Source organism: Carassius gibelio, chromosome B1 (assembly GCF_023724105.1).
Source record: "Carassius gibelio isolate Cgi1373 ecotype wild population from Czech Republic chromosome B1, carGib1.2-hapl.c, whole genome shotgun sequence".
Classification (NCBI taxonomy): Eukaryota; Metazoa; Chordata; class Actinopteri; order Cypriniformes; family Cyprinidae; genus Carassius; species Carassius gibelio.
The window spans coordinates 13894348-14015378 of record NC_068396.1 but is presented as its reverse complement, the minus strand read 5'-3'; the positions used below and the strand labels follow the sequence as shown (position 1 = coordinate 14015378).

General features: G+C 36.2%; 7 protein-coding genes across 21 annotated transcripts; 6 read left to right on the top strand and 1 right to left on the bottom strand.

Annotated features, from left to right (window-relative positions):
• The first annotated feature begins 365 nt into the window (after positions 1 to 365).
• On the top strand, positions 366 to 16688 carry LOC127948568 (LIM domain-binding protein 2-like). Of its 3 annotated transcripts, none has more exons than XM_052545065.1 (10): positions 366 to 631; positions 2364 to 2466; positions 3261 to 3433; positions 4405 to 4527; positions 10819 to 10902; positions 11022 to 11145; positions 12227 to 12280; positions 13081 to 13205; positions 14282 to 14337; positions 15990 to 16688. In XM_052545065.1, exons 1-10 carry the CDS (start codon positions 500 to 502, stop codon positions 15994 to 15996), a joined length of 981 nt encoding a protein of 326 aa, XP_052401025.1. In that variant the 5' UTR covers positions 366 to 499; the 3' UTR covers positions 15997 to 16688. The 3 variants fall into 3 exon arrangements, with proteins under 3 accessions (XP_052401025.1, XP_052401026.1, XP_052401024.1); XM_052545066.1 differs by having other exon boundaries at positions 14282 to 14341; positions 15990 to 16138; XM_052545064.1 differs by lacking the exon at positions 14282 to 14337.
• Positions 16689 to 17419: 731 nt separating this feature from the next.
• On the top strand, positions 17420 to 33004 carry LOC127949261 (transmembrane anterior posterior transformation protein 1 homolog). Its single transcript, XM_052546314.1, has 14 exons — positions 17420 to 17626; positions 20106 to 20236; positions 20701 to 20819; positions 22761 to 22923; positions 23001 to 23136; positions 23455 to 23552; positions 23732 to 23801; positions 23973 to 24053; positions 24140 to 24249; positions 28365 to 28424; positions 28656 to 28724; positions 29006 to 29082; positions 30218 to 30384; positions 30506 to 33004. Exons 1-14 carry the CDS (start codon positions 17437 to 17439, stop codon positions 30736 to 30738), a joined length of 1704 nt encoding a protein of 567 aa, XP_052402274.1. The 5' UTR covers positions 17420 to 17436; the 3' UTR covers positions 30739 to 33004.
• Positions 33005 to 37121: 4117 nt separating this feature from the next.
• Positions 37122 to 65812, top strand: LOC127948386 (prominin-1-A-like). Of its 9 annotated transcripts, XM_052544815.1 has the most exons (29): positions 37122 to 37665; positions 45413 to 45474; positions 45658 to 45684; positions 46019 to 46224; positions 51908 to 52028; positions 52244 to 52307; positions 52887 to 52976; positions 53723 to 53746; positions 54022 to 54239; positions 54838 to 54912; positions 55011 to 55074; positions 55486 to 55645; positions 56693 to 56845; positions 56986 to 57109; positions 57916 to 58019; positions 58394 to 58478; positions 58590 to 58736; positions 58814 to 58885; positions 59703 to 59795; positions 60271 to 60288; positions 60640 to 60693; positions 60874 to 60954; positions 61096 to 61164; positions 61265 to 61354; positions 61686 to 61801; positions 63153 to 63224; positions 63844 to 63976; positions 64474 to 64507; positions 64622 to 65812. In XM_052544815.1, exons 1-27 carry the CDS (start codon positions 37410 to 37412, stop codon positions 63911 to 63913), a joined length of 2715 nt encoding a protein of 904 aa, XP_052400775.1. In that variant the 5' UTR covers positions 37122 to 37409; the 3' UTR covers positions 63914 to 63976; positions 64474 to 64507; positions 64622 to 65812. The 9 variants fall into 9 exon arrangements, with proteins under 9 accessions (XP_052400775.1, XP_052400777.1, XP_052400776.1 ...); XM_052544817.1 differs by lacking the exon at positions 53723 to 53746 and having other exon boundaries at positions 37123 to 37665; XM_052544816.1 differs by lacking the exon at positions 60271 to 60288 and having other exon boundaries at positions 37123 to 37665.
• Positions 65813 to 70974: 5162 nt separating this feature from the next.
• Positions 70975 to 73269, top strand: LOC127948986 (fibroblast growth factor-binding protein 2-like). Its single transcript, XM_052545880.1, is given in 4 exon segments — positions 70975 to 70986; positions 71783 to 71881; positions 71883 to 72696; positions 73151 to 73269. Coding segments are annotated over 3 exon segments (909 nt in total). The 3' UTR covers positions 72681 to 72696; positions 73151 to 73269.
• Positions 73270 to 76830: 3561 nt separating this feature from the next.
• On the top strand, positions 76831 to 77638 carry LOC127948462 (fibroblast growth factor-binding protein 1-like). The gene has a single exon (XM_052544899.1). It carries the CDS (start codon positions 76847 to 76849, stop codon positions 77423 to 77425), a length of 579 nt encoding a protein of 192 aa, XP_052400859.1. The 5' UTR covers positions 76831 to 76846; the 3' UTR covers positions 77426 to 77638.
• Positions 77639 to 82976: 5338 nt separating this feature from the next.
• On the bottom strand, positions 82977 to 92264 carry LOC127949305 (annexin A5). 3 transcript variants are annotated; one of them, XM_052546399.1, is made up of 13 exons: positions 92127 to 92264; positions 91850 to 91876; positions 89794 to 89878; positions 88388 to 88482; positions 88165 to 88278; positions 87909 to 87999; positions 87732 to 87811; positions 87168 to 87218; positions 86826 to 86919; positions 86644 to 86739; positions 86308 to 86366; positions 84330 to 84452; positions 82977 to 84205 (listed from the first exon to the last, which is right to left on the bottom strand). In XM_052546399.1, the coding sequence occupies exons 2-13, from the start codon at positions 91850 to 91852 to the stop codon at positions 84143 to 84145; spliced, it is 954 nt and encodes a 317-aa protein (XP_052402359.1). In that variant the 5' UTR covers positions 91853 to 91876; positions 92127 to 92264; the 3' UTR covers positions 82977 to 84142. The 3 variants fall into 3 exon arrangements, with proteins under 3 accessions (XP_052402359.1, XP_052402361.1, XP_052402360.1); XM_052546401.1 differs by having other exon boundaries at positions 91850 to 91873; positions 92127 to 92255; XM_052546400.1 differs by having other exon boundaries at positions 91850 to 91883; positions 92127 to 92253.
• Positions 92265 to 95755: 3491 nt separating this feature from the next.
• uchl1 (ubiquitin carboxyl-terminal esterase L1 (ubiquitin thiolesterase)) lies at positions 95756 to 98817 on the top strand. 3 transcript variants are annotated; one of them, XM_052544878.1, is made up of 9 exons: positions 95756 to 95904; positions 96026 to 96037; positions 96370 to 96498; positions 96711 to 96846; positions 97445 to 97530; positions 97781 to 97828; positions 97915 to 97984; positions 98093 to 98151; positions 98383 to 98817. In XM_052544878.1, the coding sequence occupies exons 1-9, from the start codon at positions 95872 to 95874 to the stop codon at positions 98464 to 98466; spliced, it is 657 nt and encodes a 218-aa protein (XP_052400838.1). In that variant the 5' UTR covers positions 95756 to 95871; the 3' UTR covers positions 98467 to 98817. The 3 variants fall into 3 exon arrangements, with proteins under 3 accessions (XP_052400838.1, XP_052400837.1, XP_052400839.1); XM_052544877.1 differs by having other exon boundaries at positions 95793 to 96037; XM_052544879.1 differs by lacking the exons at positions 95756 to 95904; positions 96026 to 96037 and adding an exon at positions 96052 to 96090.
• The last annotated feature ends 22214 nt before the right edge of the window (positions 98818 to 121031 follow it).

The window sequence follows — 121031 nt, the reverse complement described above, 5'->3', positions numbered from 1 at the left end:
ACACACACACACACACACACTGTAGTTGCAGCTCTGCATTGAATACGTGCAATGCTGTATGCAGTTCATTTGCACATTAGCTAACTATATTATGCCACAGTAGGCTACCACACACTGCAGTAGTTATTACTGCATTATAAAACATGTATTGGGGATTTTATCCGAAATATAAAAAAGCAAACAGTGATTACGTTCCAGTGAATTTGCTCTAATTGGACAACTTGTCAGATTGTACTGTAAGGAAAGACCCACCAATTTACAGGAGCCTCTCTCCTGTCCTCCACCCCCTCCTCGTCCCTCCCCCTTCCCCTCATGAAGTCCTTCCTCCCCCTCTCCTCTCCTTTCCTCTCCTCTCCTCTCACAGCAGAGCGCGCGTGTGATTTGACAGTCGCATCTCTCCTTGTGTCCGGGAGCGCGCGCGTGTGTGTATGTTTACGATCGTCGTGCTCCACGTGCTTCATGTGGATGCGCTCCTCGCGCGCTGTCGGTAACAGAAACCATGACCGGCGCGCCGCGCGACCCTTTCTACTCCTCTCCGTTCGGTCCTTTTTACCGGAGACACGCGCCCTACCCGGTGCAGCCGGAGTACCGGATGCACGAGCTCAACAAACGGCTCCAGTCCCGGCCTGAGGTGAGTGATTACCAAAAATCAGGACTTTGCATTAAATATTTTATGTACGTTCTTAAATATATGAAGCAAACATACATGTTAGATAAGAGATCAATAGTCATCATGTAATCTATAAGGATAACTTTTCTGTCAATTAAGATGATTTTAAAGAATCGAGATCTTTCAATAATTACCCTACTTTATGATAAAAGTGTTAAAAATGTAAGTTAGCTATTATTTGCACTTTTCCAAAAAATAAAAAAATAAAAAAAAAATCGTATTTTTATTTAATTTTAGGCCATGTATTTATGTGTATAATATCTCAACATTCTTTTCCAAATGGTGCTGACATTTCCATATTGCGTTTTAGAGAACAATAAACAAAATTTACTAAATATACTTCTTATACAAAATATATATTGCTTGTTATGGTGGAAATATGAAGTGAACAGCAATGCACATCTATACCAGAATAGCAGTTTGAAGATCCGAATTTTAATCAGTTTTCATATTTTTTTATACATCAAAAGTTGACAGCTTATAAATGACATTATTATTAAACCAGTCAAACATTATTTTTGTTGCACACAAAATGAAAATCCAAATCATCACATAGGCTACCAAAGCACTTGAAGGTTGCCAAAGCCATGATCATATATTTACCAGACATTTTACACGTTTTAACATAGATGAAACATAATTTGATTATTTTTTTTTTTTAAGGAGCCAAAAGTCCCCATGGACAAATTACTTTAACGTATTTATTTATTCTTCTCGCATCACCACAGTGTGACCCCAATGTTCTCTTACAAACTGAACTTATTCAAGGACTTTCACTAAATAGGATTTGACAGAGCACACAACATATTAGTCCTTGGTTTGGTACAATACCAAATACACTATTGATCTATTGATTATGTGGTGGTTTTTAGGAACACAAACAGCAAGGTGATGTTCCAAAATGTTTATTTGGTAGCATTGAATTACTGTGGTACCCTCCATAAGACAGGAACAGGACAAACAATATGCTATGTGACTAGTATATATATATATATATATATATGTGTGTGTGTGTGTGTGTGTGTGTGTGTATATATATATATATATGTATATATATATATGTATTTCTTCTCCCTCAATAGGTCCAGATTTAAAATGCAGCGCAAGGTGTGTTAATATTTGCTTTTCCTGATGCTGTCAGTGTGTGTACAAAAATAATACACAACAAAAAATTGTACTTTTAATATATTGCTTACACTCAGAAAAAGCAATGTGAATAATTGTAGGAAAATAAAATGTATCAGCGGAGGTATGAAATGCTGTTCAGCACACCTGGAGTCATAATAATTTGACAGATAACGCTAAGAGAGCCTGACCTATTGGAATGATGTCCTCTATAGAAACACCCCTTTCTCACAATCTAATAACTCTCTAACATGTTTACTACACACAAAGACTGAAGTGCAAGAGCTGTGAAAAAAAAAACAGTGTTTTGTGGCGTATGAACTGTCCAGTACAATCAAGTAAATCTCAATAGCAGGCCAGTTGTTGGCTGGATTTGTGGTGTAAATTGCTGCCCTTAATGGGGAGAATCAACATGGGTGTGTGTTTATAATAAACAGAAAGCTTTGAAATGATAATCACTATGCCAGTCCTAATTATGGTCATTTTAGGTCATTCAGAGGCCAAGTACTTCTGTCCCTCTCCTCTGTCTCACTCAGTGTTAAATGCATGTTAATATGTGATCCCACAGGACTGTGATATTCTGTGGTGGGATGCATTCTGCACTGAGTTCTTTGAAGAAGATGCCACACTGACTCTCTCATTCTGCCTGGAGGAGGGACCAAAGACATACAGTAAGTGTGTGCAGAGCCATAGTCACCATGTATCCACTGATGTTCGAAAGGTCGGGGTGTAATGGTTTTGATTCTTCAACTTTTTCTGTTGCTCTTTACCTTAAAGCTGTTTTGAAAATAATAAATCAGATGTATAAATCCACATTCAGTGTGTAAAGAAAATATATATATAGTTTTACACAAAAAATGTGTAAAATATCACAAATCACAAAATCACAAATAAAATCATAATAAAATGTGCACACTTTGTCTCGTTTTCCCTTTCTAAGGCAGAGTTTGAATTTGGATTCATTTCAGTTTGTTCAGAGTTAGACAGGTACACAGTTGTGCTGGATTTCACTCAGTCTCATTCATTCCTTATTCACTGTGTATGTGGTGAGATTTGATTGACAGGTCTGGGGTGTTCAAATAAATATGGGCCTGCAGACTTCACACACCTCTACTGCAGTGATTGACAACTCCAGAGCACTAACTGTTCTGTGCGCGCGCACAGCCTGCTGGACTTAATGCCTGCGGCATTCAGTAGCCTGTTTGTTTCCTACTCTTAGGGGACCACACACAGAGACACACACACTTACACACAATTTTACGGTTGCCAGTTAAGGTGTTCGGCCAGTGTGTCACCCAACTTTGAGTCTCTTTCATCATATGGCCATTAATAAATAAACACCTCTGCATTGAGTCTACACTAATCTTTTCCTTGTGTTTGTTAATCAGTGACCACTATTGATGTCCTCAAAATGAAATTTCCCTCTCCACGTATGTTTCTCTTACTATTCTTCCTTCTTCCCCAGCCATCGGGCGCACCCTGATCCCTCGTTACTTCAGTTCTCTGTTCGAAGGAGGAGTCTATGAGTTGTTTTTTGAGCTGAAACAAACAAAGGAGTCGTTCAACAACTCAACTATTACTGTCGACTCACATAACTGTACTATGACAACACAACACGGCAAACCTACGTTCACTAAGGTACTGCACACATACACAAGTCTGGCTTAGTAAGTCTTTGCTTCCTCATTTTGTGCACTAATGTATTCCTCATTGTGAATTCTGGGCTGGAACTGCACAAAACAAAAAAGGAAAATATAACCCCCACTCTCTCCCTCTCCCTCCTGCTCTTTCTCGGCTTCTTCCTCACTCTCTCTCTCTCTCACCCTCCCTCTCTCCCTCGCTCATCCACAAAAAATGCTTCTCTTTATTCTATCCTATAGCTTTATGCACTAAAACTATAGGATGATCTTGATGAAAAGTCTGCAAATATGGTCTTTGAGCAAGTATATTACAATTCTATTCAGATAATGCCTTTGCTTATTTCATTTATATCATATGACAAGAATTCTTTGATCCCAAACGACCAACATAACATGATTTTCTGAATGTCCTATGCAATATTCATACGGTATGCCATTACGATGTAGAATCATTCAGTTGTCAATTAGAGAGAGAGAGTTTTGTCCAACTATGCTTCTTAGTAAATGCACATTTGTGAATTAAATATTGATTCAGAAGACTGTATGTTGTAGCTAAGTTATACAGACACAGTTCCCAAGTGGGTGTGTGTGTGTGTGTGTACTGGAGGCATTGATCAGAGCGTGTCTGCTGGGATTACATCCCTCCCGTTGCTATGCCAACCTTGCAGCTACCCTCCGTTCCCCCGGCAACAGAATGTTGGGGTTCAGAGTTCCACACAAAATCCTGCTTGTGCTGAAAATACTGCTTTAATGAGAGAACCGTATAATTTCATTTGTTTTAAATGAATGAAAAAAAAATATCTAGATGTAATTCTCTTACAAGCTTTTTAATGGTCAAATCTGTGTTATGATTTCTGAAGATACAAGATTAATTGTCTTTGTATGATGTCTGTCTTATTTTATTCTGAAAGTTTAGAAAAACTGAATGACAAACAAACCGAAGAACAGATTCTCTTCTTTTTTTTACAGGTGTGTACAGAAGGTCGTCTAATTCTTGTGTTCACCTTTGATGACCTCATGAGAATCAAAACATGGCACTTCACTATCACACACTACAGTGAACTCATTCCTCGCAGCGTGTTGGCTGTAAATGTAAGTTATTTTTCATGTGAATCAAAAGGTCCTCCTTAATATTTCTCACACAAAATGATATGCAACCTGAACAACCTTCTACATTGACCAGAATTTGCAGCATACACAGAACACACTTTGAATACTGTATCCCAAAATGCAATGTGCTAGATTTGACCATTTATTTCCATTGCAGTAAATACACCAGAAGTAATATCAGCAACAGTTTTAAAAGCTCTACCTTCATAATATATTAAAAAAACATTTAAATGTAAAATTAAAAAAAAAAGAATTTTTTTTTTTTACAATTTTGAGATGATAAACTGGATACCACTCTGTATCTTACTCTGAATTCTTCTATAAAAATTAAACTTTCATTAAAGTTGAAGCGTTCTATTGTTTAAGACATATATATTTGCAGAGTCCATGCTGTCACATATATTACCATTCACAGGTTTGGGGTTGGTAAGATTTTTTCTTATGCTCAGCAAGGCTATATTTATTTGATCAAAAACACATTTATATTCTGAAATATTATGACAATTTAAAATACTTATTTTCTTTTTTAATATATTTTAAATATAATTTATTCTTATGATGGCAAAACAGAATTTTCTTTAGCAGTCACTACTATTTTAGTGTCACATTATTCTTCAGAAATCATTCTGATACATGGATTTTGTGCTCAAACATTATCATCAATTTCGAAAAACTATTGTGCTTTATTAACATTTTTGTGGAAACTCCCAACAATTCCCCTGAGAAGGGAAATGAGACACTCTGTCCTCTAGAGTTCGCTTTGGAAAATGCCTTCAGGATGACCGGTGTCTGAAGCATCTAAACATGACAGTAACATTTGCTGGCGTGACCACAGTATAAAAGGCCGGGAGAACACATTATCCGCATCTTCGATTGAAGCTTACATCCAAAGCATGGCAAGAGAACTAAAGGACACATTGTCTCATTCTTGATTGTGGTTCTGAATAAACCTGCTCAAAGAACTGACTCAACAGATCTTTGATAGCAACACCCTGCACAGAAATGTATTAACAGAGATACATAAGTTGAGTGGATCCCAAGGTGAGAACCAACTCAGATACAAGGAACAACGGCGTGTAACCCTTACCATACAGGATTTTAGAAAGTGTGCAGAAAGCTTAGCGTGCACACTTACCACAATGTGGATTTTAGAAAGTGCACAGAGGCTCAGCTCATGCACTTACTATAACATAGATTTAGAAAAAACGTTGCTTAAGCCCCATGTGACTGAGGTACGCATATAAAACAGGATCAGAAGCATCTGCTCACAGATGCCCAGATAGGGGCGGCACACTTGCAAGAGGCCCTACAGTGTGAGGGGAGCACAGCTAGCTCACTTAATAAGAAACTCGTCAGGGAGGCAGGAGATAGTCCAGCCGCCTAGCATGTTAGCTATCTGTAGCACAAAAGAGCACAGGCTCAACTTCAAAAATAGACTCAGATGCTCAGACTGAAAGAGGCATGCTCATGAAACCCCCAAGGGCTCTGCTAAGCTTGACCAACAAGAAGAGCGACCCAACCTGAGGCCCCTACTCAATGAAGGTCAAACGAGCAGAGGACTCTATGAGAGAGGTCCACAACTGCTCAGTCAGGAGCAGCATACTCAAAGGCAACCGTCTGAGGTTAGCAATGCCTAGCTTGATCCAAAGCTTATCAAGGATTCAGCAAGCGGCCCAACTGCCTGATGTCACTGACAGAGACCTCAAGAGTGGAGGGTTCAACCCCTATCGAGGAGAGAGAGGAACTCAGCTTGATCAAAGTGACCAATAGCCCAGGGTAGAGGACCTAACTCTTGAGTAGAGAGGACTCACCCAGTCTGCCCAGGACTAGCAACTCAAAGGGACCCTCCCACAGTGAGGGGAGCACAGCCATGTCCAGGAAGCAGATAGATAGCAAGTGGGACATCAGAAATGGGAGTCTACTAGAAAGGGCTCACACATTTCTAATGGAACAAAAGGGTCCCAACATAAAGGCAACTGACCAAGGAGGTGACAGAGATGGACCTAACACTTCGTTGTTTGTTGCAAATGGGGTTCTTCAGGAGCAGCAATCTCAGCTCTCAATCTGAGGCAGGCCCTACAGCACATTCTGGCAGCAACTCATAGCTAACCCTCACAGTGAGGTGAGCACGTCTCAGCTAGATTAGAAGAGGTAACCCAGCAGGGCCCAATAAGAGATAGTCCACTGGTGCAGCTAGACATGGTTTCCTGCCCGATAGAGATCTCGATAGAAAGCATGGGTCCTGTATACATAGACCTCAATAGAATCTGAAGAAATATTGGGACCCAATAACTATTAATGCGTATAGAGCTTACTGCTCCTCAGAGCATAAGCATACAAAGAGGGGTTTTCGCAGACACAAATCCCTCTTTCTCAGGGAATGCAGTGTACTCAACCTAAGGATCATGGATATAGGCTGGAGGCAAGGTCCAAAGAGCACTGGTGTCCAAACAATCATTAGGTAGTTCTTTGAGACATAGAAACTAGCCAAAACATCATAGGCCCAGCATAAGAGACTTCAATGCAAGCGCAGGAGGCTCCTACCTAACCTCAGTCAGGAGGAAAGCTTTTTAGGAAAATGAAAGGGAAGGAAGATGAGAGCAGATATAATACTCGCAGAGAGAGGTGAGTAGATGGCTTAGGTTTTACTCTGGTCCAGACGAGAGTGTTAAGAATGTCTAGTCTGGATCAGCTACCTCAAATCTTTCCTGACACCCTTAGACGTATGCCCCTTTGATGTTCTGGCTCATACCTGGACATTCTTGGAATTAAGGATTTAAAGGCAGCTGAGCGAGTCTTAGCCTCCTTAAACTTCTCGATCACCATCTTGACGGAAGGACTAAAAATCTCAGAAGGGGAAACTGGTGCATCAAGAAGAAAGCCCTTTTCTTTCAACCCGATATCCACCAGACCACCATGGCCATCGTGGATCGGCGGCCTGCTTAGTGGCATGGAAAGCAAGGTCTGTGGTGTGATACAACTCAGCCACCTCATCAGGGGATAAAACCTGTCCTTTATCCAGGTCTTTTAGCATATCAGCCTGATAAGCCTGAAGCACCACCATGGTGTGCAACAAGGCTGCAGCCTGACCAGCTGCCGCGTATGCCTTTCCATTCAAATGAGGTGTATCCTGAAGAGGTTTGGATGGCAGAGAGGGAGCCTTAAGAGAAGATGTCTCCCCTATAAAGCAGGCCAACATTTCTTCAACAGGGGGCATCCTTTCATAACCATTCTCAAGCATCCCCTCGATGTTGGCATAACTAGTATGCTGGAATTTGTGGATGTGGAATGAGAATGGATTTTTCCAAGTCTCTTCTCAACTTCTTTGTTCTCATCTGAAATCTCCTGCTCGCCCTGGCCTTGAGCCAGCAGAGCATTAGCTGCTGGATCAGAAGATGTAAGAGAAATAGCATCGTCATCCAGCTGCTCACTCTCGTCCATGACTGACGAGCGTAAAAAGGGCAAGACCCTTTTTTAACTCATCAGCCAGTTCCATCTGCGATCTCCACAAACTAATTTTCCTCTGTGCCTCAGCAGCAGAAGGCCCTGAACCATTGTCCTTTCCTCGAAAAGAGAGACAAATGAGAGCATAGCTTTTTCATAGAAAAAAAGCTCACAGTGCACGCAAGTTGCATGTGCTCTTTGCCCAAACAAATGACTCAAAGATTGTGCGTGTCATCAGGTGTCAAATAACGAGGACACAGATCTACACACTTAAATGCCTTTCTAGTGCTCGCAATGGTAAAGAAGAATATCGTTCAGTGCTTCAAACAAAACAGTTCGTGAAAACAAAGAAGAGGATGTTGTGTTCTCGCAGCACCCTTTTATATTGTGGTCGCGACGGTTTATGACGTCACAGGCGGTTGCCGGCCAATGTTATTGTTGTATTTAGATGTATGCTTCAGACACCAGTCATGCTGAAGGCGTTCCCCAAAGCGACCTCTAGAGAATGCAGTTCGAAATTCCATCAGAAAGGAATTCAAGAATTTTTTTTTTTTTTACAAACAATATAAACATTATAAAGGTTTTTACTGTTACTTTTGGACAATTTCATGTTTCTTTGCTTAAATATATATTTTTTTCTTTCAAAGTAAAGAAAGTCAATCTCCCTGACCCCAAACTTTTGATGGGAACTGCTTTTAAAAAATCTTTCATATAAAGTTTTGAATGTATATTATAATACAGTAAATCAGTGGTTCCCAACCTTTTTCAACTCGCGGCCCACACAACCAAACACATATGTTTGCGCAGCCCACTACAAAAAAATTTACTGACCCTGCTATTGTTGGGTTAATAACTTAGTACTCAGAAACTAGATTGTTAACTGTATTTATTGAATGAACTAGGGTTGTGCGATATGGACAAAAAAAAAAAAAAACTATCGCGATCTCTTTGATAAATTTTGTGATTTCGATTTTAATCACAATTTTGACACACACAGATATGATTTACAGTCATAAATGCTTTCAGGATGAATTTGAAACATATTTCCAAAAGAAAACCAATTAGAGCTTTATCAAAAAGTTGTAACATCTCTACACCAGACATAAGTCAAAATAATCACTATAGTAAAGGTGTAACAAACTTTATAGACTTATGGCAAAATAAATAAATAAATCCCGTGTCCAGGGACTTTTTTTTCTTTTTTTGCCATGCATTGTTCATAGAGCTCATTAATTGTAGCGGTGCCTCAGGTGTTGAAATAGATTTGTTATACATTATACAGGTTCACACTTATACTCCGTCTGCAGTGTATACAGTATGTGTGAGTGGTTCAGAAGCAGCAGCGAGAACGCATTAATGTAACGCGGAAAAGTAGATTAACATAATGCGCGAGCGCGAATCTCTCAGCTCACACGCAGATTTCCTTTGCTTTGTTACAAAACCAGATGCGCATGTTCAGATACACGCTGCTCTCACACGGAAAGAGTGCAAGCACTTAAAACGTGTCTCCTCTCAATTAAACTGCCTTTCACCGCGTGCAGTGTGAACCCTCTGATCCGTTAACATGGGCTCTGAAAAAAGGCGCATCACAGACGGTGTGTGAATCTGGAGTTAGGCATATGCCCAGTCTGTTCTGTTCTTGCTCTAGGAGTGCTGAATTCTGATTGGATCAGATAGCATACTGCGGGAGGTCAGGTCCACAGAAAATCGTGCTATAAAGCGATTTAGAAAGCGTGCGCGCTCAAATCGTGATTTTATGACGATTTCGATTAATCACACAGCCCTAGAATGAACTGGAAATGAACAGAAAATAACTCGGGCTGGCACCGCTCTGCAATGCGGGTAAAACAGATCCAGCTCGGCAGCGGGTAGACAGTCAGCGGAGCAAGCAGTCAGGAGGAAACATGTTGACAGCCGTTTATGCATGTTTGCATTTGTTGTTCTGTAGCATATGCAGCAAAAATATCTAAGATAAATTGGTGGTTTATTCTTAAACCAATCAGCGAGCTAGAATAGTAGAAGCATAGTATCAGTTTAATATTTATTTTTTGTTATTTAATTATATATATGAAATTGTGTTATTATGTTATGACTTAGACATTTTTACATATATGAACAATATTATTGTTTCTTTTAATAGTAATTGGCGGCCCACCTGCAATACCACCGCGACCCACTATACTTTGTATGTAAATTAGGTTCCCTTTCCTTAGCGTTGGTAAATTTCCATGTGACCCATACTCGCAGTAATTGTTAACATAAGTAAAACACTGTCCTTTCTTTTTCTGACACTGTGTGTGTGGAATATTATTCTTACATGAGCCATGCACTGCTTGTATGAGTGCAGTACTGCTGAATCGGAGTGAAGTTTATTATTTATTTATATATTTTAGCTTTTTTAACCTACTATATGGATTCAAATTTTACATACGTATGTCACATTTACAACACTATTTTAAGCTTTACACGATTTAAATAATAATAAAAAAAATCGAATCTAACTAATCTAACTAATTTGCTGTTTTCTAAATAATACAGTTTCCCCAGATATGTGGGTTATGTCTACCATGGATTTGTTTGGCACATTGGCCAACTCAGGTATTTTCAGATGCATTCACAGGTAGTTGGTTATGGTACAACAAAATGCATTTCAGCTCTTTCTTATCAATCAAGGTGAAAGCATCCAAACCTTTTAGCAAATCTGTCAGGATGTTGCTATGGAAACATATCCTGTAATGAGTTAGAGCTCTATCTGGATGGGGCACAAAATAAGAGAGTGAATAAATGGACTTGTGTGTCCATGTGTGTGTGTGTGTGTGTCTTTGTCAGGCACAAGACCCTGGAGCTCTAGAACAACTGTCCAAAAACATCAGTCGAGTGGGACTTACCAACCTCACACTGAACTACCTCAGAGTATGTTACAATCACGCATACTGTACACACACATACTGTACAAAAACAACCACTCTCATACGGATGGTATTGATTTTTAATGTGTTAAACAACTGAGTGATTATTTTATTTGTGGGCAGTTGTGTGTGATTTTAGAGCCGATGCAGGAGCTCATGTCTAGGCATAAGACATATGGACTGAGTCCAAGAGACTGCCTGAAGACCTGCCTCTTTCACCAGTGGCAGAGGATGACAACACCACCAGGTCTCTCTCTCTCTCTCTCTCTCTCTCACTCTCACAGACACACACACACACACACACACACACATGCATGCTGGGTTTTCATGTTTTATGGGGACTTCTAATAGGCATAATGGTTTTTATGTACAGACTGTATACACTATCCCCTTACCGTAAATCTACCTCTCACAGAAATCTTCCTGCACTTTTAGATTTTTTAAAATGTTAATTCTGTATAATTTATAAGCTGTTTTTCTCATGGGGACCAAAAATGTCCTTGTGAATATATTTGGCCCCCATAATGTAGGAAATACCTGGTCCACACACACACAAGCCTCATGCAAGTTATTTTAGTATTACAGAGACAGTTTTTTTAATTAATATTTTGATTTCATATTCATATTTTGACATTTTTCATGTTTCCCATTTTCATTGTAATTTTAGCTCAAGATTTTGTAATTTTGTTGTGTTTTTAAAAAAATCATTTTAATTGTTTTTATTATTATTATGTTCCGAAAACAGTTGTTTATGGTTTTAGTTAATTATAACTCTAGCTTCTACATTCTTCATTAGATCTCGTTTCATCTCTCCTCTTAGCTTTCTCTCCTAAATACAATCTGTTGTGAAAGATTAATATAGAAACACCAGCATTGTTTAGCTACTCTTTCCCCCCAGCATTTAATTTCTTTCTGTTGTTCTCCTCTTAAGAGCTACACAATGTCATTAAATTTACAGTAGTTTGTACGTTGTAAACATATTTCATATTCCCCATTAACATTTCAAAGTAATAAGCACAGGCTGTTAAGGGTTTTGTGATCTGCAGTAATTAATGGAGGCTTTGACCTTGTGTTGTTATTTATGTGCTATTTTACTGCTCTTTTAAAAAAATAACTACCTCCTGCTGTTCTGTGACAATAATTCTTGTTTTGACTCAACAGTAATCTTATTGTTCTTCTCAGACAACTCTCTTTCATTGTTCCTCTCTTTTTCTCATTCTCCTTACTGTTTTGCACCCTCATTATTATTTACTGAAATGTTCTTAATGTTGTTTCTGAAAGACGGTACAGTGGTGTCTTTTGACTGTTATTAATTCCTTTCATTTCAGTTGGACCCTCGCCCAGCTTCAAGACAGAAATATTTCCCTCTAATTCCAAAAAATGTATGTATGCTCTTCTATGCGCGTTAATTTTTTACAATTCCTCAAACATTCTAGTTAGGGTTTCTTCTACACTCATAACTCTAAATATTTAATAATAATAATAATAATTCACATTTCACTTCATCATAACATCATAACATCATAACATTCACTTCAACCTGAACTGGATCAATCAAATAAAAACTTCATATTGATGCTTCCAGAAGGTTCTGCATTCAAAATTTAACCAACTGCAATGGTGTAGTATTTGCATGTTGCATTGTGATTTGTCTTCTTTTTTGCATGTCTTTGGATACTTAATTGTGACAGATCTTGCAGTTCCTGCATATATTTAACCTTAAAGCTATGTGCAAAACACTGCACTATGGCTGAATTCAAAATAGCATGCTGAGTACTATGCTAGCCTAGTATGATATTCCTAATTTAGCCAATGTGAAAACTCCTTGTGTGCAGCTGGCAAAAAAAAAAAGAAAAAAAAAAAAAGACATACTCAGTGTCATGACAAGGGCAAAGCCATTTCATTTTCTCAAAACTGTAGCCTTATATATGAGAAAAAACACTATTCTTTTGTTGCTGTGCAAGCAGTGGCATTTCCCTTAGGAAATGCAAATCAAATAGGTTCTGTTCTTCTCTATACATGCTAAAAAATGTCATCAGAATACAGTTATTTAGACCTCTACCACTCTTTTGTTGGTTTCATTTGCAGCATTGATATGTGTTTTTTAAAAGATACAGTTTGCTGTGTGTTTGCACTCATCTATTCAGTTTGCATTATGCCGCTTTTATGTTTTGATTGACAGCAGAACCAGCCAAACCAGCAACAAAGAGACGGAGGAGGAGGAACTCAGCTGGTAGCGCGTCCAATGCCAGCACAGGAAACAGCAAGAAGCGCAACCCAGCCAATAACTTCAGCCTACCATCACAGGTACATCACATCAACATACCCTAAAGCTATGTTCGGAATGGAGATATACCATAGTACCGTACTACTCTTAGTATTGCTGAAGCATATAATTAGTATGTATGCTAATTCTGTGTGCACAAATTAACATGTGCAACAGTGCTTGCTGTTGTTGAATACTATATCCCACAATGCAGTGTGTTCGAATCCCAGGGAACACGTTAGGAAAAAATTGTTAGCTTGAATGCAATGTAAGTCGCTTTGGATAAAAGCGTCTGATAAATGCATACATTTTAAACACACCTCCAATAAATTAAAGCAGCATACAATGAAAAAGATAAATAGAAATAAATCACAGACAAACACATAGAACAACAAAATAATTATTTACAAAAAGGTAACCGTGACTTTTTTTTAATCAGAATTCCAATCATTTTTAAATGCCACAAAAATTGGACAAACCTCCATTTCCAGTGTTATGTATAAAGTAATATTAGTTGCAATCTTGAACCCTTTTGACATATTTAATTGGAGTTGATAACTGGACAGCATTCACTAAATAAAATATAAAGAAATCGCATACAGTTGTAGACTGTAAAAAAATGCAAACTGTAAAATTAAATACATACCGCACAGTATTCAGGTCATAGTATTCCATTCCGGACATACTGTAAATGCAGTCACTTACACACTTGCAGGGAAGCAGTGGTCCACACTGAAAAAATCATATAGGAGAGATATACTAAAACTGATATATGGAGAATGTCTGGATGTCTGTACGTATATGTGCATGTGTGTGTGGGTGTGTAAAGAAATAACCAAACAGTATAGAGAGGGAAGCTTACTACATTACCCATCTTATTTTTTTCATATTGTAATATTTCTATGCAATGTATTATAAAATCAATACCTGAATTACATTGTTTTATTGTTTATAGTAAGTAACAATCCGTTTCCAGTCTGATTGTAATTTGTAATGCTGGAGTAATTCTTTTTTAGTATGTAGTCATTTGTCTACTCTGATTAATTTGTTTGTAATTGAGACTAATTAGCTGTAACTGATTTGATGATAATTAGTATTGTCCGTCTCTGGTCCCCAGCCTAAACGTGTCGCCGGGGAAACGAGGGGTGGCGGGTGGCTGGAGGCGGAGCTTAGGTAGGTGAGTGACACATGCAGACAGTAATCACGCAGCATGTGCTGTCTTAACGAGCTACTTAGCAATGCAAATTTGCTTAATTAGCACATATGTTGTTATTTAGGTGTTCTTTATCGTGTTCTTTATCTAAAAAAAAATCTAATTAAAGTCTAAAGAGCTAGTGTCTGGAGAAGATTTTGTGTGCATGTGTGTGTATGACTGCGTATATAACAGAGTTAGTGAGTACGCCACAGTAAACTTGTGTGAAAATATTACTTATTATCAGAGCTGGGTAGATTATTTACAAATTGTAATCCGTAACTGATTCCAGATTATTTGACAAAAAATTTAGTTAGTAACATAATCCATTACACATTTTAGGTGATATAATTCTAATATGTTTTGATTACTTTTAGATTACTTTTGATGTAACTTGTTTTTCACATATTGACATAAAAAAGTGTGCATATATATATATATTCCATTTGTGTCAGTTAACAACATAAAGTGCGTTAAACATTACATTACATATGGTCTCCCAAACTGGGGTTCATAAAGGTACTGCAGGTTTGTGAGTCTAATGAAAAATTAATCATTAATTAAATAATAAAAATTTAGAATTAAAATAAATAAATTTATAATAACAGAAAAAAAAACACTTCCAAAAAAGTTAATTATTTTATTTGTTTACCTGTGAAATGTGAGCTTTGACCAATGTCAGAGAACGTTGAACATGAAAATGTGATGCTTCATTACTGAATATGCTGAATGGGGTACTTCAATTAAATACATTAGGTTAAAGAAGTTCAGATGACAGAAAAAATAAAATTTTATATATATATTGGGGAATGCCTGCATTACATGTAAATTATAACGCCTGTGAATTTGTGCATTTTAATGTGTCTTAATGTGAGCCTTCCAAATAAGAAGCAATACATTATTAGATAACCCTCTGAGTAATAATGCAAATAAAAACATGTTAAATATTCATTAGTAGTCGATTTAAGGTTGAAACACCTGAAATTATTTTTGTAAATCCATTGGTCAGATGCTGTGTAGCCACCCAACTAACGAGTAGTCTTTGTGTGTATGTCCACAAAACTGGAAGACTGTGTGTGTGTGTGTGTCTATATATATATATATATATATATATATATATATATATATATATATATATATATATATATATATAAAGATGTAATATGCTACTTTAAAAATGAACATTTAAAAGGTGAAAAAGAGGAATTAGGGAGAATCAACAAATTATGAATAATGTGTGAATAATCATGGAATCAACAAAGAAGTAACTGTAGTCTGATTACAAGTATTTTAAAATGTCATTTAATTTATTTACAAGTATACTTTTTTGTAATCTGATTGTCACTACCCAGCTCTGCTTATTTATATTCAATTTTGCACACTCTCTAATGTACGCTTGCATTAACTATATTACAAGTTCAGGTTTTGGAAAATAACAGCCATAAATTATTCTGCTTCTGTCGTTCTTCTCTCTCTTTCTACTCTGCGGCTATTCTCTCTCTTACTCGACCCCCGCATCTCTGTTTACGTCAACTCTCTCTCTCTCTCTGTCGCTCTCTCTCCCTGTCTCTCTCTCTCTCTCTCTCACTCCCTGTCTCTCTCTCTCTGTCTCTCTCTCTCTCTCTGGCTGTAGGATGTGATGGTGGTAGGGGAGCCCTCTCTAATGGGAGGGGAGTTGGGTGACGTGGACGAGCGTTTGATCACACGTCTCGAGAACGAACAGTACGACCCTGTCAACGGTCTCCATGACTACACCAACTCACCGACACTTGGAAACGGCAGCTCCTGGAATGACCAGCACCCTAGCAACCAAGACAGTAAGCCTGATACCATGGCAGCGCAGCAGTTGGAGTAATTTGATCTGACATTGGGTAGCTATGGCAACGGTGCTGTCAAGGGATGGGGGTATTTTCAACTGTAGGGGAGAAGGTGTGTGTGTGTGTGTGTGTGTGCATGCTAGCGTTTATGTTGGTGTGACACGGTTTTCCATACTTGAGACATACAGCTTCAATCATTTAGTTTAAGTATTTTGAAGAAAAAAAAAGATACTGCAAGTCTTGTAAATATACAGATCTAACAATTCATTTCATATCAGAATTTTCAGCCCTTTTTTAAAACTCAGTGGATGTCCCGGCTTCCTTATATACCGTACTGTTTGGTTTTGCTACAACAACCGGATGAAAAAAAGTCCCATTTGTGAACGCTATAGCGTTTTGAGCATAAATACAATTTAATGCATATTGTAAAACACATGCAGATTTGTGCTGTTAGTTGTGTGTATTTTATGTATGGTTTTCATTAATTTGCATTAATAAAATGTGTTTGGTTATGATACCAGATTCTGTGTGTTTGGTTATTGATATCAATGTAATAAAAAAGCCTACTCGAGAACACAAAGTGATTTTCATTGTTATAATCTAAATAAATTAATTGCGACGCTATAGGCTTATGTTACGTTTAACGCCATGATGTTAATGCGAAAATAATCTCTCAATCTTTTCCCCCCTCTAGTGGTCAGAGCAACGCGGTACAAATTCACTGGATGATAGTTCTGAAAATTCTGTCATTTACTCGTCCTTATGTTGTTCCAAACGTATGACTTTCTTCTTTAACATAAACATATATTTTGAGAAATGAAACCAAACTGTATTGGTGACCACTGACTACAAAAAAAGCAAACAAACAAAAATACTGCGACATTTCTTGGTGAGGGTGAATAAATAATGACAGAATTTTCGTTTTTGGGTGAACTTCCCTTTTAACATTTGTGAATTTATTTTATATTATGTAATCTTATTTTGACAATGAGAAGTTGCTTTTCCGTTCTGGCTGTTTCGAGCAGCTGTGCATTGCATCTTTTTTTATGTTTGAGAATATCCATATTTTAATGTTTCTATATTTCTTAATGTTCCTATAACTTAAGAACTGTCAAAACAGATATAAGAAGAATAAAATCATTAAAACATATTTTAGAGGGGTTTGCTTTGCATGTGTGGACTATTTACCTGCTGCATTGTGGGAATTGTAGTCATGTTTAGTGACGTATGCCGTGACGCCTGAATGTTGTGTCTGCGAGGAAGATGGCGGACTCAGTAGCGGCTGGTCTCGCGGATGAAAACGATACTGAAAATGAGGATAAGGAGAGGGAGAAACGACTCTTCAGCAGCTTCAAAAAGACGGAGAAACAAGCCGCTGCGTCAGACCTTACAGAAACTCTGGGATTTTACGAGAGGAAGGCGAAATGCAAAGAGAGAAAGAGCAATGTGTCCGGTAAGAGTCACAGACAGCGGCTCTGTGCGCTGCAAACACTGTTTTAAACCTAGTGAGCTGACTAGACAGCACGTATGGGCATCATAACACACACGTTATGATAGTCTTGGAAAGCAGTGTTTGATATAAATGTTAGAACGCGTCAAAATACAGTCTAGTTAGGTGGGCAGCTCACTGCCATGCTCTTTTAAATACAGACACAGAGCTCAATGCATCAGTACTGTCTGAAGCATCATCAGTCACTAGAGCTTATTCATCTTCAACGAGATCATAAATACCAGTGTGGCCAACTTGTTTCCTGAAGTCATCACCATCATTATGACTTTGGGTGGCGTTTATTCAACAAATTAAGTAATATTGTATATTATATAAATTTTATAAAATTGCTAGTATTAAAAGTGAAAATAAAGCTGGTGTGTCATAGATCTGTTTAACATGCATATTTAGAGATATCATATTCATATATGAATGTGCATAAATCACTGGTATGTTAGTGGGTTATTAATGCAATTAAGTATAAAGCAAGGTACCGTACATGCAGGAAAACAAAAAAAGTGGGTTACACTTCACATTAGGTGTCTTTTACTGCTATATTCTTATGTCATACAAATAAATAAGATAAAATATATTCAGTACAGTGTACATATTGTGTTCATGTTGTATTACAGAACACTTTTGCTGCTGTTGAGGTAGCAAGCAATAAAGGTTAGGGACAGGTTTTATGGTATAGTTAAGGTAGGAGTTGGGTCAACAGCGTAATTATAGATTATAATTAAACTGGGGTTTGCAAACCACTGGGATTCAGGAGGGAACTGCAGGCTAGGGTGTTGTAAATAAATAAAAAGCTAATAATTTTATTATGTGAATGTAAAGAAAAAAAGAAAGGAAAAGTTATTTTTAATAGAAAAAAATATATACATCAAAACATTTTAGTTGTTTACCTGCATGTCATGTGACCATAAACCAACATCCAAGAATCATAAACATGCAAATATGTTGTTAAATATTAACTTAAAATCTCAAGGGATACTTCAAGTAAATATATGTTATGTTTTTGTAAAATTATTAAGATATTAAGTCATGTTCCATTAAGATATTTTGTAAATTTCCTATCGTAACACTATAAAAATTTAATTTTGGATAAGTAATATGCGTTGCTAAGAATTCATGTAGACAACTTCAAAGGCAATTTTCTCAGTATTTAGATTTTTTTTTTTGCATCCTCAGATTCCAGATTTTCAAATAGTTGTATCTCGACCAAATATTGTCTGACCCTAACAAATGGAAATCAATGCAAAGTTTATTCATTCACATTTCAGATGATGTATAAGTCTCAATTTCGAAAAATTGACACTTAAGACTGGTTTTGTGGTCCAGGGTCATATATATATATATATATATATATATATATATATATATAATATTTTTTTTTTCTATTTCTGTTCTTTTACTTTTGCTAAGGTCTTCTATCTTTTAGAGGTTGTCATGAAGACATGTTCATTGAATAATACATCATGTGTTCCCATTTAATGTGTTCATCCTCAAGTTTATCCTTCTCTATTACTGTTAAAAATAGAAAGTAATGTGTGTGTTGGCCACAGAACTAATTCATGATGTGTGCTGTGTATCTATCTGTCTTGGTCTTATCAACACATTTGGCCTTAGGTCAACATAAACATGCCCTAAACACAGTCCAGTACTTTCTGTTCTGCTTAAATAGAACATTCACTGCTCTCTGCTCTGCTCTGCTGTAAATCAAGTGTGTACGATCACATAACAGCTGTGTCAACTGTGTTCCTAGTCAAGCTTTTACTGCTTTAATATTATAAACATAATGCACAGAATGTGCTTATTGGGCCTTTGTGAGAAGATTGCTTAAATTAGTTCTTAGGTTTGTACAGTGATCTAGAAAATCTGGCATTTAAAAGTTTTCTTTAAACAAAGTTTTTACAAATGTAAAATAAAGAATGGATTATTTAAATGAACACCCATTTTATTTTTTGTTTTGACCTTTCTACATTATTACGATTGTAAAAGAAAAGTTTAATTTGAAACAATAAAAACAATATGAGTACTAAATAAATGTTCAAATTAAAACAGAAGTTTAAAAATAGAGCACAGTTCAAAGTATTTTGTTAATTTGCTTGTTTTAATAGTATCTTATATTGCAAAACTAAATTCTAAAATCCTTAATAAGTTGAATTTTCACAAGAGGAGACTTCTGAAAGCCACTTTAGGTTACCATTCTAACTCTCTGTATTTTATAATGGTACATGTTTTTTTGCTGTATGCATATGAAAGCAATGAACAGCAGTTAATGCTGGTACACTCGTCGTTTATTCAACCTCTTTTATTTTACCCACCGGTTTTGAGCTTTCATCCTTTACATGTCTGTGTTTACAGGATAGTGCTAAATAATGAGTAAAATGGTTTCATTGTATTGGACTGCACATTCATGTGTGTGTTTATTTGTGTGCAGATCTCTCTCTTGTAAGGTTTATCAGTGCTGAGTTGACTAGAGGATATTTTCTGGAACACAATGAGGCCAAATACACCGAGCGGAGAGAGAGGGTCTATACCTGCCTGCGTATTCCCAAAGAACTGGAGAAGGTACCAAACGCAAACGCATAGTCCATAATACACACTTACATGCCCTCATCTCTTCTGTACAGTATCCTTTATTACTCTGCGCATTAAACCTGATGTTTGATTTATGTGCCACCAAACCAATGATACACGTATGTATGTGTATATGTGGAGTGTGTCAGGGTTCTTAAAAGAATAGTTCATCCGATAATAATACCCAATTTTCCCAAACTTATCAATTTCTTTCTGTTAAACACAAAATAAGACATTTTGAAGGATGTTAGTAACCATTCACTTATATAATATGGAATAAAAAAAAAAAAGTTATAGAAGTTAATGACTACCAGAAACTGTTAAATTACCAAGAGTTTTATCTACTACTTTTATTAAACTTACTGGTGCTTTTTTAGTAATTTTTTAGCTTTTGAAGTAACATATACCACATACCACATCCAGGACATCACTGATCTCTCTCTTTCTCTCTGTAGCTGATGATGTTTGGGTTTTTCCTGTGTCTGGATGTGTTTCTGTACGTGTTCACTCTGCTGCCCCTCAGAGTGCTGCTGGCCCTGATCAGACTGCTGACACTGCCCTGCTGCGGCCTCAGGTAATACACACCCTGCTCTCACCATATGTGTGGAGGAATATTCCCTAAAGTAGTACTTTCATAATATTCTGATAATCTAACAGGTTGAAACATCTGAGCTGTCCAACTTTTTCTTTCAGTGTTTATTGCATACAAACACCCACGCACCCTTAAGACCCAAAATGATTGTGCATGTAGGTGTAGCTGCTGTTCACTGTATATTCTTCTGCCTGCAGGGCTAGTATATGCCCCTACTGCAATAAGAGCAGGTATGCAGAAAATAAATGACTGCAGCTGCTTTAAGCACACACACCCATGCGGGTATGATTGCAGCGGCTGTGTTCAAACACACATTCATACACACACACACTAGGCTTCAGTTGCCATAGCTGTCTAATTATGCACTGTTGTGCTTTGATTTCTCCCTAGACTACTAAAATCATCTGAGATCATTCATTCCCAGAGTTCTCCTGTTCTTCTTTCAGTGTTCAGGGTGTACTTGCATGATCGGTCACAAGATGGCACTATGGTCATGTTCAACCAGCGAAAGCTGTGATAGAAGGAGAAACAATACTTTAATAATATTATAATAATAATGCAGTGTGTCCTAAATAGCATCTGATAATGCAACTTCAGTAAATTGCTTTCACTGCATGCATTACAATGCCTAATGAATTATACATAATTTCTTGTAAAAAATATAATTAGCAAAAGAGTAAATAGTTGTACATACTGTTAGCACCCCAGTGTAAATACTAACAATGAGTGTGTTTTGTTTAGTAACAAGGATTTAGTAGTATATTAAAATACAATGTCATGCAAAAGTTTGGTCACTAAGGCTGCATTTATTAAAAACAAAAAAACAAAACAAAAAAAAAAACAGTAATATATATATATATATATATATATATATATATATATATATATATATATATATATATATATATATTATTATTTTTTATATATATATATATATATATATATATATATATATATATATATATATATATATATATATAAAGCCATTCTAATGCTCTAAACATTTGGTGCTAAAGAAACATTTTTTATTATCAATAGTTCTTGCAATTTATTTTTGTGGAAACCATGCCAATAGAGCAAAAATACCAGTGCACATGCTCTGTCTGCAAAGGCACTTTGACATAATTAAATTAGCTTTTTTTTGACAGCTGTCTCTGTGTAAATAACTCTTGAGCCTGTGAATGTAAAGTTTGTTATTTTGTTCTTGTCAGTAATCCAAAACAACGGATTGCTGCTCTTGGACTTTCTTGGTTGTGTTGTGAGCATTTTCAGTGCACGTGTTGTCAAATTGATAAAGTTGTTTAATTAATTTGCCAGTGCTTTATTTATTTGCTTTGCATTTAATTTTTTGGTTGTGTTGTGTGCATTTGAAGCGTGTGTTGTCAAATTGATGAAGTTGTTTTCTTAATTTGCAGGTGTTTTTTCTATTTGAGCTCTTTCGGGCACCGAGATTTCAGCATATTTATGTAAATAATTATGTGTCATACTGAAACACTCAATTATGATTGTTTTCATATTTATTACTTTATCTTTTAGTAAAGCTTGTAAAGGTATAGTTGTTAGAGAAAATAATTCCACTTGGTAAAAAATTTAATTATATTTAAATTACTTTCATTAAATGAATATATCATTTACAATAAATTAACTGTTTCGTTTAAAATATACAAAATATTTCATTGCTGTGTATGTGTTTGGGTGCATTTACACCTAGCACAAGTCATGTGTTTAGCTTGATGCATGTTCCACTGAGTGTGTGACGCAAGATCGCTAACCCAGTGGCTGTGTGTGGTAGAAGATCTAACAAATAGAAAACTGCTTTGTGATTATAATCAGTTACTATTCCATTGTGTAATATCTGTGGAGCCAATTTAACCTGAAGATGTTTGTTCTTGTTTATGTGTGTGTGTGTGTGTGTGCACGCAGTGGATCTCGTATCTTGCAGCCTGCTCAGGTGTGTGATGTTCTGAAGGGTTTCATCATGGTTTTGTGTTATTTCATGATGCATTATGTGGATTACTCCATGATGTACCACCTGATCCGGGGTCAGTCTGTCATAAAACTCTACATCATCTACAACATGCTGGAGGTACAGTATCACAACACTCACATCTGCTGCTTTTATATCAGCAGTAGTTGAATGAACGCTCTCTGTTTCTCCTCTAGGTGGCAGATCGCTTGTTTTCATCGTTCGGTCAGGATATTCTGGATGCTTTGTACTGGACTGCCACTGAACCTAAAGAGAAAAAAAGAGCTCATATAGGAGTCATTCCACATTTCTTCATGGCTGTTCTCTACGTCTGTATCCTTCACACTTGCTTTGTTTCAAATACCAAATAGTCATATGTAGATGTAAATAAAATAGCATTTTATATTGATTTGAATAATTAAATATTCAAACTAAGAATTAAAAAAAAAAAAAATTATAATTAATTTATAATATTTTGCATATATTTAAAATAATGTATGTAAAATTAATACTAATAAATACAAAACTAAAGATTTTGTTACTTCAAGTTCTGCATGAAATCCATTTAACTACACTGAAACTGCTCAGTTTTTAATTATTTAATTTTAATGTATTTTTTGTCGTGGGATACAACCTTCCTTAATAATTCAGTTCTACATGCCATTCTGATTATGGTCCAGGCCACCACTCTGAACGTGGCTTTCAATTCACACAACAAGTCACTGCTCACCATTATGATGTCCAATAATGTGAGTAAGCAACTACCCTGAGAGTAACGTTGTTGATTTGGTTAAATTCAATTAGATACACTACAAATGACCTCTTAGTTGCTATATATTACCTTAAATGAACAAACACACACACATTCATGACTCCTTTTGTATGGTTTATATTGATATATGTGTGTTTTTTTTTTTTTTTTTTGTAGTTTGTTGAGATCAAAGGAAGTGTATTCAAGAAATTTGAGAAAAACAATCTCTTCCAAATGTCCAACAGTGGTAGGTCCATATATATGTATATGTATATATAGTGTGCTGTCAAATGATTAATCTAGATTAATCGCATCCAAAAGAAAAGTTTTTATTTATGTAATATATATGAAAACATGTCTATCTCAGATTGTCTCTGATGAGTTTTCTTACTGTTCCTTTCTGTCTTTCTCACTATAGACATTAAAGAAAGATTTACACACTACACACTCTTACTAATCGTCTGTCTTAGAAACATGGAGCAGTTCTCCTGGAATCCAGGTATCCAGTTAACAACTGACTAATTTCTGAGTTTGTCCATATACATGACATTGATGCATGTATTAATCATTGTTTATTGGTTATAGATCATCTATGGGTATTGTTTCCTGATGTTTGTATGGTGATCGCCTCAGAGATAGCAGTGGATGTTGTCAAACATGCCTTCATCACAAAGTTTAATGACATTACAGCAGATGTGAGTTCAAGTTATTGTTGTATTCTTCAAAAGGTAGTGTTGTAGCTACAATATTTGAGTAACTATCATATATATATATATATATATATATATATATATATATATATATAGTACCTGTATTATTAGCTGTATTAAAAAACAGTAAATAGCGTAATATTGTGACATATTATTACAGTTTAAAAGAACTGTTTTCTATTTCTATTATTATCTAGATTGTTTTGTGTAATATCAAACAAAATTAAATAACATAAATAATAATATTTAATGATATAAAATTAAATAACAAAACCTAAGAGTTAAAAAATACACACTACTTCCTGTCTGAGTTATACATTTTCTTTCAAGATATTGAGACAACATTAGGTAAAATATGAACTAAATATGAACAACATTGAATGAACTAAAAATGAAATCCTGTAACTTGAATACAGTAGTGATTGTGGGGTACAAGGATTTTCAAGCTATACCTGATGCTATTGAAATGACAAGGCACTTATATATGTTTATCTAGAATAAACTAAAGAAAAACAGCTTGAGAACTATGACATGACCTATTTACTGTAAACCAAAGGGCTTCCCTATTCTGGAATGTTCTTTCTTTTCTTAAAACAGTCCTAGTCAAGAGGAAGTCTTTATAAAAGAGAGACAGGTTTCCTTTGGGAGTGTGTCTGAAAATCAGCACCGCTCTCAGTGTCTTGGATAACCCTGACAGATCCACTGACCCAAATCTATCAGCACACACAGGGCCAGCAGTGGAACTCTCTTTAGCAGTGGGGATGGTTTCACACTTTCTGTCCAGTGCAGGTCACCTCTGTTCACATACTCATAAGATGAAAGATAAGTGACACTTCAAACAAAAAGGTCCTTAAATATGGTCCTGATAAAACAATAGAGAGGTAAAAGATTAAATAAATAGTGGCAAAGCATGCAAAATACACTGAGGATGGGGGGTAGAGAGATATGTAATAACAGAAAGAGGAGTTACTGGCAGGGATTAAAGACAGATCTGCTTAGTTTAGGCAAGAAGATTAGTGTCACAGCATACACATGCACCCATTGCTCTCTCATATAGCATCTTTCCTAGAGGTGGACACGAGCAATTTGTATTTTCTTTATATATATATATATATATATATATATATATATATATATATATATATATATATATATATAATTTCTAGCAATTTTAACATATTCAATATGCATCTTAATGTTAATGAAATTTATTATTTATTTATTTTCATTCAGAACCAGAATTTCTACAAAAACTGTATTGTCATTAAGTACACCACTGTTCAAATGTTTGAGGTCAGTAAGATTTGTTATTTTTAAGGAAGTTTAGCAAGGGTGCATGAAATTGCTCAATAGTGACATTTGTAATGTAACAAAATAATTCTATTTGAAATAAACATTGTTGAGGAAGATGCTGTTTAGGAAGATGCAGCGTGACATTTTTGCTGGTGATGATGAGTTAAAAAGGTCTTTCATTTTAAGCTGCAGCCTCAACAGTATGTCAGCTTGGCCTGTTTCTTATGTGGCCACTGCAGCTCTGGCTAAAAACCTGTGTCACATTTCATGCTTGGTACACAGGTCTATTGTGCATCTTTGTGACACGTGAATGCCTGGATGTTATATCTCCCTGGAAAAGCACAGCTCTGTGTGAACTGGACGTGATAATGGAACTGAATTAAAATTAAATGTGGCTATTGCTACAAAAGCATCAAAATCCTGTAGTAAACTTTAAATTGCTCGGGATGAACCCGTAGCTCCTTCATGAAGTGGAATGCTCCTTTCTCTTTAAATAATCTCAACATCAGATGGACCCAATATGTCCTCTTTCCTTTTTCTCTTTATAAGAAGAGAGAGGACAAAAAATAATAATAATTCGCTCTGCTTGAAGGCTGCATTTTGTATTTGTTTGCAAAGATTTTTGTGACTGATTAATTAATATGCATGGGACTCTATGCGTGGGTTTCTATGCATGACAAATTTTTAGGATGAAAAATATGAAAAAACACATATGAAAATTTGGGACTATGTGCATAGAACTTAAGTATGCATTCCCACCATTGAAATTCTTACATTAAGTAGTGTGCAAGATCAGGGAGAAGAAGGAATCTATTCTGTTGTGGAGGGATGTAACGATTAACCGCGAGCCTGTTAAAAATCGATTCAAATATGTGACTATTCAAATCAGTTGAGATGCAAAACAAATCACGATTCAATTAGGGGTAGCAGTTCATATGAATGTATGTCTAAGGGGAACTCACTGTCTTTAGAAAAGTTTAGATGTTATTTTTTCTTTTCCTCTTAATTCCTCTATAATGCATATTAAAGTTCATAAGTGTAGCGCTGCTTTGTTTACAGCAGAAACCAAGAAATGCCTTCAGCAACACCTGCTGGCAGAGTGAATCTGTGTTTAGTTCAGCTCGTCTGCTGGAGTTTCATGCAGATATTTTTTATGTATAACTTCACAAAGCTGAAGTCAAATCATTCTGTTTTTAACTTAAAAAAGAGGACAATGGAAGCAATCAAAACCAATGAAAGAGCAATAAGCATTCAGTAGAGCACACTAGCATCAGATGCACTTCTGCAATGCAGTATAATAGAGTACTATTACTGAGGCAAGAGCCCCTTCTATGCCCATAAATGTAGAGTCTTCAAGAGCTTGTACGAAGCAGACCCTGTGAATGGTCCATTATCAGTTATTCTGTCTTTTCTACAAAAGCACTTAGATGGTGGCCATGCTTCTATGCTTAAAATGTGTGTAGCCACTATAACTATAACTTTTCATGGTGAAATTGATAATCATCTGGTAAGAATGTTTTGGTGATTAAATTCTTGAAAAGTGCAAGGAGCTGAATCCTGTCTACCCTTCCATGGTACCAACTTGGGATCTAGCTCTGGTCTTGAGAGATCTAACAGGCCTTCCATTCAAGCCACTCCAGTCAGCTACCTCAAACACACTCTCCCTTAAGACAGTACTCTTACTTACCCTCGCATCAGGTAAAAGTAAGTTGGGGACATGCACGATTTATCAGTTCATGAATCCTGCATGCAGTTTGTCCCAGGTGACTGCAGAGTTAAATAAAGGTGCTCTCAATCCTATTCAGAGCCCGGTTATAACTTTGTTTGTTCTCGCTCCAAAAGAGCCAGTCATACTATTTTTGCAGTTACTATGTTCTGTATGCATATTGCGTGTTTATTTTGAGCACTCTAGGCCCTTCAGAGCAGCTTTTTGTGTGCTTTGGCAGCCACACTAAAGGCCAGCCCGTTTTTAAGCTAAGACTGGATTGTTGATGTGATAGCTCCATCTTACAGATCTCAAAGCTCTAAATATCCTTTAGGGGTTTGAACCCACTCCACACAAGGTATGTCTCCCTCTTGGGCATGGGCAAGTGGACTGTCTGTGGAGGACATCTGCTTAGCAGCTGGATGGGTTTTGCTGAATATTTTTGCCAGATTTTACAATCTGGGTGTTTCTTTGCTATCATCTCGAGTGCAGTCAATATAGGAGAGCTAGCTTTTTATGGCAGAGGTTATCTCTAAAGCTGTTCTGTCACACATTTGATTTATTTTTTGAGCCTGTTTACATCTGGTCACTTTAGATAGCTATCCGATTGCGAAAAGACCAGGTGTAAATGCCTTCCGGTGTGAATGCATTTGGTTGTTAAAAATATTTTTGCTACCAAAGTTCAGACACTATTAAAAGTGATGTGACAGGGAAGTATTGAGAATCTATTTTTCCTACAACAGCCAATGGCCAATACAACAACATGGTTATGTAAAGCTGCTCGACCCCTCTGACATTAATTAACTTTGTCAGTCTGTCAGGTAGTCAGGTGTTAGTGAAGAAAATATTATTTATTATAAGATACTGTAAGTGTTTTCTGCTCCGCCACGTGAGTCTGAATTGAAAGTAATGAGCTAAAAGGGCCAGGACCACAAACACAGAGCGCAATCTGAGTGGTCCATTACATGAATAACTCTGATGAGTTTTTTGATGAAATCATTCTAATGAATCTTTCACTGAATTGTTAAATTTACAAATTTTATATTTGACTCTTTAATTACTGAGCCGCAAGTCATCATTACTTGTAACTGTGTGTGCACAGGTCTATAGTGAATACAGAGCGAGCTTGGCATTTGATCTGGTCAGCAGCAGACAGAAGAACGTAAGTGCATGTTCATTTATTAACATATCAGAAATCCTTTTGAAGCAAGAATCAATAATAAAGCAAGCAGTAATCGTCAGTATGTCAAATTATGTATCAAAATTATTTTAATTTCAACAAATGGTTTGTCTCTTGTTTATGGTGCTAATGACATTGACTCAGTTTGAAGAGCATTTGGTCCAGCTTGATGGATATTTATATAAGATGCTGATATTTGGGTGCGTTTTCCAGGCATACACAGACTACAGTGACAGTGTGTCTAGGCGGATGGGCTTCATTCCTCTTCCTCTTGCTCTACTGGTAACCTCCCTCCTTATTTCATAATAATCACAATACTAAATCTGTCATACAGAAAAAGGTTAAAGCAGAAACATAAATCTATTAGCAATTTGTAATTTTGCTCTTGTTAACATGCATTACTGTTCTGTTTAAAACTTAAAGTGACCGTGTTAGACTGAAAGCTGACATGTATTTACACTAGCTATATTTTTTCAAAACTTCTAAAGCCATTTACCATAAAGGAACGGTGATGTGTAGTAATGTGGTATTACAGTTATACTCATGTAGAATGTGATTGACAGTTGATCCGGGTGGTGACCAGCTCAGTGAAGATCCAGGGCTCTCTGTCCATTGTTTGTGTTGTGCTCTTCTACCTGGGGTATGAGTTCACATTTTTTTTTAATAAACTTTAGTATAGGGACCAGTTCTCACTAATAACCAGTTGCTTATTCGCATGCCTATTATTAACACATTGGCTGTTTACTAGTACTTATAAAGCACATATTCTGCATGACCATGGTCTACATCCCTAATTCTACCCAATACCTAACAACTACTTTACTAATTATTAAAAAGCAGTAAATTGAGGCAAAAGTTGTAGTTAATGGTTTGTTAGTGGTGAGAATTGGACCGTGAAATAAAGTATGACCAACTTTTTTTATTTTCAAATGTTTGGCATCGCTGTGATTTTTCTTTAAAGAAATGTATACTTTAAAATAATAAAAAATCACAGTAAAGACATTTATAATGTTGGGAATGATTTCTGTTTCAAATAAATAAAGTCCATCAAACTTTGTTCATCAAAAGAAACTGTATTTCCATGCTTCATTAAGCTGCACAACCATTTCCAACTGGGATATTAATACAAAATGTTTTTTTTTTGTGTGTTTTTTTAAGTACTAAAGTAATGGCTGCTGAAAATTCAGCCCACCGTGACAGGAATAAATTCCATAAAAAAAAAAAAAAAAAAACTGAAAACCATATTATTTTGCAATATAACTGATTTTATTCTTTTACTCTTGGCTTTGTTGAACATAAGAATCCTTTTTCAAAAAATGAACTAATCATAAAATGTGACCCTGGACCACAAAACAAAATTTTGAGATTTATACACCAATCCATTGATTGGTTTGTTAGGATTGGACAGTATTTGGTCGAGATACAACTATTTGAAAATCTGGAATCTGAGAGTGCAAAGAAAATCTAAATAGTGAGAAAGTTGCCTTTGAAGTTGTCCAAATGAATTCTTAGCAGTGCATATTACTAATCAAAAATGAAGTTTTGATATATTTACTGTAGGAAATGTACAAAATATCTTCATGGAACATGATCTTTACTCAATATTCTAATGATTCTTGCCATAAAAGAAAAATCGATAAGTTTGACCTAATTTGGCTATTGCTAAAAATATACTCCAGTGACTTGAGAATGGTTTTGTGGTCCAGGGTCACAAATTTGACCAGTGGTGTATATGATCTGAATCTGTTTGTGCGTGCTTGTGTGTGTTTATTCAGTATGATCACCCTGAAGGTGCTGAACAGTATTGTGTTGTTGGGGAAATCCTGTATGTATGTGAAAGAGGCTAATATGGAGGAGAAGCTGTTTCAAAATCCCCCCTCTGCAGCTCCCAGCAGAGTGTCCAGCAGAGCCCACCGTACCAAACACACACGCGAACCACCAGGTAACACACATGCACATCTTGTCACCCACATAATAAAGAGAAGCCTGGTAATAGACAGAAAATAGTTTGCAGAGTCAAGGTTTTGTTCTCACTAACCCATTGTGTCCGTACCCCTCTAAAGGTGAGCAAGCGGAGGAGGGCCTGTCTGCATCAGTCACCACTCAACCCACCCAAAGGGATGAATGCCCCGCCCCTCAGATCCCCACCAGCGAATCAGATCAGTTCCTCACTACACCAGATGAATCAGAAGAGAAAAGCCTTATTCAGGACGATACCGAACTTAAACACGGGGCGGCCAAAAAAGACTTGCTGGAGATTGACCGCTTTACTATCTGCGGTAACCGTATCGACTGACATTAACGCGCACCTTCAAGTTTAAGAGCGATGCCAGGTATGCACTGAAATGCCCGTCCTCTCTGCCAGCTTGATTTGTTTGACATTTGAACCTGAGCTCGTTGGAACGGGACAGCGAGAAACTGCAGGATATTTATTAATAAGCGACGCACCTAATTTATTTAAGACTTAAGCACACTTATACAACAGACAATCACACCAACACACCGTTTTAACCAATTGGATTCCACCCAGTGATGTTTCCACGCTTTCAAGAGGTTCGAGTCGAAGTCACCTTTGGATAGCAGGCAAGATCTTGGTTTGATGTCACTGTACTTACCTTTCAAAGGGGGCATCCAATTAAGAAAATGAGAGAAAGGGATGAATTGTTTTCCTAAAATACTTACTTGGAAGATTACTTGCTTTTATCCCTTCCCCTCAAAAGACTTTTAGTTTGAAATATTACCATGTTCATTGTCAGTCAATACTGAAATCTAATTACGATGTGTTCAGCAGATTTTGTTTTTGTATCTTTGAGTAAAAGCAAACAGCAGGCTAAAATACGTTTCACTATTTTATTTATTTTTAAGAGAGTTGCTTTTTCAGTTTAAATGCAGGGTTTCCATTGACGAAAAAGAATGTGTTTTGCATCGTTTGAGGTAATGACCTTTTAAAAGCCCATTGTGATACTGTGATGAAACGCATGCTTGTGATATGTCGGTTGATTGAAGTACTATATAAGTCACCATCTTAATGAAAGGATTATAGAGTTTTACAAGACAGTCGCATGGAATCAGAAAGCTGAAGTACACTTTCATAACGTGATTTGCCAGATTTTCCCTTTAAGGATGGAAAGTCTTTTTATTTTTCCCTCCTGCAAGCTCCTATTATGCATATGCCATTCCCCCTAGCATATCAGATGAACAATCGTACATTGGTGCTGATGTTGGGAGCAGATGAAAAATAGTCAATTACCAACATTCCAAAAGTCAGACTTTTGACCAAAGCAAAGTTGAATATACAACCTTTTGCTAATATCTTTATAGTGTATTTAAAAAGACCTGTTGGCCGATTTACAAGACGATAAGCATCAGAATCCATTAATGTAAGTTGATAACAATGAGCTTCATAATCAACTTAACATAAGATAACAGTGACTTTTTGTGAAAGCCCATGATTAGTAATAATGCATCATGTATAGTGCTTACAGAACTTATTGGAGTGCTTTTTCATCATAGACAATAATGTTTTATACATTTGCTTAACATGGACCACACTGTCTTAAAGGTTTGTTTTTTTGTTGTTGTTGCTGTTTTTTTTTTTGTGATCCACTAATGTTTCTTAGTAGTACATGAGGTTAGAATTTAAGTTTCTTTTTTCAGCAATGGCAACATGTATTGTTTTTATTTTCATTTTTGACTGATTTTGAATTTTGTATTTCTTGTATTAAGAATGTGTGGCTGAAATTGCTTTGCTTTGTAATATCATTAAGGTGGCATTCAATCTGACAATTTAAACTCAAGTCAGCATGTCGGCATTCGGCATAAAGGCCGTCATATTGTATAAGGTGCTCAGTTTTTAAAAAACAAAAGGTTGATTTAATTTATGGTTTAGAAATGTATTAAGAGAAAATATCGACTATGCCAAGGAAATGTTTACCCTCAGTTATCACACTAATGCAAACTCTGAATCACACTTTTCAGAACCTCTTCAGAAGCATTCACTGGACTTAAACTGGCAAAATTATATCATAGAGCATTTCTTATTGTTTTTGCATTTGAAACACTGATATTAGAAATACTTTTGCTTATTTTATAACGAAAGAGACCATTATAAGCAAATGTTTGGCTTTGTTGTGGTTTACAATATAACTGCCTGTGCATTCCCAGGTTCAGTCACCTTTGGACTCTTGAAATGAGGCTAAAGCTTGACTGCAATTGATATGGATCGGTACTCAACAGCATGATTTTGCTGGACAGAACCTTTCTAATTCATACTTAAATTAATTTGGAAAAAAGATCCAACCTCTCAAGTTCTTTCCATACTGCTGGAGTTCACTGCGGTGTTTTCTTTCTTCTTTTTTTTTTTCACTGGTCAATATCAGGTTTTTTTGTTTTTGATGTTTTTTTGTACCCAGATCGGCTTCAGCATCCAAGGTTCTAACAAACTTTTTTTTCCATGTTGAAACGGAAGAGGACCGATGGTCAAATCTCTTGTATGGGATGTTTCAGAGACAGAATTAGGGAGAGGATTCAGGGTGTTGTGTTAATTAAAGTTTTGTTTTGTACATTTGTTGTTGTTGTTGTTGTTTGTTTAAAGTGAATCCCCAATATACATTTTAATTTTATTGTTTCACAAGACACCAGATGTTAATTTATATAACGTTCCAGTGCTCACCCCACTAAAATGAAAACATGATTATTAACTACAATATTATATCATATAGTTTTACACTTTTGATTATATATATATATATATACACACACACACACACACACACACACATATATATATATATATATACAATAACATAAATATTAATATACAAATAAACTTGTAATCGGGTGCTGTAACCAGTTACAGGCATGCAAACTTTGGATTAAAACTTGTAAAGTGCTTCGTCCCATTTTTGAATGATCACCATTGGCACATAATGCCACTGTCACAACACATCATGCCACATCTAACGCAACAGAGTGATTTTTTTTTTCCTATGGCAGGACACCTCTAAACGTCACGTGCACAGGTGATGTCCTGAAAACATTGTTCAAACACTCTTACTTATAAAGGTACAGATTTTTTTTTGCACATTCAGACCAACTTTCTGAACGAAGCTTTATTGATTAAAATGGAAAAGAAACACTGGGAAACTAATATTTTCTGTTGAACTTTTCACTATGTCTTTTTATAGCTTTTCAATTCTATTGATTATTCTTTTAACTGTCCTCTAAAATGTAGGTTAAATTTGGGCAGATCCTAACAGTCACTAGAACTGTGTGGTTTGAGTGGTGGCGAATGCATGAGGTGATGGAGTTGTCTAGGACCAAATTAAATCAATCCTCTGTGACCCCAGTTCAAAAATAGTTTCCTAAAGATTATGTAACACTAAACTGATCTGTTCTAAAACTATAGAGATCTAAACACTAAACCGATTGAGATTATGACTTGGAATGTGATCACAGAATGAATGAATACCACTATGAGACAAGTCTATTTAAAGCTGGATTAGAAATCTCAAATACTTAGGCTAAACAAAATCTCTAGAAGGCTCTCTAATGCTGAGTTAGAGAAAAAAAAGTTTTTTTTTTCCTGTATTTACTATTTAGTTTATATTTACTATTTTTTTACTTTCATAACAGCATGCTTGAATGAACAAAGCATACTGTCAAAAACAGATAAAATAACTGTACAATGTTTGTTCAGGTATTTAAAAATTCTAAGAAATTTTAAGGTTTAAACTGTGTTTTGACTTTTAGACCCCACCACTTACATAAACTATGTAATTTTGAAGGTACAATATAACTACAAAAAATACAGGTGCATCTCAATAAATTAGAATGTCATGGAAAAGTTAATATACATATATATATATATATATATATATATATATATATATATATATATATATATATATATATGGTAGGGGTTCCTTTTGCTTTAATCACTGCCTCAATTCGGCGTGGCATGGAGGTGATCAGTTTGTGGCACTGCTGAGGTGGTATGGAAGCCCAGGTTTCTTTGACAGTGGCCTTCACCTCATCTGCATTTTTAGTTCTCTTGTTTCTCATTTTGCTCTTGACAATACCCCATAGATTATCTATGGGGTTCAGGTCTGGCCAGTCAACACACAAACAACATGGTCATTCAACCAACTTTTTGTGCTTTTGGCATGTGGACAGGTGCCAAATCCGCCTGGAAAATGAAATCAGCATCTTCAAAAAACTAGACAGCAGAAGGAAGAATGAAGTGCTCCAAAATCTATTGGTAAATGGGTGCAGTGACTTTGGTTTTCAAAAAATACAATGGACCATCACCAGCAGATGACATTGCACCCCAAATCATCACAGACTGTGGAAACTTTACACTGGACTTCAAGCAACTTGGGCTATGAGCTTCTCCACCCTTCCTCCAGACTCTAAGACCTTGGTTTCCAAATGAAATACAAAACTTGTTCTCATCTGAAAAGAGGGCTTTGGACCACTGGACAAGAGTCCAGTTCTTCTTCTCCTTAGCCCAGGTAAGATGCCTCTGACATTGTCTGTGGTTCAGCAAATTCCTCGACATTTCTGTGTGTGGTGGCTCTTGATGCCTTGACCCCAGTCTCTGTCCAATCCTTGTGAAGTTCAGTCAAATTTTTGAATCATTTTTGCTTGACAATCCTCATAAGGCTGCGGTTCTCTACGTTGGTTGTGCATCTTTTTCTTCCATACTTTTTCCATCCACTCAACTTTCTGTTAACATGCTTGGATACAGCACTCTGTGAACAGCCAGCTTCTTTGGCAATGAATGTTTGTGGCTTACCATCCTTGTGAAGGGTGTCAGTGATTGATTGATTAGCTGATTGGCATGTCCCCATATTCTAATTTGTTGAAATTTTTGTGAATTGGTGGGTTTTTGTTAAATGTGAGCCAAAAACATCACAGTTAAAAGAACCAAAGATTAAACTTTATATATATATAAATTACTCATGTAATTGTGAATTGTAATTATATATGCTTATAATTGTTCTGTTCTGTACCCCAGGGGGATTTGTCTTGCTGCTCTTCCCGCTCTGTCCAAGCATGGCTGCATGGACAGGCGTTTGGAGTGTTGCCCAGAACATAACCATACCGCCAACACTAACTGTATGCAATTATAATTGTCATAAATATACTTGACGGAAGTGGTCCTGATTGAAATATGTTTGTTCAGGTATTTAAAGATTCTAAGAAATTATATATATCTAGCTTTAAACTGTATTTTGACTTTTAGACCCCATAAACTATGTAATGTCAAAGGTATGTTATAACTACCAAAAATACATGTGACTGTATGGTTGAATTTTGAGACATTTTTATCATTTCAGGGTATGATAAATAATATATTTGTATTTTATATAATTATATATCAAAATAATCTCATTTTTAAATGTATTTTTTAGATACAAACCAGCTGTGTCTACGGATAAAGTAAAAAAATTGTATCATTATTTTTCCCAGTTTTACTGAACATTTAACTTCAAAGTGCTCTACTTTGAAAGCTCTTTTTTCTCTCTTTCTTTGTTTCTCTGAGATGTGCATGTCAATTTTGGTTGTGCAGACTGACATAATACAAACTGTGGCCTCTTTCTTTCTCTATCTGTCTTTCTCTCACTCTCTGTCTTTCTCTCACTCTCTGTCCCTGTTTGTTGGTATTCATGTCCATGCACACACAGCCGCACAGAGGCTTTTCAGCTGTTCCAAATGTAGCTGTGGGACATTTCAGTGAAGAAGACTATCAGCTAGTGTCTTGGCAGTCATGGCAGAGTCTGGAGTTGCTGCTTTTCTGCTCATCTGACTTTCTGACTGCATGAAAGAGAATATACTGTGTATTTTTGCAAACAACGACTGATAGTTCAACTTTCTTTAATTGCTCTAAAGTTGTGACCAGTTATCATAAGTTATAATCATTCTTTGTTGAGTATGATAACCACAGTAAGTCAAAGAATTTAAATTATTTTGTGAATTACAAATTAACAATGCCTTCATATCTGTGGAATTTCTGTATAGAGCGGAATAAAGAATAGAAAACAATTAGAAAGATAAAAAGGAAACAAAAACAAAAAGGTTTTGTCGGAGCTGATGGCCTCTTGGGCTGTTGCGCGTCAGGCGTCCCGAGTTCGAGTCCTGGCTCGTGGACCTTTCCTAATCCCACCCCCCTCTCTCTCACACACTTCGCCTGCTGTCCTATCTAAATAAAACGCCAAAAATAAATCTTTAATAAAAAAAATAAAGAGCAGTTATATACATGGGCTATGATGTTTAACATATAACTAATCTTATGAAATTATGATCAACCAATGTATTCATCATGTCAAGATTCTTTTTACAATTCATTTGAATTTGTTCCAAATAAACCAGAAAAAAATTGCATGATAAAACATGGAAAAATAGTTCTGTGACCATCAAAATAACGCAAGTTGCAATCTATTCATTTAAACTAAAATCTGAATGTTAATAAAAATCATACCCCCCAGAAGAAAACAGTCCAAAGTTAGAATCATATTTGCAGTTACTGACAGTATTGTAAGTTTGGAATTGTGTCTGTATTGTGTAAAATGCTGTATAGGCTTCTTTCACAGAGGAAAGGGGTGACATAAAGTACTTTGACTTGGCTTGACGTGATTTTCCTGTAAAGAGCTAGATTAGCAGTAAGAGCTGGAGCGCAGCGGGAGGCGCAGGTCAGACACACACTCAGCTCATCCTGAGCTCTCCACAACGGAGGGATGTTTACTAGAAGCCGTCAGAAGGAAACGGGGAATAAACCCATCACCTGGAATATATTTTTTCATTACTGATTTGTTTTCCTTTTATGTTTTTCAGTTTTTCTAATTTGTAGTTTTGATGTCGAGGACTAGAGAGCATTTCAGACAAACCTACTTTTACCTTACTTGATCTTTCCTCCACTTTTCGTTCCCTCCCGTTATATATCAAAAGCACCCCGTGTAAGGACTGATGGACATGTGGTGGAAAGTGGGGCTCGTGCTGGTGATGTGCTCGGGTCTCACGAGCAGCGAAGCCCGAGAGGAGCACCGGGATTCGTCTCCGCGCAGCATGATGCTCAGAGTGCCGGTCGAAACGTTGGACTTTGGCTTCGTGCCGTCTGTGGTGTACGAAACGCATGCATATTACGAACCGGGTCCCATCGGCGTTCTTTTCCACATGGTCCACGCGTTTCTGTACGTGGTTCAACCCAATCCTTTCCCGAAAGGTGAGATGCAGACTGGCTTTGAGAACGCGCAAAAGTTTTCCACATTCTTACCCGTGTGTTTGAGTGTCGTTTTCACATGGCAAACGTCCACATATTCTTACAGAAGTGTGATGTAGACTTTAGAGAGATGAATATCTTAGGTGCATGCTTTAGTATCAGATAAAGGACATATGGCACATTATGGCAAGCCGTTGTAACATTAATATTTCTTAAACCTACCTATCTTTGGTAAAACATTATTACACTTAATGGTATCATATGTTATTCTTTATTTTAAGGTGTTCTTGTTACAGTGAAATTATATTTTTAAGTACTGAGTAATATTTATTAACTACATGTACTTACATGGTTAGGATTGGGGTTAGAGTTTGGTTTAGGACTTAGCAGTGGTTCTCAATTACAGTCCTCGCACCCCACTGCTTTGCACATTTTGTACGTTTCTCTTATTGCTTCAGACGTTTGTTCTATTTGAACATAAGTGCCCTGTGAAGTGGACTTCATAGGATATTCCACAAACGTACATATGTTCCATTCAAAGTGCATTGAAGTGTGCGAGACGTGAATTTAAATTGTATTGATTTGCAGAGGTATATGATGTCACACTTGTGTAGACAGACGTTGTGCAACGCAAATCCGTGAATGAATGTTCTGAAGTGAAGTAAACTTCAACAGATTTCCCCTGCTTAGGGAGTAGGGAGCAGGAAACACTGTGAATCAGGTTTGTTAACAAAGAGAGACATACAATATGTACAGAGCAGTGGGGCACGAGGACTGGAATTGAGAACGACTGGCTTAGGCTTACTTGCATGTAATGATGTGTAATTAATTAGTAGTACATGTAACATGTGTAACAAGAGCACCTTAAAATAAATTGTTACTGTAACATTTTAAGGTGTCCCTGTTACAAAGGAAACACACAAGTAAGTATTGAGTAATATGTATAACAACATGTTTTACTATACACCAAAAATATCTGAAATAATCTTTGGTCAGAAATAGCTAGTAAATTTCACAATTATTTAAGAAGAAACACAAGTAGCACACTGGATTAAATGTTACATTTTGAAATAGAAAGTTTTTTTTTTTTTTTGTAAAACATACTCCAGTAATCTTTGTTTTTTTTTTGCAACTTTAATAAATTAGTAAATAAATGTGTTTGCTTGTAAATGTGCATATTTTACTGTTATTACAAAGACATTTAACACTTTAACAAGAACATTGTATATTGCCTCTGTAAACAGTGGCCAGTTTGATTAAATAACTAGCAATCTGAGTCGCTAAGCATGTTTAAATTTCACTTGTTATTCATTATATAGTAGACCCACTTATTGCAGAAGTGACTCAATATGTATTCAATTACCATGATAAAAATCAAGTTGTTCCTAATGTGATTTTTAATGGATATTAGTGAATTTGTAGATAAGTAGTTGATATGAGACACCAGTATACATCTCATTTGTTACCTTCAAGAAACTGTAAATGTGTAACTAATTGAACAGATGTTCGCTACTGGAATAAATAGTATCTATATAACACTCTAAATTGCTGGGTTAAAAAAGGACAAGCCTAGCTATTGGGTTGTTTTGACCCAGTGGCTGGGTTAAACATTTAACCCAAGTGCTGGGTCAAAACAACCCAATAGCTGGGTTTGTTCTTTATTAACCCATGGGTAATATTTATTAATTAAAATTAATTAATAATTTTTAGAGTGTAAATATAGAGATAGGCACTACTACTCAAGTATTTAGAAGTAACACCAATGATCATTGAAAATGATGATCATGCTTGACATTAATATTCAATTAAAAATTCACTATAAATTTTTCAGAAACATGTCAAAAATAGTTTTGTTTGTTTGTTTGTTTTTGTTTTATATAATTTTGTGATTTGGTTATACTGCACATCACACATACATAATGTCGCACTTTCTTCTTGAATCGACCAAAATGCAATGGTTAGAGGCAGAATAGTTCAAGCCAGTCAAAGTTAAGATAATTACAGTAATTTGCAGGAAGAGCAGAGAAGCGTGCAGTGCAGAGATGTATAGTAACGAAGTAGAACTACTTCGCTACTGTACTTAAGTACTAAAAGGCAGTATCTGTACTTTACTAGAGTATTATTTTTTTCTCCTACTTCCACTTTTACTTCGGTACATATTTTCGCTGAGTTTAATACTTTTACTCCGATATTTTTTTTATGTGTTGCATCGTTACTCGTTACAATTATAATAATGTTACGAATCATTCCATTACAAACCACTGCCAGAACTGTAGATGGCATGTTTGATGAAGCTGGCACATCATTGAGCGAATCAAGCGAGACTGCGCGTGCTGACTGAACTGCTGTGAAGAGAGAGATGAACACCGAGCCGAGCCAGATAATGACTCGTTCACGAGTCAAGAACCGGTTGCATCGGTTTTCGGATGACCAGTAACGTTAGTTCTTTCTGCAAGTTCGATTCAATAAACCAGTTGAAGAAAACAGTTCACCGATTCTTTTGCGCTCGATGCAATGGCGTCATTGGCGTTGACTGCACATGGGCTCAGAACATTAACACAGAATCAGTTCAGAATCAATCACCAAAAGAATCAGTTCGGTTCCAGACGCTCTGTGTGTCGGTTTGCTTCACGCTAAATCACACATGCGCAGTATCATCAGCTCCTCGGTTCACGAATCGGACAGAAACGGTTCTTGACTCGTGAACGAGTCATTATCTGGTTCGGCTCGGTGTTCATCTTCAGTTCTCTCTTCACATCAGTTCAGTCAGTGTACTGTTTGAGTCAATGAATTACTCCGGGATATTGGTTTGTTTTAACTCAGAGGGAGTGTCAGACACATTAAACAAGTTAACGTCTTAATTCATCTATGGATTAATGCGTATTGGAGACGCGAACTGTTTAAAACGATTCAGTTCGATTTGGTGGACTGTTTAAAAAAGATCCGGTTACATCGAATGATTCGTTCGCGAACCAGATATCACAAACTGCTTTGTTTAAAACTGTCTTACAACAGACACGGAAGAGAAGACAATGCTGAATAAAGTCTAGTTTTTGCTATTTTTGGACCAAAATGTATTTTCGATGCTTCAAAAAATTCTAAATGACCCTCTGATGTCTTACTGGTTTGAAACAACATGAGGGTAAGTTATTAATGACATCATTTTGCAAATTGGGCTAACTAACCCTAGTAACCGTTTTTTGTTTACAAGAAGTTACAGTCAAAGGAATTGTGATTGTCCTTTAGGTTAATCATTTGAAATAGTAAAAACAATATGTTCAAACTTTTGACTACTTTCTTTAATAACTACATAACACAATACTTCTACTTTTACTTTCAGTACTTGAGTAGTAAATTTTAAAATAGACTACTTGCAATACTTAAGTACAAAAAATTTTGAATACTTTAGTACTTCTACTTAAGTGTGGTGCTTAAAGAGCACTTCTACTTCTACTCAAGTCACTTTTTTGATAGAGCACTTGTACTTTTACTCAAGTATGGTTCTCTAGTACTTTATACATCTCTGGTGCAGTGAGAAAACATGATGCCATGATTTGTAATTTCTCCTCTAACATAAAAACTAATACTATTTAGAATTAAGGAATAAATATGAATATGGCTTGCCATAAATAAATGAATTGAAATGATGTGATATCTGGTAATATTATGCACTCAAAAATCCACTCATGATTCATTCATCATTTGCTTACTGAACCTGCAGAAAAGTATGAATATGTTGGAATCGAAATGAGTACTAAACACTGGATAAGAATGCACTGGTTTTGTTAAAGTACTGTTTGTACTGACAGTAAAGTTCATTAATGTACAGATTTCATGGTATAATTAAAATAATTCAAAAAGTGATGTTTGGTTTATTAAATAAGGTAATGAGGAGTGCGTAGAGACTGGAATTATGTGGCAAATACTGTTGTTATAACTGTTACATTACACAAAAAGGAAATTTCTAAAATAAACCTACCCTAAGAAACATTCACTGCAGACAAAAAAAATGTGACAACTAACCCTGGTCTATTTAAGGTCAGGTTGTTGGCAGGTGGATTTCTTTGTGAGGTCAGCATGTTGAGCATAGAGTTGGGCTTGTGTATGTCTGTGTGTGTGTGTTTTTAGAGTAGAATAGGATTGCATGGTTAAGTCCCTGCTGCCTAACCAATTAGCCGATCTGCTCTATGAGTCACCTGCCCAATCAGGTAAGCTGATAATCGGAGTGCCATATGCTCCAAAGGTGCATGCAATGTAATGCTCCTAACAAAACATTCGGCCAAAAAACAACAACAACAATTTTGCAATTTTTCTGACCTTAACCAAACAATTTTATTGAAAAGTATTGCAATATAAGATACGGGATACCATTTTTAATCTGTAAATATATGGGTGAGTATTTAGAGACAGACACACATCAAACACAAGCCACAAACAGATATTATTCCATCTGCAATCTCTTTAGTGACGCTAAATCATTCTTTGCAGATTTGTAACTCCTGATCTTATAGTAAGGTACTTCTGATGTGGAGATGAGGCTGGATTACTGGATTAAACAGCAATAACATACACATGGTTCAGGTGCTGTATTCCGTCTGTCTGCAACTCTTTTTCCAGATTAGTCACAGCTCACAGGTTTGAACACAGTTGGAGCGTGTTGTCTGTAAAGCAATAGATGGATTTATGCATGACAGACATAAAACAGCTTATTATCATGACATTTATTCTATCTAAGGTCTAGACTTTAATCCGGGGACTCCCTTCGTCTCAGCCCAGATAAAGATTAATATCACTGATCACTGGATTAAAAAAAGAAAACCTGCACTGTAATTGAAGGACAGGAAGATCAACACCCAGATATGACCCAGTTATGCTGGCACTGTCTGTGTGTGAAGTGCTGTTTCTTTTGTTTAGACAATGTTTCTTTATTCGTTAACATGTTATGTAATACTATACTGCTTTCGAAGACTTCATCTGTTCAGTGTGGCTTGTTGGTTCTGTGAGAAAGGAGGGAAGGAGGTGAGAGTGTGTGAATGGGGGCTAAGAGAGGAATGGGGTTTTGTAGAAGAAGGGAAAAAAAGGGGGAAAGAAAGCATTATCAGAGGGACCACTTAACAGCAAGACCAGTGTAAGAGGATTAACCATATGCCATTATAACCAGTGATACCCTTTCCTGTTCTTGTTCCCTCTCTCTTTCTCTTACACAAATGCAACGTTTGAGATAAAGAGTTGCCATATCTCACACACATATATTGCATTTAAATTCTTTAAAATAAAAATGGGTAATTTTCAGGGTAACACTGTGTATAGTATAATACTGTAACATCACATTTATTTTATTTTATTTTTGCTGCTCAGGAAACATTTCTTATTATTTTTAATGTTGAAAACAATTGCCTTGCTTAATGCTTTTGAGGAAACCATGAGACTGTTTAAAGATTTTTTTTAATAAACATAAAGTTCAACAGTATATATTTGAAATTGAACATTATGTAACATTTGTAACATTATAAATGTATTTACACTTCACCTTTGATTAATTTAATGCATCTTTGCTGAATAAAAGTATTAATTTAAATAGCACTGATTCTTGAGAAGTGGGACAAAACAGGGTGCAAAGTTAAATAAAAAAATCCTGGTACTCAGACAAAATAAACTATATAGTTGTATCTTACATGCAACCTCCCAACTTTTCTCGTTTTCATCAAAATGTGCTTTTTACCTTGCCATTACTTATTTTGAAATCAAGATGTTTTAAGATTTCAAAACACATTCTCGTGTTGGCAGACAGATTACGTTTTCAAATGTGACCAACAATCCCTCAACAATTATAAAATATCATAATCAAATATGATCAAAATATTCATCTGACGGAGCTGATAAGACCTGAAAAATCCGATGGTGGTGACGAAAACCTGAATTTGTTGTCATTTTAACAATCAAATACACTGATTCAATCAACTACTGTTTTAAAATAAATACAACCAACAGTGAGTATTTATTCAAGTACTTGGATTTTTTTTTGGAACACAAAATGATCTCTCATCTCAGAACAGTATGTCTGCTTGTGCATCTAACAAGGTAACTTAACAAATGGAACAATTAGTTGTTACCTCTATCCATTTACATTCACCGGGATCTAAATATTCTGATTTAAACATCATAACAAATGACCCAAAAAATGATCAGAACACATATGACCAAAATACAAACAAATGGTTTTATGTATGGACATGTTTCATCCAGTGTTTTGTGTTCCCTCAGCCTTGTGTTCTCTGAATTGTATGTTCCCTCAACCCCGAACTCTAAAAACTATCTATCCACAAAAGCAATATGCTGTATATTAAGTCATTACATACAAAATTCAAAAATATTTTATATTTAATGCAATTAAAAATGATTTGACAACCACAAAAATATGATGACTTCTCGTTGAATGGTAACTCTGTTTTTTGCCTGACAACAGCGTCAGACAGAAAATCTGATGGTATTGACAAATAAAGCATGTTTTGATAATGTTAATGAAAATATTATATAGTTTTGAATGGGTGGATCTGTGACCTGTAGTAAAGAAGTGCTGATATTGTTGGTGTTGTACAGTCTTGTAGACAGTCTTGGTCATAGTGTTATATTTTGGATCATGTTGTGTTGATCTCTTTGCAAGGAGGCATGGCAGAAAGAAAAAGCCCCTGCTAAGTTTAGTTCAACTGTAAAGAAGCTTATCCATTTATGTAAAGGTGTTTTAGGGTTAAGTGTTTGTTTATGTTCAGGTGTGAGCATTACAGTTCACAGTTCACTTCTGCAGTCCACATAATTGTCTCTAGGGGAGGAGACGTTTCATAGACGACACTGTCTGTAACAAACAATTGATATCGAATCATAATGTCACTACATACATGAACATACAAGAGTATGTTCCAAAAGAGTATTGGATGTCATGCCTGCTTAGTGGTACCAAAGTCATAATGTTTGCTGAACTCCCGAACCTCACTTTTCTTTTTTCTTTTTTGACAGAAAATGTTCTGCTTTTTTTTTTTTTTTTTTAATTAAGGATATTATTTAGCATCAAAACTTTTGATGGGGAAACAGGCTATTTAATTTAAATGGTTTGATAAAAAATACTCAAAATATCTTTAAAACATCAATATGCATTCTGGAAAGGTTTGTTTCAGAGAGTTCAATTTCATTTTGTGTGAGTTTTCCATATACTGCCATCATTAACACACTTAGAGGTGAGGCGTATAAGTGTATTAAGGCTATGTTTAGTTCAGACGAGGTAAAACGTGATGGGTGAGACTGTGCCATAGGGTATTAAGGTAAGTATCTTGTAGCCTTAAAAGTATCTTGCAGTTTACAGTTCAGCTGGAATATACATATACTGTGTGTGTGTGTGTGTGTGTGTGTAGACTAATATTATTAATTGTTTAACCTAAAACATGAGCATAAATATTACATAGAAATGAAGTCATTAGCACCATTAATATAGTGCTTAACAGACAGCTGCAGTGCTTTGTGCAGGTTTATGATTAACATGAATCTAATCTGTTGTTTAGCATAACGGTGCATTACACGCTATTGGTAACTGTTGTTTGAATCTAAGAGCATGCGTGAACTGTTTGCGTGAAGCGCCTTCATTCAATCAGTGATGGTCATCGTACAGCCTAAACTGATTTCGACAGATTATTTAAACAACAGAAAACATTTAGTTTTCTCGAACTTGTGAGCTAATCTGATGCATTTTCTGTTACAGATCTCATTGTTAAAATGGTCCAGCAGAACATGGGAGGAATCAAAGGGAATGATTACAAAAAGGTGTGTGTGTGTGTTTGGGTTTGCTAAGTATTTTTGTGCCACACTGTATATTATACACATATGTAAATATGTATGCATTTTATATAACAGTTTAAATAAAATCAAATGCTCATGTTTTTTTCTTCTTCTCTTTTTCTTCGGCATGCACACTAATGATGTCTCTTCAACCCTACGGCAATGCAGCCAGAGAATGTTGTATTATTACTACAGGTACTGTTAAATGGGTTTTATCTCACTTATTCCTTGAATTTATATCTCCCAATATTATAGAATAGGGAGATATAAATCCAGAAATACAAGAAAAAAGTGAATTGTGTAAGGTAATAAACTTACCTTTTGTATTTTTAATCTCCTATAGTTATTCTGACATTTATACACATCTATATATTTATAATGTGTAAGCTGTATCTGACACATATATAAATTCCACGCTAAAACATTTGGAGCTAATCAAGCTTTGCCATCTTCATTTGGGGGCTTGTCTCAGCAGATATCAGTATATACTGTTAGATTACTTGTGATTAACTGCTCTTCTCCTCTCCAGGCTATCTACTATGAGCTCGGCTTCATAGTCCTGGCAGTACTGGGGGTGATATTTGTGCTGTTCGTGCCGATAGTGGGCCTGTGTTTCTGTGTGTGCCGCTGCTGTGAGAACTGTGGGGGTGAGATGCATCAGAGACAGAAGAAGAACGGCGACTGCCTGCGAGGTTTCTACATGGCCACACTCATCACTACCTCTGTCTTCCTCGCGTGAGTCTTCCTCATCTACAAAGAGTGTTTGTGATCATTTATAACAGGTTTATACATTTCACATGCTTGTAAAAGTCTAATAATCTGTGCTAGTGTGTCAATTGGACAGTCTTGTTAGTGGTTATAAATATAGTAAAAAAAGTACTTGTTTAAATTCATCAATTTATCTGATATGCTATAAATAAATATTATGCATGATTGGTCATACATTTTAATAGTTTGCCATGACTTTTTGCATACTTTGTTGCAGAAAGGTACACATATCTCATGTGACATTTACAGCTCAGATGTTTGGTTCAAAGAAACGCTATCTGACAGCCTTCTCCAGTTATTATATGGAGACAGTAGTGCAAGATATTGTTAGATTATATCACTTAATATTATAACTTGCATAAATATATTAAATATTATATAATCTATGTATATCAATCATTTTAATACATTATTTATGAACTATTAATTTGCAAACCCGATTCCAAAAAAGTTGGGGCACTGTACAAATTGTGAATAAAAACAGGATACAATGATGTTTCAAAATGTCAATATTTTATGCATAATACAACATAGATGACATATCAAATGTTTAAATTGAGAAAATGTATCATTTTAAGGGAAAAATACGTTGATTTAAAATTTCATGCCATCAACACATTTAAAAAAAGTTGGGACAAGGCCATGTTTACCACTGTGTGGCATCCCCTCTTCTTTTTATAACAGTCTGCAAACGTCTGGGGACTGAGGAGACAAGTTGCTCAAATTTAGGAATAGGAATGTTGTCCCATTCTTGTCTAATACAGGCTTGTAGTTGCTCAACTGTCTTAGGTCTTCTTTGTCGCATCTTCCTCTTTATGATGCGCCAAATGTTTTCTATGGGTGAAAGATCTGGACTGCAGGCTGGCCATCTCAGTACCCGGATCCTTCTTCTACGCAGCCATGATGTTGTAATTGATGCAGAATGTGGTCTGGCATTGTCATGTTGCAAAATGCAAGGTCTTCCCTGAAAGAGACGACGTCTGGATGGGAGCATATGTTGTTCTAGAACTTGGATATACCTTTCAGCATTGATGGTGCCTTTCCAGCCCATGCCACACACACTCATGCAACCCCATACCATCAGAGATGCAGGCTTCTGAACTGAGTGCTGATAACAACTTGGGTTGTTCTTGTCCTCTTTAGTCCGGATGACATGGCGTCCCAGTTTTTCAAAAAGAACTTCAAATTTTAATTAGTCTGACCACAGAACAGTTTTCCACTTTGCCACATTCCATTTTAAAATAGCCTTGGCCCAGAGAAAATGCCTGCGCTTCTGGATCATGTTTAGATATGGCTTCTTTTTTGACCTATAGAGATTAAGCCGGCAACAGTATCATTACAGTATCATTCCTGTATGTGATGCAGTGCCGTCTAAGGGCCCAAAAATCACAGGCATTCATTTTCCGGCCTTGACCCTAACGCACAGAGATTCTCTGAATCTTTGGATGATATTATGCTCTGTAGATGACTATAACTTCAAACTTTTTGCCATTTTTCTCTGAGAAACACCTTTCTGATATTGCTCCACTATTTATAATACTCTTTTATACCCAATCATGTTGCCAGTTGACCTAATAAGTTGCAAATTTGTCCTCTAGCTGTTCCTTATATGTAGATTTAACTTTTCCGGCCTCTTATTGCTACCTGTCCAAACTTTTTGGGAATGTGTAGCTCTCATGAAATCCAAATGAGCCAATATTTGACATGATATATAAAAATGTATCACTTTCAACATTTTATATGTTATCTGTATTCTATTGTGAATAAAATATAAGTTTATGAGATTTGTAAATTATTCCATTCCTATTTTACTCACAATTTGTACAGTGTCCCAACTTTTTGGAATCGGGTTTGTAAATATTTATTAATAAAAAAGTAATAGTAATGAAATTACAATATACCTCTTAAAAGTTTGGAGTTTTTTTCCAGAGAAATTCATATTTTTATTCATATTGCATTAAATTAATCAAAACTGTTCCTATTATCTCTCTTATTCACTCAAACAAATAAAAGTGGAGTATCCAATATTATATAAAATTATTCATTTATTTATATATTTACATTACATTTATAATTACATTTAGTATCTTAGCAGATGCTTTTATCCAAAAGCCACTTACAGACGAGGACAATAGAATCAATCAGAACCAACAAAAGAGCAATGATATGTTAATACTGTGCAAGTCTCAGTTAGCCCAACACAGTACATGTAGCAAGGCTTTTTTCAAATAAAATAAGTAAAAAGAAGATAGAATAGAAAAATAATACAGAACGCTAGTGATAGAGGGCCATTTTTTATCAATAAAAATAAAAAAATTAAAAATAGATACAATGTAAATAAAATAGAGAGTGCTAGTGTTAAAGGGTCAAGCGAAGATAGAAGAGATGTGTTTTTAGCCTTTTCTTGAAGATTGCTAAGGATTCAGCTGCTCAAACTGCTGTAACTTATATAACATTATATTGTATATAACTAATAAAATATATTATATATATAATTGGTCAGACTGGAAATCCGCCATACAGCCAAACACTTGTTTGCTTACTCCAGAACATATTGTTTGCATTAGCTAAATCTGAAGGCACATTGATATAATTGCCGGCAGCCATATCACCCTGGAGCCCAAGACCGGTTTCCCACTGAAGCTAAGCAGGGCTGAGCCTGGTCAGTACCTGGATGGGAGACCTCCTGAGAAAGCTAGGTTGCTGCTGGAAGAGGTGCTAGTGAGGACCCTGTGGTCTGTGTGGGTCCTAGTGCCCCAGTGTAGTGATGGGGACGCTATACTGTCAACGAGCACCGTCCTTCGGATGAGACGTTAAACTGAGGTCCTGACTCTCTGTGGTCATTAAAAATCCCAGGATGTCTTTCGAAAAGAGTAGAGGTGTGACCTCGGCATCCTGGCCCAATTCGCCCATTGGCCTCTGACCATCATGGCCTCCTAACAATCCCCATATCTACTGATTGGCTTCATCATTCTGTCTCCTCTCCACCAGTAAGCTGGTGTGTGGTGGGCGTTCTGGCGCAATATGGCTGCCGTCGCATCATCCAGGTGGATGCTGCACACTGGTGATGAATGAGGAGATACACCCTGACTATGTAAAGCGCTTTGAGTGCCTAGAAAAGCACTATATAAATGTAAGGAATTATTATTATTATTATTATTATAAATTGTTGTCAGATATTATTCCTGATTTGAAATGTTTTTTATTTTTGTATTATTATTATTTATTTTAGATTTCTGAACAGGTATTATTGAAATACTTTTTGAAAGACACATACTATCTAAACATATAAGCATATATAATCAAAGCAATCAATGAAAAAATACGGTATATTATACATGGTAAAGAATACTTTAAATATTTCCGAAAATGTTCATATTTCCTAATAATTGTTGCTGTGTGTGGGCCAGTTTGTGTGCAAATGTGAACAGTGATTCTAGTTAAAGTACATTAAACTTATTTAGGTCTAGAAATATAATAGATGTCACAGGTACACTGAAACACCATCATCCTATCTCTGCCCTCTCTCTCTCTCTCTCTCTCTCTCTCTCTCCTTTATGTGATAAACACAGGCTGTGCTGCTCCACACTAACCGAACCTTGTCAAGGCTAGTTACTGGATTTGTGGTTGTGCAGGTGTGTTTTCTGTTTTCTGTCACATTTGAATAATTATTAATTGATAACTGATACTGAAATTTTAGGAGATAAGAGATAATGATTAGAATAAACAGGAGACATTTTGTGCACATAGTCAATTGGTTGTGTGCACCGTTGCTCGAGAGTGTAATGAACACACCTGCAGTGGTCTAGAATGACACACACACAGACACATTCACACATGTGACATTGATAGCCCTGAGTCTGTCCAGAGAGAAAGTCCCCTCTTTATTTTTGTACCCCATCCCCCTCTTTCTTTCTGCCTCTCTTTTTCTTTTCTGTTTTCTTTCTGTGACAGTGCTGACAGCAGTTGCTTGGGTTACAATGAGCATTTGTTAGGCATAGACTGTACTGTACTGTGTGTGTGTGTGTCTTGATGGACTTTCAATGACTTACTGAGAGGTTTGCAGTAATTGTGCAGGATGAGGCCTGGGAGCAGAGAACATGACTGTGCAAATCCCCTCTATTTCTTTCTTTACTTTTTTCTCCCTCTTTCTATGGCATCCTTTGTTGATTCACATTTCACCTTTATTAAATCTTGTTTTTTTTTTACTGAGAGAGAAAGAAGGAGTGATAGAGACAGTGAAAGAGGAAACGGGAGAGTGGGGGAACGGGGAAGGAGTTTGTCTGGCAATAATCTGTAATCAGATGCCACAATTTAATATGTATCTGCAGCACTCAGTTAGTGTTATCTATAGTTTGTGGCTATGTGAGCACCTGATTCAACTAGTTTTGAGTTTGTGACATTTTATGATGCATATTCATATTTTTGTATTATAGAATTTAATAAATTTTATCAATAAAAGGTTTAAGGTTGATAAATGGTTTAAATGTTTTTTGAAAGACAGAAAATTTTTCTGATGATTCTTTGAAGAATAGTTATAGTTATATAGATATACAGTATATATACATTACGTTACAATGTACATGTCTTTGTCATTTTTTTATCAATTTAATGCATCCTTGCTGGATAAAATAATTAATTTATTTAAAAAAAATAAAGGAAAAACTTTTTGACACTGAACTTTTCAGCAGTAGTAAATGTCAATATTTTATCATTACAAAAATACATTTAATATACTTGCAAATATTCAAATGATTTCAATTGTTGTATGTTGTAGATTCTTATATGACACTTAATGCATTTATTATATAATACTGATTAAGGAAATCTGCACAGTTCCTTCCTCTACTGCCTCTATTTGAAAAGGCTTTCAGTTAACATTTCCATTCATATCAATGCTGTTGTTTGGCTAATAGTGCAGAATATCTGAAATCGTATGTTTGAAATCTGCCATCTTGGTTCCAGGTTTTGTCGAACCAGTCACCTGATCTGTAAATGTCACAAGTCTAAAACTCCCTTCAAAGATGTGTACCTTTTAGGTACAATGTAAAATGTCAAATGCCAAGTTAATAGGATGTCCGATATCTCAGTATTCATGATTTAGTAGTCGAACAAATGCCCAACTTGGAATTGTACAATCAGTGGTTACTTTGCTTTGCATAAGAGTTGGAGGATCTGTTCTAACATAATGCTGATTGGAAAAAGCTCTGTCAAAAAAATGTATAAAAAATAATGATTGGTGAGAAAGATGCTATTTGTTTCCAGGTGGTGTAGTTTCTACCAGGGGCTAACAAGGAGCTAACTATACCCTGAACTTGACCCTTGAAACACTCAAACAGTCAGGCTGTTCTTAGCAGGAAAACAGTACCACACTGTGGCCGTCTGATACTACTGCATGTCACTGCCAGCAATATATAAAGAAGGCACATCTGAATTATGAATATAAGTTATACTGTAAATTGAAATCACGAACTCCTTCCCTGAGAGTGTGTAGTGTTCACATTCAATGTAATTGGTGCACTGGCTGTTTTAGATAAGATTGTCTAATTTACTGTTATTAATCTTATAAATCTTAACAGAATGTCATAACAATACTTGTAAGCACATTATTTTAAACAGTTTCTGTGTGTGTGTGTTGCTTTGCTTACAGAGTGGGAGTGACGGTCGCCTATGCAGCAAATCAGAACATCACAAATCAGATCAAGAGCACCAGGCGCTTCGTCAGCACCAACATTAGAGACCTGAAATCTTTTGCCAACTACACACCAGCGGTAAGACATAAACAGGTTCAGACGTAGAGTAAAAGTGGAAAAATGTGTAAACCAAGCTATTATGGTTAGCTGAAAAGCTAATCACATTAGCTATGATTTCAGATCTGCAGATTCTATGGGTTTAGATTTTGTGTGGGCCTGATCATAAGACACACATGAACATATTTTCACACACTAAAGCTAAAACTGTTTGTCTTTTTTCTTTTATTTGATAGCAAATAGACTACCTCTCTGCACAGTACACAACAGCCAAGAACAAAGTATTATCAGACTTAGACAGTAAGTATTCTGTCTTCCTTCCTTTGTTACAGAATGCATCACTGTGAACATTCACTAACATTCAAAAGTTTGGGGTCTGTAGGAGTTTTGAAAAGTTTTTGATATGCAGTGAAACCGTAATATTGTGACATTTGATCACACTTCAAATGAACTGTTTAAATATATTTTAAAATTAATTTTTTTGCATTGATTCCAAAGATTAATCTTCAGCAGCCATTATTCCAGTCATTTTAATATGTCGATTTGATGCTCATTGTTGAGAGTTGTGTATCATTATCAATGTTGCTGCCTAATATTTTTTATTTTTGTGGAAACTGTGGTACATTTTTTTCAGGATCCTTTGACTAGAAAGTTCAAAAGAACAGCTTTTATTTGAAATATAAGTCTTATGTAACATTGTCAATATCTTCAGTGTCACTTTTGATTTAATTGTCCGTTGACAATTTAATGCATTCTTTGAATAATAATAAAAATAATAATAATAAAAAATTCTTACTGACCACAAACTTTTGAGCATCTTTGTACTTGTTGGAGCTGTGTTCACTATTTTGTTACTTCGTTATCATTGGGGTTTATCAGATATTGGCACTCTGCTGGGAGGACAGATTCATAATCAGCTGGAGAGAGAAGTGGTGCCTGCTTTAGACAATGCTCTTCGCATGACAACAGGTGCAAAACCAATCAAATACACACACTTCACCAAATCGGTCTTACTTTTGAACATGTGGCATTTCCATGCAATCCTGAATAACCTGAATAAAAAATAGTAGTTTAATTTTCCCGCTGAGAGATATAAAGAAAGACACGTAAAACCTTAACTGTTGGGTATACAATACTCACAATTATCAGAAGTTATATTTGTGAGATTTATTGTCACATTTTGAGGTATAAAGTCACAATAAAAATCAAGTTAAGACAGAATTGGATTTATTTTTATTTCAGCTTATTTAAGGAGCAATCTGTAGTGAATTACTTAAAATAGCAATTTATTCTCCTTGGTCTTATTCTTGAATGGGGTTTCATAGTTTAATCTAATAAAAGTAAAATCAATCTACACTACATGTGCACATTATAGAAGTATTGTAAGTACTGCAAGAGAGCCCTGGACCAGAAGGTAGCAAATGACAAAAAGAAACCAAATTTAAAAACATTTTAAGGACAAGAAAAAATAACATTACCTAAAAAACAATCCAAAAAATACCTAATATAAATGAAATAATAAAGAGAAATGACAAAAACAAAATAAATAAATAGAATACATAGTAAAATACTAATTGAACCCATCACCTTGATGTTGCTACTACCATGCTGTACTGTTTGAGCGACAGGAACACCACAAGACGCACATTCGCAGTAAAATTATTCCTGTTAATTTGTTTCTTTCTGTTTCTGTTGCTTGTGATTTTGGATAAAAGTTAAAGTGGAGGGTGCTATTAAAGGTAAAAGTCAGTGGTTTCACCCACGTGTTTGGTGAATGTAGAAATTGTGGTTGTTGTGCATCCCATTGTTGTTTTAAGTATTGTTGTCTGCATAGAAAGAAAAACACACATGTGTATAGAAAATATATACATAAAATGTTCTGTGATCAGTTGTGTATTTGCAGTAGTGTAATCTCTCCAAATGGTTTATTTATGATTTGCATGTCTGAGCATGTGTTGTAATGAAGGTGTTCTCTCTGTGTGTGTGTGTGTGTGTGTGTGTGTGTGTACTGCAGCCATGCGGGAGACCAAAGAGGCGTTAGAGAGTGTGACCACATCACTGGAGATCCTGCAGGAAGGGACAGGTAGACTCCAAAACTCTCTTCAGTCTGAACGTGCGTCTCTCTCTAACACACTCAACGACCCGGCCTGCTCTAATGGAGATGTGACACACACCTGCAACACCATCCGCGGAACACTCAGCCAGCTCGCTCTCAGCGCAAACTTTCATGGGGTAACACTTACAAACACACACATACACCTCACATAGATAGTAAATATCATGTGTGTATCAGGGTATATAGGAAACTGTGAGTTACTGTGAATTATTCATGCCAGGCTGGGGACAGAGGTGTTGCAATAATGTAAAATATGTGTTTTTAAACAACCTAGTATCAGAGCCTGTTCTAGTACACCCCTAAAAAACAAAAAGACTTTGTAAAAGAGCATAATAGACCCCTTTTAAAACTGGAAATTTTAGAGAGAATGTCAGGATGAAGGTTAAAATATTTTTTTCCATATATTTATTATTATTATTATTATTTACCATTATAAGTAAACCTTATGGAACATATTAAAATAATAAAATACATGTCATGACCCCTTTAAAGAAGCCATTTCACTTAGATATATGTAATCAGAGGGAAGAAAAGTTGAATTGAAAATTGAAATGCCAGTAAGCTTTAATTACTTTACAGTCATGACCAATGATTGGCTGATTTGCTAGACAGTTGCAGGTGGTACTAATGGAAAGGGCATTGTCATTCCAGAGAGCATTTGATTGGGCAAACATCTCTGTGGTTTAATTGTAACCTCTATGTGTCATCCAATAGTTGCCTGATGTTGAGGCACCTTTGGCCAATCTGGATGCTGTGCTTAAAACAGACCTCAGCAATATTGTACAGAAGGTCAGATGGGTCTATCTTTATCATGCACCATCTTTAAGTCTACTGTAATGTACTTGGACAGATTTTTCACCTCCTTTTCTTTTTGTTTATCTCTTTAGGGCTACTCTTCCTTTAATGACACACCAAGGTTGGTCCGCGAACAGACAAAAGCAATTGTGTCGGGTGAGGATATTCTCTTTATACATCTTGTCTAGCTCTGTCCCAAAACCTGTTGTGCTGCCTACATAGTGAATATTGCCTATGATGCCTTAATGTAGTGCCTTCATAAACCCATTGCACCAGAGCATCTGTTGGTACTGTTATTAAGCCTACAGCTTTCTTTGTTCTTTTTATCCATGCTAACCTCATTTGTTCTCTGTAACTGTAAAAATGTATTATTATTCTGCTGTTGTTCTCATATCTGTCCTTGTGCATGCGGGAACCCATCTGTCTCTTTTTAAAAATGAAGCTCTACCCAGTAAGTCTTCCTCAGCTGGGTACAACATTAATCCTCACAGAGTTTTAGTGCCAGATGGGAATATCCCTCCATGCTCACAAACACATATTCACTTTGTCTTTCTATGTCCATTGAAGAAATGAAAGGGCTGCTCGATAAGTCTGGTGGAGAGATAATTGGCTTTACAAAGATGTTCCCGTTAGAACCAGCACTTGAGAACTTCACAAAGTTCCTGACGGAAAGCCAGAAGAACATTGAAGCGTACTATCCACAAATCGACCAGCTGGACTTCTACAGGTGCTCCTGTAAACTCTTTTTCTGGGATGTTATTGACGGGAGTGACAATTCTAGAAAATGCTAGAAAATTCTAGTAGTGATAAATAAATATACATTAATGCTAATAGCATGTGCAGAGGCAAACTGAACTGGACTGCGTTTCCCAAAAGCATCGGAAGTCTAAGTTGATTGTAGGTCCATTGGTTTCCTTGGGTCTACGTTATACTCAAGCTTACGATTCTTTTGGGAAACGCTGCCCTGGTTATTAATGACATTTAGAAGTGCAAAATATTTATACAGTACCGTTAAAATGTTGTTGTTGTTTTTTTAAATATGATATGCTTACCCAAGCAACATTTTTTTGATCAAAAACACTGAAAATGTTTTTATATTGTTACTAATGGTAATATTGAAATATTCTAACATGCTTGAATGTTTATCTGGTGCTCAACAAACATTTCTTATTACAATCAATGTTGAAAATAATTGGGCTGCTTGCAGTTTATTTCAACTGCTTAGACAAAATCTTTACTTGTCACACAGTTTCTGAAACTTGACACTCAAACACCAGAACCACACACCAAATCTGCAAAACCATACGCTAATTCTCAGCGTTAGACACAGCCTTTTTAATTTCATTTTTTGCTAAATACAACACTATTCTCTGTGTAACAAGAATTACTATTATGGCAAATGTGTTTGCATATGTTTGTGCTATTTTGAATGCAGTGCTTCATTTTGCAAGAGATGTGAGGCATTTTGTGTGTGCAATTTTTGGATTTGTGTGTAAAGTTTTGAAAAAAAGAAGCAAAGTTTTGAAAATGTGTGTTGAAAAGCTAAAAAACAACAAGTATTTAAAAATTAAACATTTTTTGTTCTCAGTACAATATAAATATTTTGTAACATTACACATGTCTGTAATTTGATCCATTTAATGCATCCTTGCTGATTAAATTGATTCATTTTTCTAAACAAATTAAATAAAATGACTGACAACAGACCAATGCTGTGTACTGTACACTCTCACCTTCACTCAGTATGTCTTTATTTTTGTGTTTGTGTCTTTAGATGGATCGGGTGCGTGGTGATTTGCTGTATGGTTGTGTTGGTTCTGGCCTCTAACTTTCTGGGTCTGCTTTGTGGATCATGTGGCTATGATAAAAATGCTACACCCACAACACGTGGCTGTCTGTCCAACACCGGAGGAAACCTACTGATGGCGTGAGTTACAATGACAACACCAAAACAACATATACTGTATACAATAACACAATAACTTGACACAAAGTTCTTCTAATATATACATTTGATGATAGTTAGATACTCAAGTTTTTGTTTTCTTTTGTTTTCTTCATGGTCAGGTCTGTTGGCTTCAGCTTCATCTTCTCCTGGGTGCTCATGGGAATTGTCGTCACCACATTTGTTGTTGGGGGAAACATAGAGAAGCTTGTGTGTGAGCCGCTGGCTAACAGACAGATTTTTAAGGTACTGGTTCGCAACTCTATAAGAAGAAACAACAATTAGATTTTCTGTTTAACAGTAGATAACCACTTATATTTACAAAAACAAAACAAAAATACTATACATAAGTAAATCAGCTATCTTGAATTACTTCTTGCACACTTGTAAGTACAGATGTAAGCATAAACTCTGTGTATTTTTATTTTATTTTTTTTAGAAAGGAGAAGAGAAACAGACTAGTCTATTCTTAAACAACTCACAACACTAGAGTCCTTGTATTTATATTCAACTGTGGTTAACCTTGGGTTGTGTGTATGTGTGTGTTTCAGCAAAAGTTTAAAATGGGGGTTGGTAATTCATACGTAAATCTGGGTTAGTTCAGATCATAGATGGCAAAGCATTTACACAAAAACACTTCAGAGTCAGACTAGAAACATTGAGAAGATTCTACTTTTGGCTTATGTTATATACATGAACTTTAGCAAGTATTCAAGAAAAAAAAAAAAAAAAAAAAAACACGGTCAAAATCCGGCTGCTACAGTGTGCTGTTCCTTCTCTCCACTATATATATTGTCTTAAAAAGTCAAAAATGTGTTACCAAAATCTATCAAGATATTACTCATACAGTTTGTACATTAATATTACATTAATATTTCTTTATTGGTGGTCCACAGAAAAGTCATACACGTTTGCAACAACACAAAAGTTTAAATGGAATTCATGTAAATCATGATAAAGTTACCATCTCCGATCTTTATGACTAGCATTTGGAAAATGTTCTTTTTGAAAGGTAAATTTGTGTGTTGTTTTTTTTTTTAAATGCTGTTCAGATCATCGACACACCATATATGGTCCATCCTGCCAAAAAGAACTTCCTTCCTGGTATGCTATTTCAAGACCCAAACATCGACCTTACTATTGGCAGTATGTACAGGCAAGTGTGTGAGCAAAGATCAGTGCTAAAGATCAATTACAAGTAGTTAATCTTGAAGAGCTATTCTGTCATCAGTTACTTGCCCTCATGTCATTCCAAACCCTTAAAACTTTCTCCAAAATACAAATGAAGATACTATTTATAATGAAACCACTGAAAGTCCATTAAACTAAAATTTATTACACTTTTGACACTTTGACAATTTTCTTAGGTTTCATAAAAAATATCCTAATTTGTGTTATTAAGGTAAACCAAAGTTTCATCGTATGGTTTTGGAACGACATGAATAAATAATTAATTAGACACAGAAGGCTGTTTACCCTGTGAGAAGATGTGTTCATTCTCTTTTTTACTTTTTTTCCCCCTGCTCATAGAGATTGTTATGAGAATAATGGTTTATATTCTGCACTACAACTGGAGACTAAGTTCAACTTCAACAGGTTTCTCAATGCCACAGTGGTGCGTGAGAAGATTTAAGACCGACACAAGCATTTCATATACTTTTGTGTATATCTACGTACTGAGCATGACGTCAATTCTTTAACCATGTGTTTTGTGATTTCTCAACAGTATAACCCAGAACTAACCAAGATATTTAACAGTGTGAATGTGGATCTCCGGGGGATGCTTCTTCTGGAACAGGAGGGCAAAGATAACCTCATTGACTTTGCCAACACAGGCATTGGAGATATCGACTATCAGGCTTATCTAACTGAGGTAACCAACACACTCTCACAGACACTTGCACACACAAAAACACAAGGCATTTTAAATAAGAATGATTTGTTTGACAGGTGAATAAAGGAGTTACAGTTGTGGATCTTTTGTCCTATGCAAATGAACTTGAAGTTCAAGCAGACCGACTGGTGAGTCAAATACAAATCACTTTCAGTTAGTAATCATTCCAGCCACTTCATGTATAATATTTGAAGATATTAGGTTAGGCATTATGTATCAAACTAAGTTACGTCAGTTAAAACCCAGAGGCCAGTCTCTGGAAGATTTCCCCTCCAGTGTAGACGGACACAAGCACTTCATTCATGAGGGGAAAACACACAGCTACAGGATATGTGGAGCTGCAATGTGTGTATGTGCTTATGAGAATATGACTGAGGGTCTTTTACAGCACTTGGCCATAAAATCTTGTTTGTTAATATTTAATTGAAATAAGTCAAATTCTACCTTTTATTATTGTAAGTCTTTGGCTTTTAAAATAGAAGGATGACCCAGACCCAGCCATTAAATCTTAAAATTTAAAAAGTCATACAATTTTTAAAACCTTTATCTATAATCTAGACAAAGAGTGAATAAATTAAACATTTCAATATTTACTGAATTAAAATTATATAAATGTGCATAAATTCGCCGAAATACACCTGCAACAATTTTGGTAATTATAATTGTATTTGTTTTGGGTTAATAACATTCTAGCTCTGAAGTTAGCCTTAGATTATTTCATCTTGCAATTTATTCCCAAAATGTTTAACATTTCCAACATGCATTGCTGTTAAAGATGTGGTAAAAATGTTTCTGACTTTCAGAAAATCTGAATTCTTTTGTGATGCATGTATGTCCACTGCTGAATTTGTTATTGGACAAATTATGTAAACTAGTGAAAGTAATTTTTCATGTGTTTTTATGGAAGGACAACTCTATTTCTTTCCCTCCTATCTTTTTTCTCAGCCACGAGGGGCTCTTGAGAATGCGCTTAAGGGTCATGCCAGCAGTATAAGACAGATCCACAAAGAACAAGTGGTGCCAATGGAGCAGGCTATGGTAAACACACACACACACACACACACACTAAATTAAGGAATTCCATAGACTTCTGTTAAAAAAACGCTCGTTATAAATACTATAACCTAAATCTAACAGAAAACTTTACAATGTAAAAAAGTATTTAATTATTTTTATACCATTTGTATATATGATGATGTCCCCTGAAGGAGGTTTAGTAAGATGTAGCTCATTTCTGGGTGCAAATTTGTCTCCAAAATATAGTCAAGTACTGTAGGAACAAAAAGAAACACACAAAATGGCATGTACAGTATATATGGTTTACGGGGATTCTCCATAGGCATAATTGTTTTTATACTGAACTAGTGATATTTACTATCCCTTATCCATATCCCTTAAACATTACCCCCATAGAAAACATTTTATTATGTTTTCAGGGTGTTTTATTTATGAGGACACAGGAAATTTTATTCTAAACTTTATTCTTTATTCTTTTTTTTTAATGGAACCAAAGAAATTTGTGAAAGCAAGGGTAAGCCAACAGTTGGTACTGTGATGTGATGATCCAAAAAATTTTCTTAAACTGCGTTTTAGTAATTGTGGACCACTTTAGTAGTTCAGATGTGTTGTGTAAATGTTTGTGTTTGCACGTTTGTTTCAGCGTCCTCTTTTTTGGCTCATTGTGTTTGTTCTATGTGATTTTTGTTTTCAGCAACTGTTATTCAGTGACTTAAGATATGGGTTTAAAAGAGCAAACTTGAAAATATTTAAAAGAATTAGAATTAAAGAAACCAGTGACTCTTTAGGGCTGACCGGATTGTAAGTGATTTATACAGTATTTTATATTTATTTGAATAAAATGGATATGTTTTTTTTCTTATAGGGCACTCTAAGTCAAAGCATTAAGCTGCTTCAGAAAACATCCAGAGAATTACCTGTAAGTACAGTAAATACACAAATCTTTATGTAAAACATTCTATATAATAAATTGTACCGTATTTTTTTTATATATATATTTGCATAATGCAATGACATTTTCACATTGTTACAAAAGTATAAATTATTTAAAATGGATGTATAAATAATGATGTGATATTCCTCATGGTTTTTCCTCTAGATTAAAGTGACAAATGTCTTGAATGCTATCGAGACAGTAGAGTACCTCATTGCTAACAATGCTTCACATGTGGTCAAAAAGGTACAAATACATATTACATTATTTCATTCATTAGTTTTTTACAAAAATACTGGGGAAGATGTTATATTTTTTTAAATAGGTCGGTTATAAATGCTCTGTATATATGTTTTTTAACAGTTTGTTGTTGTTAATATGTCGCAGGAGACTGATAAATTCATTAAGAACATTGTGGGATATTTTTCACAATATACGGAGTGGGTCAAGCACTCTGTGAGTATGCTAGTACAAGATAAAACCCAAAAGAGCAGCACTTTGTCATATAACACTGCAGCTTAATCAGTTAAACTAATGTCTGTCTCTGTATGTGCAGCTGGGAATGGAGGTCGCCCAGTGCAAGCCCATCAGCAACATCATAGACTCGCTAGAGATTGTAGCCTGCAGCTTCATTGTTGACTCAGTGGTAAGAGATACAAAACCACTTTCACACATGTAACACATAGAAGAACCCACACTCACGAAACATACTGCATATAACCTTGAACATGCACTGAACAAGCAAGAATGTTTCTAAATACACACACACACACAGAACAAGATTGGCAGTGTTCACATTTAGTGATCACAGTGCATATGCTTGTGTGAAATGAAATCATGAACTTCCAGAATATACTCCAATAGCAAAAAAACACTCACTTTTCACTCAAAAAAAATTTCATACAATATGTGTGTCCATATATGCTTATATAATTTCAAGAAAATGATTTATATGAGCTGTTTATTGTGTGTTTTAGAACACATTCTGGTTTGGTCTGGGAGGATGCTGTTTGTTACTCATTCCCAGCATCATCATTTCGGTGAAACTGGCCAAATTCTACCGCAGGATGGACACTGAAGACGTCTATGATGAGTGAGTGCGCACATACTTGCTGAATTTAGAATGAATCACCACAAGAATGCACTACCTGTCATATGCGCAGTGAAATACGGCAGCTTTTCTAAAAGACATCACATTCAGAACTGCAACTAAACTGAAAATCTTTTCACTTTGAAGATTCAAGGAGGACTTTCATTCCACATGTTTGAAACAACCTTGTTTTCCTTCTTTTAAGAATCATCTTAAGTCTCTTAGAACCTCGAGTTCCACTCTTATTTTCCACATTCTCCTGTGTTTCAGATTCTGATAATAAACCACTTCTACTTCTACATCTTTTCATCTGCATCTTTAATTTTTAACTTACCATTAAATGTTTAAATGCCTAAATACTTACACTTGTTTCCCCCTGAAATCTTGTCACTCTATTTACTGTAAATCCTACATCTCATGCACATTTTATAAGCAACTAATCTAGGCATGTAATGATATCCAGTATGACGATAAATCATGATGAAATTCCCCATGGTTAGTATTAGCTTTTATCTTTTAATTATCATTAAAACCGTATTAGATTACCGTGATTTGAACAACTCACAATAAATAAATACTCTCCAGCATAAAGCACAGTTTACAGTAACCTTCTCACGTGCTCACAGCATGCAGAGTAGTTTCATTTTGAATGAAAACAGGGCGGAAAAGCCGGGAGGTTTTAAAAGAGTGCTAAGGGAATGATACAAATGAATATATGAATGAATTAATTAAATGAATATACCTCTGAAGGCTCTGACTGTTTTCAGAAACCATTGGATAGATTTTTGTTTTCCTTTAGGTATTACATGGAGAGAAAATGAAGTGTTCTTAATCAAAATACTGCTTTGTCCATGGAGGCTTAATTCATTTTTTCCATAAGCGCCTCCTGAGGTCAGAAAGTGGACTTACAGAGACTAATATTTACATTCAGTCTGTGTGCAGTTTCTGTCTGGCCAAAAAAAACTGACCAAATCTGCATGCCCTGCTGTAGATTTTGACCAGTTGATGAAAAACAAGATTATGTGGTTTCTACTTATTTAAACAATTCAGATAAGTTATCTAAAATTATATATGTAGCAGATAAAATACATATAATCAGTTATAATCAGTTATAATTTTTTACATATCTTTTCTTTATTTAAAGGCAGAAATGTGAAGTTTACCTTTTTATTAAACTTTTTCAAAGCTTTATTTGAACATTTACATTAGATATTTCATATGCAAATAAAAAAATGTTTTTATTTTAACAGTACCATGATAATACCGATAAAGTGATCATTTTGGTCACTATAATGATAAAAAAATGTTTATACCGTTACATTCCTAATTTTTACATTCACTGTGTTATTTACAGTAGTATGGACGTTGTTGTAAGTGGTTATCATAATGAGTCTTTATATGGCATAAACAACCCCGTGATGAGCAGGTAAAGTTTGTTCCGCCTCTTCATATCTGCATGATAAAATCAGTATTAGCTGAAGTCACACGTCATATGTGTGCATGCGCATCTATTTGTACAGTATGCATGTGATATCAACATGAGCTGACTTTGGACACCAAAAATATGATAATAAGATTCTATTATTAATATATACAATATATATTTTACTAGGTTTAAAAATGAACAGATATCTGCCTTTCATACTGTACATGATAATATTCTATTTCCTGAATGCACTTTAGCTCTGGTTAGGGTTTTAATGTTTTTTTCTCTAAGTTTTAAACAGACAAAATAGCATAGGTCTGTTGAATTTATTGGTCAAAGAATGAAAATAGTTGCATGAATTTCTAAATTGGTGGACTTCTTTTAATAGCCAAAATGAATAGATCTGTTTCGATAATTCAAATGCACGCATAGTGAATAATGTAATAGCATGATATTTTTTCCCCAGCATCCATCTCTATCCATCCACCGCATGACAGTTTTCAGTTCTTTTTGGGAGCTTACTGAAAGATATGTATAGTTTAGATCTGTTCAAATTGCACTGCCATTCCAAACTTTCAAAACTAAAACAGTTTTCACAGTTAACCTGGATTTCTTTCAGCTATCCATCCTATGACACAATGAGGTGGTATCCTCGGGCCTCAGCCCCCCCAAGACAGCCTGACTGGTGACACAAATTCACACACACAAACACACTTTCACACGGGGTATGCAACCGTATATGCTTCCTACAGGTACAAAACCTTTCAACAGTTCACCTGTTCTCTCTGTCTTTGCATTGTCCATACATCTCCTCTGAAAACACATTCGTTCATGTCAGTGTTCATCCTCTTTTCAAATTTCTGCTTTATGTGTCAACTTCGCAACTTGGAATTTTTCTCACTTTGTATTCATTCATAGTCAACCACCATTACTGTATTAAGACATTTGTTTTCCTTCTTTCCATCTTTCTACTTTTCTGTGTCACACATCAGGAATTCACCATCTTTCCATGTTCTACACAGTCCCGTGTTTGTTCCTCATAGTTACTTTCAGTTAATGTTTCACTGAAATCATACGTGTTGTCATTGATCTTTCCGCATATTCTTTTGTTAACATGCAACACTGCATGACTTTCCATGACTGCTTGATCTTTTGACTCATTTCCATCTTTGTTGAAGTTAAGTTGTTGGAAATATTATAATTTCTGTGAGATTTCAGTAAAAAAATGTTTCTATTTTTTCTTCTACAGTGGTACTGAGAACTGGAGCTAGAGAGTTTAGCAGGTGAGACAATAACATTCTGTCATTTGTTATGGTAGCTCAAGCTTTTAAACATTTCAATGTATTTTTTCAGTCTAAATTGATTGGTTGATTTACTGACTGGTGTTTTGTTTTTAGTCAGGGATTGTCTTTCAGAGGACGACAACCGAAGATGGGAAAAAAAGGGAATATAATCAGTGAAAATTGAATTAATAACAGTTTATTCTAGTTTCTAACAACAATACATGCTCAGACCTTAACTAAAGAATTTCAAGCATATTCTACATACAGTTTATCATACATGGTCAACAGCAATGTGTTCTTTTTATACACTTTTAACATGTTTTTGAAAGCTTTGTATGTATTTTGTTGATATAAATGTCCTTTAGACAATTGTGGGTACGTCTAGATTTTGATCATTTGATATAAGAAAGGTCTGTGATGTGAGTCTGTGCACTGCGATACTGTCTTGTCAGTTATTGATCATGAAACCATAAATTGGTGTTTCTGAACCAAACATCTCAAGTCTGAAGGTCAAAGCAGTTTTGAAGTATTTACAGTAGAAAGTGAAGTGCTTCGTTAATCAATTTATCTTTTTATAGTTCTTCGGTGAAATGTTACTTTTTTTTTGTTGTATATTTTATTGTTCAATGAATAAATCAAATATTAGTTTCTTAGTAAGAGGAAATTTGATAACTATGCACTAGAAAAGGCTCAATGTCTTGAAAGACAAATTAAGCCAATATCCTAAAAGACTGGTTGATTCTAAAATATCAGTACTTTTGGAACAAGACAATAATTACATCACTAAATACATGTGAATATTATAGATCAATTAATTTTTTATGTTTCTTGTTCTTTTCCTTCTGTTTTATTCTTTTGAGTGTCTTATGTATTTGATTTTCTTTTTGTGTCTACTTCAATACAAACTGAAAATAGATCAATATGTTCAGTTTGTATTGTACTGTAATTTCTTAAAATGCAGGAATCAGTAGTACAGCATACAGTGGGCATAAAATTCCACAGAGTCCTCTATTGTAAAAACCAAAGGTTTTTCTCATATACCAAATAAAGGTTTGTGAATGAAATTTAAACTAAATTCTTAATCTCTTACCGATACCCATAAATCCAAACATCTCTGTCATGGCCTACTGTGTGCCACTGTATGCACATGTTATTTGGCAGTTGTAGGCCTACTGATCGCCACAGTCTTGTTGTCACCGATGTTATGAGACTCAAAGGCACTTGTACCAAGTGTTTTGGATTTTTACAATGTTAATCCCATTAGAACTTGGATGCTGTGTTACAATAAAAACAATCATCTCAAAATGGTGTTTGTGTTTCCAGATATTAAATAATACACATTTTCTTTTGCCACTTTTGCATCATTTTTAGTGTAACAGGTTTATTTGAGTTTATAGTAATATTTAAATACTGATGTAGTTTTTATTCATTTTTTTATTTGTTTATTACAACAATTTAGGCTAATGAAAATGAGAAATATTGCCTTTTATTATTAATTATTTCAGTTCACCTTTAAAGTAACAGAAATGTTTGTTAGTTTTTGTTGTTTGTTTCTAGTTTTGGTTAATGTTAATATCCTTAAAAATTGGAAGAACCAGGCACCATTCATTGTAACTGCATAAAAATAAAAATTAAAACCTAGCAATAATATTCTTTAAAATGTTGTTTTTTTTTTAAACCAAGTCATTTACAAGAGATGCAATGCAGTTTTTTTTCAGTAAAAATCAATGTGCTTGCATCTCAAGTTTAGTTTAGTTTAATTTTCTTTAAATATGATATTTAAAGATTACAGTTACAACTATAAATTAATCAACTAAAATGTGACTATTGTTAATAAATGATTTCATTTATAATCATGTTCATTAAAACAAATTTGGACCCACTTTATATTAAGTGGCCTTAACTACTATGTACTTACATTTTAATTAATAATTTAGTACAATGTACTTATTGTGTACATACATATGTTTACATTGTACTTATATTTAATAAAAACTACATGTAATGACATTTTCTGTAATTACATTTATGATTACACTGTTGACCCATAATTTACACCTTAACCCACCCTTAAACTTACCCATACCTCCAACCCTCTCCCTAACCTTACCCCATCCCACCTCAATAGCAGCAAAAGTGTTTAACAAAACAATATGAACACAATAAGTACATTGTACTTATTTTTTATGTAAGTACATAATAGTTAAGGCCACCTAATATAAAGTGGGACCACAAATTTACAAAGAAAATGTATGAAAGTTTTCTTACAGGTATGGTCTTTTTGCCTTCTTCAAACAAAGAATATACAAACTTATAACAGCTAAGGAAAGAACTGTCAGGTTACAATATAGTTCGTTACAATATTATTCCATATCTCTGGTCACTAAACAAACAAGAATTTGGTTGTTGTTGTTCTAAAGTTTTAGGTTGGTAAGATGTTTTTAAAATCTTATGCTCATCAAAGCTTCATTTATCTGATCGAATCTAGAGTAAAAACACTAATATTCTGAAATATTATTAGAATTTTAAATAACTGTGTTCTATTTTAATATAATTTTTTTATATATTTTAAAATGTACTTAATTCTTGTGATAACAAAGCTGAATTTTCAGCATCATTTCTCCAGTCTTCATTGTCACATGATTCGATATGCTGATTTGCTGCTCAAAACAGTTTTTTTAATTATTATTATCAACATTGAGAGCATTACTATGGAAAAAATGGGTCACTTTTAGCACTTTTAGAATTCTTTGATTAGAAAAAAAAAAACAACAGCATTTATTTAAGATAAAAATCTTTCGTAATGTAAATGCTGTAACTTTTGATCAGTGTAATCCACCACTGCTGCATAAAACTATCTTTATATATATATATATATATATATATATATATATATATATATATATATATATATATATATATATATATATATATATATATATATACACATACATATATATATATATATATATATATATATCTTCCTGACAGCAAACTTGGTTGGTTACTGTATGTGAATGTTGGAATACCTCCTCCAAGATGAGATCTTTTTCAAGGACTGCTGGATCTGTGACAGTAGATTTGGTAACTGATCTATCACAACCTCTGTCAAAAACCCACAAAGCTGGATTGAAAGAGTTATAATGATATGATATATATGACAGACATACTTTATAAATAGACAATATATATATATAAGACAAGAATAATAAAATAATTTAGCATTTTACAAAAGCTGATTCTGGGCCCTATCTTGCACCCAGCGCAATTGACTTTGTACACCGACGCATGTGTCATTCCTATTTTGCACCCGCGCAAAGCGCGCTTTTCCCTCCACAGAAGCACGTCGCTAAACTAGTGAATGAACTTGCGCTCCCTGGGCGGTTCAGCGCAAAAAAGGAGGCGTGTTCCGGCGCAAATGATCCCTGGTGCTATTTTGTTGTTCCATTAAACAATTGCGCCACTGACCAGAAAAAACCTAGTCTAAAGTCAGTGGCGCGTTGCGCGTTGTTCATTATGCTATTTTAAGGGCGCATGCTTGACCATAATGTATAGCGTGCACAACGCGCATACACTTTGCTCATGTAATCTACACAGATGCAACAGTTATTTTTGCAAATCATAAATTGTTACACTAAAAAAATATTAACACATGAGATGACGGAAATCATTGTGGTGTGCCACGAAGATGTGAAAAAAATAGGCATAAAACTAGCTCACAAATTATTCAGGCTAATTATTCTCCCATCCCCATACAACACAACTTCTCTGTCTTTCACTGCTCTTACAAGAACATCAGTCTCCTCGGCTGTGAACCGCTCCTGGCGTGCGCCTGGTAAATACGCCATAATAATAGCAATCCATAATGGAACTTGCGCACCTGCTTTTAAAGGGAATGTTGGATGACGCTCTGATTGGTTTATTTCACGTTACGCCCAAACCACACCTATGAATAATGAAGCTACTTCAGACCAACCCATTTTAGATTTGCGCCGGGCGCAAGAGCCATTTATCCCGCCGGGAAAATAGCAACAGCGCCGAGACCCGCCCACAAACTTACTTGCGCTTCGCGCTTTGACACTTGCGTTTCAGATCGTTAAAATAGGGCCCTAAGTGTCTTAATTGTTTTGTGTTTCATAAATATATTATTAAGCTGGTATTGTTTAAATATACAGGCATTTTGCCTAAATTACTATACTATACATAAGTGAAAATATATGGAGGTGTTTTGATAGTTTGAAACAGAAAATTAAAAAAAAATATATGACAATTCCAATCTGCAACTTTGATTATGTTTTTTCTTAATTAAATGTCCTGATAAATGTGCTGCTCATTGAAATGTTTGATCCACTTCTGTGTGACATTGTGTATAGCTGTTCTGTAATTTGATTCTTATGTATTCTGATTGTGAAACGTTTTTGAATGAAAAAAAAATACAAAAAAGAAAAAATATTATATATATATTATAAGTGCATAGAACACTCCAACCCAAACTACATTAAAAGGAGACATTTCAACATTCATTAGTAGGCATATGTTTTAAAACAGTTTTTAAAAGAATAGTTCGCCCCAAAATGACATTTGCTCAAATAAAATGTCTCATGTCATCAAAGGTGAGTTTCATCAGAACAGATTTGGAGAAATTCAGCATCACAAATTCAACATCACTTGTTCACTAGTGGGTCCTCTGCGGTGAACGGGAGAGTCCAAACAGCTGATTAAAAAACAACAACATCATAATATTCAACAAGTAATCCACACATCTCTAGTCCAGGCATTTCAACTTTAGGCCATTCCTTCTGGCAAAAATACAAGTCCATAATCCATATTAACACTAACTCCAGTAAAAGCGTATATTTGGACTGTTTTCATTTGTAAACAAAGTGTGACCTGTGCACATTTCTCTTCTGATTTAGATTGGACAACACAAACAATTGGCTTTTGCTTTAATATTGTCTCTTTAAATAACCAGTAGCTTACATACCTCTCAGTATGATCAGTGATGTAGCACAGTACTGACAGAGCCTTAATATAGATTTAAAACTCTAAAATGTCACTTTGTTTTTGTAGATCCTGCAACAAACAGTGTACAACTTCTGGTAAATGTAATGTAAATTATGCTCATGAGAATGAGTTAGAATTATATTTGCTGTAGTGTTCTTCACCTGATGCTGTGTCTGACATCTGTGTGTAATTTTGTGCCCAGTTGGGATTTCTTCAGAGACAGAGAGTCCTGTCAGTAATGTGAGTTTGCAAAGGCAGTAATCCACTAAATCAAGTACACTATCCCCAGCAGCTCCACTGGACTCCTGCATGTGCAACACATCAACATTCAGGCATTCTTACATCGCTATCATATTAGAATGTGGTCTGAGTCATCTACATTTGTTGCAAATGTATGTTTTAAATCACAATTTCAGATATATAAAAATATGTTTCTCAGTAAAGATGTGTTAACCTTGTGGTACATTATTGTCTCCAGCAGGTTTATAATGGTAGCTTCATGATGAATCTGAAATTAGGACAAAATGCAATGACCCAAAGAGAAATTTTATTTAAATCATGGCCGGGTAACTTACACTTACCACCATGTATAGTAGAAATTTGCTCTTTGAATTAAAGTCCTGGGGTCTCATTTATATTAGATTTTGCATACGCCCAAAAGTTTTACGATTTTTAAAACCATGTGAATGCCAGAACCTGCGCAAAAATATATTTATAAAATCCATTCAGGGAAAGATTGTGCATACGTGGATCTCCACCTCGTCTCCTTCCCGAAATCACCATATATGGAGCTTACAACGCCTAGTTTTACTGTGCATAACCTCATCTGCATATCATTTCCATGCCAATTCCCATGCACGTGACCCCATGTTTAACACAAAGACAGTAGGGAAATAGTATCCTGGCTATGTTTTAGAATAAATAAAAAATCAGGTCTGACTAAAGAGAAAATATTGAGCACAAAATCCTTACACAGCAACTATAAATATTCAACAAACTTTGTCACAACACATAGATACTCATGTTACATTGATAAAAATCTCAACCCAATACATATCAACTTGGGACACATCATAAAAAAAACACTCCACTTTTAAACTACTTGTAGTTCAAGTGTTCAATTTGTGGATACAATAAGCCTCCCATTTCACAGGTTGAACACCTTGATCAAATAAAAACACCCCAAAGTTTTGAGTGGTGGTGTATATATGTATAAAAATATATATAAAAGTTTTCTTTATTGTTACCTTGTTATTCAACGGCCCAATTGTGGAGCTTTCGTTAGCCCTTAAATGTATTACATACTGTCAAAAGCTCTTTAGAAAAGCTTCCTTTTTAAATGCTGTTTCTGTTTTTACACTTTAAGTCTCCTAAATACGGAAGCCCAAATTATGTTCATTTTTCATATTTTCATTTTGTCTTTAAGTTACTACAAGGTTGTTAGAACACTCACATGCAGAATAATGTACAGAAAGGTACGTTTTGCAGTATGCTTAAAGGTAGTATTCTTAAAAACAACACACATTTGCACAAAACTTTTCTTTCGATACACTCTTTTATTCTAAATTTCAGTACATGTAGTACTTCACGTAAACCAGACGTTAACCTCACTGGTTGACGGTAAAGTCGGCAAAACATAAATGAGTTCCAGGTGAATTGCTCTCCTTGTGTCTTCTCCTAAAACTAAAACGTCTTTCACATCAAGAGTCAATAGCCCGCTTATGTTAGCATGTATGATTATATAATGAAGACCATGAATATCCATGAATGTAACCACACCCATGTCCTTCACCTCAATCCATCAACACACATTTATGGAAAACGAACCACAAAACCATCTACACAAAGATCAACACAATCTCATAGCAGCTTGTTACTATTTTACATTTTGGTGGCTAATTTGTATGGAATTTATTCCTATGATCTCATTTGAACATTTTCATACAATTTGCTCACACACCAGCGATGATTAAGTTTAGGGTTGGACCTTCATACTTTTTTCCTAAGAATGGTACGTTATTATTTTGTACCGTTTCATCATGTGATTTTGTACAAATTCATACAAAATCGGCACCTTATTATGTTTTCCTGTGAGATTAGGTTGCAAATACCAAGCCAGACAAAACTAACCAGTGCTTTTTTTCACACTTACAAAGCGATGTACTCTCCAAATCACTTGCACTCCAGTTCCATCTAGACTAAATGAGAACACACACGTCTCCTAATATTCCTACAATTAGTTCTTTCAGGCAGCTTCAGACTGGAGACTAGAGGCCCCCCAGTCTGGAGGGATGTATACACTCCGCCCTGCTCAAAGACCCCTTTGTAGGACTTGTCTTTATAAAGCCAGCCTGCACCTCTAACACCTTCACTGAGTCCCTTCAACACCTCCATCATGAGAGCCGTATGCAGTGCTGCTTTCCTTCTGGTCTGTTTTATTCGGGCCACTAACGCTCAGGCTCAGAACAGCAGTAACCAGGGGAACAGCATCAACCACATCGAAAGCACCCAAAACAGCCAACAGCAGCAGCCGCAGAAAGGAAGCATCTGGGATGAGCCCATTCGTTTCAACACCAAAGCAAAAGATAGCTGCTCCATGGTGATCTCCGGCAAGACCAACTTCACCAAGCTGCGTGTCTCCTGCAAGAGCAAGGGCAAGTCATACTGGTGCGATTTCTTGGGCAAACCTAACCTATGCAGAGCATATAGCAACAACCCTCGGCATTATTTTACTCAGATCATGTGGGACATGAGGAAGCTTCACAACGCCTGCCAGGGACCACGGGTCTACAAGCCAAATATATGCCGCTCTGCCTCAGATGAGGTCCAGATGGCGTTCCATGCCTCTTGGCCCAAAATCTCCATCCCAAAACCTACCCAGGCTTCCTCAAACCAGCAAAAGCAACAGCAGCAGATCAAGCCCAGCATCGCCCCTACCAAACCTCCAAGCTCAAAGCAGCAGCCTAAACCCCAGCAACCAGCCAAACCAGCCTCCAAACCAGTCAAGCCTGCCATTACAAAGACTGTTCTACCACGTAAACCTGTAAAGACCATCACAGCGAGACCAACTGTGGCAGACAAGAGTCAAGCAACCAAGATGGCAGAGGAATACTGCTGGAAGAGTCTGCAGGGCGTCTGCGCATACTTCATTAGCTGGTTCCAAAATTAATTAATCACAACCTCTGGTAAGCACATCATTTTTTAATAAATCTAGTCAGTGTTTGTGGAAACTAACTCTTGTGCAAGAAAGATCTACTAACTAGTGTAAACAAACTAGCTACTCTGATGTACAAACTGCAGGTAGTATTTTACGTAAAACCAACTGCTGGCTGTAATTGTTAACTTTGGCTTGAGGACTAGTACAAGACTAGCAGTGTGTATTCAGCACATGAAAGAATGTAATTCAGAAGCTTTTTAGCATGAAAAGTTGTGATGTATGCAGTGGAAAGCAAACAGAAAGCTGACTTAATGAATCATCAACCGCTGCTTTACACCCACACACAGCACCTTCCAAATTTCAACAGGATATTTATGTTACACCTCCGCATTGTCCCAAAATAGCTCCAATAAAATTGCTTATAGAAGTGTATTTTTTCTATCCATTGTTGCTCATATTTTAATCTTTTCTCCTCTTTGTAGGTCTATAGTGTCAGAAAATTTTGATTTGTCTGACCACCGGCAAAGTGTTTTCTCCAGAGACCATGGCTTTTTGTGTGTGTGTGTGTGTGTATGTGTTTGTGTGTGTGTTTGTGTGTGTGTGTGTGTGTGTTTGTGTGTGTGCAGAAATGTTGTTATGACTGTACTTTTGTGTGTTTTTCTGTGCAAGTCAGTGTACATGCTGAGACAACAGGAATGAAATAAATAAATGTGTAATATGTTGTTTACTAAAAAACATAGTTCTTAATTCTGTGTATTGTTTCTGAATAAAAATCAGTTTTTAAACTTTTTTTTTTGTTCTTGCTTTCATATTAAAGTAGATAATGCAATGAAGTAGACATGCAGTGAAGCACATAAGAACATTGTGTTAGAAAACATTTTCACAATAATGGTCTCAAGAACTCAGAATACTCTTAATCCCATGTTATAGTTGCATGTTAATTTACAACTAAAAAAATCCTGAGCTGGAATAATTTGATTAGCAAAGATTCCAAGTAAATATTAACAAACAAAAATCATTCAAAATGGGGGAGGGAGTGCAGTTCCAAACCCAACTGAAACAAGCATGATTTTTGTTTCTCTCAACATGTCAGAGCACATCCTCACCACTAGGGGGCAATGATACATGTCATTTAAAAAGACTCAGATTAACTGGTTACAAGACAAATATGAATTTAATGATTTTTTTTTTAAAGGAGGTCCTGTAAAAGGCAGTAATTTTAAAATCCCTCAAAATAGAATCGGACACTGGTAAAACATCTATTAGACTATCATTAAACATAAGCAACTTAAATTTGCTTGTAAAAAAATATAATTTATATTTAGTCAGAATACACAGCTAATTTGAATGTCAGTCAATGGAGAAAGATACTTTTAATGCCACATAGCATAGTTAAAGGGAAAGTCTATGCAAAAAAGAAATTTCTGTCATTATGCTCATTCTTATTGTTCTTAAGCTGTGTGACTTACTTTTTTCTGTGAAACATAAAAGATATTTTGAAGAACGCTTGTGCACCAAACATTTTGGTACCCATTGAAAAAAATACACTGGAAGTCAATGGGGAGCCAAAACTGTTTGGTTATCAACATTCTGTCTTCTTCTTTTTTTTCAGCTTGATTCAACAGAAGAAAGATACACACACATTTTGGAATGACAGGAGAAAATGATAAGTAGACTGTCCCTTTAAGTCACCTGCTAGCTGGGGCTAATTGGGTTGTGCTAATCAGCCAAACCTTAAACCCTAGAACTGCAGAGACAAACTGTAATTTCTAAATATCTTACTGTCATGATGATCTATAAACAGCTTATTTTTTTAATAGTATATTCCATAAGCTCTCAGCAAACATTTAACCAAAAGAAAGACGAGTGCATTTGTATTACAAAGAGCTCAAATCTCTTTAGATCCCTGTAATCCAAATATTATGATTTGACTATGTAGCACAGCTAGAAGCTGACACACCTGTCTAACACAAACACACCCTCCAGACACAACTCATGCTCTATGTCAGTGTTACACAATATTTTCTGCCTTAAGTACCCCACAGCCTCTTCAGCGAAAATATTGAATCAAAATATTATTAGTCCAACAATATATATTTTTTAACTAAGCAAAGTAGCAAAAACCTGTAATCTCTAACTCAGCCCAGGCCCTTCCTGTAAATTTGGTCATATTGTAATAATGGTCACCAAATCAATAAGCACCAAATAACTTTTGTGATGGAATTCCAAGATGAGCTCATGCGCTTCTCCATCAGACACATACACAGTATCAATAAAAACCATCACACTCATCAATGGGACATTCTAAAACGCTTAACGTGAAAAATGCTTAAAATGGCTTAATGTACTAAGACAGTGATATTGACAGACCAAACTCACTAAACATCATACTAATAAAGTATACTATCTACAAAAAATCAGATGAGCCCTGAATATGATCTCAACATGTATAATAAGCCTTTTCCCTTAGAAAACCGTTATAAGACAGTGCTTAACATGGATTAATGTACTAAGACAGTTGAATAATCAGACCAAACTCACTAAACATTATACTAATAAAGCATACTATATATACAAAATCAGATGAGCCCTGAATATGATCTCAGCGTGTTTAATAACACATTACGCTTTTTCCTCCCATAGAAAACCATTATAAGAAAACACTTAAGGTGGCTTAATGTACTAAGACAGTGATTTAAAAAAAAAAAAAAACTCACTAAGCACTATACTAATTAAGTATACTATGTACAAAAAAATCAGATGAGCCCTGAATATGAATGCAACTCATTTAATAACACGTAGCCATATACATAGCCATAATAAGCCTTATTATGGTTTTCTATGGGAGGAAAAGGCTTAACGTGTTATTAAATGAGTTGCATTCATATTGCTTCATAGAGTGGCGGTTAAGCTACAGAATTAGGCCACAAAGACGCAATCACATGGGACCCCTCACCTCTACCACATGAGTGCATACTCACAATGACCCTTTAACAAAACATTTTTACATACCAGGACATATTACACAAGCATAATGGTTTTAAGCATATGCAGCCATAGAGAATACCTAAAAATGACTCTTACATACATGGAATTCAGGAACAGGTTGTGGTCTTGTGAGGCCCCAGGGGACCAAATAAATAGCATACACACAATACCATACACACTTTGGATAGAATGAGTTTCTTTTGCTGCCCCCTTTTACATCTGCTGCTATCTGTCTGACTCCTCATCTGCCAAAAATGTCAAAAGAATTATTACCACAATTGTGAACTGAAGTGTTGTATTTCCAGGCAAATTGCAATGATCATTTGCTGTTTTTTTTGTTATTGTAGTTCATATAATTGTAAATTATTAGCAAACATTCAAATGCAATATGTTTGTATCCGTTTAACAGTTGCAATACCTTGCTCTCAGTTTTAGGGGTTCTGGGCCCATAATCAATTTATGATGAAATTTAGTGTTTTTGAGCGTGAACCAACACCTACTTTAATATTTTAATAACCCTTATGTTATGTTCTGGTCAGTTTGATCCAGAGAGGATTGTCTTTAAGCTATATTAACAAATCGGATTTGATTTTGGCTTCTTTCATTCAACATTATGGTGAACATTGCTTATATCCACAATCAAAGCTTTTTGTTTCACTCAAAATCGGAGGTGCATAAGCTCAGATCAATGAAGCCTATGATCAATCAGTTACAGAAAGAAATACAAAAACTGGGGTAGGCTACTTAAACTCAAGGGATAAAAAAATACCCAGACCCAACGACATGACATTTATGAAATTCTTTAAGTTTAGCCCCCTTAGCGGATTCCTGCATGTGTGCAAGAGCTCGTTAAAGGGCTTTTCTCATGTGAAAGAATCTGAGCGTCCTGTTGTAAGTAGGTGTGTCCTTGACAAAAATACTACGAGTGAGTTCATTTCGACCTAAACTAGTCAAGTAATCTCATCACACACCTGTCCTCGTAACTCTGTTTTGGTAAGATCAATTAACTTTTTGGTGTAAATCAAAGTCCTATTTGAGTTTTTTTTTTTTTTTTTTTTTTTTTTATTACCTTATAAAAAATATAACCGATTTACTACCAGCCTCATATCTTTTCAAAATGAAAGAAATGACATAATATCGTGGTTAATCTCATAATTAATATTTCTTAGATCGTTGCGTCACTGAAGGAAATGTATCTCCGTGGGACTCTCGTGCTCCTGCTTTTCCTAGCGTGTCTTTCACAGCTGATCTTCACTGCGGAAAGCAGAGGTGATAATAACATTTCCATACAAAAAGGAAAGTTCACAACCAAGGACAAGGCGCAGTGTTCGTGGGTGGCACGCGGAGAGGACAAGTACACCATGACTGTTACATGCAAGCCTGGAAACGGGGATGGATTCACCTGTAAATATACTGGCAAGCCCTTGAGGTGCACCGAATATAGGTCTAATCCCGAGGGCTATTGGAAACAGATCGCAAGATCAGTTAAAAAACAGAAGAAACTTTGCGCGGATCCGCGCGCATTGATCCGAGCGGGCATGTGCAAGCGCGCGCCTCTGGATGCGCATTTCAAACTCTCCGAAACGTCACAAGCTAAACCCCCGAAGACAGAGAAGACGCCTACAGCCACGAACACAACGCCTCCGGACACTAAGTTAAAGTGCACGGGGCGCACTGACCACAGCGAGGTAGCTAAAGAGAAGTGCGGAGATTCCTGGGCGAGTCTCTGCACGTTTCTCTTCACTGTAATCCAGAGCGGAGACTGCTAAACGCGCGCGCTCTCGACGTGTATGTATGCGTTTGTGGGCACTGTTACAGGCTACTACTGATAAATGTGTAAAACATCGCGTTTTTGTTATTGTAAACACAAAAATGTACTGTACTGATTCTGACAGCTGAGAAGGTGGGTCAAGATGCGCTTGTTCCCACCACCTGTACTTTTGCCTTGACCACTAAATTTATTCTTGACACATTTACAGTTTTTAATGATGACACTTACTACAAGCTTGTTTTTTTATTTTAATTTAAATTTTTATTTTTTATGCTGATATATATATATATAAAAAAAAAAAAAAAAAAAAAAGCATTTTTATTTTGATTTTCATTTGGGAACTTTCAAATGATATAATATAGTAAAAATCACACAAACATATAATCAGCCTTAACAAGTGATAAACATCCACATTTTAACCATAACAAACTCTCTGTTCATGATAAGCTTTTGAAGATGTTGTCAGATAATAATATTTATATTTCATTATCTGTGGAGCAGCAGAAGAGACATGGTTACCACAGATTTCAAACAGGTCTCTCTCTCTCTCTCTCTCTCTCTCTCTCTCTCTAAAAATGCAGAAAGTTAGGTTTAGGGTTAAGGTAAAGGGATAGAAAATATAGTTTGCATATATAAAAACAATAACACCTATGGAGAGTCCCCATAAAACTTGGAAGTGTGTGTGTGTGTGTGTGTTGATTTAAGTAATCTGAGAAGCTGGAAATCGTCATTGATACTTTGCCCTTGTAACAGCATTCTTGGCATAGCCTATGAGGGAATGTGTGTGTGTGTGTTGTGTGTGTGTGTGTGTGTGTGTACCTGTTATTTCCAACATTATGAGGACCAAATTCCCCCACAAGTATAATACCAGTAAATTTAAACACTTTTTTGGTCCTCATGAGGATAACAGCTTATATATAGAATAAAGTGCTTGAAACAAAATCTAATAGCATACAGTTTTACATGTTTCTTGTATTTCTAAAATAAAATAATGAAATACACAGATGATGAAATATAAAAGTGCGAATTAAATTTATTTTAGGGGTTTCAATATAAAGTATGTTCTCAAATGGAACCTTGATAATAATCATGTGACCATGAGTTGTGAGGTAATGATTATATTCCATTTAAATGGCATAATTTCAACACGTGACAAATCATCCTTTGGGGTGAAAAGGGCAAGGGTTTGTAATGTGTGTGCATTTGTTTTTGGAGATACTTTGTCACTGTTTATTCATAATTTGGTTCCCCATCTATTGTTAATATGTAATCTTTTGTGTTACTTTCAGAGGAGATTAAAGATATTCTTTAATTACATTTAGAAAAACTTCACCCAGTCAGGAAAATATTTTCACCCAACCACAGGCTTATCACATATAGCTGTAGTGCACTAGTGTAAAAATGGTAGGCTATATTATTCTTTCTTTTCAAATATGATTTCTAAAAATGCAGATTTTAGAAAGGTACCTTTATTCTAAAAAATCTTGTCCCTTTAGATATAAAAAAAGAAATCATACGAAAAACTGAAACAATCCACCCTAATCAATAGCCAAAGCTTTAAAACACATATAGGGCCCTATCTTGCACCCAGCGCAATTGACTTTGTACACCGACGCATGTGTCATTCCTATTTTGCACCCGCGCAAAGCGCGCTTTTCCCTCCACAGAGGCACGTCGCTAAACTAGTGAATGAACTTGCGCTCCCTGGGCGGTTCAGCGCAAAAAAGGAGGCGTGTTCCGGCGCAAACAATCCCTGGTGCTATTTTGCTGTTCCATTAAACAATTGCGCCACTGACCAGAAAAAACCTAGTCTAAAGTCAGTGGCGCGTTGCGCGTTGTTCATTATGCTATTTTAAGGGCGCATGCTTGACCATAATGTATAGCGTGCACAACGTGCATACACTTTGCTCATGTAATCTACACAGATGCAACAGTTGCAAATCATAAATTGTTACACTAAAAAATATTAACACGTGAGATGACGGAAATCATTGTGGTGTGCCACGAAGATGTGAAAAAATAGGCATAAATCTAGCTTACAAATTATTCAGGCTAATTTTAATAGGCTAATTAAGGATCAGACCTGTTGGCCAAATAGTGGCAAGACATGTGTATATAAGGACATCTGACAAATTGTGGCTATTTCCTCCCACGCCTGTTTAACCGAGGCTATTCTCCCATCCCCATACAACACAACTTCTCTGTCTTTCACTGCTCTTACAAGAACATCAGTCTCCTCGGCTGTGAACCGCTCCTGGCGTGCGCCTGGTAAATACGCCATAATAATAGCAATCCATATTATGGAACTTGCGCACCTGCTTTTAAAGGGAATTTTGGATGACGCTCTGATTGGTTTATTTCACGTTACGCCCAAACCACACCTATGAATAATGAAGCTACTTCAGACCAACCCATTTTAGATTTGCGCCGGGCGCAAGAGCCATTTATCCCGCCGGGAAAATAGCAACAGCGCCGAGACCCGCCCACAAAGTTACTTGCGCTTCGCGCTTTGACACTTGCGTTTCAGATCGTTAAAATAGGGCCCATAGGCACATTTCCAAAGACTGACTGGATGTGAAACTGATGAAAAGAAAAGCACACACTGTGAAGTTTAATATGCAAGGTGCACCAGATGTTGTGCACACACACACACGCGCGCACACACACACACCTTTCCTGTTCTACGAAACATCTCATGAAATATTACATTCCCACTGAAGTGTGGAAAACTCAACATTATATAACTAAAACCATAATGAAGCTCATTCTTTTCACCTAAAGGCCAAATAATTGCTCTGTCACATGACTGTCCATGACATTTCCTTCTGCAAGAATACTTTTTTTTTTTCATTTTAGTTTCCCATGGGCACTCACAAAAGCTGAACATACATGTCTATTGTGTGATAAATCTTTAAGGTGGTCTAGCATGTGTGAACGTGTGTAATACAGCATATGGTGCAGATGTGCACATGGTGAGCAGGAAGCGTAAACAACACAGGTTTACAGCACTGGACTGAAAGAGGATCAGTGGAAAGCACATACATACATCTTGTAGAGGTTTACTTCCTATATGTGACATTTCATTCTTAAAGGAATAGTTCCCCCCAGAATTTTTGGAATAACATGAGGAATTATGCTGACATCAAATTAACAAAGTGCTTATGATTACCACTACTTGTTAGAATGATTTTAAGTAGAAATAAATCTTTATTATTTATTACAATTTGCCCACACATCCACAAGAACATGTGAACACATTATTGACTGGCCGATACTGTGTATCATATCATGCTCATGGCCAATAAGAAACTCTGATAACAGTTACTGCTGTTCTTCAGTCTATCTTTCCTAAACACAACCAAAACAAGATTTATATTGTGCAATTTAGACTTAACAGTTTGTGTGATCACACCACATTTCATTTCAACACACACTTAATGTCAACACAGTAAACAGTCAAAGTTTAAGATCAGGTGTTCATGCATCAAGACCAGGTTATTGGACCTTGCTATTTGGAAAATGCTTATTTTAATATATCTTGTAATATCTCTCTGTCAGTAATATTTGTAATATTATTATGTAATATATAATGAAAACTGACAATACCTGAATTCTATTTGAACATATTTTAACATGTATTTTATTCCTGTTATTACTCAGGTCTTTACTGTTATATGATTCTTCAGAAATCATACTGATTTAGTGCTCAAGGAACATTTCTTATTATTATCAATGTTGGAAATGTTTGTGCTCATTATTGTCAAGTTGGATCAATTCAATGTGTCTTCGCCAAACAAAAGTATAAATCTCCCAAACTTTTGAACAGTAGTGTGAGTTTAAACACACACACACACACACACACACACACACACACACATATATACAGTGCTAAAAAATGAGGGAACACTCAAATCACACACTGAATCTCAATTAAATATTATATATATATATAAGTTATTAGCTATAATACAAAATAATATGAATATTATGTTAAATAATATAAGTTGGAAATCTTTACTTACATACACTGTGTAATTTGTTGAAAATAAAATCATCAACCCATTGAGGACTGGATTCAAAATCACACCAAAAAAACAAAGTTAAAAATGTAAATGATCCGACTTGTATGAATTTCATCAAAGCAACTTACAGTATAAAGTAAGTCAGTAGTGTGTATGTCCTCCACACAAGGAAGAACAAGGAAGACATTTTTATATTGCACTAAATGGGAGACCATGAATTTAAAATTCAATACTCAAAACCTTAAAATATTGCTGCACACACAACATTTAGGCTGAAATGAAATTGAGAGGAATAGAGGTGAATCTTAAAGCTGTAGCTAATATATGAACTCATTTAACATACTGAGATAAACTCTATAATGGCTTTAAGCCAAAAGAAGAGTTAGACAGGAACACAGTGCACCTCTCATAGTATCAAATATAGTTCAGACATTAGTGTGTGGGTGTGTGTGTGAAGGGAAGGGAAGGTTCAAGTCTATTCAAGTTGCAGCTAAAACAGACCCAGGTATTCACTGGAAGCGAGCAGATTCTTTGCACACACATATTTGTGAATGTGTGTGTGTTCACCTGTAGAATATCTCTTCCTTTCAAAGATCATGTTCTTACATGACTACTGTTGCACCTGGGTTGCCGGAAGAAGAGATCAAAGTCATACAGTTTCCTTAATGAGGGGGTTACCTTTCCACAAACTAACAGATGCATCATCTGCAAAGTTTACACAAATACTGAATTTAAATGTATTCATGACACATATATTGTGTCATTACATTAAAACTGTCAACATACAAGCTTAATTTATCACGACAGTAATGCTTCCTCGCTTTCATTCATTCTCATCAGGCTGTGTATTGTTTGGTGGGCTGGATTAAACATTCACTGTTCCTTTGTGTGGCTGTCACAAAAAAAAACTAGGGTCCTAAAGCTGTGGTCCAAGTATTTCAGTCCTGAAACCTTACTTCACCAAACAGTAGGACCATTATTAGAGCATATTTCAACAATACATTAACAAACTACATGTGATGAAATCACAAACAGGTATAAGCATTAATCACCTGTTTCATTAATTATTTCACAGTAGGCCATTTGATGCCCTCCTTCTGCTCTTTTAGTTCATTTTTTTACTACAGCGCCTCCCTTTGGCCAGTACTGACCTGCAGTGCACTGAAAAGTCAAGTACATGTATTTTCATTATCACAATTTAATTATCCACCAATGTCCAACAATATGAAATTATATATATTTTTTTGTCTATTTGAACTTACAGCAACTAAAGAACTTAAAGAGTGGATCAGGAAAGGTTCTCGAGCCAGGATTCAAACTCAGGACGCCTGTAACGCAACGGTGCTGTATGTCGGCACACTGCCCACAAGGATATCAACACTGACTTGATGCTACACTGACTCTGAATAAATCCGTTCTGATAGTGTGTACATTTGGTGAGCAAAATTATGCAAAAAGGGTACATTTCTTTACAATGCACAAAACAGCCCAGTTGTCATGATGTCATCAGTCACACAGGAGACTATCTGCTTTTATTTCATTAGTTTATTGTGAACATTATGGCAATGAAATATTAAAACATTTTAGTAAGTAGCACCTTATTCTTCAGTTTTTAAAGGAGTAGTCCACTTTCAGAAAGAAAATTCTGTCTTCATTCACTCACCACACACTTGTTCCAAACCTGTATTTCTTTCTTCTAAAGAAAACCTGAGTTTCTTCCTTCTGTTAAACACAAAATATATTTTGAAAAACGTTGGGAACCGAATAGTTGATGAGCACTATTGACTTCCATAGTAGGAATTTTTTTTTTCCATGGAAGTCAATGGTGTTCATCAACTGTTCAGATCCCAACATTTTCAAAATTTCTTCTTTTGTGTTCAACAGAAGACAGAAACTCAAACAGGTTTGGGAAAAGTGGGCGGGTGAGTAAATTTTAATTCTGAAAGTGAACTACTCATTTAATGAATATTAATAAGCTTTAAGAGTACAAATATTTGCAGGGTATAATTATACATCAATGTGCCAATCATGGGCAATATGTTTAACTTTTGAGTATTAAGAGTATGAAGAATTAACCTTCATTAACTACCACAAATCTAGTTTAAAACATACTCAGACCAACAGTGAAATAAACTTGCTAACGATGCAATTAAGAGGCTGGTTATTATATTAAATTGCAATACACTGAATTGTCAAGGAAGATAGTAAGTATACAAACATTAAATAAGTAAAAAAAAAATGGGATGCATATAAAATATTGCTTCATTGAGTACAACAAGTCTTTGATCTTAATGTATATTTTTTGAAACTTCATAAGGCTTGAGATTCCATCTTTAAAAAGAAATGAGTAAAACTGTATTTTTTCCATGATAGACTGCAGAAGATATTATGTCTTTAAATATGGAAAAGAGAAGGTGTCTCATATTTTTGAAGTTTATACTAAAGTATTTTTCCTCTCTAAATCAATTAAACATTTAATAAAATATAAATGCCAGAATTTGCTCATTGCTTATTTGAAGTAATTCTGTGCTATGCAGAGCATCTTCACAGTTCGACAAGAGATCCCTCTTTTGATTTGGAATATCATGTTTTTGTAATTTGTCCTGAATTGGTTTCACTAGGCCCTCGTCCCATAGACCTGCCCCAGAGATGGGAGTCATGGGATCCGACCCAGGCAGAGAAGGTGGCAGGGTTTATGCATCATCCCCTCCACACAGCAGCAGCAGGGTTTTACGGTAGTCACCTGAAGTATCACCCTGCGGTAACGGAAAGAGATTTATGGGAAAGATGAGAGAAGATTCAGTTTCAGTGTTGTGGATAAAGAATACAATTTATAAGGCATTGATTGCTAAATACTAACACCTGTATGCATGAGTATACCTGAATCATTTTGTGCAGAGAGGTAGCAAACCTCTTGCGGAATTCAGCACGAATATCCAACATGTCCACCTCACTGCGGGAAACCATGATCCTAATCAATGTCTTGTCATCAGTGCCTGCCCCCTGCAGGATGCAAGTGAAATTAATGCAGGTAAGGGTTAATATTATAGTTAAAGCTGCAGCCTGTAACTTTTTTTTGAAGTCCCCGAAATAAATATTTGAGCAAGTAAATAACCAGTCAGTGTTAAAAACTATCGCCTTACTTTTAGCCCAATTCACAGCGGTTAGCTTACAAGAATGTTTTCTAATTTGAGTGGTAGGGGTTTTCAAGGGAAATTCAAGAATGTTGCCGGGTCATTACATCATGTCAGTAAAGAAATTGTCCCAGCTATTAGGCTGTCTCACATGTGAAGATCATGCAGGTGGTGGATCATTTATAGCCTTTTCCTCACAGCACCTAGAATAATTAAATTAATCATTTTGATGGCGGATTGTAATGCAGAAAGGATTATGTGTTTATGCAACACATTTGAGAATAAAGTATAACATTAATAATAATTTGCATGGTTTGATGATATAAGTGACTAATGTTGGTGATATTGAGCTAACCGATCTTTAGATTAAAATCACAATTGCTAGCGTGATTTATTTTAATCCTTTTTTTACCTCAATTGGTCAGAACAAATGTAGCAGACTTGCTACCGTATTTTTCGGACTATAAATCGCACCCGAGTATAAGTCGAATCAGTCCAAAAATATGTCATGATGAGGAAAAAAAACATATATAAGTTGCACTGGACTATAAGTCACATTTATTTAGACCCAAGAACCAAGAGAAAACATTAATGTATACAGCCATGAGAGGGCGCTCTATGCTGCTCAGTGTAGGCAACAGTAGCACTGAGCAGCATAGAGGGCCCTCTCGTGGCTGTAGACGGTAATGTTTTCTCTTGATTCATTTCTCTTAGTTCATTTCTGTTGGTTCATGTCAAATTAATTTTGATAAATAAGTCGCACCTGACTATAAGTCACAGGACCAGCCAAACTATGAAAAACAGTGCGACTTATAGTCCGGAAAATACAGTACTTACTTGTTCTGATGACAATATATGGTGAATTGGGTCATATATTCAAAGACTTAGGCTAGAATCTGTGATTGCGAAATACAGTAAATATCAACACCGTTGTGATGATTGACTGCCACACACAGGCCAGAGTTTCCCGCGAGGGAATTGTAAGGGGTTTGTGAGTTGTACAAGATATGCCTACGAGTTATCACCATTAACAAATTAATTAAAACGTTTTTTTTTGTTTACATTTTTGCAAAGAGGTTTTACAGGTTTATACAAATGTGATGCAAATGTAAAATCTTAAAGGTATAAAAATAATTATTTTTCGGAAACCCTGTATTAAAAAAATATTGTGGAAAAAAAACTTAACTATATTGTCAATTACAGTAATATTATTATTTTTATTTGTTTAGTGTAATAACAATAGCTATGTAAATACTACTACATATGATACAAATTATTTTTAAAGTAAAACATGAAACTGCCATTAAATAATTGAAATATTTATTTAAAATCTCAGGGGTTACTTCAAGTACATAATTTAGATCAAAGGGGTTCAGGTTTAGATCAAAGATAGCGGGTGAATTCAGGTGAATCGCAATCAAATACCGATTTTAAAGAGATGGGTAATAATTTGGCAGGTGGGGTCAAAAGACACGACACCTGCTCACAACCAATGCAAGGAAGATAATTTCACAAACAGCTGCAATTGCAGGTTTTCAAACAGCGATGGCAACAAAGAGGCAAAACTTACGGACTGCAGCTTTAAAAACTAAAATAATTTTTAAAAAGTTGTTTTTAAACCATAAACAAATTTTATTCTCTTTTTTGGTTCAGAATATCTTCTAATCAAAAATATAATAAAAAAAAGATATTTATTGTTCATAAATATTAAAACATAGATTCACCTTCATGGCACTGTAAAGGCTATCGGCAAAATAACCTGGCACACTGCGAGCACACTTCACTGAGGAGGCAGAGAAAAGAGTGTGTTAAGAGACAAAACAGACACACAGAGAAAACACATGACTATGTGTGCTGCAAACGGCTGATTCTTCAATTATTAGTAGTATTAAAAAAATAAATAAACATTTCCTCCATTTTGGCCATTTAGTCCCTACCCCTACCCCTTTTTAAAATTTTCTCTCTATAATAAAATTATAAAATAATTATATTTTGCACTTGATTGAAAAATTAACCATTTTTGATTGACAGAGGTGTGTATATGTTTGTGTATTTCTTACCCACAGCCAGCAGTACTTCTTGTAGGGTTCCTGATGTCTCTCTCTGGATGCTCTCCTCTATTTCAAACCCTGAGAGCTTCCTATACTCCTCAAACACTGCGGAGAAACCATTAACAGAAAATAAATTAATATATAAAATAAAACTACTCATTTTATTACCTACATGCATGTGTCACACTAACCTTTCCTGAGGTGAGCATTGCTACGGTTTCCCAGTATAGTGATGAACTGGCCTTCATCAGTTCCAAACTTCTGTTCTCCTGCGGCAAACAGAGCCTACACCCAAAACAAACAAACAAACTTTTAAAGACTGACAAACTGATATTACATGCAACAAGGTCTAGATAGCAGCATTTTACCTCATTTTACATCAAAAGATGATGAACTTTATTCCACATCCAAAAATTTTTTTCAGAGAATTAAAATTATAAATCCAACTTAACATGGCCACTTTAGTTTAAACAAGTATTTGCAAATATTTGTTTTGCATTGGACTTGATGTGAACTTACAGATACAAACTTACCTGGGCATCGCTTTGGATGAGGTTTTCTTGTATATCCTGCTGTCTGCTGGCCTATAGAGAAATCAGATAATATCAAATGAAAGAACAGTACTACTTAGGTCTTAGGTCTATTTACAGTGGATTGAAATGGCCAGTCTCACTTTATAAGAACTATTTACATACACACACACATTGTTGATTAAAAAAAAATAAAATAAAAAAAAAAAAAATAATATATATATATATATATATATATATATATATATATATATATATATATATATATACACATATATATATATATATATATATATATATATATATATATATATATATACATATATATATACATATATATATATATATATATATATATATACATATATATATATATATACATATATATATACGTATATATATATGTATATATATATATATGTATATATATATATATATATATATATATATATATATATATATATATATATATATATATATGTATATATATATATATATATATATATATATATGTATATATATATATATATAATTTTTCTCCATTTTTATTGTATATAAACTACATACTTGTAGCAAAACAACCAGCATCCTCTGGAAATGACCTCCAGTGTCACCAGTCACATCTTTCTCCAGGTCATTCTTATGCTCTATAATACATATAAATACATCATCAAGGGTAAAGAACTAAGAGTGAAAATACAAAGTCAAAGATTTATAGTAAACAACTGACACGAACACAGTTACCTTGCTTGTATAAACTTTTGATCTGGTTGACTTCATTAGGTGACCTAGATGCCAAAATCTCAACCAACACTTTCTCATCTGTGCCTGCACCCTAAGACAAAATGCAAATGTACATATATACACTGATCTGTATCTGAAGTGTATTTCACTACAAGTACTTTTACAAAAAAATAAAAAATAAAACAACAATTGTGAGCAGTAGGTTTTTTTTGTAAAAAAAAAAAAGATTGACAGCCCTATAGTTATATGTATGTACCTTAATAGCATCCCGCAGACATGTGACATCATACTTAATGGGAGGAATAATCAGAGCCACTATCAGACTCTCAAACTTCCCACCCAGCTCTGATTTCAAATTATCCACCAAATCCTAAACAGAAATGAAAAGAAAAAAAAGGAATTTATGCATCTTTTAAATGTACTGCATTAATTAAAATTAAACAATGTTAGAAGTACATAGGTCATGCTGATGACATTACCTTTCCGTGCAGGGTTTTGTATGCAGCTTTGATTTCTTGGCGCTGTGCATTACTGCGTGCTGTCAACAGCTGGAGAATGGCAGCCTCATCAGTGCCTGAGTAAAAAAAATAAAAAAAAATAAAAAAAAGAATTAATGTTGATGACCATTATATAATGAGCAGACCGATATCCATCTCCTACACCCAGATGCAATATTTTGGGTTTATTCATTCATAAGAATTACACTGATTAAACAAGCAAATATGAGTAATTAATGTCTAAATACAAATGCATCGATGCAGCCTCAATTATCCTAATAATAATAAATTAGTCACACAAAATGTTTAAGATTTCTGATATTCTACAGCATCATAGATTTAATCTAAATTGCAGTAATACTGGCTCCCTTTTCAGTTGGTCACTCTTGCCATAATGTCGGATGACCAACAAATTTGGATTTCGCTTAGATAGACCAATCTATTTTGAGTGTAAACTAAATGAGCCAATGCAAATTATTGCATTATTGCATCCAGCTGCCGCTGATCACAGATCTCGGAGTTGTGGACCAGACTCAGTTTCCTGCAATGGGGCAGAGTGCCCAAGCCGATGACTAGATCTGAGGTTCCCTCTGGAGGCAGCTGGGGGCGCCCTATTTCTGTCACCATCTGGACTGGTCTTCCAGATGGTGAGGAATTGCTTCGAAACCACTACTCCCACTGACGATTGGATGTCGATCACTCCATCAGAGGGTGAGCCAGACTTTTTTTGGGGGAGGAATATCCCCAGATCCCCAGATCCCCAGAGCTGCCAGCAGTGCCATATTCGGATCCAGAAATGATGACTATGTTTCCACAACGAGTGAAAAAAAAAAAAACTTGAGTGGAAAATTCCACCGCCTCCTGAACCCTTGAGGTTGGACAACTGGCATCTCTGTGTGGCTCATGCTAGTTCTCAGGACCCTATCCCAGTGCCTTTCTTCCCAGAGGTGCATGATGAGCTCACTGGCTCATGGACGGCACCTTTCACTGTCAGAAACCACCCTAGTGGCCCGTCCTCCCTCATCACTCTCGATGGTGGTGCAGCGAGGGGGTACGCAAGAGCCCCATAGGTGGATATGCAGTGCACCTGCTTCCTTTTTTATACTCACGCTGTGATCAGTGGCAGCTGCATGCAATAACTGCATGCCAATGTCCATTGGTTCGTTTAGTTTACACTATAAGTAGATTGGTCTATTTAAGCAATATCCCAATTCGTCTGACATCCGACGTGACGTCTCCATTCCCCCCTTCAGGGAACCAGAGTTACTATACATAACTGGGATGTTCTATTGATATAATACTGTTTTGTTGAATTATAGACATGGATTTGAAGGTCTACAGATAAATAATGTGTTAAAATTAACATTTATTATGTTTGTCAAACTCACCGATTCCTTTCATGGCCTTGTAGAGAACTTCAGCATCATTATTAGCATTGAATCCACTGTGGGGCTTCACTGTGCCTCTGCCAGCCTAATTTAAATAATCAAGTGTTAGTTTCATGTTCTCTTTTTATGGTATGTATATATTTAACTTTTGGAACAAAAGTAATGCATCTATGAGTCACAACCACACTCCCATTTACTCTGCAGCCAGTGTTCTGACTCTTTAAGAAGATGAGCATTTAACTTTTACAAGTGGTAGTTTTCCACATGGAAACTATGAGCAACTACCTCAAATCTTCTCTAGCATGTGTTTTAGGAAGGTGGGGGATGATACCAGAATTTGATGTGGACATACAATACAATTCATACAACACCACATATAAAAATTATTTAACACATTAAGTATTGTTCATATTTACTTACTATCTGCATCCTATTTTTTAAAAGAGATACTACTGTCCACTCAAATTTAGGAACTTATTTAGGGCATATGTGCCAAGGCTATTATATAAGGTCAAAGGTCAGAAGCTGTTAAGTCCCTAGAAACTGTCCAATAAGCAGTGAACATGTCTATTGTGTATAAACTTGATGCTCTAAATCAGATGCAGTCTGCCATACAGACTAATTAAATTACTTCTCACAGCTTTTTTATTAGATAAACTAAATGACATTCTGTTGTTTGGGATAGGAGATATATTGCTCAAGTTAATTTCTCAGCAACAGGAATGTGTTGAATTACTGGTTATCTGCAGCCATCCATTCATAATCTAGCTCCAAACAGAACAGATTCCCGCTTTTGCATAATGCAACATACAAAATGTTAAATTGAAATTTTACACAAAATAAGCTAATTATGATTCAGATCATTTTGCAAATCTGGCTGTGATGACAATTCACTAGATAAAGCTGAAGTGAATGCTAATTTATATCAATCATTTGACAAAACAGAAGCAAGAAATTGCACCACATTATAGCTGAATAGCCTATCTTAACATGTTGTGCAGATTTCTCCAATTACTTCCATACAGTAACTTTTTTGACCTATACTCCTCGAGGCTCAGTGAGCTGCCAGCTGGAGTCATGTTACTCAGACTCTCTCCAAACAATAGAATGAACAAACATATTTGACATATCCAAATATATGGAAATGAAAGCAATAACAATTTACCTACAGCAACAAGTGTCTAAACGTTTTCCAGTCTCCCTGGTATAAACAGCTAAAAAAAAAAAAAAATACTTCTGATCCAGCTAATCCAGTCCTTCAAGGGTTATTTGAAAAGTACATCATGTTAGGCTATGTGTGGTGGAGCAGGGTTGGAACTAAACTGTAAAGCGATGTGGCCCTCCAGGAACTGCGTTTAACGCCCCTGCTCTAGAATAAACAGTGATTTAAAAAAAAGTCGGGTTTTAATGCACGGGTTTCTATGTATTGACACGTCTGATAGTAGTACCAAAACATCACATTACTGACTTGCCCTTTATTAAATATTATTATTATCCGCCACGTTCGCGGAAACAATCCATCAGTTAACTCAGCGGAGCCAGGGTGAAGTAGAGGAGTTAGGAAGAGAGGATACAAAAGTGCAGAAACTGAAAGGGGGACAGACGGGAACGCCCTTTTTGTCGTTTAACCCACGCGAATGAGTCATCGTTGCTCTCATTTAACTATTTTGTTTCTTTCTAACATTTGCGCTGGTTTGTGAACTCTCTCTTTAGGCTAGTTGTAGACCATAAAACATATTTATATATAAAAGTACCATTGTTTCCAGAAACGTGGCGCATATATTGTTAGCTAATAAAGAAGGATCGTTTCATTCTGTATTAAGTTTTGACAGCGAAACGAGTAAATGGACTTTTATGCCTCCTGAGCCCCTTTAAGCAGGTTTTTTTTTTCTACGCAGCTATATGGGCGTCGACACATAACTGTCGAAAATGTAACATATAGGCTACTATTATTCTCCATAGAAAATCTAATATAGGAAAAATAAAGACGTGTTAAAACTTAATGCATGCTAAAATGATGATAGACTTTTATTACAGCAATAAACAAATAACTTACCATCTTTGAGATTCACGTAATAGGCTACTTCAAGTTAAAAAACAAACAAACAACAACAACAAAAAACACAAAATAACAGCGGATTAATAAACATTAAAGTGAATATAAAGCATGTGAGTTTAAAATGATAAAAAGCATAGTTTATCAAGTACTGAGATAGGGAAAAAAATGTTTGAACGATTTTTAGACAGGTTCATACCTGTGTAAACTACTCTATAGAAATATAAGTAAGAAATGTTTACGCATTGGTATTTAAGTGCCGTGTTCATTTACTTACCGAGAGAAGGGTTTTAATTTAGGAGCAGAGGACTGCAGTACAGACCGAAACAGCAGCAGGGACGAGGAATGAAATACGGTAGTAAGAGGATTCAACTTCACTACGATGTGTCGTTGAGCCACACCCTGGCAAAGCCAGTCGTTGTGGCTTATGGGAAGTGATGTTTCTGCTTTCTTCTTACATTTCAACACATCTGTGCATACGGACGCAATGAATCAACCGAGGACCAGGCATTTCAGAAGAATACAGAAAACCTTTTTTTTTTTTTTTTTTTTTTTTCTTTTTTTTTTTTTTTTTGCAGAATGGAAGCATTAATTACACACAATTGTAAACACAAACTTTTGCCATCCAGGACACTAGTTTGTGAAATCTGATGCGTTAGTCCCCCACCCTGTTAGTCAACAAACTGTTGTTCCAGCAGCCAGGTGCTCTCAGTGTTTAATAAAACAATCGGAGAAAAACTACAACATAGTTAAACACAAAGATGGGTGTCACATTACATAAATCTTTTTTTTTTGGAAAGTAACCCATTAGCTGATAATTTCCACATGAATGCATGCAAGACTTGCTGATCAAATTTCAAGCCCAAACGAATTTGAACTGCATTTATGTTCTGAAAAGTTTACCGCTTACAGTTTACCATAGGTAGCTGATGAATATATATATAAAAAAACCTTGTCTTTACTATCACAACTTTTTAGGTGAAATTGTCTGTAATTGTCTGCAATTTGGGTACAGTATGCACTGTTTATTCATCTGTGACAAAATCTCAGAATGAGAGTTCAAACAGCTGATAAATCATCGCAATAATCCATAAGTAACCCACATGATTCCAGTCCATCAATTCACACCTAATGAATCAAAAAGCTGTGTGGTTATAATAAACAAATTCATAATATCACCCTGTAGCCCAAGACTCTGGATAGGAGACCTTCTTGGAAAATAGGTTGCTGAAGAAGGGGTGTTAGTGAGGCCAGCAAGGGTGCTCACCCTGTGGCGAGTGTGATTTCACCAAGTACAACATGGAACAACATTCCAATCAACCAACCAGAACTGAGATAAAACTTTTCAGAAAATATCTGGTTTAGGCTTCCTTCATAGAATGTGCCGGCCGCACCGTTCTCCAGCCAGCTCACTTATGCTCATTCAAGCCGGCCTCCGCTCACTCTCATTCTAGGCCTCCAGCCTCCGCTCACTCAAGGTGGCAGTGTGTGATGCTTTTTCACTGAGAGAGCATAACTATTTTGTTTCGCCTTCCAAAAGAGGACACTACAAGAAATCATTTTTATATCACATTTATATATTTATGTTTATGTCTCATCGCTCTGGCCAGACAGGGCATCACAATATGTTAAACGGATGAGATAGAAGTGGGAAATAAGGGGCATAATATTTCTGTCACACACTTGAGGTATTCGGCCAATAACGACGCACTGGATAGCTGGCCAATCAGAGCACACCTCGCTTTTCAGAACAATGAGCCTTGTACAAATCTATGTGTTTCAGTAGGTGGGGCACAGAGGAGAGACAATAATGTACAGTATGTGGATTTTTTTTATTTTTTTATCTTAAACACATTTAATTACACCAAATACAAAAAATAATGTTCTTTTGACCCCTTTTAAAGGGACACTGAGTAGGAATTACTCCCATCTTGTGGTGAAATTGTATTTTGCATTCAAACTAATTTTGCTCTCCAGCGCCTCGCTTTTTCAAATGCGCATTGCATCTACGGTAGGCGATATGTACCAAAAAGCTTTGACGGGATGTATTCTAATAGCACTTCGTCGAGTTTTCCTTCAGGTGAACAGGTGTGTTATTTCAAACAAACTGCAACATGACAACTAACAAACGAATTACAGTATGAATTACTGACTGTGGAAAACATGAAATATTGTAATTAGTAGTTATGTCTAATTTATTCGTTATATTTTCTGAATTATATGCATTGTTAGATATAAAAAAAAAATATTATAATATAGACTGTAACACTGACTTACCTGTCGAGAAGAAAACTGGCCACTTCAGCGTCTCTTTTGAAATCTTTATCAAGCATTAGCTCTTTCCACCTAGAAAAACTTCCCCGACATTAACTCTTGTTTTCTGTAATCTACGGTCACGTTTCCTTTTACGTTCTATTTTTGACTGTTTTGGCGACGATGTTTTTTTCTCCTGTGGCGCGGCATATGTATGGTCCATAATAAGAATGCAATCCAGACTTTTAAACTTGCCGGTGCAGTTTCAAGCGCCTCTCACTGCTCTGCACCTGCGTTTCTGGCTCTGACCGAAAACGCGCTGTGGAAACGCGTAGGCTTAGTACTTTTTGTCCCTCTCTGCTATTATAGTTTTGCAAGATGGCGGAACTACATGGAAGCCTCCGTCAACCTACCCATCCCATGTATATAAAGATAATAAATTCTTCATTTACAAGGATTAGTTTAAACATTGGCATAGGTATTTGTACACCATTGAGGGCATATTTATGAATAAAAATATTGATTTTAGATAATAAAATACCTAAAAAGTTACTTATTGTCCCTTTAAGTTAACTGTTTACTAATTATTACAGATGGATCAGTGGGTCAGTGAATTGAAACCAATAGATCAGTCTAATTTGTTAATAAATTATTATTATTATTATTAATTATTTTTTTGTGACTGGATCAAACAGTTTACTGAAACGATTTTACTCGAAAGAAAGTTCAGTATTGGATACTGTTATTTCTCTCAAGGAGAACTAGTGCTGTTGCAGTACTGTACAGTAAATAGGGCTCCCTAACTGTAATGGCCCTATACATAAAAATAAAATAAAATAAAATAAAAATATTTAAAAATGGTTGTGTGCCCCCAGAATAATTCTGATCTTTCAGCAGCCCTGGCCAGTAGTCAAGATTTTCACTGAATAATATCGATTAACCAATGGTTTTAGAATGTTTTTTTTTTTTTTATTTGTTTGTCATTCAATCTTCATTCTCTTTCAAGATAAAGGGTAAGTAGGATATTTTTTTAAAATTCATCATATAATGGTAATATTAGATGAATGGTAGTAATTCATAATAATCAATAAGAATTGATTATTGTATCAATAATCAATGGTAATAATAATCAATATGCATATCTTTGAGTGAGTAAACTGGTTTCACAAACACAGAAACAGGAGTGACAGTGAATCCACCTAAATTGGACATATTTCAAAGATATTAAAAAGTGCAAGTCATCAGTTGTTATTTCAACAGAACCACTCCGGTAAAAGGTGTTATGTGAGTTGGGTAAAGTTTAATTTTGTCTTTTAATTCTGATTTATGCAGCTTCGAGTGATTAAGTGCTCTTAATCCATACCCTGTCCATACTATCTTATGTAAAATGTCACTGATTTGTTTTTGTTTTTTTTTATCAAATGTTTCATATGAGCTAGAGAACTATGGTAGCTTCCAGAATTGGCCGATGGCGGACCGGCCTATTGCTGGAGAAACGAAATTTTCCCATTTCTGTCTCTTCCGTTTTACGTTGACTTTTTTCGACACTTTAAAATATACAGAACATGTTATCTAGCAGGGTGAATAGCCTATGTGTGCCAGTAGATCACAAATAGCGCGTGAATCTGGGCGGACACCCCTCTGGTCTGCGTAAATGGAATAGGACCGGTCGGATAAATGATCCTCGTGCTCCTCCAGTCTGGTTTGTGTTTTCTCGGGAGGGGCCTTTCTGAACTCAAGAGGAGTGACACTTAAGATCGTCTGCAGTCATGGAGTGGAAACCTATGGAAATAAACCCGGAGGTGTAACGCTTTATCGTGATTTAGCCTCGCTAGCTGATTTGTGGCATCATGCATCATGCATGCCTTCGCTTTCTCTTGACTGATCATGATCGACATATTTGTGCGCTTGTATTGGTTTCAGATGCTGAATAAGGTACGTTCGCTGAGTCACAAGATGAGGTGATGGTGAGACTGTCTGCTGGACAGGTCTGTAGCGTCTGGGACTGAACCGTCATGGAAACCCATTTGAAATGAAAGGGCGTGGGCTACACACATCACCTGCTATGCACAATAACACGCAGCATGTTTATATGCATGCTGAACGCAATAATTCGTAATTTTGCATAATACCACAATGAATATATTGGTCGTTTATAATATACAGTCATTCTAAACTTTCAGTATATCAGACTTTGATTTTGTTAGATTTTATATAGATAACGTCTCTCTAATAATATGATTTTCGTAAACCCCTTTTCTGTGTAGGTATTAAGTAAATTGGGTGTGGGCTCGAGTTGGCATTTTGTGGATGTTTTGGGCCTGGAAGATGAGTCTTTGTCAGGGGTGCCTTCACCCTGCTGTGCCATGATGCTGCTCTTCCCTTTAACGCAACAGGTACGTAGCTACAGACGCACGCACTCGAAGCATTACAGTAAACGCGGGCGTGGTCCTGTCTCACGTGACAAATCGATATGTGAAAAACGTATAGATGCTTTTATTATAGGTTAATTAAACTTGTTTATAGGCCATTTTTGGCTTTTAGTAGCCATATTTAGTAAAATTCCACATTGTATAACTTAAACCCACATCTCTCTTCTTTGTTTTAGCACGAGGATTTCCGTTCCAAACAGTCTGTTGACGACTCTAAAAGTGTATATTTTCTGAAACAAACTGTGGTCAACTCATGTGGAACTGTGGGGTTGGTACATGCTGTGGCAAACAACCAGGACAGTATTGATTTTGGTCAGTGAAAACGTACCATGAACTCGCTCTCATACACAAGGTGTTTACTGATGCTGAATACAGCTGGTAGCTTTAAAAAATAACTACACTCATTTATCTTTGCATACTGTAACTTGACTAGTTAAGTAAAAAAAAAAATAGGACTCTTTAGCTATTTAAATCCTGACTGCAACAATTTATAAAATGCATCCATACTGTTGGAAACCAACGTTACAAATTTGATAATCCACTGTACTTTTAAATGTGGAAGTTTTTTTTCTGTTAATGTGTGAGACTTCCAGCTCATTAGTTGCTGTAGGGAAATAATGAGAAGAATAACGAATTGCAGTAAACGGTAAAACTGTTTGCATTACCAAAACGTGTTCATAATTAAGTTAATACACTAAAATATTATGGTAAGACGCACCAATTTTCAGTATCCGCCAGCAAAGCAAGTTGTTTTGTATAGCTATAAATGGCTGGAAGTAAATGATGCCTGAAAGCCAGACACATTAAACTTCGTAATTGCAGTGCTCGCCCTTATTGGAAAAATAAGGTGGATAAGTTTACACTGCAGATTCATGATTTGACACTTAGCCGCCCCCCCTCTTGTCAATAGACAGTGACTCTGCACTGAAGAAGTTTCTGAAAGCCACCTCAGGGATGTCTGCCGCAGAAAGAGCCAAAGAACTCGAACAGAATAAGGTATTTTAAGTGTTCATTAGAAGCCTCCCTAAATGTTATTTACCATATCTTTGCCAAAACAAAGATTGACTTCAAAAATGTTACAACGCTCCTGTGACTTAAAGGACTACTTAATTTTGATGTAGTATTCAACACAACTAATAGGTGGTACTATTGTACTATTTTTATTTTCCATGTTTATTTCGTTGTTTAAAACCGATGCTTTCAAAATTGCTTTGTGCTTTTAAAATTGAGTTACCATTTTATTCAGGCCTTCCAGGAAACTCATGATGCAGTTGCTGATGAAGGACCGTGTCCGGTAAGACAATGTCATATGCACACAAACACTAAAAGTAATGACTAAATAAATATATATTTTTTTCTCCATCTCTCCTATTCTAACAGCCAGAGGGAGACAAAGTCAACTTCCACTTCATTACATTTGTCAATGTAAACGGTCAGCTTTATGAGCTAGGTAAGTGGATGACATAGATTAGAGTGTAGTGTCTGTTTCTGTGCCAGTGACTTATAAATACACACTCCTTAAATGTCGGAATAAAAAGTGAGCGATTTGTGGTCTCAGATGGCAGAATGGATGGACCTGTGAATCATGGACCTACAAAACCAGAAAGCTTTGTCATGGTAAGCACACATTTCCCTAGGTATGAGTGTTTGTAGTTAATGGCAACTGTAGCAGCCTGAATGCACTTAAATAGCTTTGGATAAAAGCGTCTGCTAAATGAATAAATTTAATTTAATGTAATTTAACTTTCTCTTGTAAGCTGTCATTATAGTCAGAACCATAGATTTGGAGCATCTTAAAACAATGCATCATCTTTCCATAACTGAATTACTGACTTCATCTCTCTGTAGGATGCGGCAAGGGTGTGCCGTGAGTTTATGGAACGAGAGAAAGGGGAGGTTCGTTTCTCTGCTGTGGCTCTCTCCAAAGCCTGAGAGAAGATGGACAACTTGGCTTGAACCATAAGCGGTTTCAGAAAACCCTTAATGCACATACACGGAGCACAGAATCCAAACATATACCATCCCTTGATACATGCTACACAAACTGCCTGCCTGTCTGACTGTGAATTACTGTAATTTCTAATTTATTTTATTTTGTCTCCTTAACTACTATGCTCTTTGTAAACATCAGTATTTATTTTTAGCTTTTGTTGATGTACCTAATTTAGTTCTAGTTCTAATATTTCTGGGCACTTTTTTGATGGGGGCAACAATTAGCAGAAATTTCATGTAAACTCAAGCTTGGAGGTGTATGTTCAAAATAAACAAAACCAAAAAGGATAATTTGCTTTTTGTGCAGTGCTGTTTTTTTAGACTTATTCACCCGTGCATGCCACCTAGTATTCATAAACGGAGCTGTGACTCTAGCTAACTGAAGGGGATATTGGCCTTGCTTTTCATTCATTGCAAGAACTCTTGTGATTTGAAAGGATGGGTTCTCAGATGTTTTTTCTTTCTTTCTTTCTTACTTTACAGGTATGATTGAATTGAGTATTTAATTGATATAACAGTAACTGTACAATGAGTTCATTATGTTTGACCATGAGTGTAACCTTGTCTTGAACACAGATTACATACTATATGTTGTAGTATTAATGGATGTGGAGTATTCTAAATGAGCAGCCACATGCCCAAGGTCTCAACAGATGGGCTATCACCAGATTCTTAATCAATGCCAAGTGTGCATTCCTCAAAAGCAGTTCAAACAAACCCTTTTATACAGACCATATAGGTATGTATGTGTCTATATATATTTGACCCCCTAACTTTAGCACTCGCTGTTCTAATTTAAAAAAAAAACTAGCTTTCTAATCTTTTTGTATTATATCGGTTTTCTTTTCGTTTATTATACAATTAACTTAACATAATTAAAAAGATTAACATGCAGAAAAACGCTTAACTTTCATCTATAATGTTTTTGGTGGATTTTAAATCCTATATATTTTATAATGCAAAACACGTTAAAAAGACTACATTAAGGAGTGAAAATGGAAAATGAACCAATAGTGATCATATGCTGCCATCTACTGGTTATTGTGGGAACATGTCATTTTCCAACAGGTGTCAGAAATCTTCACTTAAAGGGTTAGTTCACCCAATAATCAAAATTATGTAATTAATAACGTACCCTCATATTGTTCCAAACCATTAAGACCTCCATTTACCTTCAGAACACAGTTTAAGATATTTTAGAGTTAGTCCGAGAGCTTTCTGTCCCTCCATTGAAAACGTTTGTATGATATACTGTCCATGTCCAGAAAGGTAAGAAAAACATCAGAGTAGTACATGTGACATCAGAGGGTCAGTTCGATTTTTTTTGAAGCATCGAAAATAAATTTTGGTCCAAAAATAGCAAAAACTACACTTTATTCAGCATTGTCTTCTCTTCCGTGTCTGTTGTGAGAGAGTTCAAAACAAAGCATTTTGTGATATCCGGTTAGCGAACGAATCATTAGATGTAACCGGATCTTTTTGAACCAGTTCACCAAATCGTACCGAATCGTTTAAAACAGTTCGCGTCTCCAATATGCATTAATCCACAAATTACTAACTTTTTTTATGTGGCTGACACTCCCTCTGAGTTAAAACAAACCAATATCCCAGAGTAATTCATTTACTCAAACAGTACACTGACTGAACTGCTGTGAAGAGAGAACTGAAGATGAACACCGAGCTGAGCCAGATAACGAACAATAGATTGATTCGTTCTCGAGTCAAGAACCGGTTGCATTGTTTTTTGGATCACCAGTAGTTCTTTCGGACAGTTTGATTCTATAAACCGGTTGAAGAAAACGATTCACCAGTTCTTTTGCGCTCCACATAATGGCGTTATTGGCGATGATTGCACTTGATTCAAGCCTTCGGTTTACCCGCGCTCATAAAACTAGCACAGAATCAGTTCAGTTCAGACGCCCTGTGTGTCGGTCTGCTTCACGCTGAATCACACATGCGCAGTATCATCAGCTCTTGACTCGAGAACGATTCAGTCTTTTGTTAGTTATCTACCCTTTAAAGGTATAGTTCATAAAATTCTGTCATTAATTACTCATTCTCATTTTGTTCCAAACCCGTAAAACCTCTGTTCATCTTCGGAACACAAATTAAAATATTTCTGATGAATTCTGAGAGCTCTCTGACTCTTCTATAGACAGCAAAGTAATTACCACGATCAAGGTCCAGAAACGTAGTGGACATCATTAAAATAATCCATGTGACATCAGGGCTTCAACCATAATTTTACAAAGCTAAGAGATAACTTTTTGTGCGCAAAGAAAATAAAAACGACTTTATTCAACAATTTGTCTCCTGCTGTTGTTCTGTCTCATCTGTGCCAATCAGATCTGAAGATGAACAGAGGTCTAAACGGGTTTGATGAGAAATTTTCATTTTTGGGTGAACTATCCTGTTAAGCATGACACATTCCATTAATTATCTGTATGAATAATAAAAAAAAAAAAAAAAAAATATATATATATATATATATATATATATATATATATATTTAAGTGAAATTTACATATTGGCCTACAATGTTTCCATTTTATATATAAAAAAATGTGTAGTTGTATCCCTGCTTTGCATTTTATGAATATAAAGATATTTTGCTGAAAGTCATATGTGACTATGTGATAATTCTTGCTAGGAGTTGCAGGCCTCCCCCTTGTGTAACCTATGGTGTTATTTTGGGCTGCAAATTAGGATTTTGTTATAACCTTTATTTATGGCAAAAAATGAAGTCTCGCAACAGGTCATACTTTAGAATGCTATTAAAATGATGCTAAGATGGGTGCTGCTTGTACACCTAGTGAGAATTTGGCTTTTCTACGGAGACTGCTGTTTCAGTGTAAATTGTAGCTATCGTAATCTGAATAGACAATAGAGAAACCAAAGTTTTCTAATCCACATGCCTTCACTTGCTTAAGCTTTAATTTTGGAGGGCTTAATAGCTGCCTTCCACTCTTCTGTTGATGGAGATATTTAGTGGAGAGACAGTAATGTGCTATAGAGTGCACATGTATCAGAGGTTTTTTCTTCTTGTGAAATGTTAGACGTATTTGTTCCTTCTATCAGATAGGTGTCCTGAAAAATCAGACCCATTCTTGTAACCACGCTGCTGTAGCTTACCTTTTTGTTTTTGTTTTCAGGAAGCTAACAAATGTGAAAGTCATGACATTTGCCAAGTATAGTAACCCATACTCAGAATTGGTGTTCTGCATTTAACCCATCCAAGTGCACATACACAGCAGTGAGTAGTAAACTGTGAACACAGAGCAGTAGGCAGCTATATCCAGCACGCAACTGGGGGTTCAGTGCCTTGCTCATGGGTACTGAGGGTGGAGGAGAGCACTGTTCACTCAACACCCACCTACAACTCCTGCTAGCACCGAGACTCAAACCTGCAACCTTCAGATTACAAATCCAACTCTCTAACCATTAGGCCACAGTTGCACAGCTGCTGGGCATTACTTCACTTCACATCTTAAAATGGGTAAGCGCTTGATTCAGTCACTTCATTTCTGTCTCTTTCAACACTGTGAAAGACCCTTCTGCCATCTCTGAGAACAGAGTATCATCTTCACTGCATGGAATTCTACCTGACAAGAAGATACTTCAGGTTGTTTTGAACAGGCCAACAAAGCCATATCAATTAGTTGGGATACCTTTTGAATTGGTGGGCTGTGGGCAGGGACCTCTCTATTTGCTGAACTCAAATGAATTCCCCAAAATGATTCACAATTCAGCGGTTTGTACGATAATAATGTTTGAGTAGCCATTAGAGGGAGACATTGTACCGTAAATGATCTCTCAGTCCCATTAATTTTGCGTAAAGTGTAAGTAAGGCACATAATCCTTTTACATGGTTTCAAGTAAAAGAAGGTGAAAGTTAGAACATTATTAGAGAATGGTGGTCAATATTTGTATTTATAGTGGAAATGATTGAGAAATATAGCTCTTTCTGTGTACTTTGGTAGAACATATTAACATGTGTCTTAGTAATTGTGAATAAGTGTGACCAACACACAACTGTTTAACACTATGCTTATTGTTATGTTAATACAGTTAAACTCATGCGCTTTTCTAATGTGAGTTCTGATCACTTTTTGGATGGTATTAATCTTAAACCCCATCTTCTTTCTTTCTTTCTTTCTTTACAACTCATTTGGCTTTTAAACTGCAAGCTCTCAGCTATGTCTTAATGAAGAATGACCTTTCTGGTGCATGATTCTGAAGAATCTTGCTTGATTGAACCAATCTTCCCCCTCTCTGGTTCTTTCTCTGTTTGCCATTGGTTCCTCTCTGCCTTTGAGGCTGAAGCCACGAAGAGACAGTAGCGGGTACTGGGTGAGAAAAGGCTATGCACATGCTGTGTGTGTGTGTGTGTGTGTGTTACTGTAGGTGTAGGGCTGGTTGGAATAGTCTGGAGGCAAGGATGACTTGGTTTTATTCAACTGAGCCTTTGAGATCACAAAAAGCTCCTTGATTAGAAACCCGGGTGGGGTGTGATGGATTTTTTATGCAATCTGTCCCCCAAAATCAGACAACCATGAAACAGGGACAGTCTGTGCTGTGACATCACTGAAACATTAACAAACATGGGCTACTGGGAGCATTTAGGAGTTTTCTTATCTATTGAACATTAAAAATGGAAATGTACAGTGAGTCGAATACACCTCTTCTAAGATGAGCATATTTAACATTTCTGTATTAAAATTAATTTACATTTTCTATTGTACACAATGTCAAAAATATTAACAGCAATAAAGTTGCCTTGATATCAAGTAATAGTCAAATGAATACAGTTTTTGAAAAAGTAGCTGACATAATATTTTATTATTTTATTATTGTTATTTCCTGGAAAAAAAAAACATTACTAAAAGACATCACTATTTCCACAATGTGAAAACAATCAATCAATCAATCAATCAATCAATCAATCAATCAATCAATCAATCAATCAGAAAGGACCCATGTGGACAACAAGTCTTATAATACATCTTTTAATGACAAGGTAGGTTGTAAAATGTCATGTGGTGCGACTCGAAAATAATGATTTATATGAAATATATATATGTAAAAGTTCTATAAAATTAATTTTTTAATTAAAAATGAGTTAACAAAAAATATTAGAATAAGAAAAAATTATTAAAATAATACAAATTAAAATTGAAAGTTAAATGCTTCAAATCAAAATGGTTATGGCAACGCTTAAGAGTGAGAGCTAATCTGCTCTCACGTAAACACATGCTCCATTTGCAACTGAATACACATTTTTCCATATATCAAGGAGGATGTAAGATTTACTTCATGATTTGGAGGCTGTTGCTGGTTTGAGCTGAAATGAACAAGCAATAAGAACACAGGCCATTCTCTTCGGGCAGATGCTGACTTTAAGATGGCTCAAAGTCCAAAACAAAAAGGCTGATCATTGCTTTGAATGAGTAAATATGAGTGCTGTGACTCCAGAGGATGAGAGAGAGATGCTAATTAAATCTAACCTCACCTACGGGCTTCACACTGACCTCATGTGTCAGTCAAGGAGACTTAGGGAGGCTGATTCAACATATTCAATTATATAATGCTGTACCAGAATGCCCTATACCAGATGAATCCCATTGGACATTCTAATGCTGCTCTTGAGTGTTACCTCAAGTAAACATTGTGAATTGATTGAGGGTGTGTGATGTTGAGTGATGCTAATAACACAAACCCTCAATATTCTTTACTTTTAGTACAAAAGTTTTTTTTTCTTACCTCTTTGTTTCAACATCAAAATACTATTATAGAATTTTCTTACAGTCAAATCTGGCCTTGAGACTGTACAGTCATCATTTCCAGTACTGGGGAAAACCATTGTTTGGCACATTCTGATTTAAAGAAAGGATGCACTTTAAAGCAACATTAAAAGGCCTCGGAAGACAACAGTGCTGAACAGTGATTACAGGATCCTCTCCATGGTAAAAAACAAACAAATAAATAAATAAATAAAAAACCTTCCACGACATCCAATTGAAGAACTCTCTGGTAGATAGGTGTGTCAATGTCAAAAGAGCAAATACAGAGTTATAATAACAAGTTGTTAACCATTTACAAACTTAAAAAATAGGAAGGCCAAATCAGACATGAAAAAAATAATAAAATAAATTGGCCAGTTCAAAATTATTCTTTGGACATATGTATGTAACTAAGATCAACCAGAATGATGAAAATAAATAAGTATGGAGAAGGCTTGTATTATGATCTAAAGCATGTACTGTAACCTCATATGTAAAACACGGTGGAGGCAGTGTGATGGCATGGCATGCTTGACTTCCAGTGTTTATTGACGATTTGACAGAAGACAGAAGCAGCTGGATGAATTCTGAAGTGTATAGGGATATACGGTCTACCCAGATTCAGCCAAATGCAGAAAAGCTGATTGGATGGTTCTTTACAGTACAGGTGGACAATGACCTAAAACATACTGCAAAAGCAACCCAGGAGTTTTTGAAGGTAAAAACCTGATCGAGCATGCCTTTCACTTGCTGTATACAAAACTAAAGGCAGAAGGACCCACAAACAAACATCTGAGGACAGCTGCAGTAAAGTCCTGGCAATGCATTAACAAATAAAGGAAACCCAGTCTCTGTTGATGTCCATGGGTTCCAGTCTTCAGGGAGTCATTGTCTGCAAATAAATTAACAAAATATAAAAAATGACAATTTTATTTCTTATTATATGTTTTTTTTTTTTTGTGTGTGTGTGTGTGTCCAATTACATTTGAGCCCTAAGGAAGTTGTTGGATTGCTTTGACTCACAAGCAATTCTTGGTGTAGTATAAAGAAAAGCCTAGTTGACATCATCCTTAGATATTTTTCTAATGTTGAAGCTTACAACAAGGCAAGGGTCATCTTCTGGCTTGCAAAAACTAGTAAAGAAAGAAACTTTAACTCATGACCTCCCACTAAAGGAGTCATTCAGCGGATGTTTGTTTGATTATCTGTCGAGCCCTGAGCACAGTCCAAGGCAACTCATCTTTTACATTATGAATAGAACCGTAAAACTGAATATCATATTCAGTTCAACTTTCTGAACATTTTCTAGTTTTACTTTTATGACATTTTGCTTTTTTTTCTTTCTTATTCTTTGCTTAGGGGTGAAAACAAGTTCAAAATAACATTCACTCACTGTTTTCACTCACAAATGACCTCAATGGATGGAACAGAGGAAGTAAACCAGAGAAGATTTCTGGGTAAAAGAAGGCGGAGCCCAGTGCACACCTACCTGTTCATAACCTGCTACTTACAAGTCATAACCAGTTCAAGTCATGTTGGAAAAATCATATTTAGGACCTTAATGTACATGAACGCAACCACAAGGTCAAAAATACCATTGGTTAGCTTGGGATTTTCTTTAAACCCTAATCTTTATGAGCTGGGGGCATGTCGGTGAAAACCTGGCAGATTATCACAAAATTTAGATATCTAGATGTGACCTTTGCAAGTTTTAATTTACAACAAAAGGGATACCCCACCCCAAACATATATATTTTTTGTTATTAATCACTTACCCCCATGTGGTTTTAAACCTGTAAAAGCTTCGTTCACCTTCAGAACACAATTTAGGATATTTTGTATGAAAACCGGGAGGCTTGTGACGGTCTCATTGACTGCCAAGTAAATTATACTGTCAAGGTCCAGAAAGGTATAAAACACATGAGAATAGTCCATATGCCATCAGTGGTTCAACCATAATTTTATGAAGCAACGAGAATCCTTTTTTGTACACAAAGAAAAAAAAAAAAAAACGACTTTATTCAACAATTCCTCTCCTCTGTCTCTACCCACATCACCATTGCACCATTTTGGAAAATATGAGCTGGACGCAGGCAGCATACACTATCCTGTTTCAGCCACAAGGATATGTTTTCTGTGTGTATTTACGCTTTGGTTTGAAAGAAAACGCGCTGCTGACACAGAACAGCATACACTCATATTTTTTTATCTGCTCTCTATATTGAAACAGAAGCTGTGCTCCATGATTCAATACCATACTCCATATTCAATACCAAAAAAAAAAAAAAAAAAAGGTTTACCACACTTCTCACACAAAGAGGTTTGGGATGTAGAGACCACTTTCTCTCAGTACATTATTTTCTTGATTATATATCTTTTTCTCTCCCTGTTCATTTATTCAGCACTTCTGATTATCTAGAAAGGAAATGTTGGCATTCCTTAGGTAAAAAATATGGCATTTGCATTGCAGTGAAATGGATATGAAACACAAAAGCAAGCACATCAATGAATGATAAGTGCAGAGAGGAGCTATTATTCAGCAGCACTAATATAAGAGCTAAAGCAATTATCCATCAAATCTAATGAGAAAGAGAGAGAGAGAGAAAAGCCTCTGTCTTTTAAACATTCTTCAAGCTCTTTTGCTCATCATTAACGTATCAATAATATACACATCACCATAAATAAATGTTTAACTGAATCAAAGATGTTTGCTGAAGTTGAGGCTTTTAAAGTGTTTGAAATGAAGATCAAGTGAGTTTTAATTGATATTCTTAACAGCTTATGAATCAAATTAATTCTTGATCAGATGAATTTGTGTTTGAGAGTGCCTCTCATGAATAAAAATCATCTAATGAGACTAACAAGGTTTGTTGAAGGAGACTAAATCTCTTCTTAATTGCCTCTCTCCTATGTGTGAATGTTCAGACTCATTACACTGATTAAACAGTCTATATACTTCTGAAGTGTTTTTTTTTTTCTAATTTATATCAGTCAGGATTTCTGTATGTAAACATTTGAACTAGACAAAACATTTTGCTTATTTAAAATGAGGAGAAAAAAAACACATATGGTACAGCATATGTAGTAAATTTTATTAATGTATACTATACTGTTAAAATCTTCCTCTCTTTATAGAATAAGACAGACAGACTGGATGGATGGACGAAGCCATGAATTGTCAGAACATCTCGACACATGGTATTGCTCAGTGCCAGAAGTAGGGGGATGGATCAGTTTCAAGATGTTTCAGCTTCAGAAATTTCAGGATCAGTCTTCTGTGTGCTTTGAGATCTACAGAGGTGGGGGGGGGGGGGGGGGGGGGGGGGGTCAGATATGGTAGCCTGAATCAATCGAGGGATAAACCCTTTAGGATGGACCAAGGCCAATAAATGTGTCATGGGTCACTGGAGTCAGAAGATTTGAGCTGTTCCTCATGAAACGACCCAATTCAAAAGTATGCTTAGACACTTAATGCTGATAGGATTAGTGTCCAATGGCGAAAAAGCTTATGTGTCAGGAAGCAGTGGAGACAGACAGCAATCCGTTTTTCTCAAACCACTTCAAATTGTTTGAAGTGGATTGTGGGCCTTTGTTAGCACTGACAAACATGGTTGAAATGCAAGAGAAACTCAATAATATATTTGAGGAAATTAGTGCAGATCTTATTTATTGCGAAAAATGAAAGCACTTTTAAGAGTAAATTATTTATATATTATATATGAATGTCTACTGTATGTTGTGCTGTTCATGGCTGTATGCAGCACCTACAGTTCTGCATTTTCTTCTGAAGAATCCCAATGGACCCTTTTGACAGGCCGTGATTATGTTTCCACATTTTTCAAACACTGTAAATTTACCAAAGTTTATTATATTTTAATTTTTTTTATTAATGTAAATTTTTAACACTATACTTTGTGTTATATTGTCTTGGCATTAAAATTACCAACAACGAGTTAACGTTTCTAACACACGTTTTTAACAGTCTTAGCGCATGGTCTAAAGCGCACGGTGAAACAGGATGTGTCTGAATCCACTTTTGCTATAGTTCAACAACAGGAAGATTTTCACTTGAACAAAATGTTTCTGTGAATATTTTCTGAATAAATTCTTAAGTATAATTTCTTGCTTCAGTCTCTAAGCCTATCTTTCCCACAGTGTTTTACTTTCTTCATTCTAAAATTGTGCAGGGTTTTGTCTGACTTCTGTTTCTCTGTCTCCCACAGTGCTCACTGTTGCTAGAATAATCACATTATCCACAGAGTGCCATGTGCACAGATGCTGCAAACTCACAGAGCATGTGGCAGTGCAGCTGAGCTTGACATTTGACTCAACTCAACTCCACAACAGTGCATTTACATTTGCCACATTCCATCCGTCCCCATTGGGCAAGAGGAGACAACAAATTAACACAGATTCCCAATGGCGAGCCAATGAGGCGGGAAGAGAGTAGCGTTCCTGTGAAATGACACTGGGGCAACAGGGGCATATGTATGTATGATCTGTATTTCTGTTGTTCTGTTTTTAATGAGGAGATAAAGCTGGAACACATAATTCTGAAGTAAATGAATAAATTTGTAGTGCAAGTGACAAAAAAAAAAAAGGCAGCAGAAATTTCCTCGGCAGACCTGGTACTTTGTGGATGAGGGAAGGGGGAATGTGTAATAACCTTTAATCGTGTGCTTTGGATTTGATTTGAAAGCATTACTTTTATCAGCTCTCTCGTAATCCCCTGGCCACTGGATTCTGTGAAGGAGCTCCATAATCTACAGCTCAGCCACGTTTAACCACTAGAAGGATGTAGTTATAAGGCACAGTGCACTTCAGCGACATCAACATGGTAAAAGTAAAAATGTGTCTAATTTATTATGCAGTTTATGAATCTGGGTCAGTTTTTTGTCCTGTCTAATAATTTATTCAGAAATACATTAAAAATGAAATTCGTAGTTACAATGACTAGAATACACCTCTTCTATGAAGTTCATGCTTTGATTTAACTGTCATAAAAGGAAAACAGGAACAGAAACAAGAAGCTTGGGCTTCTATCCCATAATGCACCATGCAGACCACATAGTATGTTGGAAGGCAGGTTGTTGTTGATGTGTTGTGTTCTCTCTACACTGCTAATACATACTGTTTAAGTCCTGCAGGAGGTCTGTTATACCTTGAGAATGCAGTCTGTTAGCTTTCACATTCATCTCAATGTTAGTTGCTCAAAGGCATTCAGTTCCACATACAGGTTTTTCTGAGCCTATCACCTGACTCAATTGAGATGCAGTTAATTATGCTGGATCCACACTGAAATTATATCATTATAACACTCATGATTCCACAAGAAAGTGTTGTTGCACAGTTTCCAGCCTTTCACAAGCAAATTCATCAGACTCGGAAAAATGTATTTGGTTACGAACGTAACCTCGGTTCCCTGAGATACGGAACGAGTACTGCGTATGTGGAAAAGCTCCCTTTTTCCTCAATACTGAAGCCTTTCTTCAATAACGCAGTGCAAACGCTTAAAGGCTCCCATCGAGGGACCATAGGCACAGAGCCCAGAGTTCTGGCTGTGGATGCCATATTGTCCTGTTTACGTGAGAGAGGAGGTCCTATCTCAGGGGGATCGGCCATGGGGCTTTCGTGAAAAGCCTGAATAGCTCTGAGGACCAAACTTGGCTCCTCCAGAGTGGGGCCACAAGGAGGACTCTGTGCATGTCTTCCCTGACATGTCTGATGACCTGAGGGATCACAAGTGATCGGGGGAAAGCGTAAAGAAGGAGGCTGGGCCAGTCGTGGGCCAGCGCATCTGTGTCCTTTGGAAAATGTATTGGGCAATGAGAGTTGCTTTTATGAGGCGAAGAGGTCAAGCTCTGCCTTCCTGAAAATCTTCCAGATTTTGAGAACCTTCTGGGGATGGAGCATCCACTCTTCCGAGGGGACATTGCTCCGGTGGGACCCGGAGTTTCAGCCAGTATTGCAGGGGCCACATTCATAGGAGGCCAAACCGTAAAACTGGGGAGGCAGAAGCCCTCAGCCCTAGCATCCTCTGAAAGAATTCTGGATTACCAGAGCGTGCTCTAGTGACATGACAGCCCTCATATGGACTGAGTCGAAAACGGCTCCCAGGGACGTGGTACATTGGCTGGGGAGCAGTGAGCTCTTGGCAAAATTGACCCTGAGTCCTAGGCACTCTAAGTGGCTTCAGGAGCACGGATCTGTGATGGTCTAGCTTGGTTCGTGACTGGGCTAGAGTGAGCCAATCGTTGAGATTCAGAGTTCAGAACATCTGTCTCAGAGGGTAAAGTGCCTCGTTCATGCACTTCGTAAAAGTGCGGGGAGCTACAGACAACCCCAAGGGAAGGACTGTATATTGGTAAGCCAGGCCCTCAAATGTGAATCTCAAGAATCTTCTGTGATGGGGGGCTAATCTGGATGTGAAAGTAAGCATCTTTCAAGTCCAGTGAGAAGAACCTGTCCTCAGGGCAAATCTGCATGAGGATCTGTTTCAATGTCAACATCCTGAACTTCCGTCTCATGAGGGAGAGGTTCAGGAGCCTGAGGTCTAAGATGGGTCTGAGACCGCCATCTTTCTCAGGGACAAGGAAATAACGTCTTTAGGACCCCGATCCACTTTCTGAGGGAGGAACTATTTCTATGGCTCCCTTCCTTAGTAGAGTCATCACTTTGGTGTGGAGGACCTGAGTGTCGTCCGATTCTACCAAATTGGGAATCACCCCACAGAAACACGGGGGTTACCTCCAAAACCCACTTGGCCTCGGCCAGCGTGACAAGACGCTGGATAGCGTCTGATGGCAGGCCGCTGAACAGGGGCCTGAACACTGACTAGTGTGGAAGAGAAAAGCACTCTGTTTTTGAAAATGTGAAATATTCGCAGAGCAGGTAGGTGAGAGAGCTTTTAGGGTGGTCCGGCCATGGCGGGACTTTGCCCTTCCTCTTTCTTCCCCAATGATCAGGAAGATTTGGAGGGCGTCGGGTCCAGCATTGTAGACATTGTATTAATTATTACAGTGAAATTTTAAGTTAAATTGTATTATAAATAAAATTAACATGTTAAATGTATTATAAATACAATGAACGTGTTTTTCCTACGAAGTAAGGCATTGTAGTATTATCACTAGTTCCACTTTTTGCCATAAATGAAAATGTAGGGCAATCACTGGCAGTCTAATTCAGTTGTTTCATGAAAAAAACAAAAAAAACAAAACATATTATATCAGGATTTCGTCCTGTCCCCCATGTATATACAATTCCGCCAGTAGACTATCATGACTCACAGTGTTAGGAAGAAGTGGTAGAAATGTCACTGGTGCCCCCTCCAAAAAAAAAAAAAAAGAATAAACAAACAAACAACAACAAAAAAAAAAAAAAAAAAAAAAACACTAGGTGCTTGACCCTGCTGCCTTTAAGAGTCTTTCAATTATACACTTAAAAGGTTTACAATGGCAAAACTTAGTTTACTCTGACATATGACATTTTTAAAACATAGACATTTAATGTTACATTTTTTACTAAATCACATTAACAGATTGTCAGCATGTTTTTGTTCAGGACATCCTTTTATATTTTCTTTTTTCACTTAAAGAATTAATCAGTAATATTTGGTTGGAATTAGCTACTTTTACAGCAAAGCAAACAACAACATAAAATGCTTAACTGGAGTAATAGGTAAGGGCTCTTATTACCTTGAAGATTTTTTGTCCTTTCTGATTAGAAATGGTGACAGAAAAAGAAGGCTTTGCTGGATATAAGGATACCTGGCTGTGGGCATGATGATCAGGTACTTCCTGTTAAGGTTGGATAAAATCTGTGAGAAATGTCAAGGCATGATGTCACAGTGTCAGTTTATTAAAAACGTAAAAACCATTAGATGAAGAAAGAGAGAAAGGACGTTTCAGATGTGCAGCAATTGTGTCAAACAGCTTATTGTGTATACTACACGTAGGTCATGCTGAAAATCAGCAAAAACATTTCAGACTGAAATCAAAGCAGTGCCAAATCTGGCATTTCTATGACAGGAAATACCGTTGTGGGTGTATATTTGCATATGCGTGTGTGTGTGACAGACAGTGTCAGGGATAGTGCCAATTACACCTTCCTCAACTATAAATCGCTCTGCACTGCCCCTGAAATGGTTTGACCTTTGGTCGTGCAGTGGTCAGGGCTAAAGCTTTCCACTGTCTTTGACCTTATGATCTTGCTGCCACTTTCATGAAATAATACAGCTGAATGAGCAGAATCACATTCAACTAGGGAGAAACACAAAAGCATATATATATATGTATATATGTATATATGTATATATATATATATATATATATATATATATATATATATATATATATATATATATATATTTATATATATATATATATATATATATATATATATATATATATATATATATATATATATATATAGTTTTTTACAATAAAATACTAGTTTGGGATCAATGAAGTTTTTTAAAGAAGTTTCTTATGCTGTATCTATATTTGTATCTATCTGATGAAAATACTGAATATTATTTCACAAAATAATATTGTGAAAAATTATTGCAATTTAAAATAAAAGTTTTCTATTTTAATATACGGCACTTTACTATGTGAGTTTTCAGCATCATTACTCTAGTCTTCAGTGTAACAAGATCCTTCAGAAATCATTCTTATATGCAGTTTTATAATCAATGTTGAAAACATTATATTACAGCTAAATATATTTTTGGGACCTGTGATACTTTTTTCAGGATTCTTTGATTAATCAAAAGAAAAAAAGAACATTGTTTATTCAGAATATTTGTGATACAATATACAAAACTATTCAAATTTCATAATTCTAGCTGGTCAGTGTGCATCACAACAGGAAAGACAAACACAATTTGCAGTATGCCAAATGCGTCCTTGTTTCCTTGCGTCGCTCTCGAGAACCTAGGTTGAATAAGTCTTTGACTGAAAGTACTCCTGTATCTACCCAGGACTTTAAGAAGTGGGTGAGAGCTGTTGTCTAAGATGCCTAGAAGCTTAGACAGCATCCTTCTTTCTCACACTACAGTCAGAGAGTCCAGCTCAACCCCCACAACAGAAGCAGCCTTACAGATGTTAAAGGTTTCAGCCTCTTCAAAAAACAGACTTTGGCCCTTCTTGTAGATGGCTTCAGAGTTCTTAATCCAGTCCAGTTTATTGTTTATGTGGACTCCCACTTACTTATAATCCTCTACAATATCCGCTGAGACCCCATGAATGGTAACAGGGGTCATAGGTGTCATGGCCCTCCACAGGTCGACCACTAGCTGCTTTGTTTTTGTCACATTGACATGTAGATGGTTATCCACTGTAGTCCTGTAGTCCGCTGATTCAACCAACTATAGCGGAGTCATCAGATAATTTCTGAAGTTGGCAGGACTCTACTTCTACAATAACTGAAATCTGCAGTATACAGGGTGAAGAGGAAAGTAGACAGCACAGTCTGCTGTGGAGCTCCAGTGTTGCAAACCACTCTGCCTGAGACACAATGCAGCAACCAAACATACTGTAGTCTGCCAGTCAGGTAGTTCACAATCCTGCATCGCTGTCATTTTCTCACCCAGTAAAGCCGGACGAATGGTGTTAAAAGCACTGAAAAAAACAAAACAAAACATGACTATAAGCACTGGAAAATAAAAACAACATGACTCTAACAGTGCTTCCCACCTTATACAGGTGAGTATAAGCTTGTTCCAGCATGTAGATGGTATCATCCTCAACTCCCGTGTGGGGCTGGCAGGCAAAAGAGGACCTATAAAATGCCTAATCATGGGCCTGAGCTCCTCCAGCACCAGTCTCTCCAGAATTATCTCTCCAATTATGGGTCATTAATGCTACGGGCCTGTAATCCTTAGGGTCACTGGTACGAGCCTTTTTTGGAACAGGAATGATGCAAGAAGTCTTCCATAACAGAGGGACCTTCTGCAGTCTCAGTACACCCCAAACCTGAGAGGCACAGACTTTAAGCACCCTGGGATGGATCTTATCCAGGGTTGCACCCTTGCTGCAGTGGAGCTTCCTCAGCTGTCTTCTCACATGGTCAGGTGTAAATGGCACAGTATAGTTGATAGAGAAAAAAGGTGCAGAGTCAGGTGGAAGAAGACAGCTCTTAAAATGCTCTGAATAGTGGGAGAGGGTGACGAAGGTGAAGGCTGTAAGCAGACAGGGGACTATTTGGAAGGAGAGGTTCTGAGAGATGAGTGGCTAATGATGGTGGAGAAACAGACAAGTCCTGGGGCGGAAGGGCAGAAACATCATCAAATATATATAAAAAACAGATTTAGTTTGTTGGCCCTTTCCACACCACCACCAACACCTCCACTGTTGGACCTTTGAAAACCTGTGATGGTCCTCAAGCCACTCCAAACCACTTTTAATTTGTTCTGCTAAAGCTTCACCTCCAACATCCTCCTATAAGTGTCTTTAGCATCTCTGATTTGAACTTTCAGTTCCCTCTGCACTCACTTCAACTCTCCTTTGTCTCCCTGCCTAAATGCCCTCTACTTTGCATTCAGGATGGCCTTGGTGTCCTTTGTTACCCATGGCTTGTTGTTGGGATAACGAAGGATAGTGCTTTATGGTACAGTGAAGTCAACACAGAAATTAATATAATCGGAGATCCACTCTGTGAGTCCATCAATATCTTTTCCGTGTGGCTCACGGAAAGCCTGCCAGTCAGTAACCTCAAAACAAGCCTAAAGTGCCTCATAAGCCTTGTCCGTCCATCTCCTCGCGATTCTTGGGGTAACAGGCTTGCTCTTAACCAGAGGCATATAACAGAGGTTGAGGAACACCAAACTGTGGTCTGACCTACCCAGTGGAGGGAGAGGGGATGAACCATTCTTAATTTTTGCATACATTAAAAGTAAGTGTACTCTACATTCTGGTCAGACAGTTTACATACTGTGTGAAATTGGCAATGTCATTTCCATAGTAACTTGATTGAAGTGGCCCGAAATGGTGATAAGAGCATTCGGATGTCTGGTCTGCAATTGTGATGTAACATTAGGAATAACACTGCTCGTCGACTTTAGGTTAGCTGATGCCAAAATATATACGGCTACTACAATGGCATGTGAAATCTCTCTGGACAGATAATAAGGCAGAAGCCCAACGGTTAATAGTTCAATGTCCGGGCAACATATCCGCTCTTTAACCATAATATAACAAGGTTTGCACCATCTGTTATTAACTAGAGTGGCAAGCCCGCCTCTTTTTCTCTTACCGCTCTTGTTGCAATCCTGGTTGGGCCGAACAGTCTAAAAGCCCTCTAAAGAGATGTTCTGATCCGATTCGTCCTGATGTAACCATGTCTCCGGGAAGCACACGATACTACATTCTGGTACATCGTGTGAGATTAGCCAGCAATCTCACATTGGCCAAAATAAGAGGGGGGAGACTCGACTTGAATCTCTTCTTCTCCTTAAAGGGTTAGTTCACCCAAAAATCTAAATTATGTCATTAACAACTCACCCTCATGTCGTTCCAAACCCGTGAGCCCTATGTTCATCTTCTGAACACAGTTTAAGATATTTTAAATTTAGTCTTAGAGCTCTCAGTCCCTCCATTGAAGCTGTGTGTATGGTATACTGTCCATGTCCAGAAAAGTAAGAAAAACATCAAAGTAGTCCATGAGACATCAGAGGGTCAGCATCAAAAATACATTTTGGTCCAAAAGTAGCAAAAACTATGACTTTATTCAGCATGTCTTCTCTTCCGTGTCTGTTGTGAGGACGTTCACTGCAGTGTATGATATCCGGTTCGCGAAAGAGTCATTAGATGTAACTGGATCTTCTTGAACCAGTTCACCAAATCAAACTGAATCGTTTGAAATGGCTCATGTCTCCAATACGCATTAATCCACAAATGACTTAAACTGTTAACTTTTTTAATGTGGCTGACACTCCCTCTGAGTTAAAACAAACTAATAACCCGGAGTAATTAATTTACTCAAACAGTACACTGACTGAACTGCTGTAAAGAGAGAACTGAAGATGAACACAGAGCAGAGCCAGATAACGAACAAAAGATTGACTAAATCTAAAATATATTAAACTGTATTCTGAAGATGAATGGAGGTCTCACGGGTTTGGAACGACATGAGGGTGAGTTATTAATGACATAATTTAGATTTTTGCCAATTAAGAACAGGGATACCATGGTCCTTAAACCAGGTACTGGTAGCTTTGGCACTGTGTGCAGGTGGCAAGTCCTGTTGGAAATTAAATCTGCATCTCCATAAAGTTGGTCAGCAGCAGGAAGCATGAAGTGCATGAACTTCCTGGTTTGGGCTGTGTTGACCTTGGACCTCAGAAAACACAGTGGACCAACACCAGGAGATGATATGGCACACCAAACCATCACTGACTGTGGAAACCTTACACAGGACCCCAAGCAACATGGATTGTGTGTCTCTCCTCTCTTCCTCCAGACTCTGGGACCCTGATTTCCAAATGAAATGCTGAATTTACTTTCATCAGAGAACATAACTTTGGACCACTCAGCAGCAGTCCAGTCCTTTTTGTCTTTAGCCCAGGCGAGACGCTTCTGACGCTGTCTGTTGTTCAAGAGTGGCTTGACACAAGGAATGTGATAGCTGAAACCCATGTCTTGCATACGTCTGTGCGTAGTGGTTCTTGAAGCACTGACTCCAGCTGTAGTCCACTCTTTGTGAATCTCCCCATCATTTTTGAATGGGTTTTGTTTCACAGTCTTCTCCAGGGTGTGGTTATCCCTATTGCTTCTACACTTTTATCTTCCCTTTGCCTCTCTATTAATGTGCTTGGACACAGAGCTCTGTGAACAGCCAGCCTCCTTTGCAATGAACTTTTGTGTCTTGCCCTGTTTGTGCAAGGTGTCAATGGTCGCCTTTTGGACAACTGTCAAATCAGCAGTCTTCCCAAAGATTGTGTAGCCTTTAGAACTGAAACATTTGAAATATATCAGTCTGTATGTAATGAATTAATATAAAATACAAGTTTCATTTTTTGAATGGAATTAGTGAAAGAAATCAACTTTTTGATGATATTCAAATTATATGACCAGCACCTGTATTGCCCTAAAGAAGAGATATTCTTTACAAAAGTTAAGACTTGTCCATGTCCTCCTAAAATGCCTCATTTAAACACGCCCCCATGTCTACATCACTGTGTGTGAAGATTTGCATAACACCACACAAATATAATTATGCAAAGAAAGAAAGTCATTTTTATTCTCGCTGGAGTATTGTTGTTATCGACATGTCGTGGAGAAGCTGTGTTCAGTTGTGAATGCGAAACTAATTTGTTTGGCCTTCCCAAAGTGGACAATATCCGCTCCGTCATGCCTAGAGCTTATCAGTGCTGGTCGTTGATCATCATGGGAGATGGCATCACAGAATGTTAAAGGGGGGGTGAAATGCTATTTCATGCATACTGAGTTTTTTACACTGTTAAAGAGTTGGATTCCCATGCTAAACATGGACAAAGTTTCAAAAATTAAGTTGTACGTTTGAAGGAGTATTTCTGTTCCAAAAATACTCCTTCCGGTTTGTCACAAGTTTTGGAAAGTTTTTTTCGAGTATGGCTCTGTGTGACGTTAGATGGAGCGGAATTTCCTTATATGGGTCCTGACGCACTTCTGCCAGAAGAGCGCGCGCTCCCGTATAGCGAGGCTGAGCAGCACAGACATTTCACTGATCAGAGCGATTCATTGATCAGAGCGAGAGCGTCGCGAAAAGTCACAAAAAAAGTGTGTTTTTGGTTGCCAGGGCAAGACAACCCTGCACAGATTACCAAAAAAAAAAAAAACAGCAGGGACCAGTGGATGGGACCAGTGGATGGAGTTTATTTTTACAGAGCATCAACGGAGTTGTGCAAGTGTTTTTGTTTGTTCCCTGCATTTCGAAGATGCTTGCTCACAAGGCCCAGTTTGACGACGGATTTGCGTATCGTTTATTTCTTAAGGATGATGCAATCCCAAGGAAAAAGGGTCACGATCGTGTGTTGGAACCGCAGGCGGTGAGTAAAACTGCTTCAAATATCTCTGCCTCCTTGTTAGTACATCCGCCTCCCATGCCAGAGACCCGGGTTCGAGCCCCGCTCGGAGCGAGTCGTCGTTGCTGCTGCTGCTTTCGTTCAGTTTCAGCCTCTGGATCTGATTCTGGATCATAAATAAACGGCTGAATCTGACTGTAAGCCATGGTTTGTTTTGGATGATGGGTTTTCCCTCACGGTAATGTCACAGCTTCCACATGCTCTCAACGCAAAAGCCTATTCGCGCTCGTGATTCTTTAGCTCCGCCCACACGTCACACCTCCAGTCGGTCGTGTTTTTCCGGCAAAAATCGGTACAGACTATCTTTCTCTTATAAATATAATAAAACTAAAGACTTTTTGGATTTATGAAGGATGCAGTACTACTCTATATGTACTCAGGATTAACAGGATATTGAGTGAAAACGAGCATTTCACCCCCCCTTTAAGGGATGTAGCAATTCCGTCACATGCTTGAGGTATTCAGCCAATCACAATGCACTGGATAGCTGGCCAGTCAGTGTACTCCTCGCTTTTCAGAATGATGACCTTTGTAAAAACCAATGCGTTTCAGAAAGGCGGGGCATAGAGGAGCAATAATAATGTAGATTAGGTGGAAAATAATGTGTTTTTTGAACCTTAAACTGCATAAACACATCTTATTACACCAAATACACAACATAATGTTCTTTTTAGGAATGTCATATGACCCCTTTAAAACCAAAGCAGCTGAAATTGATTAACAACCCCCTCTGCTTAACTGACCAGATCAATGTCCCAGGAGTTTAACTGAATTGAGGCTTTACTCCGATTAAAAAGTGTTCCTTTAATTTTTCGAGCAGTTTTATGTGTGGTGTCCACTCATAAACAAACCACATATGTTTGTGTACACAGGAAGACAAATCACTTTACTTAAACTATTAACTGTCCTCAGCTGATCTTGAACACAATACACACTTATATCAATGACAGTTGGGGAAAGTGTCTGCTGTTTGCAGGTGGGGTATGAAGTGGAGGATGGATCAGAGCTGTAATCTCATCTCTCAGACAACAGGTGCTTGTCTTCCAGGAAAAAAAAATCATAAAAATAGTACATCTAATGAATCATCCCTTACCCTTTTTAAAAATCTGTTCCCATCCTTCTGATATTACAGAAATCTGTCTCTCACAAATCTTTGCCCGTCAATCTCTTTTACTGTGGGCCACACAAGGCGAGATGTGATTCAAGTCCATTATGACAGATTGGAACCTCCATCATCCCGTAAATGGGGGGGTCTGTGAGAGCACAATTTACGCAACACTTCTCTGTCATAAACCACCTCTACACCTAATATAGCAGCCACAGCTTGGATTGAAATTTTAATGACTCAGTGTGAAAGAGCTGTGTATGTTTTTAAAGCAGAAAAAGATAATTACAGGATGTAAGGCAGAACATTTGGATATTGGTAAACTGTTGTTGAAGACATTTTGAAGTTTACCAAAGGACGGAGAATACTGTGAGAAGAATGTGCTTTATTATAACAAGTCATGTCAGTAACACTTTACAATAATGTTTAATTTGTTAATATTTCATTTATTAATGTAAGGACCCTGAGCAATAATGAACAATGCTAGCAGCACTTCATTCTAGTCTTGTTCTACATTTACTAACTGTATGTATTTTACTTACTAAGTACTAATCCTGAACCTAACCCTAACCTATGTCCAAGTAGTCACAGTATATATTACTCAGTACTTTCTTGTTTAAATACACTGTAAATACACAGGCTGCTGTAAAATAAAGCACATTCACAATTCGTCCATAGCATTTATTTGTTATTATGATAATTTCTATGTAGACATTTTACATTTAAGTTCTAATTCAAATTATTAAAGGAATAGTTCACTACAAAAATGAATGTCACCCTTGTGTTGCCCCAAACCTTAAGAAAAAGAGCACAGTTCAACCCACCTACTATTCCTGCCAGCACTGAGACTCAAACCTGCGACCTCCAACTCTCTAACCATTAGGCCACAGCTGCCCATACAACTGAAAGTATGTGTATGTGTGTATGCGTGTGCGTGTGTGTGCAGTGTGGAGATTTTTCTATGCTGTGAACAAGATTCTGCTTTTAACAGTTGGCAGGTTCCCTACTGCGGATATGGAATGCAGAAGCTGGCCTTTTAAAACCCTAACCCCAGTACCTCTACTTGTGTCTTGTGTCAGTGTGTGTGTATGAGAGAGAAAAAGCAGGAATCTTCAGAAATGTCATGTCCATTTAAACAAATGTTATCTGAAACATGCCACTCGATTTTTTTTAGTCAAGTGGATTTTGACTATAACTACTTTAAAGAAAGACATCATTTAATCTAAATTGTAGTCAAATTGTGTATTGCTGATCATTCGCTTTAAACAGAATATTCTCATCATCTACCAAAACTCATCGATTTTTTTTTTTTTTTAATTATTATTTTTGTTGTTGTTAAAATGTATTCATATTCATATATATATTTTTTTAATATATATTTAGTGATCGCTGGCTGTTGGTGTTAAGGGTCTCGGATTCTTCTGACAGGCTTTTTAGGTAGACATTAAAACAGAATCTTTCAGTAGGTAACAGAATATTTGGATTATTTATATTTGTGTGTGTGAACTGAGAATATCCAAATGAGAATAGGAGGACATTTTTAACAGGTAGGCTATGT

Coding starts and splice junctions, on each gene's coding strand:
- LOC127948386 (XM_052544815.1), top strand. CDS start 37,410: ATGGACATGTGGTGGAAAGTGGGGCTCGTGCTGGTGATGTGCTCGGGT. Junction 46,225..51,907: donor ACTACCTCTGTCTTCCTCGC/GTGAGTCTTCCT, acceptor CTTTGCTTACAG/AGTGGGAGTGACGGTCGCCT. Junction 63,225..63,843: donor AACAACCCCGTGATGAGCAG/GTAAAGTTTGTT, acceptor GATTTCTTTCAG/CTATCCATCCTATGACACAA.
- LOC127949305 (XM_052546399.1), bottom strand. Junction 88,000..88,164: donor GTCTGCGGGATGCTATTAAG/GTACATACATAT, acceptor ATTTTGTCTTAG/GGTGCAGGCACAGATGAGAA. Junction 86,740..86,825: donor CAATGCTCACCTCAGGAAAG/GTTAGTGTGACA, acceptor GTTTCTCCGCAG/TGTTTGAGGAGTATAGGAAG.
- LOC127948568 (XM_052545064.1), top strand. CDS start 500: ATGACCGGCGCGCCGCGCGACCCTTTCTACTCCTCTCCGTTCGGTCCT. Junction 632..2,363: donor GGCTCCAGTCCCGGCCTGAG/GTGAGTGATTAC, acceptor GTGATCCCACAG/GACTGTGATATTCTGTGGTG. Junction 2,467..3,260: donor GGAGGGACCAAAGACATACA/GTAAGTGTGTGC, acceptor CTTCTTCCCCAG/CCATCGGGCGCACCCTGATC.
- LOC127949261 (XM_052546314.1), top strand. CDS start 17,437: ATGGCGGACTCAGTAGCGGCTGGTCTCGCGGATGAAAACGATACTGAA. Junction 23,137..23,454: donor CATGGCTGTTCTCTACGTCT/GTATCCTTCACA, acceptor TTAATAATTCAG/TTCTACATGCCATTCTGATT. Junction 24,250..28,364: donor TTAATGACATTACAGCAGAT/GTGAGTTCAAGT, acceptor GTGTGTGCACAG/GTCTATAGTGAATACAGAGC.
- uchl1 (XM_052544877.1), top strand. CDS start 95,990: ATGATCGACATATTTGTGCGCTTGTATTGGTTTCAGATGCTGAATAAG. Junction 97,829..97,914: donor CTGATGAAGGACCGTGTCCG/GTAAGACAATGT, acceptor CTATTCTAACAG/CCAGAGGGAGACAAAGTCAA. Junction 97,985..98,092: donor CGGTCAGCTTTATGAGCTAG/GTAAGTGGATGA, acceptor TTGTGGTCTCAG/ATGGCAGAATGGATGGACCT.
- LOC127948462 (XM_052544899.1), top strand. CDS start 76,847: ATGTATCTCCGTGGGACTCTCGTGCTCCTGCTTTTCCTAGCGTGTCTT.